We start from the raw sequence: 144,179 nt of genomic DNA on the forward strand, positions 1-144,179 counted from the left end.
TGGATGATATCTGCATTTAGATTGTATTTAAACATGAGCCTGGACCAAAAGAATGAATGTAGAGAGGCTCAAGAATTGAGTCCTCGGGCACTGTCAGGTTAGAGATCCATGAGATGAGAAAGAAAGAACCAAAGTAAAAAAGAATGGGCTTAATGACTGTCATAGATTGAATTGCAGGGGTAAAAATAACATGCTCTTAATCTTAATCCCATTCCTGTGGGTACAAACCTGTTTTAAATAGGACCTATTGAAGATGCTATTTTTAGTAAAGTTGTGGCCTAACTGAATCAGGATGGGTCTTGATTCTATGACTGGAGGCCTTATCAAGAGAAAGACATAGGAAGAAGCTTGAAGCAGGGAGACAGAAATCAAGGGAACCCAAAAGAGAAAGGTGAGGAGCAGTATTGCTTTGTGACAGGAAAGCTGAAGACACCCAAGGATCAGCAGCAGTTAGCCTCAGGACACTGCAGTCTTTGGGGAGGAATCATCACCTTGCTGATGTGCTGACTTTAGATGGCCCCAAAAACATGAGCCAATAAATTTTCATTGTTTAAACCAACCCATCATAGCAGTCTGGAAATGAAGACAAGAACAGAAAGAGAAACAGGCAAGTCTGGCCTCACAGAAGACAATGGAGGAAAGCAGGCGGGAATGATGAACCTTATCAAATACTACCTCATGTAAGTTCATTTGATTCTCAATAGAATAAAATCTCTTTGAAGGCAAAGACTTTGTCTTGCTCATCAATTTATCTCTAGTTCTTAGGATGTTTCTCACACAAATCTATGTTCAAAAATATTTGCTGAGTAAATGGAAATATGAATACTATTCTTTCATATTGAATCTATTCCCACTCATTCTACCTATTAAAATTCCCTTGTCTTTTGAGGACCATCTCTATTCCCACACTCTATCACTTGAGTCTTCACTTCTATCTATCTTCTCTGAATTTCTGTCACTTATGTTAGGGACTACATGCTTCAGTTTCACTGCACTATATACACTTCTGCACAGTTTTTATTAAGTAAGAATACAGCATATTTTCCCCAGCAGTTTGATTGTTTTTTCTTTAGCCAACCAAAAGGTGATTTCAGTTATATATAGAATCTTTAATCAGAAATGATTTTAGGAGAAATGAAATTTATCTAGACTATTAAATTAGAAGAACAAAGATATTTTAATGAGCAAATTTGGAGGCTCATTTTGTTTCCATTGTAAGGCTAGAAAAGTACAATGTGAAAGAAAATGAATATCTGGAGCAAACAGATGTTTCCTCTTACTGATTTTACTTGCTTTCATTATTAACTTTTTGTTGATCAGGTACTTAAAATTTTTATGAAAACACTTTTAGATTGGGAATTTTGCAACTACAGTGCTAAATATAAAAGACTTTTGAACAAGCAGAGCAGTTCAACTTATTGCTTAGAATAGGTACCCGAGTGAAATCTGAAAACTTTGGTGCAATTATTACTAAATAAGCACTTTTTTGAGCATGTGTCTTTGTGCTTGTTTAAGAAAAAGTTTGTCTGAGTTTATTTTTAGTTTCTTGGATTTCTCCCTGTTTTCTTTTCTTAGCATTTATGATATGCTATTAATAAGTAAGAGCATCAACTAGAGATAACATATGCACATCACAGACTCATGACCATTAGAACTAAATTTAAAAATTTTTAAATGAGTGATCAGCTAATTAAATGTGTATATGATACTATATATCATATGTATATATGGACCTAGAGATTGATTCTATTCTCTGTAACCATGAGTGTGTTTATAGTAATACAAAGGAAAGAAGTTTATAACTCTCTTTGAAATGTATCTCAGAACCAGGATTCAATAAAGAGACTGTTAAATGAACTATTATTACAGGTTTGTAAATACCATGACTGAGCAGTACATGATCTTAAAGAACAAGATATTCCCTTAAATGCTACATCTTTTCCTAGAAGTGTGTTTTGAAATATATTTTCTTTTTAAAAAACTGAAATGGAAATAGTTATTGAAACAGTATTGGAGGTGGATGAAGGGAAGAATTAGTGTTCTTATTCATCTTTTTGGATTTTCAGTCTTATTTTTCTATTCTGTATATAAATGTTACCCATTGTTCCAGAGCACTTTTTAACTTCCCTTATTTTATTTCTAAATTTCTCTACCTTTCTTATTTATTTATTTATTTATTTATTGCCTTCATTCTTCTTCCCCTTAACTGAAGCTGGAGGTAGGAGCTGTTTTCGGACATGGTGTGGACTGAGAATAGCTTGACAGTAGAGAGGGTACTTGTACAAGAAACTAGGCAAATCAGCAAGGCATTGAGAATTTTAAATAAATTTGTTAATTTTTCATGTTTTACAAATATAATCCAGTATAAAAGTTAGAGTGAAATGAACTTGTTTCCTGATCTTAGACTCTAAATATAAGCATACATGCTAAAACTCCATTATATTTTGTGAACCAGCATAGTGGTTGGGTGTCTGGTTTTGAACAGCTCAGCATGCCATTTGAACTGGTTCTATGAGAAAGAATCCCAGGTAGAAAGTTTTGCTCTTTCTAGACTTGCTGGCATATGAGAATCTCTGCTTAGGTAGGAACCTTTGTAGTTTGAATCCAGTCCTTCTGGATTGAAACACCATGTAACTCTTCCCTCTGAAATCCCTATCACCTCCCCAATACTACCAGGGAAGCTGATGCAAGTTCCAGCTACTCAACATAACATGCTGTGCCAGTTTGAAACTGTTGTGTGCCCTGAAAAGTCATGTTCTTTAATCATGATTCAATATTATAAGGTGGTATAATTTTGATTAAGTTGTTTCCATGGAGAATAGACCCACCCAACTGTGGGTAGGACCTGTTGATTAGGTGATTTCCATGGAGATGTGTCCCCGCCAATTCAAGGCAGGTAAACTTACTGGAATCCTTTAAGAAGGAACCATTTTGGAAAAATTTTCAGAGCTGACACAGAGAAAGACATTTGGAGATGCAGAAGGAAGACTCCCCTGGGGAAACTGTTTGAAACCAGAAGCAAAAGGATCAGCAGACATCACCATGTGACTTCCCATTTGATAGAGAAACCCCTAATGACTTTGACCCTTACTTGAGTCAAGGTATCTTTCCTTGGATGCCTTAGTTTGGACATTTTTATAGCCTTAGAACTGTAAACCTGTAATTTAATAAATTCCCTTTGTAAGAGCCAACTCATTTCTGATATATTGCGTTTCTGGCAGCATTAACAAACCAATATACATTCCTTTGTCCTTCCTTTAGTCTTGGAGGAAAGTTCATCCAGCCCCTGCAACTTTCTTCTTTTAGCTACTTGAAACAACTTACATCCTTTCAAAAATAAAATCTTTATCTGCCTTGGTTGCAAAGGAAAACCTAATTCTCCAGCATGCAGGACACTGCTTGTCTTCCAGTAGTGATGTGGGGTAGAAAGAATAACTATGATTCTACTTCAGAGAGTTAATATTATGCTTAATATGTAAATACATGTCTCCATTTAAAACTTAAAGTGAAATTAACAGCCAGGCCCCAAAGCCACCACCTCCAGTGGTCCCTGGCTGGAGGTAGCAAGGTAGGTAGGAAGGCTGAGGCCACAGGGACAGCGCTGGTTGCAATACCTCCTCGGAACCAACCTGTGGTGCCCATGTACTGGCAAAATATTTCCATTACTGTCCAAAGGAAGAAGTCTTATCATTCATTAGGGTTTGGAATTCCTGGAGAATTGCCTTCAAGAAAAGTTGGAAATAGTTTCTTTACATTCCATCTCTTAGAACATCGAGAAACCATGAACAACTTCAGTAATGAGAGTTTGACCACCACTTCCCTGGTAGAGGTTTTATTGTCAAGGACAGTCTGGATCAAAAAATTAATGAAATGTCGTTTTCAGAAAATAAAGATACCTTCTATGTTACAGACCTTAGAGACATTCTCAAGAAACATCTAAGATGGTTAAAAGCTCCTTTCGTGTCACCTCATCCTATGCAGTCAAATGCAATGACAGAAGAGCCAATGTAAAGACCTTGGCTGTCTTCAGGACAGGATTTCACTATGTTAGCAAGAGTGAAATACAGTTGGTGCAGAGCCTCAGCATGCCTCCCGAGTGGTTAATCTATGCAAACCTTTGTAAACAAGTGTCCCAAATTAAGTATGCAGCCAGTAATGGAGTTGAGGTGATGACGTTTGATGGTCACTCAATTGATGGTTCAATTGAGTTGATGAAAGTGGCTAGGGCACATCCAAAGGCAAGGATGGTTTTGCAGATTGCCACAGATCACTCCAAAGCAGTCTGTTGCCTGAAAATTTGGAGCCACGCTCAAAGCCAGCAGGCTTTGGAACAGGCTAAAGAGCTAAATATTAATGTCATTGGTGTCAGCTTCCATGTGGGAAGCGGCTGTACTGATCCTGAAACCTTCATGCGGCAATCTTGGATACCCCACTGCGTCTCTGACATGGGAGCTGAGGTTGGCTTCAGCATATATCTGCTTGATACTGGTGGTGGCTTTCCTGGATTCAATAATGTGAAGCTTAAATTTGAAGAGATCACCAGTGCAATTAATCCAGCATTAGACAAATATTTTCCGTCAGACTCTAAGTGAAAATCATAGCAGAACTAGGCAGAGATATTATGTTGCATCAACATTCACTCTTTCAGTGAATATCATTGCCAAAAAAATCCTCTATTAAAGGAGCCAACAGGCTCTGATGATGAAGAAGAATTGAGTATTTTGTTATTATGTATTATATGAATGATGGAGTATATGGGTCATCTGATTGCATCCTCTATGATCATGCACATGTAAAGCCCCTTCTATAAAAGAGACTCAAACCAGATGAGAAATGCTATTCATCTAGCACATGGGGACCGACATATGATGGACTTGATCGAATCGTGGAGGGCTATGACCTGCTGGAAATGGACATGGTGACTAAATGCTGTTTGAAAACATGGGTGCTTACACCATGGCTGCTGCTTCTACTTTCAATGGGTTCCAGAGGCCAATGATATGCTGCTATGTGAAGTCCAGGCTGACATGGCAAGTCATACAAGTTAAGAACCATGATTCTCCATGCAATGTAGAGGAGCAAGATATTGGCACCCCGCTTGTGCCTTGTGCTTAGAAAAGTGGAATGAAACATCATCTAGCAACTTGGGCTTCAGCTAGTATTAATGTGTAAATACCATTTTTGTAGCTGTTAATTGTGAGTTTAGCTTGCATTAAAGGGTTTGGTGGTACCATTTAGCTTAATTATTGCTGGTTTTGAAATGTCTTTATACAAATAGGTTGGCACAGATGCAGCAATCTGGAAGACCAGGAAATGGGGTCACACTTACCTGTGTTCCCATGGAAACTACTTGGTTATTTGTTTTATATGGATTTTTATTCACTTTCATATATGCTACGAGAGGGTACCCCTCAGCTACTGAGCAAACTTTCGTAGCTTGTATAATGGCACAATGGGCTGAAAGCTCCATATGGTGACCTGTTTAAAAATAAAGTAGTTTGAAAAAACAAAAACAAACAAAAAGAAATTAATTTAAAATCAGCTTGTGACATGACTTTTATGCACATAAGCAGGGTAATATAGATTTTTGTCAGTTTAGTTCTGAATCATGTCTTTTAAAAGTGTGGTCAGCAAATTTTAGTTAAGCATATCTGATTTTTTTTATTGAAGTCACATAACAACTCAATTGATCAAACTTTTAAAAAATTCATCTAAAAGGACTTCTGGGAAAATGGCAAAAGAGGATAGGTCGAGTTCACTTCTGCTCCAAAGAATAGCTAGAGAAGGGACAAAAAAAAAAAAAAAGACTAGGAGAGTGATTCCAGAGAGTAAGTAATTTGTGAGGGCCATCTACAACACATAGGGAGGGTGAAAAAGCAGAAGAATTGAGATGCAGAGAACCAGAAACTGTCCAGCTAGTGCAGGCAGCCAAGGTGGTCCATTTCCAGATGGAAGCCTGGAGTGGTCAGGAGTGCACAGAGAGGGAGAGGGAGACAAGGAAGTAAGCCAAGAAGCCTTCTTAGAACACCCTACTCTCAAACGTGCAGCCCCGGCCCTGGACCCACGACTCCCCCCACACCCCACGCACCTTGACCCCGACACCCGCTTCCCCAACATGCTCCAAGTGCCCCTGCCCTGAACACCCACCCTGTGCATTCCTGCCCCACACCCCTACCCCAAGCACACGCCTGCCACAGCCCAACACACCTGTTCCGCAAGCCCATAATCTCATCCCACCCCTCCCAAGACCTACAGACACACGGCCAACCCCTCGACCCCCATCTCCCCCTCCCTACCCCCTGCAGGCAGTCACCTCTGCATTCAGGCTGCAGACATTCAACTTCATACCCAGTCCACACCTGCCCCCAGCCCATACACTCACTCAGTTCTGCCTGGATCCCCCTGAGCTATGTGCACATGCACATCAGCATCCGGCCCCCAGGACGGTGCATGTGCACATGCCCCCTCAGCTCTGGGCCAGCACTGACCTGCACATTCATGCCACACCCGCCCCTAGCTCACACAGGCACGATCCCACCCTGCTGCCCTGAGCTCTGTGCACGTGCACTCCAGGTCCCTGCCCCACAGACCTGCATACACCAGGGCCCTGCCCCTCCAGATCCATGCACCAGCACAGCCACATCCTTTCTGCCAGGTACCCACATATCTGTGCATGGACGTCTTGACCACAGGAGCCCAACCCTCCTGTCCTGCACATGGGCACACCCTTGCCTCACCTCATGGCACAAATGCCCTTCTCCCAGACCTGGCAGGTGCTCACGGACACATCTATGCCACATAGCCTCTGCCCTGCACAAGCAGGGACCCCTACTCCACCTCATCCTTTACCTGTGGACCCATACCAGGGCCCTGCACACTAGTCATCACCCACCCTTCACACATGTCCCACAACCTCTGTGATCTGTGCCCCCAGCCATACACTTATGAGTCACAACCACATCCTGGCACCCCTGGACCCCTTTCCCTTTGCAAGGACACACCACGCCCCTACCTCCCTGTGCCCTGACTTCTGTTCCTGTGCCCCGCACCCTGACACCCACAACCCACACACTTCATGCACCCACTGCAACCGGCCTACATACCAGCCCCAGCACATCTGCTCAGTCCCCCATCTGCCTCCTGCCACACACTACCTCTGTATCCCCCATGCCACACCCTGCTCCTGTGCTCCCACCTGAGCTGCACCTCGCCCCCACAGCCCTGATACCACACATCCACAACCCCATGACCCCCACCTCACAATCAGTGTAGAGCCCCTGATCCATGCATATACCTGCACCACAACCTGCCACCACACAATTGTTCCCCTCCCCACACATCAAATCCTGCTCCATACCTGTTCCATAAATACAAAGCTTTAAACTACTAAAGAAAATCAACATCCAAAGTAACCCTATCAAGATATTTACCTACTGCAAAGACAAGAGCAGATCATTAACCACATGAAGATGCAGAAGATACGGTCCAATCTAATGACCAAATTAAAATATCAGAGGAGACACAGATTTTGGAACAACTAATCAAAGATGTTCATATAACTTTACTAAATAAAACCAGTGTGATGGCTAATGACATAGAGGAGATTAAGAAGACACTAGAAGAGTTTAAAGAGGGATTTGAAAGAATAAATAGAAAAATAGATATCAAAGATTAAAGATGCTGTAGACCAAATAAAAAATACACTAGAGACACACAAAAGAAGATTTGAAGAGGGAGAAGAAAGAATAAGTGAACTAGAGGACAGGACAACTGATTTTGAACACACAAAAGAAGAAATGACAAAAACAATGGAAAATTTTGAATTGGGTCTCAGGGAAATGATAGGTAAAACAAAGTGCACAAATATAAGAATCATTGGTGTCCCAGAAAGAGAAGAGAAGAGTAAAGGGCTAGGAAGATTTATGGAGGACATAATGTGGGAAAACTTCCCAAACTTCATAAAAGATATAAATATGCAAATCAAAGAAGCCCAACAAACTCCAAATAGAAAAATAGAATAAATCCAAATAGGTCTACCAGAAGACACATACTAATCAGTCTGTCAAATGTTGAAGAGAAGCAGCAAATTGTGAAAGTGGCAATAGAAATACAATCTACTACATACAAGGGAAACCATTTAAGACTGAATTCAAACTACTCAACTGGTACTATGGAGGCAAGAAGCAGTGGTATAATTAAGTTCCTGACAGAAAGACTTCCAACCAAGAATTCTGTACCCAGCTAAATTGTCCTTCAAAACCAAGGGAGAGATTAAAATTTTCACAGACAAACAAAGGCTGAGGGAATATGTCAACAAAAGAAGAGCTCTACAAGAAATACTAAAGGAAGTCCTGCCTGCTGAAAAAAAAAAAGACAAGAGAAGGAGGTCACAGAATTGAAGAGTACTAGTAAGGGTAATCGAAAGGATAAAAAGAGATAGAGGGAAAAGAACCTATATATCTAACAAATAAAATCCAAAAGATGGTGGATTCAAGAAATGCCTTTACAGTAATAACTTTGAATGTTAATGGACTAAACCTACCAATTAAAAGATATAGATTGGCAGAATGGAAGAAACATAGTCAAGCTATATGCTGCTTACAAGAGACTCACCTTAGACACATGGATACAAATAGATAAAAGTGAAAGGATGGAAAAAGATGCCTCATCCAAGCTGTAATCAAAAGAAAGCAAGAGTAGCTATACTAATATCAGACAAAATAGACTAAATGTAAAGACATCATAAGAGATAAAGAAGGACACTATATATTAGTAAAAGGGACAATTAACCAAGAAATAACAATCATAAATGTCTATGCTCCCAATCAAGGAGCTTCAAAGTACATGAGACAGACATTGGCAAAACTGAAGGGAGCAATATACATTTCAACAATAATAGTAGAAGACCTTAATGCACTACTCTCCTCTAGAGACAGAACAATCAGAGAGAGGATCAACAAGGAAACAGAGAACTTAAACAATCTGATAAATGAATTAGATCTAACCAACATATATAAATCATTACACCCCAAAACACCAGCATATACATTCTTTTCTAGTGCTCATGGAACATTCTCCAGGATAGATCATATGATGGGGCATAAAACAGGTCTTTATACATTTAAAACACTGAAATTGTTCAAAGCACATTCTCTGATCACAATGGAGTGAAGCTGATAATCAATAACCACCAAAGAACAGGAACATTCACAGATATATGGAGAATAAATAACACACTCTTAAACAATGAGTGGGTCAAAGAAGAGATTGCTAGAGAAATTAGTAGCTATTTGGAGATGGATGAAAATGAGAATACAACATATGAGAACTTACGGGATGCAGGAAAGGCTGTGCTGAGAGGGAAATTTATTACCCTAAATGCATGTATTATAAAAGAAGAAAGAGCAAAAATTGAAAACTTAACTCTCACCTGAAGGAACTTGAGAAAGAACAGCAAACTAACCCCAAAGCAAATATGAGAAGATAAATAACAAGGATTAAAACAGAATTAAATGAATGGAAGAACAAAAGAACAGGAAGAATCAATAAAACCAAAAGTTGTTTATTTGAGAAAATCAGTAAAATTTATGGACCACCAACAAGGCAGACAAAGAAAAAAAGAGACAGGATAAAAATAAACAAAATCATAAATGAGTAGGGGGGTCATTGCCACAGACCCTGATGAAATAAAAAATATCATAAAAGGATACCATGAATAACTATACACCAAGAAACTAGACATCACAGATGAAATGGACAAATTCCTGGAAACACACAAACAAGCTACACTGACTCAGGAAGAAATAGATGATCTCAGCAAACCAATCACAAGTAAAGAGATTCAAAAGTCATCAAAACTCTTTCTACAAAGAAAAGCCCAGGGCCAGATAGCTTCACAGGGGAATTCTATCAAACATTCCAAAAAGAACTAACACCAATCTTGCTCAAACTTTTCAAAAATTTGAGGAAAAAGGAATGCTTCCTAACTCATTTTATAAAGCTAACCACTTTAATACCCAAACAGGGTAAAGATGCTATAAGAAAGGAAAACTACAGACCAATCTCCCCCATGAACATAGATGCAAAAATTCTCAACAAAATAATAGTAAATTGAATCCAACAGCACATTAAAAGAAGTATACACCATGATCAAGGGGGGTTTATACCAGGAAAGCAAGGATGGTTCAACACAAGAAAATCAGTTAATATAATACAGCACATTAACAAATAGAAAGGGAAAAATCATATGACGATCTCGATTGATGCTGAAAAACATTCAACAAAATTCAACATCTCTTCTGATAAAAACACTTCAAAAGGTAGAAATCAAAGGTAATTTCCTCAACATGATAAAAGGTATATATGAAAAACCTATAGACAGCATCATACTCAATGGTGAAAGACTGAAAGCTTTCCCCTTAAGTTCAGGAATGAGACAAGGATGCCATCTGTCACCACTGTTATGCAACATAGTACTAGAAGTTCTAGCAAGAGCAATTAGACAGAGAAGCAAAATAAAAGGGACCCAAATTGGAAAGGAAGAAGTAAAACTTTCATTAAGTAAACTTCACTATACTTGGATAAGCCTGAAAAATCTACAGCAAAGTTACTTGAGCTAATAAACAAATTTAGCAAGGTGTCAGGTTATAAAATTATTCTGCAAAAATCAGTAATGTTTCTATATACAAGCAATGACCAACCAAGGAGTCAATTAAGGAAAATAATCTATTCAAAATAGCAGCTAAAAGAATTAAGTATTCAGAAAGGAACTTAATAAGGGATGTAAAGGACTTGTACACAGAGAACTACATAACATTGTTGAACAAAATCAAAGAAGATCTAAATGGGTGGAAAGACATTCCCCACTCATGAATAGTAAGGTTAAATGTAGTTAAGATGTCAATTCCACCCAAACTGATCTACAGATGCAATGCAGTACCAATCAAAATTCCATCAACCTACTTTGAAGACTTGGAAAGCTAGTTACCAAATTCATCTGCAAGGGAAAGAGACCGCGAATAGCTAAAATCATCCCAAAATGAAGAAAGAAGTGAGAGGATTAACATTTTCTGATTTTAAAACTTATTATAAAATCACAATGGTCAAAACAGCATGGTACTGAGACAAAGACAGAAGCACTGACCAATGGAATCAAATTGAGAGCACAGAAATAGACCACCAAATCGTAAACTCATCTTTGATAAGGCCCCCAAATCCAATGAACTGGGACAAATAGTCTTTTCAATAAATAGGCATGGGAGAACTGGATATCAATAGCCAGAAGAATAAAAGAGGATCCTTACCTTATATTCTATACGAAAAATTAACTCAAATTTGATCAAACATCTAAACATAAGAACCAGAACTATAAAGCTCCTAGAAGAAAATAGGGGAACATCTTCAAGACCTAGTTTAGGAGGTAGCTTCCTAAACTTTACACCCAAAGCACAAGCAACGAAAGAAAACATAGATAAATGGGAAGTCCTAAAAATCAAATGCTTCTGCACCTCAAAAGACTTTGTCAAAAAGGTGAAAAAACAGCCAACTCATTGGAAGAAAATACGTGGAAATCACACATCAGATAAAGGTTTTATATTCTGTATACATAAAAAAAAATCATACAACTCATCAACAAAAGAACAAGCAACTCAATTATACAGTGGGCTAAAGATATGAATAGACATTTTCTGAAGAGCAAATACAGATGGCTGAAAAGCTCATGAAGAGATGCTCATTCTCATTAGCTGTAAGAGAAATGTAGACCAAGACCACAATGAGATACTACCTCACACCTATAAGAATGGCTGCCATTAAATAAACAGGAAACTACAAATGTTGGAGAGGATGTGGAGAAATTGGGACACTTATGCACTGCTGGTGGGAATGTATAATGGTACAGCTGCTATGGAAGACAGTCTGGCAGTTCCTTAGGAAACTAAATACTGAGTAGCCGTATGAACCAGCAATAGCACTACTTGTTATATATCCAGAAGAGTTTAAAGCATTGATGAAAACAGAGCTTTGCACACCGATGTTCATAGCAGGACTATTCACAATTGCTAAAGATGGAAGCAATCCAAGTGTCCATCAACAGATGAATGGATTAACAAAATATGGTACATACATATGATGGAATATTATGCAGCAGTAAGACAAAAGGAGATTCTTAATCACATGACAAGATGGATGAACTTTAAGGACATAATGCTGAGTGAAATAAGCCAGACACACAAGGACAGATACTGTATGATTTATGTCTATGGTAAAGGTAAAAATTAGAGGCTTATGATACAGAAGATAGGGACCTAGAGATACACAGAAGCTTGGGATGGGTGAATACTTTGCTAATGAGGTTGAACTTAATTGTAAAGGAATAGACAGAAGTGAAGGCAGTTCACTAATGGGTCTATAAGTAATATTACCATATTGAAGGTGAACATGATTGAAAGGGATTGTATGGACTCATGTGTCCTACCAATTAAGCTACAAATATAAATAAGTTCTTGCATATACTACTTCAAAGGTATGAATCTAGTACAAAGAGTATTTAAGTTTTGTCTACGGGGAAAAATGATATTGCATGCTCTGGGCTGTGTTTAACAGGAACACATCAACAGTACCACAGCAATACCAGGGTTACAATCAGGAGGAGAAACAAGATTCAGGGGGAGGTTTGGATTTTCTGTTTGGTGATGGTGCATTTATTGGCTATCTCTCTCTTGGGAACAATGAAATTATTTAAAATTGAGAGTGCTGATGGAGTCTTGACTTTGGACATTTTTCATGAGGCCTAGTACATAGAGGTGGCTGAAGAATGCACTAACTGAGAAGTAGATTGGCAAACAATTGTTAAACATATGAACATGGTGCTGCTACAGAAAGGAGCAAAGTTGTGAGGCCATGCAATGATGTGAATGAAACTGTGGGATGTTTGCTAAGGCTAAATAAGCCAGAAACAAGAGCAAATATTGTATGATCTCATTTAGAAAATACTTATAAGAAAACTGGGGTCTAGATTGTAAGCTCTTACAGCAGACACATCTAGTCTGGAGTGGTAATTGTTATTTCTTGATTATGAGGAGCAGCTTTATATATGTATAACCTGGTTTTTAGAGATAGGAATGAAGCTGATTGGGTTAGGATTAAGGTAATTTAGAATACAGGAGTAAGGAATACATTGCCTGTATTTTAGAACTTCACCTACTCTTTGAGACAAAGGAAGAAAGTTTTATTATATCCAGAACCTAGGTTTTCTGTAGCACATAATCTAACACAACCTGTCTGGAAAGATCATGCAAGAAATTCAGTCACATGGAGCCCAGATTAAGAATGAGAACCTTTATTCCTTTAATCCTATATAAGTTTAATGTAATGCCTGCATACATCGCAGAGTATATTAAGCAGATAATCCTTGAGGGATAGGAGAAAAATTATGGAACTATTAAACTTTACCACCAGGGAAACCCCGGATACTGTGCCAACATTAGAGACACCCAAATGAATAGGTCAAGCCCTTGATTTTTTTTAAAACATTTTTATTATAAACAATGAACAAACATACATTCTTTTTTTAAAACTAACTATAGATATTTTAATGATCTTTCATTTTCTTCAAAACATCAGCAAACAATTTCACTCCATCGCCTCTTTGATTTGATTCATAATATGTATAGTATTATTGGTGGAAAGCAGGAACAATTATTGTCATCCTTTAAAAGACATCCAAATGGCAAATATTAGCAATGTGTAATACAAACAAGCTTTTCTAATTGTGCTGAATTTGTATTTTCCTGTTTCACAAAAAGAATTCTCACAGTTGCCATGAGACTGTCTTCACTCCCAAAGTCATGGTAGTCAAGTGTAATAGTTTACTATGCAAGCAAATCTGTAGCAGCTGTAAACTTTCTCCTTCTTAAATTATAAGTGTCAGAAATTATCAACCATAATTTACAGGATTAAAGGCTTCCATAATGTGCATGTGTGCGTACAAGTGTGTGTAATGTGAGTGCAAAATCTTGCAAAAATTTCTATGGAGGGGAAATAAAGTAAAACAAATGTCTTTATTTTTTCCAAACATGATAGGAAAAGAGTAATCAAGTAAAGATATTGTTTTCTATTTGGCAAGTACATTATCATTAATTGCCTGAATTTAGCCTCATAATGACATCTACAAAACTTTCATTAGTAACAAATAATTGATCATTCCCTTAACTCAAGACATTCATTTTATCTCATAAATTTTGTAAAGAATAAAGAATTTAACTTTTTCTTCACCTCAGCTATTAAAATTTCCTTCCACTGACCAAAATATTCTTTTAAATCAAAATAATTAACTAAAGTTAATTTCAAAATAATAATTTGTTAACTACTTATTTGACTAAAAATATATATGAATTAGTAATTCAAACAAGATAACATCATGGTCATTTTAAAAATTGAGACATTATAATCAAAGAGAGTTGTGTTTGATGGCAAACTTTAACACTTTAATATTTATTAATTATTATACTTCCTAGCAAACAAATTAAGTTTGCTGGCAAATTGTTGTAGAGTGTTTAAACTGAAATATGTGTGGAAAGAAGATTCCAAATCAACCTGCAGATGATAAATTCAGGCTTACCAGCCTTGGCTGAAGCCTCAACATCCTCTAGCAATTCTGCAATAGTTCTTTTAATTAGTCCTCTGTGCTGGTTTGAAGCTATTATGTACCCCAGAAAAGCCATGTTTTAATCCTGATACAATCTTCTGGGGCCATCCATTTCTTTTAATCCTGATTTAATACTGCAGAGTAGGAACCTTTGATTAGATTATCTACATGGGGGAGATGTGACACACCCAACTGTGGGTATGACCTTTTAATCAAGACTTCCCACCTGAAAGAGGTGTTTCAGACAGCATTAGTCTTTCTTGAGTGACGTTAGGCTCCTGTTGGTGCCTTAATTTGGACATTCTTATGGCCTTAGAATTGTAAATTTATGACTGAATAACATCCCTTTCTAAAAGCCATTCCATTTCTGGTATATTGCATCCTGGCAGCTTAACAAATTAATACACTCGTTTATTCTCCCTACTAGCTATTTTAACAGTTCTCTGTCCCCCTCAAGCCCATGAAACTTCTACTGAATACCCCTTTCTTAACTGGAATAACTCAAAGAAATGAGTGCCCATTAGAAAGAGTGTCATCAGTTTCACATGATGATATCTAAAAATTTGTTGCTGTCGCTCTTATTATGACGAGGTTTCTCCCCTAATGAGAGGCCATAGATTCCTTTGCCCATCTAACTCTTCCTTTCTTCTCAGAAACCTTTAGTTATAAAAGGTGCTCTTTCCCTCCTGTATTTTCACTTCTTCCCCTCTATGTCTTATCATCAGGATTTAATTATGCTAATTCTCTTCCACACTGAAAATCTTGACCCACTCCCTTTTTCTCAAAGCTACGAGCTACCTCCTCATCAATTTTCAACTTAAGATGAACTGTCTTCCACATTGTTAGATAAATAAGCTAAAGATGGCCTCTGTATAATTGCCCTGTGTGTTTACTTTTTCTTAGCAAACTGGATCCATTATAAAAGCCCATCAGTGCCAAATTCAAATTCTCACACATTCAATCATTTTAAAATTAATCCTATTAAACAATTTTAGCCATTTAGAGTTAATTTGCTTTGCATACCTCCTGAAATTTCACCCTACTTTGCCTAGCATCTGTTCTCAATTGATAAGATGGGCTCCTGCACTTCTAAGGCACCATACTGCTCCAGCAATTGGGAGCTCTCTGGCCCAGAAGCTCTCCACCATTTAGCTCTGTGGCATCCGGGCAGGTACGCCCCTCTCCCCAACTCCATTTTCCTCTTCTCCATCTCCTTTCTTCCCACCCCACTTCCTTTCTCCAATTCCCCAAGAGTTCAACAGTTTTCCCTTTGCCCTGCTCGCCCTCTGGTGACTCCCTTGTACCACCAACCTCTGAAAGGTTTTCTGCTGTGTCAGCTTGGCCCTTTCATGCAAACCTGTCAAATGCTGCCCCCAATAAATAGATTGTGCACTACTCCTATGTAGTGGTCAAGCCTTTTTCTTGGTCAACTTTAAAATCCTGAAATTTGAATTTACTATACATATACACCAGTCCACTGAGAACTTCTTGCCAAAATAATCAGTGGCCTTCTTGTATCCAAGCATCAAGGGCCCATTAAGTATTTATGTTATCTGGCCTCTCAACAGCTTTGGGCACTAATGACAATTTTTTTCCTTTTGAGCTATTTTCATCGCCTCACTTCTGCACCAGCATACTTCTTTGTGTTTCTTCCTAAATATTGGGATGTTCCTTCTAAGTCTCCTTTGCACACTCTTGCTTCCTACCTGCCATTTAATAGTATGGTTCTTCAGCTTCTATTTTAGGTTCTTTTCTTCATATTTTTTTGCATATTTTGAAAGCCATCAATAGACCAAATAGTTCACAAGTTTTTCCCCTGCCTAGACAACACTTCTGATCTCTAGATATTGTATACAAGTACTGCACATCCACTTTTAGAAGGAATCTTATGCAACATTGAACTTTCTAAACAAATCTACTTCATCTCTAGTACCTGAGAACTGAGTAAATAGAGCCATCTTTTAATCAGTTGTATTAGTCAGGGTTCTCTAGGGAAACAGAATCAATAGGAGATATCTCTAAACAGCATGAGATTTTATACAAGTGTTTCACCAACTGTGGGTATGCACAAGTCCAAACTCCATAGGGCAGGCTGCAAACTGGCACTCTGATGAAGGTCTTCAATGAATTCCCCAGGAAAGGCTGACTGCTTGAAGTAGAGACTCTTCTGACTGCTGAAGTCATCACCTCTTCCTTAAACGCCTTCAACTGTTTGGATTTAACATCTCTCATTCTGGAAGACACCCCCCTCAGTTGATCATAGATGCAATAAGTCATAGATGCAATCAGCTCAGCTGACTAATGATTTAAGTCCATGAAATGTCCTCACAGTATGTAGCCAGTGCTTGCTTGACCAGACAGCTGGGCACCATCACCATCAAGTTGACACATGAGCCCAGCCATCACACCTATTGTTCAAGTCAAATATCTTGGAATCAACTTTAATTCTTTTTTTTTCTTTACCACCATGTCCATTCAACTGATTATGGGAAGGCACAGGGCAATGTCTGCAGGCCTTCTCTCCCAGCTTCTGGGTTCCAACAGCTTTCCCCTGGGCAATTTCTTTCTGTATCTCCAAATGTCTGGGCTGAGCTATGAGTGCTGAGATGAGGTATGCTGAGTTGCTTGGGCTGTGCTGCCCATACAAACATTCTTGACATGGTTACTTAAAATTTATGGCTCACAGTATCATCACATAGCTGTGTATTCATGACCATGATCAGTTTTTTGAACATTTGCATCTTTCTAGCAGAAGAGAGAAAAAAAGAAAAAACTCACACATGACAACCCCTTACCACTCCCTTTCATTGACCATTAGTATTTCAATCTACTCAATTTATTTATAACCTTTGTTCCCCCTATTATTTGTTTATTTCTTATCCATAATTTTTACTCATCTGTCCATACTGTAGATAAAAGGAGCATCAGACACAAGGTTTTCACAATCACACAGTCACATTGCAAAAGCTATATCATTATAGAATCCTCTTCAAGAAATACACAAGCCCTTGATCTTGAGGCTTGCTCTTGTGAAGCTTGTGTATGTAGCTGACAAACTTCGGCTACATATAGGTATGCCTAAGAGTCACCTCTGGAGGAACTCTTTCATTGCTTCAATGTGGCCTTTTTGACTCTGTAAGCCCAACTCTGCAAGTGATACCACTGCCTTCCTCACTATGTGGGACATGACATCCAGGGATGAAAGTTTTCCTGGGGGCATGGGAGATGACCCCTAGGAATGAGTCTGGCCCTGGCACAGTGCAATCAACAATGCCATCCTGACAGAAAGGGGGAAAGAAGTGTAAAAAATAAGGTATCAGTGGCTGAGAGAGTTCAAATAGAGTGGAGAGGCTACACTGGAGATCACTCTTATGCATGCTTCAGTTAGACATTGCTACCTATTATAAGTTGCCAAACCCCAACCAAAACCATTCTCGTTAATCCTAAAGAATACCTGGGGCAATATATAAGATTCTACAAAATTTCCATGCACTAGGGTAACTTTACCAAACCTACAACCTCCAGATGGGTCCTTTGACCAAAGAAATCCTGAAATGCAGAGGGGCCAGCCCTTCCAGAACATCAACTAGTCCCATCCCCCATCCCATATCATTGACAGTCCCTTCCCATATGAAATAGTTAGAATGGGCACAGTCCAAATACCCCTGGAGAGTGGGAGAAAGATCAAAGATGACAGTGGATTTATACAAAGAAAGTTGGGTTTAGCAAATGAGTATGATTGTTGAATCATTATACTGATATTTCTTTTAGTCTGCAGTACATTAGAGCAGCTAGAAACAAAAACCAAAAATTGTGGAATTGCAACCAATACCAAACCCTGAAATCTGTTCTACAACAAATTGTTGTGATGTACTTTGAAACTTGCCTTTATGTATATATATTATTTTAAGAGAAGGAGGAGTATAACAGAGAAGATGGGATTTAGCAAATGAGTGTGACTGCTGAATCATTGTATCTTGGAGAAGCTAGAAGAAAAAAACAAAAAATCATGGAACCGTAACCCATACCGAACTTTAAAATCTGTTCTATAACTATTTTTAAAAATGTACTTGGAAATTTATTGCTTTTTTGTATATATGTTATATTTCACAATAAAAATGTTTTAAAATGCACCTAAAATATGGGCAATTCTATTGTTTTTGTGCATGGAAAAAATGTTACTATTTCTCACACCAAGTTTCGTTAGTGGAAACAGGTATTGCTCATTACAATGAAAATGGCCTGATCAAGTAAAAAAATCGATTCATACAATTTTGTTTAGATATAAATTAGCAAAATTTCTCAACATTCTTTTCATATCAATCTAATATGATTACTTTTGAAACTATGAGCATTTTCAAAACATTGCAAGCATTATTTCCTAAGAAATATTTCTAAGGCCAAAGTGAAATGAATAGATTTTCTCAGTAAAATCATCTATTTTTTTTTAACATGGGCAGGCACTGGGAATCGAACCCGGGTCCTCTGGCATGGCAGGCAAGCATTCTTGCCTGCTGAGCCACCATGGCCCAAAATCACCTATTAATACAATGATAAACAATGTTATATTTTACACATTCAAAAGGCAAATAATCCTATCTTTCCAAAAGTATAATTATTTCATAAATTGAAACAACAAATCAGACAAAGCCTGTGTATTATCCAAAAGTTTACCAGATAGCATTTTAAATAGCCATAAAAGTTGCAAGTTCCTGAAAATTATTACAGGATTCTTTAGGCCAAGAAAGGAAAACTTTACATACCTTAAAAGGTAAACAGATGCAAAATTCTCTTATGCCCACCTTAGTGAGAGACACAGACTTCTGTGAGCGGAAGAAGAATTAGGTAAGGTATGCTGTGAGAACAACTCCTAAATATATTTTGGGATCAGTGATCTAGTAGCAGAAAATGGAGGTTTAGATGACAATGAAACCAATCTCTTTGAAGGTCTGCAGATCCCGATCTGCTCTATTCAAATCTGTGATTTGACACATGTCCTTGACACAGTACTTGACACATGATAGGTGTTCAGGAAATAACTGTTGAATGAATGAATGTATGAATAAATGAATGCATACATGAGTGAATTGAGTTAGACTTGATTTTCTTATAGGCATGCATCTTTTAACCCCAGGAGTATGATGAATTAAGAATTTACATATTTAGGACAAATAATACTTGAATTAATATTTTTATGTTAGGAAGAAAAATATATGGTAAAATCCCATGTACTTGCAATTTTAACAAGCATTTGGTTGATCAGAATGGTAATCTTCTTATTTCATTTTAATGTGTAGTTGAATAATTAATTTAGATTCGTAGTTTTTAAGATGAAATATTACTAAGTTTATACATAGTGTTAAATCATCTAAGAGAACTTTAGATTCACTGTATTTAACAATTCAATTTATTATATTTATTGGAGTTAAGTAATCAAGGAAACTTAAAGAAGACAATAGAAGTACTTAAGAAAATAAAAATATATTAAACTTATAAATGCAACTTGAAATATTGAAAGTACTTAATTGTTTAAGCAGGTCCAAATATTATTCAAATGTCCCTTAAAATGGTTATTAATATGTACTTATAAAATGAATAAAGTTTACAGGAAGCACATAAATGCTTAGAAAGAACCAGGAGTTTAAAGTGTAAGTTTAAGAAATTGGTTTGATTTGTATATATGATTACCATAGAGGACACCAAAATAACTCACATCAGCGATATCAGATATGGTACTTTCAGTGATGCTTTTCAAGTAAACTATAGGTTTTTAAACTAAATACTGTCTATTCAGAGAATATCTAATTGGCAAATTTCTTTTTTGGGATAGACCCACTATCTGTTGTAATAAAAAGAAGGCTATTTATAATAGTTTCTATATATTTGATATACTTCAAATAGTTCATAGAATTGCTATTGAACGCAATCAAACAACAAGACCTGCTTTAAAATAAGTAGTACTATGTTTAAAATAAACTATGTACAGAAGCAATCAGTCATTCTAAACATCATCTATCAAAAATGAAGTACACTCTTTAATTATTCATTATGGTTTCTATCACTTGTAAGAAAATTGGAAAAAGTAGGTAGAATATAATAAATAAATAAATAAATAAGTAAATAACAGCATGGAATTAATACCATGATGATTAATGAAATATAAAAAAAGGTATAGTTAGAAACCATTATATGCATTCCAAATTTCTACTTTCCCCAATTTGGTCACATTTATTTGTAAATCTTTGTACTTTTCCACACATAAACTGTAGGAAGATAACTGCCATAGCTTATCATAATTCCAGAGAAAGAATACGTTTTTATGAAAAATATCATAAACTTAATCTGGCACAAATTTAAGATCTACAAGCCTTTGGGAATTATGTTAAACCCTGGAGCAATTAAATGCCTAGATTCCAGGCAAACTGGTTCTTTTGAAAACCTGATTTACATATTACTTGCATTGCTGATACTGTTATTTTTGGTATTTCCCTCCAATTAAAAATTTCCCATAATTTCAGAAATTATTCTTTGTCTCACTTGGTGCTGGTAAGAACTTTGAGGGAATATTGTGCTCAGTTTGGTTTCTCATTATCAGAACATTCAAAATCTAAAGAATGCTTTATGTTTTATTTATTAATTCATTCATGTATGCACCAAATACTTATTGAGTATATGCCAATGGTCCAGAGAGCATAAAAAACACTAGTTAAGACAGTGGGTCATGAAGAAAGACTTCTTGGAAGCTTGGATCCATGTAAGGCAACCACACAAGGCCCATTCATTTTCCCCTTGAATGACCTCTAAAATATGTAAAATCATTCAGGCTATTACCAAAGTCCGAGTAATTATGAAACTGAACAAGCTAGCTGCAGAGTGTTAAATAGAAAATTGTCACCTACAAAACTTGCTTTACCACAGAATTTCCAGAGAGCTCTATTAAAGTTCACAAGCAAATGTGCAATTGCTACATGCTGTAAAGTTTTTCTGCCTTAGCCAGAACTGGCCCTTGAAAAGAATATTAATAAAAGAAAATGTGTACATATTTCACTGACTAGGAATTTCTAGTCGAAATGTAAAGAATATATTACAAATACTAGCTGATGTAAATTGTTATTATTCTCAATCCCAAATAGGGATATGCTCCATTTGTTGGCCCGTACCATATCTGATACTTCGATTAATATGGGACCAAAATTTCAACATACAGAGACTAACCGAGTATTTTTACCGCTCTGTAGATTTACTGAAAAAACAAGTGGCATAATTATAATCCTAACTTAGAACTAGAAGTTGTAAGTAAAAATAAAATAAAATATATCTGAAATCATAGGTAAGCCACCAAACAACAAAGATTTCTGGTATCAAGAACCCAAAGAGAATACAGATTCAGAGACCTGTACCCACCACCTGCTAGTTCCAAAAATGACAGCTGAGGCTATAAAACTAACAGAGATTCTGACACAGGAAGTTGGAGTGATGCATGAAGTTGGAGTTAGGGATCACAAAGAAAGGGGTAGCTTATTACACCTGTCAGGTTTTGTGCTAGGGCCCTGAAAGGGTGCCACCCTAGGAATCAAGAGTGAAACAGGAATAAGGCCTGAATTAGAATCATTTCAATCCCTGATTAGATTGATTTGGAGTTCCTAACACCCTAGAAAAAGAAGCAAAAGCAAATTCTCTCTGTGGGAAATATCATCTAGAGACTCACATTATCCATATAAAATATCTAGCATTAAAAGAAAAACAATCAGGCATAATAAAGTTGGAGTCCCAGAAAGAGAGCAGAGTGGCAATGGAGCAGAAGCAATATTTGAAGAGATAATGATTGAGACTTTCCCAAATCTGATAAAATACATAAAACCACAGATATTAAGAAAGAGCTATGAAATATAATTTATCACTTGCAGGCCTACACTAAAGAAAACACTGTAGGGTTTCTTTACGCCAAAAAAACAGTGTCCAAAACGGTAGCTCAGAGACATAGAAGGAAATGGTAAATATGCAGATAAATGTTGTAATAGGTTCTGGTGTCAACTTGGCCAAGTGATGATGCCCAGTTGTCTGGTCAGGCAAGCACTGGTTAATAAACTGAAAGGCTGCTGTATTAAATCATCAGTCAGTTGATTGCAGCTGTAGCTGATCACATCTGCGATCATCTAAAGCATGTCTCCTACCAATGTGATAATATAATCAGTTGAAGACTTTAATTAATTAATTTAATTAATTTATTTATTTCTGGTGCATAATCTGGGAATCAAACCTGGGTCTCCCCCATGGAAGGTGAGCACTCTACCATTGAACCACCCATGCACCCCAGTTGAAGACTTTCAAGGGAGAAGAGAGGCATTTCAATGCTTCCTCAGCCAGCAAGCCTCTTCTGTGGAGTTTGTCTAGACCTTTCATTAGAGGCTCTGTATTGGAACACTGTAACTTCTAGAGCTACTATGTGAAAAAAGTTCTGTCCCTTTTCCCAGTTATGTCCTGCAAAGGATTTATCGAACTTTTTACACTTTTCAAAGAACCCATCTTTTTGTTTTGTTGGCACTCTAGTTTATACGTTTTCTATTTCATTGAATTATGCTCTTTTCTTTATTATATTCTTTTTCTTTTGTTACATTTTGGTGCACTTTTTCCAACTTCTTGAGATCAATGACTAGAGCACTGATTAGCAGCCGTTCTTGTTTATGTTTTCATTTGGATTTTATTTGTCTCTGCAGGCATGGTTTTAGTACCATCCCACACAATTTTATAAGTAATATTTTTAATATCATTCAACTTAGAATGTTTTCCCAGAGTCATTTCTTCTATGATCCATTGATTAGCTAACAGTGTATTTCTAAATTCCAGACACAAGAGGGTTTTCTAATTATCCTTTGACAGTTAATGCTTTGCTTATTTCTATTATGGTCAGAGAACATGATCTATATGATTTAAGTCTTGCAAATTTGTTGAGACTCATTATATAGCTTAGTATATGGTCAATATTTATAAAAGTTTGGGTATGCTTGAAAATAATGTATATTTTGTAGTTTAAGGGTATGGTGTTATAGACACATCATAATTATATATACATATTTTGATTGATATATAGGAATATCAATTAAATCAAGTTTACTAATCAGGCTGTTTAAGTATTTTCTGTTCTAATTGACCTTGGCCTGACAATAACGAATATATGCCATTAGTATTATTGCTTTTATATTTGGTCCTATTTTTGCGTTAAAATTTTTATGGCTATGTTTGATGTACAATTCAAATTTAGAGTTGTTATCTTCTTGGGGAATTGAATATTTTGCATGTTGAAATGTTCCATTATATCTTCAGTAATGCTTTTTGGCTTAAAGCCCACCAACCTTTAATTTGTTAATATTTTCATACTATATAGCTTTATATTTTTCAACCTTTTAGTATTTTATATTTAATATGTGTCTCTTGTAAGCCACATAATCTTAAGTTTTTCATTATGTAATCAAATCTGACAATCTTTACCTTTTTATTGGGAATTGTTAATGACATGCTTTTGTTTGAATGTACCACATTGCAATTGCTTTCCCTGTTCCTGTTTTCTGGTTTCTTTTCCTCACATCTTGCCATCATTAAGATATTTTTTTAATGTTTTTAATCATTTTTCCCTCTATTATTAATCTTTGTGGCTGTACATTATTCCACAGCTATGTTCATGAATTGAGACTGCCCTGCCCAATACTGTAATGATTAATCACATGTGGCTATTCCAATTTAAATTTTAAATGATCTAAATCAATGGAAATTAAAAAGCTCAGTTTCACCTTTACACTTGCCATATTATAGTTTCTTAGTAGCCACATGTGGCTAATGACTATCATATTGAGCAACAGATTTAGAAGAATTCTATCATAGTAGGAAGTTATTTTGGAAAGTGCTGTTGTAAATATTCAAACAAATGTCCTTGATATATTAAGCCTATTTTAATTAGCATGTTTACTATTTTCTAGACAATACTTGGAACTTAGAAAATTTGATTTCCATTTATATCTCCTCACTACTCACACTCCAATTTATAAGGTTATGTTGTTGGAAAGTTTAGTTATATATATATATGTATATCCATATATATTTAGAGCCCTACCAGTCTTTACTTATTATTGTTTTATACTATCATGTTTATTTATATCTGTATGAGATAGGGTTCTCTAGAAAAACAGAACCAACAAGATATCTGTAAATACGAGATTTATAAAAGTGTATCATGCAACCACGGGAATCGAAGAACCCAAATTCTGTAGGGCAGGCTTGGCCAAGTTGACACCAGAACCTATTACAACATTTATCTGCATATTTACCATTTCCTTCTATGTCTCTGAGCTACCGTTTTTGGACACTTTTTTTTTGGCCCAAAGAAACTCTACAGTGTTTTCTTTAGTGCAGGCCTATAAGTGATAAATTATGGTCTCTGACCATAATAGAAATAAGCAAAGCATTAATTGTCAAAGGATAATTAGAAAACCCTCTTGTGTCTGGAATTTAGAAATACACTGCTAGCTAATCAATGGATCAAAGAAGAAATGACTCTGGGAAAACATTCTAAGTTGAATGATATTAAAAATATTACTTATAAAAATGTGTGGGATGATACTAAAACCATGCCTGCAGGGACAAATAAAATCTAAATGAAAACATAAACAAGAACGGCTGCTAATCCATGCTCTAGTCATTGATCTCAAGAAGTTGGAAAAAGTGCACCAAAATGTAACAAAAGAAAAAGAATATAATAAAGAAAAGAGCATAATTTAATGAAATAGAAAACATGTATAAACTAGAGAGTGCCAACAAAACAAAAAGATGGGTTCTTTGAAAAGTGTAAAAAGTTTGATAAATCCTTTGCAGGACATAACTGGGAAAAGGGACAGAAGTTTTTTCACACAGTAGCTCTAGAAGTTACAGGTTCACATTCTCCCATTAAAGCAATTCACACAGAAGAGATCATTTTCTTCCCAGTAGTTCACACAAAAGTCCTAGGGTTTCATCTCATTGGACTGATTTAGATCACTGTGGTCATTACTGAACCAATCTCTGTAGGCAAGAGGATGAAATGCTCAAGACCAAGTGTGCATCACATGTTTATCCCTGAAGGAAAGGAGTATTAGGAAAGAGGGTGCGGGAGTAGATAGTGGAATTAGGATTAATTCCACCTGAGCCTTATAATTTCAAGTGTGAGAGAGGTAGTCCAAGCTGTTTTTCCAAAGACTGATAGAAAGAATGCTTCACCAGCAAAATCTCAGATTTTCAACACAGTTTACTATTTTAAAGATATGGGTATTATATTAATAATCTTAAAGAGAGCACTATGACATGCTAAGGAATAATAAATTCAAGATTTAGAATAGCATGTATAATATGACCAAATCCCATTCATATTTAAGAAGGCTCTATGCATATGTGTAAATGCATGCTTACACATAGATATATCTAGAAGCATGTTCCCAAAACATTAACAGTAATGGCACAGTATTGAGATTCTTTTTACTTCCTTCTTTATTTTCCCCCTATGCTGAGGTTTCTACATAAGAATGCCTTTTTTTCACTTAGAAAGCTGGTACAATTTGGTATTAAATCAAGAGTATTAAACAATATACTGGCTTTTGTTTTTCCTACTATAGAGCAACATCTACAAATCATTTATACAATAGAGTCTTACTTAGAAAAGGAATTAGAACAGTGTTTTCCAAAGTGGGAATGCTGACTTCCAGTTTCAACTCCAACACATAAAAAGACTGGACGTTATCACTCCTATTCTTACAATAAGAAAAAGCTGGACAGACAAAAAAAAAATTAATGAATTTTGTCAGACCCATAAGAGAACCAAAATTGCAGGGCAAACCACTGTCCCAATATCTGGAGAAATGGGTGAATATAGAGAGTCACAGCCAAGATCTACTTACCTGGAGCAGAAGGCATTAAAGTGATGAACTGGTAGGAACACATAAATGGTCATTTTGATGGATTTTGGGAGGCGGAAGGAGAACTAATATGAAAACAAGGAACTCCTTGGAGCTGCAGTCTAGGGAGTCTCCCACCAGGTTCTTGTGATGAAAAGCCAAGAAAGATCCCTTGTGGTTCTGGCTGAGGGAAGGGAAGAATAACCATCATGAAATCTGCTTAGAGCATTTCTCTATAATGAAGACCACGTTACTCTATAACGAAAAACACATTGCTTTCTAGGGGAAAAGACTTTACCAGAGCTGCATCCCAATTGGAAGATGACATTTCTTTCCTTTCACTCCAGTCTCTACTAGCCTTCCTGTCTCACCTAAGCAGGGTGGGCAGAAAGCTAAGAAACACTTGTGAAAGTCGCAGCCTAGGGATACAAGTTCACTAAAAGACAGATTTAATCATAAGATGGTAGAATGTTTCTTCCCCACACATTACACACACCGATAGTGCTCAAGTGTAAGAGTGAAAATGAGCTAAAAAGCTACAAGATACAGACTCTTTCTGAGGATCATATTTAGGGAAATCTAAAGTCAATGGGGAAGATATAAAAGAGGACACTAGAGGGATTTGAATCTTCTGACACTTATAGATGAAGAAAACATTAACCACAGACCAATTCCTAACCAGATTAACATAAAACCTCAAACTAAAGGCCTATTTATCCCAGTTCCTATTATACCATACATCATGCCTTACTTTCAGTTAAAAAGAAAAAAAAAATTACATGGCATGTGGCTGGTTTGAAATTGTTATGTACCCCAGAAAAGCCAAGTTTTCTTGATCCTGATCAGATATTGTAGGATGGAAACTTTGGATTGTTTCCATGGAGAGATGACACACCCAGTTGTGTGTGTGACCTTCTGATTGGATTGTTTTCATGGGCATGTGACACACCCAATTGTAGGTGGACCTTTTGATTAGACAGAGATATGGCTCTGCCCATTCAGTGTAGGTCTTAGTTTACTGGAGTCTTTAAGAGAGTTCACGAAGTGGGAAACAGACCAGCAGAGACACAGACACAGATGTTCGGGACTGCAGAAACCCCGGAAGGAAGGTGTCAGGAGCTGAGAGAGTTGACAAAACCTAGACAGGAACAGAAGCAACCTAGACACAGACATTTGGAGATGCTGATAGAGAGAGCAGATGCCCAGATATGGACATTTGGAAATGCAGAGCCCAGCAGACACTGCCATGAGCCTTCTCCTGAAATGCCAAGCAAGCCAGAAGCCAGAAGGATCCTTAAGGGCTGAGAGAGCCATTTGAAACCACAAGCTAGGAGAGGACGCAGATGCCAGCCATGTGCCTTCTTTGGATCAAGGTATTTTTCTCTGGATGCCTTAGTTTGGATATTGTTACGGCCTGAGAAATGTAAACTTGTAACTTAAATAAACCCCCTTAAAAAAAGCCATTCCATTTCTGGTGCATTGCCTTTTAGCAGCATTGGCAAACTAAAACAGCATGCTAAAGGGTAAGAAAAAAACACAGTCTAGTGCAAGTGTAGTTCAGTGGTAGAATTCTCACCTGCCATGTGGGAGAGCTGAGTTCAATTCCCAGCCATGTACTTCCCAAACAAAACAAATCTACAAAAGCAAACAAACAAAAGTCAACAAATGGTGCTACAATAATGGGAAAAAAAACAAAAACCACAATATGAAAAAACAAAGCATCAGAACCAGAGTCAGGTATGATATGGATATTGAACTTACCAGACAATAATTTAAAATGACTATGATTAATATATTAAGGACTCTAATGAAAAAGTAGAAAACATATGGATAATGTAAGCAGACCAATAGAAACCCTAAAGGTCAAAAGTAAATGCTAGAAATAAAAAACATTCCTGTAACAGCAATGAAGATTGTCTTTGATGGGCTCATCAGTAGACTGGACATGAGAAGAAAGATAAGTCAATAGAAACTTTCCAAACTGATCAAAAAGGAGAAATAATAATAACAATTAAAGAAAATCAAACAAACAGATCAGAACATCCAAGAACAGTGCGATAATTTCAAAAGGTATAACATATACATAATTGGAACAGGAGAAGGAGAAGAAAACGAGAATGGAGAAGAAGGAATATTTCAAGTAAATATTTGAAGCCAATTAACTCTCCAAAAGTAATGACAGACAGCAAACCACAATCCAAGGAGCCCACAAAGTCCAAAAGTGGGTATGTTTGCACAAAAAGGTTCTTGTGACAATCCACTGAACAGGAAAAAAATCTTACAACTTCTATTTATGCTTCTTTTTAATCAGAACACTTTTGAAAAGCTTTTTATTAAAAAACATGGATTGATCCTCGTGCTCTCACTCTATTTTTAGGTCATGCAGACAAGGGTTTCCCAGTTACAATTAAAAAGGATCTCCTATGGTGGCAATGGTAGCACAACATTATGAATGCAACTAACAGCACTGAATTAAATATTTGAACATGACTAAAAGGGGAAATTTTAGGTTGTATGTATGTAACCAGAATAAAAATTTCAAAAAAATTACAGAGGACTGTACAATGCAGTGAACCCTATTTTAAATGATGGATTATAGTTAATGGTACAATTATAAAAATACTATTTCATGAATTGTAACAAATGTAGCACACTAATACAAGGTGTTAACAATAGGGTGCTATGTGGCATGGCTTTTCTGGAAACCTTCAACTTCTCTAATAAAAACAGCAAAAGAAAGATATCCTGGGGGAAGAACAATGCTTCCATAGCACAAAGGGGTTGACAGGGGAGTTCTCCCTTATTCCTTTACTTGAAGCATACTGCAACACATAGTGTATTTTCTAAGTAAAGTTGTAGTGTAAAGGCACATACAGTGAATTTTCTAATTTCCATTTTTGCTGTGAATTTTAATGTTCACAATGTATTATTAATGTACTGTATGCATATAATTTATAAGTGAATGAATACTCAAACTTTTCTGATGAGTTGCACAATAAAAAAAAGTTTGAGGATTATTGCCCTAGAAATTACCTAGTTCAACATCTAACCTAATATAAGGCTTTCGTCAACGTTCTCTCAGCTTCTGCTTGAAATACATCAGTATTGTTTTAAGCTCACCACCTCATGAAGAAGCTAACTCATTTCTGGATTATTGTGCTTGCAATAAACAAATATATGCTTCTGTTTAAGGACCCAGTTGATGGCACTTCCCAGTGAGAGATGAAGAGTGGATAGAAGAAGTAGGACCATTACTTTCATCTCTAGGTATGATTCAGAAGTTCTGAGAAGGGAGTTAATTACTGGTCCAGGAAAAATACTAAAATTCTCTTGTCTAATTCTACCAGAAAAGAGTGTCATTGACCAAAAGATTCCAGGTGCAGCTTCCAGGAAGATGGCTGAAGAAGATAGGCTGAGATCACTCCTGCTCAGGAACAGCTAGTGAAGGGATGGGAAGGGGACTGAAACCCGTCACCCGCACCCCCTCCCTGTGCTCCAAGTGCCCCCACCTTCCCACTCCCACCCCACACATACCCACCCAAAACCCCACCCCAAACGTGCATGCCTGCCCCAGCCCAACCCACCTCTCCTGCGCAAGTGCATCTCACCAACCCCTCCCAAGATCCCCCTCCCCCTCCCTGCCCCCACAGCCAGTCACTAGCACACAAAGGCTGCAGGTATACGAGTTTATACTTAGGCTACACCCAGCCCCAGCCCATACAGTTGCACAAGTGCACCCCATCCACCCAGTCCACACGTGCACTCTGCGCACGTGTACATCACTTTATGACCCTCCCAGAGCTGCATATGTGTATGGACCCCAGTCACACTCCCCCTACTCTGGGCAAGTGCTGACCAGTGCAGCTGGGCCACAAGTACCCCAAGCCCATGTAGGCACAATCCAGGCCATTGCCTCTGAGTTCTGTGCACGTGCACACGAGGGCCCAGCCCCCTAGACCAGCACACAACAGGGCCCCACCCACCAACCCATGCACCTGAACAGTCACATCCTTCCTGCTGCTGGGAACCCACGCATTCATTCACTCCCTTATTGACTTCAAAGTATCACTGCACTGTTGTGCCCCGCCCTGTATCCTGCTCCACATCCATCCCACAAATACAAAGCTTTAGACTACTGAAGGAAATCAACTTCCAAAGTAAACCAATCAAGATATTTACACGCCGTAAAGCCAACAAATCACTAAGCATATCACAATGCAGACAGATATAGCCCAGCCTAATGATCAAATTAAAACAACAGAGGAGACACAGACTTCAGAACACCTAATCAAAGATGTTCATACAACTCTACTAAATAAAATAAAGGGGGTGGTTTATGACAGGAAGGAGATCAAGAAGACTAACTAGAAAAGCATAAAGAAGAATTTGAAAGAATAAATAGAAAAATAGCAGATATCAAAGAGATTAAAGATTCTGTAGACCAAATAAGAAATATACTAGAGGGGGCTGCAAGGGTACTTCAGTGGTAAAATTCCTGCCTGCCATGTGGGAGACACAGGTTCGATTCCTGGCCCATGCACCTCCACCCAAAAACAAACAAACAAACAAACAAATTCAACAAACAGGGCTTCAGTAATGGGATACTCACATGGAAACAGAATGAAATGTGGCCTCCAGCAGACAAATTATATATATATATTATATATATATAATATATATATATATATATATTAAAGACACACAACAGCAGAGTTGATGAGACAGAAGAAAGAATAAGCAAAATAGAGGACAGGACAACTGATTTCAAACACTCAAAACAGCAAATGGCAAAAAGAAGATGGAAAATTTAGATTTGGATCTCTGAGAAGTGATGGACAAAGCAAAGCACACAAATATATGTCATTGGTGTCCCTGAAGGAGAAGAGAAGGATAAAGGGCTAGGAAGATTAGTTGAGGATATAATAGGGGAAACCTTCCTAACTCTTATAAAGGACATACAATTTTCAAATCCAAGAAGTCCAATGAACTCCAAATAGAATAAATCCAAATAGGCCTTCCCCAAGACACATATTAATCAGTCTGCCAAATGTCGAAGAGAAGCAGAAAATCCCGAAAGCAGAAACAGAATAACAATCTACTAACTAAAAGGGAAGTCACATTAGATTGAGCTCAGACTACTCAGCTGGCACTATGAAGGTGAGAAGGCAGTGATACATTTAAGATTCTGAAAAAGAAAGACTTCCAGCCAAACGGTCCTTCAAAACTGAGGGAGAGATTAAGATTTTCACAAACAAGTATTGAAAGGATTTGTCAACAAGAGACCAGCCCTACATGAAATACTAAAGGGAGTTCTGCCAGTTGAAAAAAAAGACAGGAGCTGGAGATCTGCAGGAGGGCACAGCACTGAAGAGTATCAGTAAGGGTAACTTGAAGAATAAAGAGAAAGAGGGAAAAGAATATATAGATCTGACAAATAAAATCCAAAGGATAAGATGGTGGATTCAAAAAAATGCCTTTTCACTAATAACTTTGAATGTTAACAGACTAAACTTACCAATTAAAAGATACAGATTGGGGTGGGACACAGTGACTCAGCAGGCAGAGTTTTCTCCTGCCATGCAAGAGACCTGAGTTCGATTCCCGGTGTCTGTCCATGCAAAAAAAAAAAAAAAGAAAAAGAAAAAAAAGATACAGATGGGCAGAATAGATAAAGAAATATAATCCAGCTATATGCTGCTTACAAGAGACTCATCTTAGATACAAGGATAAAAATAGATTGAAAATGAAAGAATGGAAAAAGATGTTCCATGCAAGTTGTAATCAAAAGAAAGGAGTAGCTATGCCTCTATCATGCAAAATAGACTTTATTTATTTATTTATTTTGCATGGGCAGGCACTGGGAATCAAACACACGTCTCCGGCATGGCAAGTGAGAAGTCTACTTACTGCGCCACTGTGGCTCACCCACAAAATAGACTTTAAATGTAAAGACATCATAACAGACAAAGAAGGACACTATATATTAATAAAAGGGACAATTCCCCAAGAAGAAATAACAATCATAAGTTTATGCTCCCAATCAAGAAGCTCCAAAGTACACGAGACAGACATTGGCAAAACTGAAAGGAGCAACAAATGTTTCAACAATAATAGTAGGAGACTTCAAAATAGCACTCTCCTCTATAGACAGGACAACAGACAGAGAATCAACAAGAAAACAGAGAAGTTAAAGAATTTGATAAATGAATTAGACCTAGCAGACATATATAGGTTATTATACCCCAAGAACACCAGGATATACATTCTCCTCTAGTGCTCATGGAACATTGTCCAGGATAGATCATATGCTGGGGAACGAAAAGGTCTTTATAAATTTAAAAGCATTGAAATTATTCAAAGCACTTTCTCTAATCACAATGGAATGAAGTTGGATATCAATAACCACCAAAGAATGAGAACTTTCACAAATATATGGAGATTAAATAATACACACTTAACCAGTGGGTCAAAGAAGAAATTGCTAGACAAATCAGTAGCTATCTGGATGAAAATGAAAATGAGAATACAACATATCAGAGCTTATGGGACATGGCAAAGGCTTTGCTGAGAGTGAAATTTACTGCCTTAAATGCATACATTAAAAAACTAGAAAGAGCTAAATTTGAGGACTTAACACTCACTTGGAGGAACTTGAGAAAGAACAGCAAACTAACCTCAAAGCAAATAGAAAAGAAATAACAAATATTAAAGCAGAGTTAAATGAATGGTGGAACAAAAGAACAGTAAAAAGAATCAATAAAACCCAAAGTTGATTCTTTGAGAAAATCAATAAAATTGATGGGCCACTAGCAAGGCTGGCAAAGACAAAAAGAGACAGGATGCAAATAAGCAATATCAGAAATGAGAAGGGGTCATTACCACAGACCCTGATGAAATAAAAGAAATCATAAGATGATACTATGAACAACTATACACCAAGAAACGAGGCAGCTTTGATGAAATGGACAAATTCCTGGAAACACACAAACAAGCTACACTAACTCAGGAAGAAATAGATGATCCCAACAAACCAATCACAAATAAAGAGATTCAGTCATCAAAAATCTTCTACAAAGAAAAGCGCAGGGCCAGATGGCTTCACAGGGGAATTTTATCAAACATTCCAAAAAATAACTAACACCAAACCTGATCAAATTTTTCCAAAAATTGAGGAAAAAGGAAAACTATTGTTCTAGTTTACTAGCTGCCAGAATGCAATATACCAGAAATGGAATGGCTTTTAAAAAGGGGAATTTAATAAGTTCCCCTTACAGTTCTAAGGCTGAGAAAATGTCCCATTTAAAAGGCCAAGAAAATGTCCCAATTAAAGCAAGTCTATAGAAATGTCCAATCTAAGGCATCCAGGGAAAGATACCTTGGTTCAAGAAGGACGATGAAGTTTAGGGTTTCTCTCTCAAGTGAAAAGGCACATGGTGAACACAGTCACAGTTCCTCTCTCGGCTGGAAGGGCACATGGTGAGCAAGGCATCATCTGCTAGCTTTCTCTCCTGGCTTCCTGTTTCATGAAGCTCCCTGGGAGGCATTTTCCTTCTTCATCTCTAAAGGTCGCTGGCTTATGGGCTCTCTGCTTCTCATGGCTATGTCATTCTTCTCTGCTCTCTCTGAATCTCTACCTTTCTACAAAATGTTTCCTTTTTTATAGGATTCCAGTACACTAATCAAGACCCACCCAAATAGGTGGAGACATGCCTCCACTTAATCCAGTTTAACAACCTCTCTCGATTAAATCACATCTCCAGGGAGATGATCTAATTACAGATTTAAACATACAATACCGAATAGGGGTTAGAAGAAACGGCTGCCCTTACAAAATGGGATTAGGATTAAAACATGGCTTTTCTAGGGTACATACATCATTTCAAACCAGCACAACTACCTAACTGATTTTATGAATCTAACATCATTTTAATACCAAATCTGGGTAAAGATGCTATAAGAAAAGAAAACTACAGGCCAATCTCCCTCATGAATATAGATGCAAAAATTCTGTACAAAATACTAGCAAATCGAATCCAACAAAACATTATAAGAATTATACACCATGACCAAGTGGGGTTTATACCAGGAATGCAAGGATAGTTTATAATGTAATACAGCACATTAACAAATTGAAAGTGAAAAATCATCTGATCATCTCAATTGATGCTGAAAAGGCATTCAACAAAATTCAACATCATTTTTTGATAAAAACACTCAAAAGATAGGAATCAAAGGTAAATTGTTCAATATGATGAAGGGCATATATGAAAAACCAATAGCCAGCATTGTTCTCAATGGAGAGAGACTGAAAGCTTTTCCCTTAATATCAGGAATGAGACAAGGATGGTCCCTGTCACCACTATTGTACTGAAAGTTATAGCTAGAGCAATCAGGCAGGAAAAAAAAATAAAAGGTATCCAAATTGGAAATGAGGAAGTAAAACTTTAATTATCTGCAGATGACATGATACTGTACTTGGAAAATCCTGAGAAATCTACAACAAAGTTACCCGAGCTAATAAACAAATTCAGTAAGGAAATGGGATATAAAATTAATGTGCAAAAATCAGTAATGTTTCTATACACAAGCAACGACTGAGGGAACAGTTAAGGAAAAAATTCCATTGAAAATAGCAGATTAACAAATCAAGTACTGTCATGGTTAGGGACATGTGTCAACTTGGCCAAGTTGTAGTACCTGTTTATCTGATTGGGCAAGTACTGGCCTGTCTGTTGCAATGAGGACATTTCATAGGATTAGGTCATGAGCACGGCAGCTGCATCCACAGCTGATTCCATTTGTAATCAGCCAAAGGGGAGTGTCTTCTACAATTAGTGATGCTAAATTTAATCACGGGAAGCCTTTTAAGGAGGACTCAGAGGAGACAGGCCCCATTCCTGCTTCAGCTGGTGAGCCTCTCCTGTGGAGTTCATCCAGACCCTCTATCGGAGTCGTTGGCTTCACAGCCTGACTGTGGAGTTTGGACTCTGCGTTCCTGTGGTCACGTGTGACACTTTTATAAATTTTATATTTGCAAGTGTTCCCTGTTGATTCTTTTTCTCTAGAGAACCCTAACTAATACATCTTGGTACCAGGAGTGGTTATTAAGAAACAGAATCTTAAAAATGGGTTTTTATGAATGGTTTTCTACTCTGACTGGACTCAGAGACACTAAGGACTCTGATTCCCATAATCAGAATGACACTCCCAATCCATGGAGTGAGTTGGCAAAGGAGATAGTCAAAATATCATCATTCAATTCTTCTAATGCTTCACATGTACGAAGCCAGACTCTGGGGGATAATGTTTTTGACACCTTTACAGAGTTATGTAGAAATAAGAGTTATAGAGATGTTGGTTGGCTGTTGTTAGATACACTGTCTACATTAAAGGGTGAAAGGGATGGGCTTAAGGCTTCAAACGAGAAGCTTAAGCGCCGTCTGAAAGATGTAGAGGTTTCTATGAGTATCCTGAAGGAAAATCTTATTTCCTGTAGCCGTAGACTTGAGATCTCTGAAAATCAGACTCAGAATCTTATTGTTAGAGTAGCAACTTTACAACGTAAACTGAAATCTCAGTCTTGCATGGTGTCTGCCATTAAAGTGAGGGCATAGATTGGAAAGGAGTGGGACCCTGAAAAATGGAATGGTGACATATGGATTGATAATGATGTTGGGGGTGAGGTTGAAACCCTAGGCCATGCTGAGTCTTCTCTAGATAACCCTGGAATAGTCTGCCCTGAGGACACAGCCACCCCACCTCCAGCCTGCCTTGAGGAATTGGCCACCCAACCTCCTCCTGAAGGGATTAGCCCTAGAGTGATTAATCCTGTTTCACCAGATGAAACTGCAAATGAATGCACTGAAGCAAATGGCTTGGAAGATATTTCTAATTCTTTTCATGGTACCCCCACCCCCCACCCCCCTCATGTCTTCCAGACCTATAACTAGACTAAAGTCCCAACAGGCCCCTAAAGGTAAGGTACAAAGTATCACACATGAGGAGATATGTTATATTCCAAATGAACTGTGTGAGTTTTCCCATTTATATAGACAGAAATCAGGGGAATATGTGTGGCAATGGATTTTAAGAGTGTGGGATAATGGTGGGAGGAATATAAGGCTGGATCAGGCTGAATTTATTGATATGGGCCCACTGAGCAGAGATTCTGCATTCAATGTTATAGCTCGAGCGGTTAGAAAAGGTGTTAACAACCTGTTTGGGTGGTTGGTTGAAACATGGATCAAATGCTGAGTGCCCAATCAGCCAGCAGCAGAGACCCACACTCAGCCCCCCATAAGGCACCATTCCCCGAAGTAACCAGCCGGCTACATGGTGGCAGGTTGATTATATTGGACCACTCCCTTCATGGAAGGGGCAGTGAATTGTTCTAACTGGAATAGACACATACTCTGGATATGGGTTTGCTTTCCCTGCATGCAATGCTTCTGCTAAAACTACCATCCATGGGCTTACAGAATGCCCTATCCATTGTCATGGTATTCCACATAGCATTGCTTCGGATCAAGGAACACACTTCACAGCAAATGAAGTGCAGGAATGGGCGCATGCTCATGGAATTCTCTGGTCTTACCATGTTCCCCATCATCCAGAAGCAGCTGGATTGGTAGAACGGTGGAATGGCCTTTTGAGAACTCAATTACGGTGCCAACTACATGGCAAAAACTTGAAAGGCTGGGGTAATGTTGTCCAGGAAGCTGTGTATGCTCTGAATCAGCATCTGCTGTATGGTGCTGTTTCTCCCATAGCCAGGATCCATGGGTCCAGGAACCAAGGGGTGGAAACGGGAGTGGTACCACTCACTATTACCCCTAGTGGTCCACTAGGAAAATTTTTGCTTCCTGTTCCTGCTACCCTGAGTTCTGCTGATCTACAGGTTTTAGTTCCAAAATGGCATGTGCTTCCTCCAGGAGAAACAACAATGATACCACTGAACTGGAAGTTAAGTTTGCCACCTGGTCACTTTGGGCTACTTATGCCTCTGGATCAACATGCCAAGAAGGGGATTACATTATTGTCTGGGGTAATTGACCCTGACTATCAGAAGGAAGTAGGACTGCAACTACATAATGGAGGTAAAGAAGAGTTTTCTTGAAATATAGGAAATCCCCTAGGGCGTCTATTAGTACTACCATGCCCTGTGATTAAAATCAATGGAAAACTGCAACGACACAATCCAGGCATGACTACTAGTGGCTCTGAAACTTCAGGAATGAAGGTTTGGGTCACCCCAGCAGGCAAAGAACCACGGCCAGCTGAAGTGCTTGCTGAGGGTAAAGGGAACACGGAATGGGTAATGGAAGAAGGTAGTGATAAATATGAACTTCGCCCACATGATCAGTTACAGAAATGAGGACTGTAATGCTGTTTTGTTCATGTTATACTATTTAAGTTGTAAGATATCAAGTTTAAGAATGAATGTTGCCCAAGGATTTGCACCCTATTCTGGAGAGATTTTTTTTTTTTTTTTTTTTTTTTTTTTTTATTAACGGAAAGAAAAAAAAGAAATTAACACAACATTTAGAAATCATACCATTCTACATATGCACTCAGTAATTCTTAACATCATCACATAGATGCATGATCATTGTTTCTTAGTACATTTGCATCAGTTTAGAGGAACTAGCAACACAACAGAAAAAGATATAAAATGTTAATATAAAGAAAAGAAATAAAAGTAGTAGTAATAGTAAAAAACAACAACAACAAACAAACCAACAAGCAAACAAAAACAAAAAAAAAACCCTATAGCTCAGATGCAGCTTCATTCAGTATTTTAACATGATTACTTTACAATTAGGTATTATTGTGCTGTCCATTTTTGAGTTTTTGTATCTAGTCCTGTTGCACAATCTGTATCCCTTCAGCTTCAATTACCCATTGTCTTACCCTGTTTCTAACTCCTGCTGAACTCTGTTACCAATGACATATTTCAAGTTTATTCTCGAATGTCCGTTCACAACAGTGGGACCATACAGTATTTGTCCTTTAGTTTTTGGCTGGATTCACTCAGCATAATATTCTCTAGGTCCATCCATGTTATTACATGGTTCACAAGTTTATCTTGTCTTAAAGCTGCATAATATTCCATCGTATGTATATACCACAGTTTGTTTAGCCACTCTTCTGTTGATGGAGATTTTGGCTGTTTCCATCTCTTTGCAATTGTAAATAACGCTGCTATAAACATTGGTGTGCAAATGTCCGTTTGTGTCTTTGCCCTTAAGTCCTTTGAGTAGATACCTAGCAATGGTATTGCTGGGTCGTATGGCAATTCTATATTCAGCTTTTTGAGGAACCGCCAAACTGCCTTCCACAGTGGTTGCACCCTTTGACATTCCCACCAACAGTGAATAAGTGTGCCTCTTTCTCCGCATCCTCTCCAGCACTTGTCATTTTCTGTTTTGTTGATAATGGCCATTCTGGTGGGTGTGAGATGATATCTCATTGTGGTTTTGATTTGCATTTCTCTAATGGCCAGGGACATTGAGCATCTCTTCATGTGCCTCTTGGCCATCCGTATTTCTTCTTCTGGTAGGTGTCTGTTTAAGTCTTTTTCCCATTTTGTAATTGGGTTGGCTGTCTTTTTGTTGTTGAGTTGAGTAATCTCTTTATAAATTCTGGATACTAGACCCTTATCTGATATGTCATTTCCAAATATTGTCTCCCATTGTGTAGGCTGTCTTTCTACTTTCTTGATGAAGTTCTCTGATGCACAAAAGTGTTTAATTTTGAGAAGCTCCCCTTTATTTATTTCCTTCTTCAGTGTTCTTGCTTTAGGTTTAAGGTCCATAAAACCACCTCCAGTTGTAAGATCCATAAGATATCTCCCAACATTTTCCTCTAACTGTTTTATGGTCTTAGACCTAATGTTTAGATCTTTGATCCATTTTGAGTTAACTTTTGTATAGGGTGTGAGAGATGGGTCTTCTTTCATTCTTTTGCATATGGATATCCAGTTCTCTAGGCACCATTTATTGAAGAGACTGTTCTGTCCCAGGTGAGTTGGCTTGACTGCCTTATCAAAGATCAAATGTCCATAGATGAGAGGGTCTATATCTGAGCACTCTATTCGATTCCATTGGTCGATATATCTATCTTTATGCCAATACCATGCTGTTTTGACCACTGTGGCTTCATAATATGCCTTAAAGTCAGGCAGCGCGAGACCTCCAGCTTCGTTTTTTTTCCTCAAGATGTTTTTAGCAATTCGGGGTACCCTACCCTTCCAGATAAATTTGCTTATTGGTTTTTCTATTTCTGAAAAATATGTTGTTGGGATTTTGATTGGTATTGCATTGAATCTGTAAATCAATTTAGGTAGGATTGACATCTTAACTATATTTAGTCTTCCAATCCATGAACACGGTACGCCCTTTCATCTATTTAGGTCTTCTGTGATTTCTTTTGACAGTTTTTTGTAGTTTTCTTTATATAGGTTTTTTGTCTCTTTGGTTAAATTTATTCCTAGGTATTTTATTCTTTTAGTTGCGATTGTAAATGGGATTCGTTTCTTGATTTCTACCTCAGCTTGTTCATTACTAGTGTATAGAAAAGCTACAGATTTTTGAATGTTGATCTTGTAGCCTGCTACTTTGCTGTACTCATTTATTAGCTCTAGTAATTTTGTTGTGGATTTTTCTGGGTTTTCTACATATAGTATCATATCGTCTGCAAACAGTGATAGTTTTACTTCTTCCTTTCCAATTTTGATGCCTTGTATTTCTTTTTCTTGCCTAATTGCTCTGGCTAGAACTTCCAACACAATGTTGAATAATAGTGGTGATAGTGGACATCCTTGTCTTGTTCCTGATCTTAGGGGGAAAGTTTTCAATTTTTCCCCATTGAGGATGATATTAGCTGTGGGTTTTTCATATATTCCCTCTATCATTTTAAGGAAGTTCCCTTGTATTCCTATCTTTTGAAGTGTTTTCAGCAGGAAAGGAAGTTGAATCTTGTCAAATGCCTTCTCTGCATCAATTGAGATGATCATGTGATTTTTCTGCTTTGATTTGTTGATATGGTGTATTACATTAATTGATTTTCTTATGTTGAACCATCCTTGCATACCTGGGATGAATCCTACTTGGTCATGATGTATAATTCTTTTAATGTGTTGTTGGATACGATTTGCTAGAATTTTATTGAGGATTTTTGCATCTGTATTCATTAGAGAGATTGGTCTGTAGTTTTCTTTTTTTGTAATATCTTTGCCTGGTTTTGGTATGAGGGTGATGTTGGCTTCATAGAATGAATTAGGTAGTTTTCCCTCCACTTCGATTATGTTGAAGAGTTTGAGGAGAGTAGGTACTAATTCTTTCTGGAATGTTTGATAGAATTCACATGTGAAGCCGTCTGGTCCTGGACTTTTCTTTTTAGGGAGCTTTTGAATAACTAATTCAATCTCTTTACTTGTGATTGGTTTGTTGAGGTCGTCTATTTCTTCTTGAGTCAAAGTTGGTTGTTCCTGTCTTTCCAGGAACCTGTCCATTTCTTCTAAATTGTTGTATTTATTAGCGTAAAGTTGTTCATAGTATCCTGTTATTACCTCCTTTATTTCTGTGAGGTCAGTAGTTATGTCTCCTCTTTCATTTCTAATCTTATTTATTTGCATCCTCTCTCTTCTTCTTTTTGTCAATCTTGCTAAGGGCCCATCAATCTTGTTGATTTTCTCATAGAACCAACTTCTGGTCTTATTGATTTTCTCTATTGTTTTCATGTTTTCAATTTCATTTATTTCTGCTCTAATCTTTGTTATTTCTTTCCTTTTGCTTGCTTTGGGATTAGTTTGCTGTTCTTTCTCCAGTTCTTCCAAGTGGACAGTTAATTCCTGCATTTTTGCCTTTTCTTCTTTTCTGATATAGGCATTTAGGGCAATAAATTTCCCTCTTAGCACTGCCTTTGCTGCGTCCCATAAGTTTTGATATGTTGTGTCTTCATTTTCATTTGCCTCTAGGTATTTACTAATTTCTCTTGCAATTTCTTCTTTGACCCACTTGTTGTTTAAGAGTGTGTTGTTGAGCCTCCATGTATTTATGAATTTTCTGGCACTCCGCCTATTATTGATTTCCAACTTCATTCCTTTATGATCCGAGAAAGTGTTGTGTATGATTTCAATCTTTTTAAATTTGTTAAGACTTGCTTTGTGACCCAGCATATGGTCTATCTTTGAGAATGATCCATGAGCACTTGAAAAAAAGGTGTATCCTGCTGTTGTGGGATGTAATGTCCTATAAATGTCTGTTAAGTCAAGTTCATTTATAGTAATATTCAGGTTCTCTATTTCTTTATTGATCCTCTGTGTAGATATTCTGTCCATTGATGAGAGTGGTGAATTGAAGTCTCCAACTATTATGGTATATGTGTCTATTTCCCTTTTCAGTGTTTGCAGTGTATTCCTCACGTATTTTGGGGCATTCTGGTTCGGTGCGTAAATATTTATGATTGTTATGTCTTCTTGTTTAATTGTTCCTTTTATTAGTATATAGTGTCCTTCTTTGTCTCTTTTAACTGTTTTACATTTGAAGTCTAATTTGTTGGATATTAGTATAGCCACTCCTGCTCTTTTCTGGTTGTTGTTTGCATGAAATATCTTTTCCCAACCTTTCACTTTCAACCTATATTTATCTTTGGGTCTAAGATGTGTTTCCTGTAGACAGCATATAGAAGGATCCTGTTTTTTAATCCATTCTGCCAGTCTATGTCTTTTAATTGGGGAATTCAGTCCATTGACATTTAGAGTTATTACTGTTTGGATAATATTTTCCTCTACCATTTTGCCTTTTGTATTATATATATCATATCTGTCTTTCCTTCTTTCTACACTTTTCTCCATGTCTCTCTCTTCTGTCTTTTTGTATCTGACTCTAGTGCTTCCTTTAGTATTTCTTGCAAAGCTGGTCTCTTGGTCACAAATTCTCTTAGTGACTTTTTGTCTGAGAATGTTTTAAATTCTCCCTCATTTTTGAAGGACAATTTTGCTGGATATAGGAGTCTTGGCTGGCAGTTTTTCTCTTTTAGTAACTTAAATATATCATCCCACTGTCTTCTAGCTTCCATGGTTTCTGCTGAGAAATCTACACATAGTCTTATTGGGTTTCCCTTGTATGTGACGGATTGTTTTTCTCTCGCTGCCTTCAAGATCCTCTCTTTCTCTTTGACCTCTGACATTCTAACTAGTAAGTGTCTTGGGGAACGCCTATTTGTGTCTAATCTCTTTGGGGTGCGCTGCACTTCTTGGATCTGTAATTTTAGGTCTTTCATAAGAGTTGGGAAATTTTCAGTGATAATTTCTTCCATTAGTTTTTCTCCTCCTTTTCCCTTCTCTTCTCCTTCTGGGATACCCACTACACGTATATTTGTACGGTTCACATTGTCCTTGAGTTCCCTGATACCTTGTTCAAAATTTTCCATTCTTTTCCGGATAGTTTCTGTTTCTTTTTGGAGTTCAGATGTTTCATCCTCCAAATCACTAATTCTATCTTCTGTTTCTTTAAATCTGTCATTGTAGGTATCCATTGTTTTTTCCATCTTTTCTACTTTATCTTTCACTTCCATAAGTTCTGTGATTTGTTTTTTCAGTTTTTCTATTTCTTCTTTATGTTCAGCCCATGTCTTCTTCATGTCCTCCCTCAATTTATCGATTTCGTTTTTGAAGAGGTTTTCCATTTCTGTTCGTATATTCAGCATTAGTTGTTTCAGCTCCTGTATCTCATTTGAACTATTGGTTTCTTCGTTTGACTGGGCCATATGTTCAATTTTCTGAGCGTGATCCGTTATCTTCTGCTGGCGTCTGGGCATTTAGTCAGATTTCCCCGGGTGTTCGACCCCACAGGTTGAAAGATTTTTCTGCGCAGTCTCTGGGTTCTGTTCTTCCTATCCTGCCCAGTAGGTGGCGCACGTGGCACACGCCTGTCTGTGGGTTCCACCAGCGAAAGTTGCTGTGGGTCCCTCAACTCTGGAAAACTCTCGCCGTAGGGGAGGTTCGGCAACCGAAGCGTCTTGGAAGAATGCCAGCCGGCCCGGGGTTCCAAACGCGGGGAGGGTCGCCGGCTGTCGCAGCACAGGAGAGCGTCCGGCCAAATTAGCTAGTCGGCCCGGGGCACCAAGCGTGGCGGGAGGGCGCCAGCTGTCGCAGCCCGGGAGAGTGCACTGCTCCCAGCCGACGGGGGAGTCACGTGTTTGGAAGGGATCCCCCGGTCACTGTTCTCCGCAGTCTGGGGATTTCCGACCCAACTATCTCAGTTGTTCCGGGGGGCCTCGTGTGGTGGGGGCACCAGCCGCCGCGGCCTAAGGGGACCGCCTGTCCAATTCTACCAGCTGGCCTGGGAAGGTGGAAGGGAGGGACTCCGGTCGCTTGCTGTCCCTCCCAGGAAAGCCCGTGCCCCTTGGTGATCTCACCGGAGCTGGTTCTCCCAGATAGTCAGCCGTTCCAGGATGGGGTACGCTGTCCCTTTGATCTCCCTCGTGGCTCCGGGAGCTGCTCTGTATTATCTCCACTCCCCCAGTAGTTGTTCTGGAGGAGGAAAGGTGAGGGCGGCAAGGCTGTCGAGGCTGGTGGCGGAGGAGCACGGTGAAGGCGGGGGAAGAGGGCACCGTGTTGGTTGGAGAGCAGCCGGAGCAGGAGGGGGAGGAGGGGGGTGGTCCGGCGGAGAAAGAGAGGGGGTAGGGAGGTCGGGCGGCTCGGCTGCTGCGGGGCGCGTGCGCCGCGCGGCGGTCCGGCGGAGAAAGCTATTCTGGAGAGATTTAATGTGTTTCCAGTTATATGCAGGACAGTTGAGTATTGTCAGGTAAAAGAAAAAAAATATGTGCTTATTTGTTTTCATTTGGAAATTAAGTATGGTTTAAGGTGATATATATATAGGTGCCAAGTTGACAAGGGGTGGACTGTCATGGTTAGGGACATGTGTCAACTTGGCCATGTTGCAGTACCTGTTTATCTGATTAGGCAAGTGCTGGCATGTCTGTTGCAATGAGGACATTTCATAGGATTAGGTCATGATCACGGCAGCTGCATCCACAGCTGATTCCATTTGTAATCAGCCAAAGGGGAGTGTCTTCTACAATTAGTGATGCTAAATTTAATCACGGGAAGCCTTTTAAGGAGGACTCAGAGGAGACAGGCCCCATTCCTGCTTCAGCTGGTGAGCCTCTCCTGTGGAGTTCATCCAGACCCTCCATTGGAGTTGTTGGCTTCACAGCCTGCCCTGTGGATTTTGGACTCTGTGTTCCTGAGGTCACCTGAGACACTTTTATAAATTTTATATTTGCAAGTATTCCCTGTTGATTCTGTTTCTCTAGAGAACCCTAACTAATACAAGTACCTAGGAATGAACTTAACTAGGGACATAAAGGACTTGTACACAGAAAACTATATAACATTGCTAAAAGAAAACAAGGAAGATCTAAATAGTTGGAAGAAATTTCCTGGTCATGGATAGGAAGATTAAATATAATTAAGATGTCAATTCTATCCATGTTGATCTATACAGTCAATACAATACTAATCAAAATACCAACAACCTACTTTGAACACTTGGAAAAGCTATTTACCAAATTTTTTTGGAAGAGAAAGACACCCCAAATAGCTGAAAGCATCCTAAAAGAGAAGAACAAAGTGGGAGGATGTTCTAGTTTGCTAGCTGTTGGAATGCAACACACCAGAGATGGATTGGTTTTTAATGAAAAGAGATTTATTTTGTTAGTTCTTCAGAGGAAAGGCAGCTAACTTTCCACTGAGGTTCTTTCTTACGTGGAAGGCACAGGATGGTCTCTGCTGGTCTTCTCTCCAGGCCCCTGGGTTCCAACAACTTTCCCTGGGGTGACTTCTTTCTGCATCTCCAAAGGCCTGGGCTGAGCTGCAAGTGCTGAGATGAGGAGTGCCAAGCTGCTTAGGCTGTGCTACCTTGCGTTCTCTCATTTAAGCACCAGCCAATTAAGTCAAACGTCACTCATTGCAGCAGACATGCCTCCTAGCCTATTGCAGATGTAATTAGCAACAGATGAGGTTCATGTACCATTGGCTTATATCCGCAGCAACAAAACTAGGTATGCTCACCTGGCCAAGTTGACAACTAAATCTAACTAACACAGAGGACTAACACTTCCTGATTTTAAAACTTATTATAAAAGTCACAGTGGTCAAAACAGCATGGCATTGGCACAAAGAAATATTAACCAATGGACTTAGATTGAGAGCACAAAAATAGAATACCAAATCTATGGTCAACTGATGTATTAGTTAGGGTTCTCTAGAGAAACAGTATCAGCAGGAAACAGTTGCAAATATGAAATTTATGAAAGTGTCTCATGTGACCGTGGGAACATTGAGTCCAAAATCCAACGGAGGGTCTGGATGAACTCCACAGGAGAGGCTCACCAGCCGAAGCAGGAATAGAGCCTGTCTCTTCTGAATCCTTAAAAGGCTTCCAGTGATCAAATTAAGCATCACTCATTGCAGAAGACAGTCCCCTTGGCTGATTACAAATGGAATCACCTGTGGATGCAGCTGACATGATCATGATTTAATTCTATGAAATGTCCTCATCACAACAGACAGGCCAGCACTTACCCAACCAGACAAATAGGTACCACCACTTGGCCAAGCTGACACATGAACCAGACCATGACAACTGATTTTTGACAAGGCCCCCAAATCCACTGAACTGGGACAAAATAGTCTTTTCAATAAATGGGCATGGAAGAACTGGATATCAATAGCAAAAGAATGAAAGAGGACCCTTACCTTACACCCTATATAAAAATTAACTCAAAGTGGATCAAACACCTAAATATAAGAACTATCACCATAAAGCTTTTAGACGAAAATGTATGGAAACATCTTCAAGACCAAGTAATAGGGGATAGCTTCTTAAACTTTACACCCAAAGCACAATGGGAGAAAATATCTGGAAATCACACATCAGACAAAGGTTTGTTATCCTGTATACATAAAGAAATCATGCAACTCAACAACAAAAGAGCAAACAACCCAAATATAAAATGTGCTAAAAATATGAATAGGCATTTTTCTGAAGAACAAATGCAGATGGCTCAAAAGTACATGAAGAGATGTTTATTTTCACGAGATATAAGGGAAACACAGATCAAAACTACAATGAGATACCACCTCACACCTATAAGAATGGCTGCTGTTAAACAAACAGGAAACTACAAGTGTTGGAGAGGATGTGGAGAAACTGGGACACTGCTCTTGGGAATGTATAATGGTACAGCTGTTATGGAAGACAGTTTGGAGGTTCCTAAGGAAACTAAATATTGAGTTGCCCTATGACCTGGCAATAGCACTACTTGGTATATACCCAGAAGAGCTGAAAGTTGTGATGCAGACAGGCATTTGCACACCAATGTTGATAGAAGCAGTTCTCACAATCACTAGAAAATGGAAACAGAGTGCCCATCAACAGAAGAGTGGCTTAACAAAATGCAGTATATACATACAATGGCATATTAAGTAGCAGTAAGATGAAATGATGTCCTGAACCACATGACAAAATGGATGAGCCTTAGGAATATAATGCTGAAATAAACCAGATGCAAAAGAAGAGATAGTTCACTTTTACAACCATAGTAAAGGTAAAATTCTAGGCTTATAATACAGAATATAGGGGACTTAGAGATACACAGAAACTAGAGATGGGTAAATGGTTAGCTAATGAGGTTGAACTCCAATGTAAGGGAATAGATAGGAGTGAAGGTGGTTCTCTAGTGGGTCTATAAGTATTATTACCATATTAAAGGTGAGTATGATGAAAGGGGTTGTATAGAACTATGTGTCCCACTGATTAAAACTACAAATATAAATGAGTTCTTGCTTCAACTACTTCGAAGGTATTTTGTGCGTATTGAGCAAAGAGTTTTAAGATCTGGATACAGAGGGAAACCTGCTATTACATGGTATGGGCTGTTTAACAGTAAAACATCAACAGTACCACAGCAACAGCAGGGGTAAATAATGGATGGAGGGACAAGAGTTAGGGGGAGGTTTAGATTTTCTATTCGGTGAGGGTATGTTTATTGGTTATCTTTCTCTTGGGAACAATGAAATCATCTAAAATTTATCGTGCAGATGAACTGTGGACTTTGGACATTACACATGATGCCTAATGAATGCAGGTGGCTGAAGGATGCAGACCGAGAAGTAGATTGGTGGATGATAGTATATACACATGATCGAATACCATGCTGTTACAAAAAGGAATGAAGTTTTGAGGCATGCAACATTGTGAATGAACCTGTGGGACACTTGGTGAGGCAAAATAAGCCAGAAACAAAACAACAACTACGGAATGGTCTCCTTTAGAAAATGCTTGAGAAAACAGAGGCCTAGATTTAAGCTCTTATAGCAGTTACATTTTGTCCGAGTGATACTTATTATTTGTGCATTTTGAGAGTCTCTTTTATATATGTATAACCTGGAATCTAGAGATAAGAATGAAGCTTAGGTTAGGAGTAAGGTAATTCAGAACACAGAGGTAAGGGAGACATCGTCTATATTTTAAAATCTCACCTACTGTTTGAGACCAAAGGAAAAAAAAGATCTATTTTGTCTGAAACCTAAATTTTCTGTAGCACATAATCTAACTCAGCTTGTCTGGATAGATCATTTAAACAATCCAAAAACAGGGAACCCAGAATAAGAATGAGAGCCTTTAATCCTGTATAGCTTAATGTAATGCCTGGATACATCCTAGAGGGTATTAAGTAGATAATCAAAAAGTATTGGCAAAGTCCCTTGAGGAATGGGAGAAAAATATGGAACTATTAAACCTTACCATTAAGGAATCTCCCTCAGGGACGAGTCTGGCCCTGGCACCATGGGATCAACAATGCCATCCTGACTGAAAGGGGGAAAGAAGTATAACAAATAAGGTATGTCCGAGAGAGGTCAAATAGAGTCGAGAGGCTACTCTGGAGGTCACTCTTATGCATGCTTCAGAACATTTCTACCTATCATAACTTACCAAACTCCAATCAAAACCATTCCAGCCAACCCTAAAGAACACCTAGGCAACATATAAGATTCTACATAGGTTCCAGGCACTAAGGTAACTTTCCAGAAACCTACAACTTCCAGATGGGTCCCTGGACCAGATAAGTCCTAAAATCTACAGGGACCAGTCTCTCCAGAACATCAGCTAGTTCCATCTTCTGACCCCTTATTACTGACAGCCCTTCCAACATGAAAAGTTAGAATGGGCATAGCCCAAATACCCCTAGTAGTGGGAGAAGGTCAAAGGTTATGATGGAGTTGTTAAACCCCACCAGAAAAGGTAGGGTTTCCCAATAGGGTTTAACAAACGAGTATGATTGCTGAATCATTATACTGATATTACTTTTAGTATCCAGTATGTTAGAGCAGCTAGAAGTAAAAACGTAAAATTGTGAAATTGTAACCCATACTAAACTCTGAAATCTGTTCTACAACTAATGTGGCAATGTGCTTTGAAATTTATTGCTTTTTTGTATATACATTATCTTTCACAAAAGAGAAAAAAAGGTTGATTGTGACAATAAAAAAATATTTATTCCTTCTAGCCTCCAATATTCTGGAGCAGATAGAAGGAAAGATCTGAGATGATGGTATGGTAGCCCATGACAAACTCTGGGATCTGTCCTGTAATTCTTATTGAAGAGTGCTTTGATAAGCACTGGTTTTTTTCTTTCTTTGTTTTGTATATATGTTATATTAGAGAATTAAAAAGAAAAAATATTCCAGGAGCAATTAAGCCAAAGTATTTTTTCCTCCCTCTATCCTTCAAATCTTACTTTTTCCCATGATACATGCAGTAAATAATCCATTGATTGTCATCATCATTTAATTCAGGGAATTGAACAAGCTCTGACCTTGAGCTATATAAATTGGGAATCTAGAGGAAAATATTTTCTATAAGAACTTTCCCTCAGTCATAAGAAAAACTTCACCAAAGTAATATGAAAATAATTTTCCCTGACCAAGCAAACAAACAAACCACAAAGTATCTGTTTTTACTACTTCTTTCCCAAATGGGAAATGGTGATACCTGTTACATTTTAATGAGCTGTTTCATAAAATCATCAACTATTGATTGATCTCTGTTCAACGTTCATATTGCTTTATTAAAAAGAAAATATTTTTACTGGGAAAGTAAAATCAATTTTAGTAACTACAGGACAGAATCATAGAAACAAATAGAAAGAATAATTCAAAATTTGTCTGTAAACCAAAATTTAGTTTAAACTAAAATTTAGAAAAAGAGGAGCATATGCCCTGGCTTCTAACAGAACTGAAAATAAACAAAAACAATGGGTAAGGAATTTGTTGAACGTATTATCTTTGCATCCATCCTGTATTAGAGCAGTTCTAAAATAGCTTCAGTTTCTTGGTGCCATTTTCTCTTATACTTAAGTACTTCTGTGCCTACTATTTCAGCCTGACTTGGTTTAGATCCTGCCCTTGAAGCACAGGTAAGCCAAGTAGGTGGGACCATATCTCATTGTGATGTGCCCCTGGGTTAGAGGTTGAGATAAAATAGATATTTTTGAAGCACTATTAGCCCAGGTGGTCTGAAATGCATGGGTGATGAATAGATGACATTTCAAAAGGCCAAAAGTATTAAATGGGTATATAATAATGAATGCAAAATCTGATGCAATGGGGCTGGAAAATGAATAGCAAAGAGGTGTCAGAAGAATAAAGAGTTAAACAAGAATGGATGTAGTGTGTAGTTTTGAGTTAAGCAGTTTGATACATTCGGTCTGAGAGAGCCCTTTACCTGGAGCCCTGGACCTACTGCCGAGATTGGCTTGCCAGGAGGGGTGCCATCTCTACCTCTGTCTTGCTACCTTCACCATAACCACAGATGGGCCTGGTCTGTTGTGTGCTTAAGAAGACAAGCTCTTCAAACTCTTACTTACCCAGATATTAAGCTGAGTATCAGGACTGGTTTGAGACAGACGATATTGAGTCAGTTTCTAGAAAAGGCTGGCATGATAAACAGTGATGAAAAACAAAGTTAATACAAAGTGAGGATATTTAGGCAAGAAAGTAATGTGATTGCTAATACTGGATCTATAGTATGGGTCAAGAATCTAGTCTTAACAGCTTGTTTTTGCTTGATTACCTTCTGCTCTCAGTGAAACAAGCTTATTCCCAAAGTTTTAGTGAGGTGCCTGGCGTAGGCTATTAAAGAGCATGCTGCAGTGGGGAGCTATTTCAGGTTTTGACCGGCACACAGCTGGAAGAGGCTGGGGCTGTGACTATGGAACTGATATTCAGACATGGAGGATTATACTATATAATCTGGAAAATGATGTTATTGAATCTGCCAGTAGTAATCCTTTCCATCTGCCTGAAAATTTAATCCCTTTCTGTTTACTCCTTGATAAGAGAAAGGTCTATGATCTGTTTAATGGTTTAATGACAAATACAGCCTCAATTCAGAAATGAAATATGTCCTAGATAATAATCAAAGCTCTAAATTTAATTTCAGCATAAAACCTTCTCGCCTTCCCCTGCTAAAGGGCTTCTTTGAGGTGACTTCGGACAATGGGAAAGGGGACATAGTCTCCCTTTTCTTTTTTTTCCCTGACTAGTTTTTTTCCCAGCTTGCTGTCATTCTAGATTTTTTTCGGGTCTTCCTGTGTTGATGGGAGATGGCAGAGAGAGGTAGATTGAGGGAGAGTGTGTAAATCACAATAATACCCAACATCCCTTCCAAAACCTTTTCTCTCAAATCCTCTATCATTCTACTTTTTCATACCCCTCATATGAATGAGAGCCCTTAGTTTCTTTAATTGAGTTTTGGTTATTTCCATTGAAATTCTGCCTATGGTCTAGCACTTCCTTTGGAACACAGTACCTCATGTGCCCTGACGCTTTGTTCAAAAGTTCCAGTTTAATATCTTATAATTACCGTGTTATGGGGTGGTGTTGTATATAAATTCTGCCCCCCTGGGAAGTGGTAACCCTGTAATCCTACCTAGATAATTTGTTTTCCTGTAGACATGCTTCAAAAATCCCAATTGATATGGGCCATCTTGTTGTTTAGGAGCAGGGAACAATAGAAGTGTACATTTTCCCCTGAGAGGCTTGAAGAGTCCCTGAAAGACTGACGCCAACTTATGCTGTTAGTTATGTAATGTGGCTGGCTAGGGTTAAATAACATGCCATAAGAGTAGGTAGTAGCAGACGATGATCCGATGCAATGCTTAGAACATAATTTTTACCAATGATACATATGGAATCCCCAGGGAAATCCAGGATAAAATTTATGGTTCCAATTCTCAAGGGCACTCAGGTATTTGCAGATGGCATCTTGTATATTTTGGCATATCTGAATACCAAATGTTGGTTGTAGACATCAGGGTATGGCTATTTATGGCTTTGAAAGAAAAGTTTCAGATTTTGTCATAAGTTTACTGCCGTAAGTGGAGGAATGGAATATGATAAAGTGGAGAAAAGCTAAGTAGAGTGCACTTTTTAAAGAAGTTTCCTAGAAAAGAACAAAAGAGATAAATAAGTTTTTATTTAAAGAAGCTTCCTATAAAAGAGCAAAAGAGATAAGTTTCTAAAAGTATTTAAACAGGGAAAAGGATAGAGGAAGAGAAAAGTCTATTTCAATTGAAAATGACTGAGAATATAAATGTGAAATTTCCCTGAGGAGGTAGGAAGGGGTGAAATTCATAGCACAGCAAAAAGAATTAGCTATATATTAGGAGGGACCCCGTAGGTTTTAAAATCAAAGAGGTAGTTTTAAGAATGGGTGTGGGTAAAGCTTATAAATCTAGAGGCAGAAAGGTGAAGGAGTTCATAATCCAATGTACAACCATTTTTTTCTTTTTTTAATTAGAGAAGTTGTGGATTTACAGAAAAAATCATGCATAAAACACGGGTTTCCATTAAGCAACTTTTTATTTACACCTTTCACTGCTCTTGTACATTTGTTGTAATTGATGAAAAAATGTTATAAATGCATTAATAACTACGGTCTGTGACTTACTGTTTGTGTTGTACAGTTCCATGGATTTTTATCTTTTAATTTTTATTCTAGTAACACATAAAAAAATTTCTCCCTTTTAACTACACTCCAATATAATTCAGCATTGACAAGTATATTCAAAATACTGTACTATCACCACCATCCAATAATGAAATGTGTCCATCATCCCAAGTACAAACTGTACATTTTAAGCCTTAACTACCTATTCCCTGTCCCTACCCCTTCATAACCTATATTCTAGATTCCAACACTATGAGTTTTCTTATTCTACTAGTTTCAAATCAGTGAGATTATCTTTTTATGTCTGGTTTATTTCACACAACATGTCTTCAAGGTTTATCCTTGTTAGATATATCAGAAGTTTACTCCTTTTTATGGCTAAATAATATTCCATTGCATGTATACACCACATCTTGTTTATCCACTCATCTGTTGATAGACACTTGGGTTGCTTCCATCTTTTGGCAATTGTGAATAATGCTGCTTTGAACTTCAGTGTGCAGATCTCTGTTCGAATCCCTGCTTTCTGTTCTTCTGGTTATAAATCTACAAGTGGGATTGACAGGTCATACGGTAATTCTATACCTAACTTTTTGAGTAACTGCCAAACTGTCTTCCATAGTGGCTGCACCACTTTACATTACCAACAGCAATGAATGAATATTCTATTATTTCTCCATATCCTCTCTAATGTGTAATTTTTAAATAGTTGTATTCACATAGCATACAATCCATCCTAGGTGTACAAACAGTGGCTCTTGTTGTAATCACATAGTTATGTATTCACCACCCAATCTATATGAAAACATTCTCATTCCTTCTGAGAAGAAAGGAGAAACAAACCCCATACCCCTCCCTTATCTCCCCCCTATTAATGATGTTTAGCTTTCGTATAGTGCCTTTGTTACAATTAATGAAAGAATAGTACAATGTTACTGTTCACTATAGACCTTAGTTTGAATTGTAGTTTTTCCTATACACTACCCTATCATTAACACCTTGTCATAGTGACATACATTTGTTCCAGTTCATGTGAGAACTTTCTTATATTTGTACAATTAACCACCATCATTATCTGTTCTAGATTTCACCAAGTTAAACAGTCCCAGTTTTTATGCTCTAGCTTTCCTTCTGGTGACGTACACAACTCTAGCCTTCCTATTTTACCCACACTCACACTTGCCTTTGTTAATCACCCTTACTGTTTTGTTTCCTTCACACACTATTCTGCTATTCATTTCTGAACATTTCTAATAAACCTTATTAAACATTTTGTACTCCTTAAGCATCGACTGCCCAATCTGTTTCCTCTATCTCCTGATAACCTACACTCTTGAATTTAACTCTCAGAGTTTGCTCACTATACTTAGTTCATATTAATGAGACCATGCAACATTTGTCCCTATGTTGAGCTTATTTTGCTAAACATAATTTCCTCAAGGTTCATGCATGTCATTGCATTCATCACAACTTCATGACTTCCTGCAGCCACATAATATTCCATTGCATATCTACAGCACAGTTTGCTCTTCCACTCTTCAGGTGATGGGCCCTTGGGTTACCTCTATCCATTGGCTGCCATAAACACCAGTGTGCAGGTATCTATCCGTGTCCCTGATTTCAGCTCTTTTGAGTATACACATAATGGATTTGTGGGACCATATGGCAATTTTAAACTTAGCTTCCTGAGGAACTGCCACACTGCCCTCCGGGGAGGCTGCACAATTCTACTTACCCACCAACAGTGACTAGGTATATGTGTTAGTTAGCAAGCTGCTGGATTGCAATTACCAAAATTGGAAGGGCTTTTAAAAGGGGGAATTTAGTCAGTTACAAGTTTAGTTTTAAGGAAGTGAAAGTGTCCAAATTAAGACACCAACAAGAGGTTACCTTCACTAAAGAAAGGCCGATGGGTCAGGAACTCCTTTGTTAGCTTGGTAGTCATGTGACTGGCATCTGCTGGTCCCTTGCTCCTGGGCTCCTTTGCTTTCAGCCTCTGTTCTTGTGGGGGTTCCTCCCTTTGCTTCTCTAGGGCTGGCTTTCATCTCTTGGCTTCCCTTGGCTCTCGCCAGATTCTGGCTTGCTTAACATCTTATGCCAATGTCTGCCTGGCTCCAAGCATCTCCAAACATCCATGTCTCTGTTCTTCAAGTGTTGGCATCTGTGTCAGCTCTGCTCTGAAGTGTCTGTCAGCTCTGAGGCTTCCATCATTTCTGTCAGCTCTGGCATTTCTGACTCTCTCCAAAATGTTTCCTCTTTTAAAGTATTCCAGGAAACTAATCAAGACCTACCTGGAATGGGGGGAGTCACATATTTCTCTAATCAAATGTTACACACACAATTGGGCCCGTCACTCCTCCATGGAGATAATCTAATCAAAAGTTTCTCGCCTACAGTATTGAGTCAGGATTAAAAGAAATGGCTGCCCCTACAAGACAGAATCAGGATTAAAACATGGCTTTTCTTGGGTACATAAAACTTTCAAATGGGCACAATATACCTCTTTCTCTACATCTTCTCCAGCACTTGTAGTTATGTTTTTTTTTTTAAACAGTTTTATTCACATATCATACAATTTATCCTAACTGTTCAACCAGTGGCTCCTGGTATAATCACATAGTAATGTATTCAGTGGCTCCTGGTATAATCACATAGTAATATATTCACCACCACAGTATAAATGAGAACATTACCATTTGTCCAAGAGAAGAAGAAGAAATATCCTATATTCCTCCTTCATATCCTCCCCTTATTAACATTTAGCTTTGGTATAGAGCCTTTGTTAATGAAAGAATATTACAATGTTACTTCTAATGTGTAATTTTACATTTTAATAATAGTAAACATTCTAGTTGGGGTAAAATGGTATTACGTTGTGGTTTTGAATTGCATTTCCCTAATGACTAAAGAAATTATGCATCTTTTCATGTGCTATTTGGCCATTTGTATATCTTCTTTGGAGAAGTCTTTTGCCCATTTTTCAGCTGTGCAATTGGTCTTTTTGTAGTTGATTTGAAGGATTTCTTTATATATTTTGGATATTAAACCCTTCTCAGCTGTGTGGTTTCCAAATACTTTCTCCCACTGGGCAGGCTGTCATTTTACTTTCATGATGAAGTCCTTTAATGTGCAAAGTCTCATTTGTCTATTTTTTTTTTCTTTTGTCGTTTGTACTTTCGGTATAAAGTCTAGGAAACCACTGCCTAACACAAGGTGATGTTTTCCCATGTTTTCTCTTAAGAGTTTTATTGTTCTGGCTCTTATATTTAGGTATTTTATCACTCTGAATTGATTTTTTTTTTTTTGCATGGGCAGGCACTGAGAATTGTGAATTGATGTTTATATATGGTTTGAGGTAGAGGTCCACCTTCAATCTTTGCAAATGGAGAGTCAGTTCTCCCAGCACCATTTGTTTGACACTGTTCTTTCCCAACTAAGCAGTCTTTATCAACTTGTCAAAATAAGTTGGCATAAATATGATGGCTGATTCATGAACTTTCAATTTTATTCCATTGGTTTATTATTTGTTCTTGTGCCAGTACTATGTCCATTTGATTACGATGGCTTTGCCATAAGTTTTGAGATCAGGAAATGTAAGTTATCCAAATTTGTTCTTCTTTTTGAAAATGCCTTTGGCTTATTCAGAACCCCTTACCCTTCCATATAAATATGATGATTGTTTTATCTACTTCTGCAAAATAAGTTGTAATGAACTCTCCCAGTATTTTTTTTGGGGGGAGGGGGTATGTCTCAATCTCTTCCTTATATTTAAAAGAAAATCTCACTGGATATAAAATTCTTCATCAGCAATTGTTTTCTCTCAGCTCTTTAGAATTTTAAGCCACTATCTTCTTGCTTCCATGATTTCTGATGAGAAATCAGCATTAAGTCTAATTGGTAGTCTCTTGTAAATAGCATGTTGCTTCTTTCATGTACCTCTCAGAACTCTGTCCTTGCACTTTTCATATGATAGTTTGGCCAGTTTGGTATTCACCCATTCAGAACTCTCCTTTTGTCCTTTGTATTTCACAATTTGATCAGTAGGTGATGTTGGGCATATTTCTTTTCAAGTTCATCCCATTTAGTGTTCTCTGGGCTTCTTGGAGGTGCACATTCACATCTTTTGTTAAATTTGGGAAGTTTTCTGTCATTATTTCTTTAAAAATTCCTTTTGCCCCTTTATTTCTTTCTCCTTCTAGGACTCTCATAATGCATATATTTGTATGCTTTATGCTGTCCTAAAGGCCTCTTTGGGGCTATGTTTGTTTTTCATAATTCTTTCTCTCTCTGCTCCTCAATCTTATTCATTTCGACTGTTTTGGCTTACAGTTCACTGATTCTTTCTTCTGCCTGCTCCAATCTGCTGTTGAACCTCTGGAAAATCATTCATTTAAGTTACTGTTTTCTTCAACTCCAGTTGGTTCCTTTAAAATTTCTATCTCTTTATTTAGATTCTCACATTGTTCAGTCATTCTTTTCCTGATATATTTTAGTTTCTTTTCTGTATTTTCCTTCATCTCCTTGAGCATATTGAAGATAATTTTTAAATGTCTTTATCCCATATGTCCAGAGTGCTCTTCATTGATATTTTCTGGATTTTTATCCTCTGCCTTTGCATGAGCCATCATTTCCTGCTTGTCTTTTAATCTTTTTGTTGCACATTGTACATTTTAATGTTTTAAAGTGCTAACTCTGGGTTTTATTCTCAGAGATGTCTGTTTTTGAGTTTATATACAGCTAATATGGCAGAGGTTTTTTTTTTTTTGAGTGTCAGGCACTAACAAAACCAAGCAAACTTTAGTGAAAACACCTTTCAATGTCTTTGCAAATTGGAGTCCATCAGAATTTCGCCTTCTGGAAATTCAACACTAGGTGAAGGCAAAGTGAGGGTCCTCTCTATCTCTCCTGGGCCTGTATTTTGTCCTGGGATCGTGCCATAGGAGTTCTGTTTACACATCTTTGAATACCTGCTCTACTTTCCAGAAAACAGACCTTTTCCATATACTAGGTGTTTCACTGTAGAAATTAGAGAAGCTAAGCCTTTGCCCACGTCCTCACATCTCAACTGTTTATTACACTGTTTTCATCACTTCAAGCTGCTTTTGCCTGAAGGTAAAATTTTGAGATAGTGACACACCAGAGATAAGTTTCCCAAATAAGTCTTTCCATCTAGAACAAGGCCAGGGACCAACAAAAGCAGCACTGGCCAACTCCAAACTGCCATGGAAGTAATAAGGAGCCAGGAAGGATGCCAGGAACTTCTTTCACAGCTATCTACAGCTGGACTTTCTTGCCTTAGCCCCTGCTGGCAAATGCTATCTTCCACAGCTCTGAGTAAGCAAATCATCTCCAAGTCTTCTCCATTATGTTTATCTGGGGACACACTGGAACAATGCCAGCCCTCAGAGCTGGGCCCTCAGCATTCTGAAGTAGGTAATCAAAAGCAGTGATCTGTGATTTTTGCTACCACTACCCCCATACCCCAGATCCTCAGGAACTGGATTTTTATGGCCTTTGCTGACACCAGCAAGCTGAGTCAGGGGCCAGACCACTGCTACCTGCTGCAAGAATGTGGGATGGCTAATGGTAACTGCCACGTGGAGAGAGAAATTTACTGGTATTTAATTTACCAGCCTTTTGCTCTCACTATTCCCTGGATGCTATACTCCCAGACTGGAGTTTCAAAATAGTTGATTCAGGCAGTTTCTGCTCATTTAATAGTTGTTTTGGTAGAGGGAAGGATTCCTGGAGCTTACTACTCTACCCTATTCTCCCAATCCCCTGCCTCCCAATGAATGTTTAATGACAGTAAAAGAATTATGAGCAGGGGCTTGAAAAGGATTCTGAAGTGTTGAAACAACATTGTCCAATATGGTAGCCTCCAGCCATATATGGCTACTTAGATTTAAATTAATTAACATAAAATAAAAAGATAAATTCAGGTCCCTGTTGGCCTAACCATATTTCAAGTGAACAATAGCTAAATGTGGCTAGTGGTTGCTGTACTGGGAAGTAAGATATAGGACTGTTATAGTTTGTAAAAGCTGCCAAATACAACACATCTAAAACAGAATGGCTTTTTAAAAGGGGAATTTATTAAGTTGCAACTTTACAGTTCAAGGCCATGAAAATGTCCAGATTAAGGTAAGTATATAAAAATGTCCAAACTAAGGCATTCAGGGACAGATACCTTGGCCCATGAAAGCCCATGACATTCAGGGTTTCTCTCTTAGCTGGAAAGTCATGTGACAATGTCTGCTCACTTCCTCTCCAGGCTTCTTAAACAGCTTCCCCTGGGAGTTATTTCTTTATGCACCTCCAAAAGTCTCTGGATGTGTGGGTTCTCTCCGTTCTGTTGGCTCTAAGCTTTTTCCAAAACGGTCCCCTTGCAAAGGGCTCCAGTAAGCAACCTCACCTTGAATGGGTGGAGCTACATCTCCATGAAAACTATCTAATCAAAAGTTATCACCCACAACTGGGTGGATCACATCTCCATGAAAACAACAGAAAAGATCCCACCCAGAAATAATGAATGAGAATTAAGGCACATGGCTTTTCTGGGGGTACATAATAGCTTCAAACCAACACAGGGACTTTTCCATCACTGTTGTTATTTTTCTAGGAGTAGGTAGCACCACTTTGGGATATCCCCTCTGGGGCATGGGACATTTGTCTGGGACATATGTCTTTAGAGGGGTGAGGTGTTGCTACTTAGCATTTGAAACTAATTTTCTACGTATGCTGCCTTCCTGAACTCTAGCCTCTGGAGTTTCAAAACCCGAGTCAACCTGTTAAATGCTCCCTAGTAAAGTTTAGAATCTGGAATATAAAGGAGGGAGCCATATGGAATATATTCTGGCAGAAGGAGCATCCAATGTCCAATAGTGGTAGTTTTACCAGCATTTCTAGAGGTGACTGTAGAGGCCCCTAACCAGGGTATTCTTGCGTGACATTTTATCTAACTAGCTTTCTAGTTGGATCCAGCCCATTTAGAACAGATTTTCCAGTTTTTCCATTGGTTCTGTGACGTATTCCATAAACATTCAATAAATTATTTTATTGTCTAAGAAAACCAAAGTTGGTTTACATTGTTGGCAATCAACAATTTTGATTGTTACAAAGTTGATTGTTTGATTCAAGGCCAGCAATCATAAACCAGTTGAAATTTAATTGCCATCTAGATATGGAAGATGAGAGAGGATAATCAAAGTGAAACACTAAGGTCTGTACCAGAAAAAGTAGGACGAAAATATTATGTCTGAGCATGTATACCACAGACTAAACATAATACCATAACAAAGATGCAAATATATTAAATGTTGGATTGTTGGGTTGCCCATGAATAACATCACTTTTTTCCCCTCCTGAATATTGAGTAATTTAAAAACAAGACCCAAGAGACAGTCGGATGGAGAAAAATATCTAACACCTTAAGCACTGATAAAACTGATTGGATAACATAGCTTTTGATCTATAGCAATATCTAGACAGACTTGCCCACCCAGTTTCTGCATTAGCTGGAATCTTCAGGCCTCTCTGGGATGAACATATAGAAACATCTACCAGCTATATGATGTTAGTTTAGAGTCACTTAACCTTTTTTTGCCTCACTTTCTTCATCTGTAAAATGGGACAATAATTACAACTACTTCAGAGGTTTGAGGAGAGAATTAAATTTATACAGTGCTCAAAACAGTGTTTTATCACATAGTATGTGCTATTTATACATTTTTACTTTTTATTATTTCTGCATAGTAGGGTATAGCTCAGAATGTACCATTTCTGACACCAGTTAGAGCTGAAGGAGCATCCCAAAGTTTCTAGGCCAAGCACGTTCAGTTCTTTTTCCCAAAGTCACCAATCAGGTAAGTCACTCTCCGTATTAGCTAGATATGCTAGAGGATTGGGAACCCAGAAAAACTCCTTCTATACTCTTCCACCTGAGAAATGGAGTGGAAATCACATATCCATGGAAAAATGGTAGTGGATAGCAGCTATTTCCCCTAACAAAAGATTCTTTCTTGGTATGTTTTTTTTTCTGTTCTTTCTGCCCAACTTTCAAATATATCCAGTAAAATGTTTTTCACTAAAACAGTATTTAAACATTTCTTTTCCTTACTACATTACAATACTATCTCTGCAATGCAAAATTCAGGCTGAATCCAGCCTCAGTGCTACAGTATGTAAAAAAAAGTAAGGGATGACTACAGGCCTAGACAGGTAAATAACCTGCTTTGAATCATTGCTTGACCAGAGTTATAAAATTTTCTCATTTGCATTTAACAAGGGCATTGTAAACTTTTAACTGAGTTGTACACATGTCTATTTATGTCTCTCTTTTTGTGGGTACATGGTCCAGTAATCCAACCTGGGTCTCCCACATGGAAGGTGGGTGGGCGTTCCACCATTCTACCATTGAACAACCCATGCACCTTCACGACTTTTTTTTTGACATTGAAATAAACTCAGATCAGTTTTTCAGCTAAAATTTCCTGAATCTAAAATTTTGGAAACAAAGAATATATGAAATAACAATTCTAGAAAAGGCTTTAGGGATCAACTCAGAGGTGTTCCATTAAAAAAAAATTGTCACTAAATTATTTCTTCAAATGAAATCTTACTCAAAACCTAACATGTATAGGGGCTTCATAATGCCAATCTCCCCATCCCCTAACCCTCATCTTGAGTGGCATCTAATACACTCCGAAGAGTACACTCTGGTGAATCTTCCTCATTTAAAACTGAAATTTTATATAAGAATTTCATGCACTCAAAGGCATTTTCTATTTCATCACTTTATTCCCAATAAATAGCACAGTGCCTGACACAAAGCTGGTGCTCAATGAATATTTATCAATTTGTGAATATCAGAAAATTAAGTGAATTGGACTTAAATTCACTTAAGTGAGTGAGAGGGTAGATGTTGGCATCATTCTCAGAATAGGTGATAGAGGAGGAGAAAGTGTGGGCAAAGGATGCTAAGATCAGTTTTGGACAAGAGCATTTGAGGTACTTGTGTTGCATGCAAGTGAAGGGATCAACAATAAGATATGCGGATCTATTCAGCTTAGACTCATGGTCCAGTACCTCAACTAACTTTTTGCAAGACATTCTTTCATTCAATATGCAGTAGCACCGCTAGTCCTACCCTTATTGGCATTAAACAGATTTCTTAAACTTCCTAATGTGCGTATAAACAGTCTAGGGAATTTTCATAAAATGCAGATTCTGGTTCAGATGATAGCAGTACAGCTGGAGATTTTTAAGGAGCTCCCATGTGAGATGCTAAGGCCTCTTCTACCACTGTGTTTTGAATAGCAAGGCACTACAAAATGGCATCAAGAATTAGCTGCTTTTCCTTTTTGTAAAATTTTGCACTTTTTACAAAAAATAGAGAATGGTGAGCTTCCAAAATTCTGTTTATTTTTTCAGATAAATTCCCTCTCATAAACTTTGTTTTTCCCTTCAAAAATTAAATTTAGGTTTTACATGTTTGCTTTGAAATGTAATATGTATTTTAATTTGCCTTAATAGTGATCCTTTAAGGTATTCAGTCTTTCAAGGAGTTTTCTGAGCTTTTGGTCTTTGGCCAAAGACTTCAGGCTAAGTTTAGCAGCTGCCAAGAATAAAGTAGGAGAGAGGCAGTCACTGGAAATAGATAAATTCAGAACATTTTAAAACATTTAAGAACTTAAAAAAGTACCAACTGCAAAATAGTGACCTGGTTTAAAGGTAGGCCAAGGTCTAGCTATTCTTATCCTCAAGGACACCAGCCCCACTCACAGCAAAAAGAGATTTTTTTATACATGAAACCAGTAGTCTTTCTTAGATATCATCATATTCATCTTCAACTGAATGAATAACTTACGCATCAACTGTACCTTTATCTGTAAATCATCCCCCTCATTGTGATTGTTCCACAAAACTTTATTATTATTTTTTCATTCAAAAATATTTATAGCATTTATGATAACTCTCTGGGCACTGGCCTAACAGCTGTGATTTAACAAAGATTCTTGGCTCATGAGACTTACTTTTACGGGAAAACAAGTAATAAAGAAGTAAATCAATATAATAATTTATGTGAAGATAAGCATGATTAAAAAAAATTAGCAGTGTAAACTAGAATGTCCCAGTATTAAAGAACACCCTTAGAATGGTCTGGTAGTACCTCATCAGAAAGTAACATTTGAGCCGAGATTTGAGTACAGTGAGGCAATACGCCATGTTAACATGAGGAAGAGAAAACAGCAAGGTGAAAACGCCATATGTAAAGAATTAACTTGGTGAAGTGAAGGCAGATCAATAAAGCCGGCGAGATGAATGCAACGTACAAGGGAGAGGAGTGACAGGCAATAGAGAGCTGAGTAGGGCCACTTTAGGTACAGATTTGAAAATCAGAGTAGGAAGCCTGATTTTTTTTAAGTGCATGTGCATGTGTTCAGACTTTTATGTAGGAAAACACATGGTTTTATTTATTCTCTTATGAAGTTCTCTTACTTTCTCAGATTATCAAATCTTGCTTTTGTTTACAGGCCCAGCTCACATGCCAAGCCCAATGTAAAGCCTTCCTTAACTTTACTACGTACCCTCTCACTTTAGTGTTCTCAAAGCTCTTTGTATATTCCTCTGTGATGGTACTTATACTTTGTTTTCCCAACTTGTCTATTCTGCTAAACTGTTAGCTCTTTAAGAGGAGGGATTGTGTTACACTCAGCATTCTGTGTGCCCAATCCAGAGAGAAATGCATGCATAGCAGTGTTCAGTAAATGATCACTGAATGAATGAATGAATATGGGTATTTGCATTATTCTCTATGCTTCTGGTCTTAAGCTTTTTATTAAATTTCAGGTTCGGTTTCAAATACCTACTTGCATTTTCAATGGACAGTGTTTTCTCAAACGCAACATCACAAACTCATTATCTCTTCCCAACTTCTCCATTTTATTTATAGTAGGAGCATCTTTCTAGTTTCCTAGGTAAGAAACTTTAGAATAGTTTGATTCTTCCTCTAATGCTTGAGATTTCCTTTGTCATTGCCTGTAACCCTGGTTTAGAATCTCATCATCTAAATTCTGGAAAAATAAAACAGACTTATGGCTGACTGTAGGGTCATTCTGACTGCAAATTTCTTCCCTCCTCAAATTCATATAGCATAGCTCTGCAAGAGCATTGTCCTTGAAATATTTCATTCATCTGTACATGCAGGATTGTTCCATTCATCAAGTATTTCTGCACAATTAACATGTGTATGTCATATGTCATTCTCCTTTATAAAACCTTACTTGATGCACACAACTAAATGAGATAGTATTCTTATCTCCACTTTACAGATAAGAAAAATGAGATTTATAGGTATAGGTTACCTGCTCAAGTTCACATTTACACCAAAAAGGAAATGGTAGAGCTCACATTTGAACACAGGTCTGCTTAGCTGAGAACTGTGAGCTCTGCTTAATCATTGCATTAGTAAGTTTAATCTTTGCTTCACTTTGGAGGATTTCAGTGACACAGTTCATCCACCATAAACTTTCCATTACTGATGAACTTTTATACTTGACTTCATATTTCAAATAGCTTTTCAGTTATATTCTGCACATCGAGTTTGTGCTTTAACTAGACGGTAACCTCCTTTAAAAAAAAAAAAGACTTTGTCATTGATCTGAATTCTACCACTATTTAGGGCACGTAAGTTCTCAGTAATTTATAAAACCTTTCGCAGTCCCTGGCAGAAAGGCATTTGCAACAAACGGTACTAATGACGACTGTATAATCACTAGCTGTAGGGAAACCAGAAAAGGTCGCCCTCTACTTCGGTCCCGAGAACTTCTTGCTTGCCCTTCTCACGGTGAAGAGAGAGACTCTCAGGTTAAGTTAGTACATTTTAGTCTCATCCCACCTTTCTTCTGTGAAGCATGACAAACAGAGGCATCACCGGGGCGCCAAGAAGCAGCCAGCTTCCGTCCGTGACCGCCCCGTCTTCCATGTTTGGACTCCGCAAACAATGCACGCATTGCAAGTGTTTTTGCAAGACTACCTGGTTCAACTTTTATACAGAGCTTCGCAGTCTCAGCCAACCCCCGGAGCTGTACTGGCCCCGGGGCAGCAGGACGAACTCCGGCCTTCTGGGATCGCTCTGCAGCTCCGAGCAAGCACTGAAGCGTCCGAGGCCGAAGCCGCTCCCGGCGAGCGTCACCGCGCCTGCGCACCAGGTTACGTCACACGCCGTCCCCCGCCGCACGCCGTCCCGGAAGTGCCCGGAGTGAGCGGCCGGGGCGTGTCTCCCCACAGCTCTGCGTGGCGTTGCCGGAGAAACGCGGGACGTCGGGCCCAGGCGCCGCCACGAGAACTGTCGAGATTGTTTCCCCTTTACCCGAGCGAGCCAGCAGGTTGTCCGCGAGCCCAGTTCGGACCCTGGCGCGGCGCCATGGAGGTAGTGGAGGCCGCCGCCGCCCAGCTGGAGACTCTGAAATTCAACGGCACCGGCCTGGGGGCCGGCGAAGGTCCGGCGACGCAGTCTCCGGGCCCTGCTCCTGCTCCGGAACCGCGATCCCCACTGCCGCCGGCCGAGGGGGTTCCGGACGCAGGACTGACCGCCGAGGCCCAGCCTGCCGGGGAGCGGCCACCTCAGCCCGCGCTGAGTTCCGCCGCCGCCGCCGGGGAGCCGGCGCCGCCGCCGGAGCGGCCGCCGGGCGGGAACTGCGTCAGCCGGCCGGGCGCCGAGGACCCGGCGTGGGGGCCCGATGCTTTGGGGACTTCGGACTCGGACTCGGACAGGTCGGTGCCTGCCGGCTCCGGAGCTGCAGGGAACGGGCTTGGCCTCGGCCGGGGGCAGAGCGCGTGCTCGTTGGGGCCCAGGACGGAGGGGCGACGGCTGCTGCCGCGGCGCACGTGGGGACCTGGAGCTGGGACCGCCCTTTCCCCGCCCTTTCCTACCCGTCTTCTGATGGTCGCGCCCACTACTTCCGTAGATTTGACAGGCTGAGAGGTGTAGTAGCTGTAGTTGGGGTATAGAAAATCTGAGGATGTTCGACTACTTATAAACTTCTGTAGCGGCTGAGTTCGGCCTGTGTCATTGGAGTTGTTAATTTGGTTTTCTGTCTGGCCTGAATTTCTATTTATTAGGTTTAGTGTGTATGTTTATTTTATGCTCTTGTTTCTGAGCCGGATGAATTGAGCATCAGGGAAGATTATTTTGTTTGTTTCAAAGCTGGCGCCTGACCATGCTAAACTCGTAGAATCCTTGTGGGGAACACAAGCTCTTCACAGGTGGATGCTCAGCGAGTGGAATGAGAGTCTGAGTCCGAGTGGAGAAATTGGTTTTTGCTCTAAGAGGAGGGAAAGGTCTTCCTATGTAACAGAAGGAAAGATGAGCTAATGCCAGGTGGTATATATAGGTTTGGTGGAGAGAAGATAACTTTTCTCTTTTCAGAAATGTCATCAGTTGAGAGTGGGAGTTGAGAAGAGGGTGTGAAGGATTTGAGGAAAGGAAGAAAGTATGAATTAGACTTGGAGAGGGGAGTAGGCCAACTATGAAGTTGGGGTTTCTTGGCGATACTAAGGCGTTTATCTTGTGGAATTTCAGATTCATGTCACCGTGAGAATGAACTAAGTGGTAGATGATTTGAGAAATGGTTTGAAGGCAGCACATGGTGGAATGTAGCATCATAAGAGTGAGGAGAATGTAATATCAATCAAAACACTGCTTCCTGCCCTTTATGGAAGATGCAGAGAGTGCCAGATATTTGGAAAAGTGAAAAGGGGTGGCCAGTGTAGTGCCTGTATTAACTAGGCAATATTTTGAGACATACATGTGGTTTTTGGTTTCAAGTACTTAAATAATCCAGCTAGGAAAACAAGTTTTTAATTGATTATGCTATAGCATAAGACAGACTCTACTAGCCAGTTTGAAAAAAGGGCTGTGAAGGCTAAGAAAGGAAGTAATTAATTTTTTGGTGAGCATGGGGAGGCTTCAGAGAAGGTAATATTTAAGTTGTGCCTATAAAGAGGAATGGAATTTCTCTGTGCTGAGGACACTACTGGCAAAAGAAATAGCATAAATAGTGGCATGGTGTAGTGAAGGTTCAGGGGCTTTGCAAAGTTGCATAAACTTATATACCGGATGTAGGTTTTGTGTGAGAAGTGGTAGGAGATGGGATTGTGAAGGTAGTCAGGAACCTGACTACGAAGGATCTGAGATGTCATACTAAGAAGCATGGCCCTTATCTTGTGCACATTATAGAATCTTGAGAGAACTTTTTAAGTCTGAATACTTTCTTAAGAAAAAATGAAAAGAATAGTACAGTGTCAACCCATGTAGCCACCACCAGCGTTTTGAGTTATTAACATTTTGGCATTATTAATTTCACATGTATATATTTTATTGAACTATTTTAAAGTAATTTACAAGTATTATGACACTTAGTCTCCAAATATTTCAGAATACATTCCCTAAGAGGTTGTTCTCTTATCTAACTACAACACTTATCACACGCAACAGTTAATAATAATTCCCTAATGTTCAGTTATAGAAGGTTTTTAAAAAGCAATATAATAAACTCATTAGAATGGAAGCCTTGTATTAACATTAGTTATATGATTGTTACGGAAATGCAGGAAATAAGGACCCAAAATAGGGTCATAGTTGCAATGGAAAAGGGATTAGAGGAGTGGAATTGAAGTGATGGTCACTAATCAGGAGGTAGGCCTTTATCATTGACCATGATGGTATAATAGCTGTAAATGATTACAGCGTTTCCAGCTGTACTCACTGGATTAAAGAATAAGTGATGAAATAAAATAGAAGCTCAAGGAGAAAAGCAGGTTCAATAAGGAAAGTTCACTGTTTTTGTTTTTAACTTGTTACAAATGTGAGGTTTGTGTAGGACATTGAAACCGAGGTGGCTGTTATGCAGCTACAGATTTAGAGGTGCAGCTTTGAGATGTGAAGGCTGAAGATTTAGAAGTTCCTTGCACATGGATGGTGATTAAAATCATTGGCATGATTCCTGGTGCCTGCCCATGTAAAAAAACAAAAAAGTCATTGGCATGGATAAGGTTATCCATGGAAGAGTATAAAAAGTGACTTTTGAGGGCGGAACCCTGAGAAGCAGCACATAAATGTGGCTAGAAGTAGGAGCCAGCAAACAAACTTTAGACTGAGAGGAGGATTACAAGGGTTGGTAACAAGAATTGCTGTGAAAGTCAAGGGCCAAAGGATTTTCAGAGAGTAGAGTGGTCAACATGATTGGTATTTGAGGAGTTTGAATTGTCTGAAGGCTGAGTTGCATTTACCGTGGTGACTGAGAGAGGTACCTTGCCCAGAACTCCTTTCTGGCAGTGATTTGTCACAGGCTTAATTGTAGGCAGACAGATGTGTTATGTGTGAGGCTTTCTTAATGAGAGTCTGAGTTACAACAAGGATTGTAAAAATGCTATTGATGGATTAAAAACTACTTTCTAAATATTGTTTTCATTATTTTGAAATGCTAGTGTTTGAATTAAACCAGTAACAGTAAATATGTAATGAATAATGAAGCAAATATTTCGTAATGAATAATCTTAATGCCTTTATAATAATACTTAAGTTTTCAATTGTTTCTTCCCTATAGTGAAACAGATTCAGATAGTTCAAGCTCCTCCTCTTCCTCATCATCCTCCACCTCGTCTGACTCTTCCTCTCATACATCGCTTCCTCCAGTGCTGTCAGATGAAGATTTGCAAGTTGAGATGGAAGACAAGAATTTTCCTCTTAAAACAAAAGATGAACTACTTCTTAATGTAAGTATTTAGATTTGCTATTAGATTTAATATGCATATTTTCAGATAAATCATAGTACTGATGTTGATTTCATTTGGCCTATATCTATTCCATAAATTTTAAGACTATTTTCCTCAATTTCTTATCAAGCATACTTTTACCATTTCTTGGCTTTCTTAGGTAAAAGACAGGATTGATCTGGATAATTTCTAACATTTGATAATTGTTCTTGCTCGTGCATCAACTTGAGGAAGCTACTTTCCATTTTTATCTTCCCTAGAAGATACTTCTTATGCTTATATACAACTTTTCTTTTTTGATCAAAAGACAGAGAACTGTACTCAGTAGCAATTGAAATCACTTTTTTAATTTATTGCTTTTATATAAGCAGAAAGTGAAATTAGATTGGTTGTGCTTTTTAGGATGCTTATTCACTTGAAGGCTTTGGAGAGCTTATGTTACTGATATTAGAGAAGAGTTGTTTATTGTAAAATGGCGTTTCTTGGCACTTGATAAGTTTTGGCTCTCAAGGTTAATTTTTGTGAGGTTATTTTTTCTGAAGCTGTAGACCATTCCTAGAAGGATGACGGTAGTCTGGTTGCGATCTCATGACCCAAGAGGAAATTCTTCTCAAAATTTCAGAATATATTGCCATGTGCTTATTCTTCCCCCATGTACTTATAGTTATTCATATTTACTAAAATAATCATTAATTACAATTATTATGTAACACTTAAAACAATGAAATAGTGTAATTCAAGATTTGGAAAAAAGAATTAAAATCTTAAAGACAGTAGGTACTTTTTTCATGTTTTTTTGATTCTATTAATAGGAATTATTTCTCCTTTTCGTGTCTGTGATTACAGTAAGAAATTTCCTATCTTACTTATGCTTCATGTATCAAAAATTCTTAAGTTTGTATGCAACTCCTTCAGCGATTCATGTTTTCATGCAGCAGGCATTTTGGCATCTTTCAGTAATTTTTTCTTTTTACATAAAAGCTTCAAAGTAATAACTACTTTCTGAAAATATCAGGAGGCTTGTTTGGACTCTTCCTTGTATCTTGATCACCTTTCTGCTTAAGTTCTCTCTTAAGTACAGAAACCGAAAAATAAAGACGGTAGTACTTTTGCGTATGTATGGGTATTGTTGCCTTATTTATCTTACTAAATCAAATGTTCTTACCTTGGGAATCCCTTGAATTTTATGCAGAATTTTAACTTTTTTGTTTAGGTAGTTTTCTGGATACAGTACCCATAGTTTTCATTAGAAAGTCAGAAAGGGTTCATGACCCTAGGCCAGGAGCCATGTTTTTGGAGGGCTGAGTTCATATCTGACCTTTTTAACTACCATAGTGCCCGTGAGAGTGCATTACAGATGATGGGTTCAGAGTCAGCAGTAATATGTGATTGTAGCACAAACGTGTGAATGAGCATCTTTAATTCTTTTAGAAGAATTTAAAGTCTTTTAAGAAATTATAGTAACACACTTGCTGTGTGCCAGGCACCATCAGTAAGACTGATCCAGTTCCTGCTCTCTTAATGTTTAGGTCAGGCAAAGTGGACAGTAAATAAGGCAGAGAAAAATAAATATAGTTCTGAAAAGTGCTACTGAATTGTGTGAGTTTATGTTTGGATCATAATAGAAAATTCCCTTTTCAGTAGGAAAGTACTTAAAACTTGGAGCAGTGGACTGGTCTGTTCTTTGGGCCACTTCTAAGGAATTTTCAGAAAGGGTGCAGAAGGCAATTATAGCCTTTGTTTTTCAATTTTGGATTCTTGATTAGCCAGTCACTTTCTTTTACATTTAGAAGATTAGGAAGGAAAGTTATTAGAAGTTCCAAGTCTTTTAGATCACTTGGTTGCTAGAGATACATAGAGGAATGTGTTCCTGGTCTGCCCTAAATCTCTGACTTAGGACTCTGAAAAAAGTGGGACTCCTTGAGGGCTTCAACTCTGAACTTCAAAGGAAGAGCATGGCTTGGCTCTGAATAACAAGGATGGTGTGGCTACCCAGAGTCTTCAGAATTCTGTCTCCTTGTTCCTTAGTAGGAATGGTAGTTTTGTCCTTGATACTGCCTCTGGGAAAGCTGTGTGGAATACTTCCTGCATTAGCTAGGGCTTGGTAGCCAACCCTGTACAAATCATTGTGGCAAATGGAGTGAGTATTCTCTTGCTTGGGAATGAGTCGCATAGTCACTCCTCTTTGTAGGGGGAAGGGAGAAGAGTGTGAAAGCACATGTAAGAGAGTAAGCATTCGAGAGAAAGAGTACGTCAACTAGTGTGAGAGGGTGGGAACACTTTAGAGCCAGAATGAAGAAAGGAAACCTGAATATATATGTATTTTGAGAAGTAAGGGTTGGATAGGTGGTGTCAGCCCTGTGTGAACCACATGGAGTTCTGTACCTCAGGAAAGAGAGGCTAATGTACATTTCCAGAAGTGAGGTGCACTGCCTGATTACATATTCTGTTAGGATCCTAAAACATCCTACCTAACCTGAGAGGATAGAAAATATTTGAGCCACCTCAAGTGGTCAGGAGTTGCCATAGAATCTTTCATATCTATCTGATCTCCCATCACCAATAAAATCTGTGTAGCAACTTGGTCTGTACTTGATGATTGAGTGAATGTGTTGTTTTCAAGACCTAGCTTGGTTTATGAATTTTGCCTAAATGCAGGCCTTGTTGAATGCCTTTTTATAACTCTAGATATCCAGTATTTGGAATTATTACATGCTGGCCTAGAATACTGATGGCATATATTTGGCATATATTAACATTTTTCTCAGAAAATATTTTCTTTAAGAAATGGCTTTGTACTTGAAAGGAGAAAGCTTTTCATTAATGCTTATTCAATGCTCTTCAGAAATAATTAATGCTGAACCCTCACCATTATCTTGTGTGTGTAATAGTTAGAAGTGGCATTTCTTTTTATAAATAAGTGAAATATTTATTGATTATTTAGAGTACCTACTGTGTGTCAAGCACTGTTCTAGGTACGAGGGATGTATCATTAAATAGAGCAAAGTTCTTGGACTCTTGGAACTTACATATAGTAGAGGGGACAGTCAAATGGTAAATGAATAAATACACATCAGATAAGTGAAGTGGAGAAAAATAAAGCAGCATAAGAGGCATAGGACTGGGTACATGTGGGTTGAGATCTGAAGGAGGACAAGAAGAAGCCAATCCAGACATCTGGAGGAAGATTGTTCTATACATTAAAAAAATTTTTTTAATGAAATAGGAATCCTCTGCTTGCATTCCAGATATCTAATAAGTCCATTCTTCACTCTTATATTCATATATATGCATGCTTGGCACATTGAAAGTTGCAGAATTAAAACCAGAAGCTTTCATATGCTACTTTAGGAAAGGGGGCTTTATGAAATCCAAATTAGAGTTAGAAAATTTAGATACATTTCTTTATTTAGAGGATGAATGAGCAAATAGAGATAAAGGTAGGGAGAAAAGTGAAATAGAAGAAAGAAAGAATTGAAAATAATTGGAGACTGTATAACACATCAGTGAATCCTAATGTAACCCATGAACTACAGTTAATAGTATAACTATATTTCATCAGTTGTAACAAAGATAACATACTAATGCAAAGAGTTAATAAGGGAAACTGTGTAAGAGGGGCAGTATATGGGAACTCTACTTTCTACATGATTTTTCTGTAAACCTACATCTTCTTTAAAAAAAGAAAAATTCTTGGAAAGGAAAGTGATATTTTCATCTAATTCATACTGTTCTACTCTGGGATAAAATATGTGTAATTACATCAAGCATGAATGATTTCTCAAACTTCAGAAAAACTCTGTTCCATGGAGTATCCTATGTGTCCTATGTTTATAAATATAAATGGTTGTTGTTATACAGAAGCATTCCATTTATTAGATTCCCCCATTTCCCTTTAGTTTTTTTTTTTTTTTGCATAGGCAGGCACCAGGAAGCGAACCCTGGTCTCTGGCACAGCAGGCGAGAACTCTGCCACTGAGCCACTGTTCCCACCCTCCCATTAGATTTTATTAAATATGAGAGTTTTGCTGATTGCTTCAGGAGATAGAGATGAATATCTTTTAAAAAGAAATCTATGCGCATACAACTCATGCTGAAAGACAGATAATACCAGAGTTCATGATTGAATGCTAGATGAATGGAATGAGACGTAAGAAGCCCCAAGATTGAGTGGAAAGGAGATAACTTTCACCGCAGTGGTTAAAGAAGTACCATGGCTTGAACTGAGCCTTGAAAGGTGGACAGGATGTGTATGGAAAGGTAACAAGATGAAGAAAATGTGAAATTTCTCAATGAAAGGAACGAGTCTGTCACCTGACATGGCGTTTGTATTCCCCTTGTCAGTTACATAGTAAGGGCTCAGGAAACGTTTATCTTTTATTCAGTTCTTCCACATACCCTGTTTTTCAAATATCCATATGTGACTGACACCATTTAAAATTATTTTTCCTTCCTTGGTTTTTTTTTTAATGCAATTTTATTGCAATATATTCATATAGCATATAATCATCCGAAGTATATAATCAGGGGTTTACAGTATCATCATATATTTGAGCATTCGTCACCAGAGTCAGTTTTTTCAAAATTTCATTACTCCAAAAAAATACATATAAGAATTTAAAAAAGAAGAAAAGAACACCTAAAACATCCTATGCCCCCCTTCCATTATTTATTTATTTATTTATTGTCTTTATTTTTTTATTCATCTGTCCATGCACTGGATAAAGGGAGTGTCAGCCATAAGCTTTTCACAATCACACAGTCACACTGTAAAAGCTATATACTTATAGAGTCATCTTTAAGAATAAAGGCTACTGGAATACAGTTTAACAGTTTCAGGTATTTCCTTTTAGCTATTCTAATCCACTAAAAACTAAAAAGGGATATTTATATAATGCATAAGAATAACCTCCAGAAAGACCTCTTAAGTTCATTTGAAACCTCTCAGCCACTGAAACTTTATTTTGTTTTATGTATCTTCCCCTTCTCATCAAGAATGCTTTCTCAATCCCATGATCCCAGGGCCAGGCTCATCCTCAGGAGTCATGTCCCTTGTTGCCAGGGAATTTTCCACCCCTGGAGTCATGTCCACATAGCGAAGAGGGCAGTGAATTTACCTGCTGGGTTGCTGTTCTAGTTTGCTAGCTGCCAGAATGCAACACACCAGAGACGGATTGGCTTTTAATAAAAGGGGATTTATTTTGTTGGTTCTTCAGAGGAAAGGCAGCTAACTTTCCACTGAGGTTATTTCTTACGTGGAAGGCATAAGATGGTCTCTGCTGGTCTTTTCTCCAGGCCCCTGGTTTCCAACAACTTTCCCCAGGGTTACTTCTTTCTGCATCTCCAAAGGCTTGGGCTGAGCTGCTAGTGCTGAGATGAGGAATGCCGAGCTGCTTAGCAGTACTACGTTGCAATCTCTCATTTAAGCACCAGCCAATTAAGTCAGACATCACTCATTGCAGCAGACACGCCTCCTAGCTGACTGCGGATGTAATTGGCAACAGATGAGGTTCACGTACCATTGGCTTATGTCCGCAGCAACAAGACTAGGTATGCTCACCTGACCAAGTTGACAACTGAATCTAACTAACACAGTTGCTTTGAGAGGAATGCCACATCTAAGCAACAAAAGAGGTTCTCTGGGAGTGACTCTTCAGGCATAATTACAAGTAGACTTAGCATTTCCTTTGCAGGAATGTTTCATAAGGGCAGACCTCAAGATGGAGGGCTCAGCATATTAAATTGGTAGTCCCCAATGCTTGCGAAAATATCAGAAATTCCAAAGGTGGGAAACTAATATTTCCAGTTTTTTCCCCAGCCCCCCAAGGGGGCTTTGTAAATACTATTTTATTATTTGCCCAGATTACTCTGGGGTGTATCAGAATATCACACTATCCTGTACAAACTGACAAGATCTCACTCCCTATTCAAGTCTCCATGTAATATGGTGTTCAAGTAAACTAATCATACAGGTTAGATAGTGTGCTACCAAAAATGTGAATTTTGTTCCAAATACCTATCTCTTCCATTGGTCTCACAGAAGTTGAAGTTTTAAAACGTAGTCTGTATCATCCTTTACCTGGATTGCCCTATCATCTTCGTGAAAAAAGTGATGAGTGGGTGGGAAGGGAAATGTTTATTTGGTGTGATCCAGTGTAGAAAGTAAGTATATTCGGTTATATAAATTTGAAATTTAAAATTGAGTGATTTTTTAAATTGAATTGTTTGTTGCCAGCCGTACTAATCACATCTCAAATGCTCAACAATAAACACAGCACGTACGTAAAATATTCCCACCACTGCACAATGGTCTTCTGAACAGTACTGCTTTACATCCTTACACATCCAAACAGCCCTCCGTCACAAAACGCATAGTCAGGTGTTAATAGCATCAATCTATTTCTGGCCATTAACACAGGGATAATTTTTCTTTTTGGGTGCATGGTTCGGAAAACAAACACAGGTATAATATTTTTTGTTTTTTTATTAATTAAAAAAAATTAACTAACGCAACATTTAGAAATCATTCCATTCTACATATGCAATCAGTAATTCTTAATATCATCACATAGATGTATGATCATCATTTCTTAGTACATTTGCATCGATTTAGAAAAAGAAATAGCAAGACAACAGAAAAAGAAATAAACTGATAATATAGAGAAAAAAATAAAAAATAAAAAAAATATATAAAAACAAACAAACAAAAAAACTATAGCTCAGATGCAGCTTCATTCAGTGTTTTAACATAATTACATTACAATTAGGTAGTATTGTGCTGTCCATTTTTGAGTTTTTGTATCTAGTCCTGTTGCACAGTCTGTATCCCTTCAGCTCCAATTACCCATTATCTTACCCTGTTTCTAACTCCTGATGGTCTCTGTTACCAATGACATATTCCGAGTTTATTCTCTAATGTCGGTTCACATCAGTGGGACCATACAGTATTTGTCCTTTAGTTTTTGGCTAGTCTCACTTAGCATAATGTTCTCTAGGTCCATCCATGTTATTACATGCTTCATAAGTTTATTCTGTCTTAAAGCTGCATAATATTCCATCGTATGTATGTACCACAGTTTGTTTAGCCACTCATCTGTTGATGGACATTTTGGCTGTTTCCATCTCTTTGCAATTGTAAATAATGCTGCTATAAACATTGGTGTGCAAATGTCCGTTTGTGTCTTTGCCCTCAAGTCCTTTGAATAGATACCTAGCAATGGTATTGCTGGGTCGTAAGGCAATTCTATATTCAGTTTTTTGAGAAAACACCAAACTGCCTTCCACAGTGGTTGCACCATTTGACATTCCCACCAACAGTGGATAAGTGTGCCTCTTTCTCCGCATCCTCTCCAGCACTTGTCATTTTTTGTTTTGTTGATAATGGCCATTCTGGTGGGTGTGAGATGATATCTCATTGTGGTTTTGATTTGCATTTCTCTAATGGCCAGGGACATTGAGCATCTCTTCATGTGCCTTTTGGCCATTTGTATTTCCTCTTCTGAGAGGTGTCTGTTCAAGTCTTTTTCCAATTTTGTAATTGGGTTGGCTGTCTTTTTGTTGTTGAGTTGAACAATCTCTTTATAAATTCTGGATGCTAGACCTTTATCTGATATGTCATTTCCAAATATTGTCTCCCATTGTGTAGGCTGTCTTTCTACTTTCTTGATGAAGTTCTCTGATGCACAAAAGTGTTTAATTTTGAGGAGTTCCCATTTATTTCTTTCTTTCTTCAGTGCTCTTGCTTTAGGATTAAGATCCATAAAACCACCTCCAATTGTAAGTTTCATCAGATATCTCCCTACATTTTCCTCTAACTGTTTTATGGTCTTAGACCTAATGTTTAGATCTTTGATCCATTTTGAGTTAACTTTTGTACAGGGTGTGAGATATGGGTCTTCTTTCATTCTTTTGCATATGGATATCCAGTTCTCTAGGCACCATTTATTGAAGAGACTGTTCTGTCCCAGGTGAGTTGGCTTGACTGCCTTATCAAAGATCAAATGTCTGTAGATGAGAGGGTCTATATCTGAGCACTCTATTCGATTCCATTGGTCGATATATCTACCTTTATGCCAATACCATGCTGTTTTGACCACTGTGGCTTCATAATATGCCTTAAAGTCAGGCAGCACGAGACCTCCAGCTTCGTTTTTTTTCCTCAAGATACTTTTAGCAATTCGGGGCACCCTGCCCTTCCAGATAAATTTGCTTATTGGTTTTTCTATTTCTGAAAAATAAGTTGTTGGGATTTTGATTGGTATTGCATTGAATCTGTAAATAATTTAAGTAGGATTGACATCTTTACTATATTTAGTCTTCCAATCCATGAAGACGGTATGCCCTTCCATCTATTTAGGTCTTCTGTGATTTCTTTTAACACTTTTTTGTAGTTTTCTTTGTGTAGGTCTTTTGTCTCTTTAGTTAAATTTATTCCTAAGTACTTTATTCTTTTAGTTGCAATTGTAAATGGAATTCGTTTCTTGATTTCCCCCTCAGCTTGTTCATTGCTAGTGTATAGAAACACTACAGATTTTTGAATGCTGATCTTGTAACCTGCTACTTTGCTGTACTCATTTATTAGCGCTAGTAGTTTTGCTGTGGATTTTTCAGGGTTTTCGACATATAGTATCATATCGTCTGCAAACAGTGATAGTTTAACTTCTTCCTTTCCAATTTTGATGCTTTGTATTTCTTTTTCTTATCTAATTGCTCTGGCTAGAACCTCCAACACGATGTTGAATAATAGTGGTGATAATGGACATCCTTGTCTTGTTCCTGATCTTAGGGGGAAAGTTTTCAATGTTTCCCCATTGAGGATATTAGCTGTGGGTTTTTCATATATTCCCTCTATCATTTTAAGGAAGTTCCCTTGTATTCCTATCCTTTGAAGTGTTTTCAACAGGAAAGGATGTTGACTCTTGCCAAATGCCTTCTCTGCATCAATTGAGATGATCATGTGATTTTTCTGCTTTGATTTGTTGATGTGGTGTATTACATTAATTGATTTTCTTATGTTGAACCATCCTTGCATACCTGGGATGAATCCTACTTGGTCATGATGTATAATTCTTTTAATGTGTTGTTAGATTCGATTTGCTAGGATTTTGTTGAGGATTTTTGCATCTATATTCATTAGAGAGATTGGTCTGTAGTTTTCTTTTTTTGTAATATCTTTGCCTGGTTTTGGTATGAGGGTGATGTTGGCTTCATAGAATGAATTAGGTAGCTTTCCCTCCACTTCGATTTTTTTGAAGAGTTTGAGCAGAGTTGGTACTAATTCTTTCTGGAATGTTTGGTAGAATTCACATGTGAAGCCGTCTGGTTCTGGACTTTTCTTTTTGGGAAGCTTTTGAATGACTGATTCAGTTTCTTTATTTGTGATTAGTTTGTTGAGGTCATCTATTTCTTCTTGAGTCAAAGTTGGTTGTTCATGCCTTTCTAGGAACTTGTCCGTTTCATCTACATTGTTGTATTTATTAGCGTAAAGTTGTTCATAGTATCCTGTTATTACCTCCTTTATTTCTGTGAGGTCAGTGGTTATGTCTCCTCTTCCATTTCTGATCTTATTTATTTGCGTCCTCTCTCTTCTTCTTTTTGTCAGTCTTGCTAAGGGCCCATCAATCTTGTTGATTTTCTCATAGAACCAACTTCTGGTCTTATTGATTTTCTTTATTGTTTTCATGTTTTCAATTTCATTTATTTCTGCTCTAATCTTTGTTATTTCTTTCCTTTTACTTGCTTTGGGATTAGTTTGCTGTTCTTTCTCCAGTTCTTCCAAGTGGACAGTTAATTCCCGAATTTTTGCCCTTTCTTCTTTTCTGATATAGGCATTTAGGGCAATAAATTTCCCTCTTAGCACTGCCTTTGCTGCGTCCCATAGGTTTTGATATGTTGTGTTTTCATTTTCATTCACCTCGAGATATTTACTAATTTCTCTTGTAATTTCTTCGTTGACCCACTGGTTATTTAAGAGTGTGTTGTTGAGCCTCCACGTATTTGTGAATTTTCTGGCACTCTGCCTATTATTGATTCCCAACTTCATTCCTTTATGATCCGAGAAAGTGTTGTGTATGATTTCAATCTTTTTAAATTTGTTGAGACTTGCTTTGGGACCCAGCATATGGTCTGTCTTTGAGAGTGATCCATGAGCACTTGAGAAAAAGGTGTATCCTGCTATTGTGGGGTGTAATGTCCTATAAATGTCTGTTAAGTCTAGCTCATTTATTGTAATATTCAAATTCTGTTTCTTTATTGATCCTCTGTCTAGATGTTCTGTCCATTGATGAGAGTGGGGAATTGAAGTCTCCAACTATTATGGTAGATGTGTCTATTTCCCTTTTCAGTAATTGCAGTGTATTCCTCACGTATTTTGGGGCATTCTGATTCAGTGCGTAAATATTTATGATTGTTATGTCTTCTTGTTGAATTGTTCCTTTTATTAGTAGATAGTATCCTTCTTTGTCTCTTTTAACTGTTTTACATTTGAAGTCTAATTTGTTGGATATTAGTATAGCTACTCCTGCTCTTTTCTGATTGTTATTTGCATGAAATATCTTTTCCCAACCTTTCACTTTCAACCTATGTTTATCTTTGGGTCTAAGATGTGTTTCCTGTAGACAGCATATAGAAGGATCCTGCTTTTTAATCCATTGTGCCAGTCTATGTCTTTTGATTGGGGAATTCAGTCCATTAACATTTAGTGTTATTACTGTTTGGGTAATACTTTCCTCTACCATTTTGCCTTTTGTATTATATATATCATATCTGATTTCCCTTCTTTCTACACTCTTCTCCATACCTCTCTCTTCTGTCTTTTCGTATCTGACTCTAGTGCTCCCTTTATTAGTATTTCTTGCAGAGCTGGTCTCTTGGTCACAAATTCTCTCAGTGACTTTTTGTCTGAGAATGTTTTAATTTCTCCCTCATTTTTGAAGGACAATTTTGCTGGATATAGGAGTCTTGGTTGGCAGTTTTTCTCTTTTAGTAATTTAAATATATCATCCCACTGTCTTCTAGCTTCCATGGTTTCTGCTGAGAAATCTACACATAGTTTTATTGGGTTTCCCTTGTATGTGATGGATTGTTTTTCTGTTCCTGCTTTCAAGATCCTCTCTTTCTCTTTGACCTCTGATATTCTAACTAGTAAGTGTCTCGGAGAACGCCTATTTGGGTCTATTCTCTTTGGAGTGCACTGCGCTCCTTGGATCTGTAATTTTAGGTCTTTCATAAGAGTTGGGAAATTTTCAGTGATAATTTCTTCCATTAGTTTTTCTCCTCCTTTTCCCTTCTGTTTTCCTTCTGGAACACCCACAACACGTATATTTGTGCGCTTCATATTATCATTTAATTCCCTGAGCCCCTGCTCAAAGTTTTCCATTCTTTTCCCTATAGTTTCTGTTTCTTTTTGGATTTCAGATATTCCATCCTCCAGTTCACTAATTCTAGCCTCTGTCTCTTTAAGTCTACCATTGTAGGTTTCCATTGTTTTTTTCATCTTTTCTACTGTCTTTCAATTCCATAAGTTCTGTGATTTGTTTTTTCAGCCTTTCCATTTCTTCTTTTTGTTGATCCCATGCCTTCTTCATGTCCTTCCTCAGTTTATTGATTTGGTTTTTGAAGAGGTTTTCCATTTCTGTTCGTATATTCAGAATTAGTTGTCTCAGCTCCTGTATCTCATTTGAGCTATTGGTTTGTTCCTTTGACTGGGCCATATCTTCGATTTTCCTGGTGTGATTTGTTATTTTTTGCTGGCGTCTGGGCATTTAATCAGATTTCCCTGAGTGTGGGAACCAGCAGGTTGAAAGACTTTCCTGTGAAGTCTGTGGGCTCTGTTTTTCTTATCCTGCCCAGTATGTGGTGCTTGTCTGTCTGCGGGTCCCACCAGGAAAAGATGTTGGGGTCCTTTAACTTTGGAAGACTCTTGCTGCTGTGTGTGTGGTGGAGACAGAGGAAAGGTTGTAGGTTGGTTTTAATGGCTTGAAATTGTGAAGTCCTGGAATCTGAATTCCTTGAGAGAGGGATTCCACCTGAGTTGCGTTTCACCCCTCCTGCGGGGAAGGTTCAGGTGGTAGAGAGCCCTGAATGCAGCCTGTTTCTGCATTCGGGGCAGTTGCAGCCTGTATAATCCCAGTGCTGAGCCCAGAGGCAACGAAGCCTCCGTAGAAACAGCCGCAGAAGGCTCTGTTTCATCCCCTTTCCTCTTTTTCAGTTAGCCCAATAGGCATCTTCCACCTTGATCAGTTTCGCCTGAGCTGAGGGCCTATTTTTAGTAGTCAGAAGTTGTTCATTAATGCCACTATTGGTGTTAGGTTGGGCTCAGTCTCTACTGCTGTTGGAGACTCTTTCCTTTCCCTCCAGGAAGTCACCTGTGGGGGAGGGTCGCCGGCCACCATGGCTTGGGGAACCGCTATTCTGAGGCCCCCAGCCGGCCCGGGAAGCTGTGTGTGGGGGAGGGACGCCGGCCACCGCGGCTTGGGGAACCGCCGATCCAAAGCTCCCGGCCAGCCTGGGAAGCCGTGTGTGGGAGGGCCGCTGCGGCTTGGGGAACCGCCGATCCGAGGTTTCCAGCCGGCCCAGGAAGCCGCGTGTGTGGAAGGGGCTGCGGTCGCCGGCCACCGTGGCTTGGGGTACCGCTGTTCCGAGACTCCCAGCCGGCCCAGGAAGCTGCGCGTGGGGGAGGGACGCCGGCTACCGCGGCTTTGGGAATCGCTGATCCAAAGCTCCCAGCTGGCCCGGGAAGTACGGAGGGAGGGACTCCGACCGCCAGCCGCCGCGGCCCGGGGAAGCTCACGCCTCTCGGAGACCTCACCGCAGCAGAGTCTCTTAGCTGGTCCAGGATGGGGTACGCTGTGTGTCTGGTCTTTGTCGTGGCTCCGGGAGCTGTTCTGTACTGTTTCTAGTTATTTAGTGGTTGTTCTGGAGGAAGAACTAAGACCCGCACACCTTACTAAGCCGCCATCTTCCTTCCCGCCCCCCACAGGTATAATTTTAAGTCTACATTATAACAACATGCACCATATCACTAGGAAGATTAACACTAGCTTGTATGCTGTACTTAGGGTATGAAAATGTGTGAGAAGTCTCTACTTTGATCAGTTATTTTTCAAAACTAAAATTTTAGAAACTAACGATCTGTTTTGGATGTACATGATCTGAAATTAGAAATAAAAATCTAAGAAATTGTTTAAGTGAAATTAATACTATAAATGTTTATTGGTACAAAATAAAAGAATAGGAAAAATAGTTTTTTGGTAGGTATTCATTCAACACCTCTACATGAAACAGCAAAGGGTAGGTAAGGAAGAAAACCATCTCACATCATCAGCAAAAAAAAAAGATGTATGAAATAATAATCCCCAGAGAACACAACAGTTGCAAATGAAATGCTGAAATTTAACATACTAAAAATGTCATTCATTTACTTACATACTCTGTAGTCCCAAGTCAGAGGCTTTAAGAGTCAGTATGATCCGACTTCCGACTACAGAGAAAGCACATCCCTTGGGGAGAATTCTTGACATAGAATTGATGAAGGTTGGGATTGGGATATTTCTTCCCCGGTTGTCCCCTTCGTCTCTTCTAGAATACTCATTAAAAGGAACACATCTGTTCTCCCTTGATCCAGTCCTTAAAATGTCTTTCATCCTCAATGCAAATACATTGATTGACTTAACTGGTTTTCAAAGGCAAACTCTGTAATAGATTCTCAACCTGGAATCGTAGAAGGCTGGTTTCATTTATTGATCTTTCTTCCATGTTTGGTGTATAATATTTAATTCTCTGTCCACCTTTAATATTCTACTGAGTGTTTGGGATGGCTATTTCATGTAAATCACTTCTATAAGTAGTACTGTCAAGAAGCAACTTAATGCCTACATTAGTTTTTAGGAAAGCTAGGGGTACTATATATATTTTCCTCTTGTGTTACGAGATACTAGGATCACTTAATTAGAAGTAGAAGTATGATGGTGGTGGTCACAAACATCTATTTTTTTCCTTTAAGTTTGGTTCCACAAGAAATCAGATCCTCCCCAGTTATAGCCACAGCATCTCATTCTGCTGATACATAGGTGGGAAACAAGGTAGAAACAGGAATTAAGACTGTGTTTATGATCACAAGTTGTGAGTCCTTGCCTTGCTACAAATATGGTTCTGTATATGCCACCTCCTGTCTTAGACTCAGTGGCTCATAGTACTCTTTGTAAAAGAACATTAGGATTTCATCATAGTCTTTAGACTGAAGTGCTCAACTTACAGAAACGTATGATCTCAAAAGATGATGAAAAGGAATTTGATAAGAAAGTTCCATAGCTCTTTCTTATTAAAAAAATAAAAACTTTTATAGATGGAATAGATGGATACTTGCTAAATCTTATTTAGAAAATATGAATCAAAATGCAATATTATGGGGCAGTGTGGTGGTGGCTCAACAGGCAGACCCCAGTTCGATTTCCAGTGCCTGCACATGCAAAAAAAAAAAAAAAAAAGAGAGAAAAAAAGCAGTATTATGCTTCACATGTGAAACATTCCCATGAGTCAGAAATCATGCCCACTATCATTGCAATTGTTTCATACTTCATATTCTGGAAATAGCAGCCAATGTCATTTGAAAAGTGAAAAATATGATATATAGATACGGAGAAGGAATAGCATTTATGTTTTGAAAATATGGTTATGTAGAGAATGCACAAGAAAATTACTAGAAATAAATTCAAACCAGCATGATGGTTGGAAACAAAATTAGAAAAAAACACTTTTTTCGTGTTCAAACCATACCTTATAAAGAACCTGTTCATGTACAATAGCAATACCAGAGATAAAATAATTAGGAATTATAACAGCAACAGAATCTATAAAATAACTTAGAATAAGCATACGGAATACATAGGGCCTACTAGGTGAAAATTATTGAAAGTTATCACAATTAATACTCAATATTAACATGACAAAACAGTTCTAAAGTTTATCTTGAAAAATAAATATAGCTAGAAAAATTCAAAAAGGAAAAATATTGATATTGAATTATTTCTCTTCACAATTTTAAAACCTCATAAAAGCCATGTTGATAAAATAGTTTAGTGCTGACACTGAAATAGATCAGTGGAACAGAATGGGGGTGTCAGTATTAAGCTCAAATACGTTTAGTATGTGCTAAAGTTTGTTTTTCAAATCAGTGGGGGGAAAGTGAATTATTCTATAAGGTATAAATAACTGGCTGTCATTTGGATGGAAATAAAGCCAATCTCTGCCTCGCTCTTCTATAAGAATAAATTGCAAGTACACCAAACATGCAAATATTAAAAATGAAACCAGAAGAGTGAAGAAAACATCAAGGAATTTTGAAAATGAACTTGATATGGATAAATCCTTTCTAAATATGATACAGGTCTCAGAAGCCAAAAAAGAAAAAAGAGTGATGTAATTGACTACATAAAAATTAAAATGCCAAAATTCACAGGCAGTAAACAACATGCCTGGGGAATAAGGGAATAGATATTTACTATACATTTGAAGGGAAAAAAGCCTTAAAAATCCAAAGTTCTCAGAAAAAATAGTTAAAAAAAGAACAAAAAATATGTGCAGGGCAGACCATGGTGGCTCAGCAGGCAGAGTTCTTGTCTGCCGGAGACCCGGATTTGATTCCCGGTGCCTGCCCATGCAAAAAAAAAAAGTGCAAGTACACATATAGTTTACAAACACATACAAATGGTGGCTGGGAAAGATGATGCAAGGATGTTCAGTCTTCATTAATGAAGAAATTCACATTGAAGTCAGATACTATTTTACACTTATCAGTCTGGCAAAAATTTAAAGTTTCTTCTCAGTGTGATGGCAAGGGTGTAGGAAAATCTGTGTGGTTGATAAAAATGTGGATGGATGTAACCTTTTAGAAAAGAAATGCTATTTTGCAGTATATGTCAAAATTTAAAATATTCATTCCTTTTAATCCAACAGTTCCACTTAAAAGAATTTATCACAGGAGTCACACAAGGTATATTTAAAAGCATGCTCATTGTATCATTGAATGTCATGGCAAAAAAAGGAGGAGTGGGGGCCAAAACACTCTAAATATTTTATCAGGTGATTGGTGAAATTACTTATAGTAGTACACCTATATAGTGGACTACCGTAAGAGTGTTTAAATAAAATTAAATTAGATAATTTATGTATTGGTGTAGAAAGATGTGTAAAATATGATAGGTAAAAAAGTAGCTTACAGTTCAGTATGATTATTTAAGTAAAACCTTTTAAAGTTAGAAATGTAAAGTTTATATCTGGCATATTAAATGTATTTGGAAGATACAAGGACCTAACAATAGTTATTTATGAGGTGTGGAATTGGGAAATCGAGAGGAATAGGGTAGAGGGATTTTTGTTTTTCATTTTGTATCCTTTTGTGCCCTTGAATTCTCCCACTTTTTTTTTTTGCAAGGGCAGGCACCGGGAATCCAACCTGGGTCTCCAGCATGACAGGTGAGAGCTCTGCCTGCTGAACCACCATGGCATGCCCTCTCCCACTTTTTTGAAAAGAAGAATGTGTCTTACTTTTATAATTAACTTAAAACAGTGCCGAGGGTTAAGATTTTCATCAGGTATGAAGATTATATTATATGGACCTTTATTCCTCCTAGTAGGAAATACAAAACCAGAGGCCTTCCATTCTGTGGTTAAATAACACTTATTTGCGAATAACGTTGATTTTGTGCCCTGATTGTTGTTGACCTGTGGTCTACCCTCTTACCCACTTTCAGAGGTTTTCATAAAAGATCTAACAACATTTTCTTTTTTTGAAGGCTTCCCTACCCTTTCTTCTGCCTACATATTCCTGACTTTATTGGCTCTTAACCAGCAGGCCTTACTACAATCCTGTAGTAGTCAAAGTTTTTTATCTAGGTCTTACTGTAATTCAGCTAAGCAACAGGACAAACGTCATAACTGTACTTTTACATTCACAGGTATCACTCATCACTTGTAAAAGATGCTATTCCTAGAGCCAGATTCAATGTGAGACCCATTTTACAATTGACTTGAAAAATATCATTAAAGTTCTACTCTCCACATATCATGGACATTATTGTTCTCTAGTCTCATTGAACAGGGCACACAATCCCTGTAGCTAAGAACTTCTTAAGCATAATCCACATCACATATTCTTATCAGTTTGTTTCAACAATTGAACTTTCTGATATATGTACAGGCCACTTTCAAACCGTGCCCTTATTAGGAAAAGGCTTTCCATATTTAACGTGCAAATATGGCAAGTGATTGTCCTTTCCCTCTAGGTACTTAGAAAAATACTGACAGATAAAATGAAACAATTTCCTCTAATGCCAGACAGACTAATAATACAAAGAGGCCAGTCACTGATTTTTTCCAGCATTGAATTTGCCGAGACCTTAGGTGTGGAATCCTTTATCAGAGAATACCATATCCCAGAAGGAAGGGATAACTTTAGATATCTACTTCTCTTCTCTGGTTCAATACAAATAATCTTGCTTGAGTCACCCTTAGGAGAAAATGATTACCCAAGATATATTCCGCAATACTCTTTGAATGAAGTTCTTTTTTTTTTGGCATGGGCAGGCACCAGGAATCAAACCTGGGTCTCTAGCATGGCAGGTGAGAGTTCTGCCACTGAGCTACCTTCGCCCCACCCAATACACTTTGAATTATTTAAATTTTGCCATCCTTTCCATCACTCCAAAAGTCATACTACTCCTTCCAGACCTTACTCTTAACATACCATTAATAGGGTCTTGTATTTTCAAGCTTTCTTAAGGAAAAACTTCTCAGAGTTATTAGTTATCTTTTGGCAAAGGTCCAGAACAGAAAACTGTTTATTTAAAGGCTAAGGTCTGTTTATTCTTAGATTTTTCTCTTTAACTTCATCTTTACTTCTATATCAGGTTTCCATAGCAACCAAGATACAGTTTGCAACTGGGTCAATAAAAGAGTTGGTGAAGAAATCTGTAGTTATAAAGAAATTTAGTTTTTAACCAGAGAGAGAAAATATCAGATATACCTTCACATCTTTTATGGGTTGAAGCCTACATTCTGTTTCCAGGAGTTCTTTATTTGCTGACAGGTGTCATTTCCTTTTCTCCTGAGGAGACAAGAGAAGCTGCACACGGCTGCAGAAGAGATTACTACTTCTTCTATTTGTTCAACTCTTTAATCACAGTCAAATTAATTAATTAACAAAACAGCCAAGAGAGAAAGTTCTCCTTCTGTGGAGGAATTATAGCTGCCAGTAGAATTAGTTCTCTTCAAATGCGATGTCCCTGGAAGTTACTATGTAGGTTGTTGCTTTTCTTGACAGTAACTATTTTTCTTATTGCTTGTTCAAGTGTGATAGGAAAAATTTGGAATAGTACCTTATAGCTATGTACTTAGCAGGATTTGGGGTATGTATTCTAGACTTAGTGAGTCAGCTTCATAGGGATATGTTGAGGTGGGGGAAATGCCTTTAGAAAACCATGCCACCACTTAACAAAGATAAAAATAAATCGTGCTTTAAATGCATATTAAGTACATATTCAGAGATTTGTACAGCAAATATCCAGTTTTTAAAAAAAGTTATGTTGTTGAAGCTGGAGTAATTTTATATATTTTATATTGTAGGAACTACCTTCTGTTGAAGAACTCATTATTATTCTTCCAGATGATATTGAATTAAAGCCACTTGGGGTGATTTCAAGTATTATAGAACAATTAGGTATGTAAATAATCTTAATGATTTTATGTTTTATATCCAAGGATGGAATCAATAACTTTATGATTAGATAATTTTCTCTGAAATATGTAGTGTCACTTCATTTTATTAAGTTTAAAAGGATAAAATTCAGCTTTTATACAAATGATGCATAAATACATTGTCTTTATAAAAATTTCAAGTCTTACTTTCTCCAAAATCTTCTTCAGTTTGGTATATTATTCTATTCTGCGTTCACATATTACCACAAATTTAATATTCTTTAGAATAGAAATTTGACATGGGTCTCAGAAGCTAAAATCTAGGAATTAGTGGAGCTCCATTCCTTTCTGAAGTTCCATTTCTTTGCCTTTTCTAGTTTCTAGAAGCTGCCCACATTCCTTGGCTTATGGCCCACTTCCTCCATTCTCAAAGCCAATAATGTAACTCTCTCTGTCCTTCCTTCCATTGTTACATCTCTCTCTGACCAAAGCCTGGAAAGGTTCTCTGCTCTTAAGAACTCATGTCATCATATGGGGCCTAACTGGTAACCCAGGATAATTTCCTCATTTCATGTTCCTTAGACTTAATCATATCTGCAAAAATCCCTTTTTTCATATACAGTAATATATTCACAGGTCCAGGGAATAGGACGTAGATATCTTTGGAGAACTGTCCTGCTTGTTCTTTTGAATTTTTTCTAACATGCATGTAAATTAGAAGTCTTAACGATTTAATACTGATATTAAGGGTGTGAAATATGAAGCTGTTGAATTATACTAGAATAGTAAAATAAATTCGTTTCAGCCCCAGTATGTGAGGTAGGTATACGAGAGACCCTGAAATGTAGAATGTAGTTAACTTAACCACTCATAGCAGAATAAACCTGAGAATGGAACTCAGAACTGACAAAATTGTCATAGGATTTTTAATCTGGGAAAAGGGCCCAGGTTGCCACTTAGGACATAAAGTCACTTAGGACTTAGAAATATTCAAGTCATTTGCTTATGATGAGTTGTATAGTGAGTCAGTGGTAGAAAAGGAATTTTATCTTTTGACCTAAGCTCTCATAGTGTCCAAATAAATATTAAAATTACAAAATATAATTTTGTACCTTTTCAATTTATTCAAATTCTGAGTAAAGTAAAACTCATTTTTACAGAAATTGTACTTAAAATCTCCTTGCATGATTTCCAAGTCCTTATATTTACTAGTTTTATCTTTTGGTATTTAATAATAGACATAGATAAATTAAATCAGTAATTACTTGATTACATATATATGAGTTGAGCATTTATTTGACTTGCTATGTGTAGAAAATTTTTAAATCAAAATATGTATCCTCATGGAAAAAAATATAAACTGTGATAACGCATATTATGATGGGGTGCTTTATAAAGATACTGTTTTGACAAACGCATCCTAATAGACTAAAAAATTCTCAACCTGGTGGGACTCAAGATTGAATGAGTTAAAATCAGCACATGTTACTTTTGTATACTACTGTTTATATTCCCCATTATTTATATTAGGTGTATTTTTTCCCCATATACCACCCTATTATTTTCACCTTGTGTTAGTATCATACATTTGTTATAATTCATGAAAGAGCCTTCTTATCCTTGTAGTAACTGTTGTCCATTATCTATAGTAAGGTTCACCGTGTTGTATAGTCCTTTATTTTTATCTTTTAATTTTTAGTCTAGTAATATATATTTGAATAACTAAAATATCTTAACATTATTTGGGCCAAATTACAAAAAAAAAAAAAAAAAAGTAAAGAAAATGCAGTAAGTATTAACATACTAGGAAAAAAATTCTATGAATTAAAATAAGAATCCACAGGAGAAAAGAGGGGACTTAACATAGCACTCTGTCATTCTACTAGAAGGATTTTTTTAATTGAGAAAAAAATAAGAAACTCTAATTAGAGATAATCCATTTTTAGGTAGGTAAAAGTGAAGGAATTTCTGGAAACTTAAGGATATCGTACTAATCCACACTTTTGGGGTATTAGTTTGAAATATACATTGGAAGTTTTTTTAATCAATTTAATATAAGCAAAATGTGGTATAAACTGTAAGTTTATTTATACCCAGCAGGCTATGAGTATTTCGCAGAACAAAACAAAAGAATGGGTCTGTTTTGCTGTAGAAACACAGTTGACAGTTGTGTTGTTACAGGAAGAACTAGGGATCTAGGTTCTGGTGATAGCTTCTGGAATTGGCTGTGGACTAATGTTTATTCTTGAGGCTTGTTTTCTTATCTTTCTGTAAGATGTGGGTGTTGGGATAGGTTATATTTAATTCACATGTAATCTGAGTTTTGCTGGAAGACGAATGAGGAGAAATGATTGAGAATTAATCCTGCTATTGCTCGTTAATATTAATCCTTGCTGTTCATCATTAGTCTAGAAGCAGTCTAACTCATGAAGTTTTGACCCATGATATGTTGCTTATGTATATGTTGAAAACTTTATAAGTACTGTTTAAATTAATAGGTATACAAAAGAAAATCTTTGAATGAATTTTATCTGAGCTAATGTATTTCATTTCTCACTAGATATGTAATATAACTCTTGATTGTTGATCAAGTAGTCTCTCTGAGAATGTCTTATGTTTTTTTCTTTTTGTGGTAGTTTGACATACACAGCTCTCACAACAATTGGAGATTAGCTAGATCAGTGGGACAATGCTTTTGTTTTTGAGAAAGAAAATTCATTGTAATAAAATTTACTGTGAGTTCTATCACTCTTTACCTGTTCAGATGAAGATTTTCATATATTAGTACGTAATCAGTGCTTTCTTGAAAAAAATTCTTAGTGTGAGAAAGTGGACCAATTTCTTCTGCAACAGGAATTTTTATGGCTAGATGTGATGATGATGATGATGATGATGATTATTATTATTATTATTATTATTTGTAAAAATTGCTTGAGAAAATGTATGTAGCTTGAATTTGACCTATTAATCAGTGTTTCAAATTTTCTGTGAGAGATTGCCCCCTCTAATTTCTTAGAATTGTATCTTTTTGTATTAAAGAAAAGTATCTAGTGTTCATTTCATATTACTTGGTAATAGACGTCTTTACCTAGGAATAGTTACTTAAGTATATTATCCAAACTTAAATATTATTTCACATTATGTTCAATGACTGCCTACATTGTCACATATATATTCTACATTAACTTCTGATTAAAGCTTAAAATAATCTGTTTTGTTTTATTTTTCAGTAATAATTGAATCTATGACTAACCTACCTCCAGTTAATGAGGAGACTGTAATTTTTAAAAGTGATCGACAAGCAGCAGGAAAGGTTTGTAAAAAAAATAAAAATAATAAAAACAAAATCCTTAGAATAAAAAAGATGTAATAGGCATCTGTGAAGGACCAGTTATTAAAATGGGCAGAAATTATAAATTTTTCCGTTTGTTGATCCCTTTTTTCAGACCCCCTAACTATTCTAAAAGTAGTTTATTAATTTTAGTGAGTAAGCAATCTAGAGCTCTCAGGTTTTAGTACATTCTTGATTTTCTTCAATACCTTGTATCTATCTTTGTTGTTCTTTGTAGCATAAATTATTAAATAAACATGTAGAATTCTTCCCTAGTATTTGTCAGATACTTTGATAGGCAGTGAGTTTACATATTGAATAAAACATAGTTCCCTACCCTCTGGATAGTCACAGTTGAGTGTCTATTTCTGTAAACAGAAATATTTATATAAATTTCCATAGTTTAGTAGTTCTTAACCATATTTCATCCCTTTGAGTAGTGATTCTCAGACTTTTTAGACTTTGCTTTCCTCAGTTTGATGGAATCTTTTTCAAGTAGAAAAGAAGTCAGTGATAGTATTGAATTGTCACTTTAAGCACATACTGGGAGAATTATGAATATGTATACTTTAGTAGTAGCCATAAGGTTGGGTCTCTTTTAACATCTTACTAATGGAACAAACCCTGCATGTCCATCCTTAGTTTGACAGCCAACTTGACCCAGCAACTAGGCAATTCTGAGTAGCCATCAAAGGACATAAAACCTTCTAAGATCAAGAAAATGAATGCCAACCAGGTTTTTCCTTTTTGGCAGTGGGAACAAAGTTTATTCATCTCTGCGCCCCACTGTGCGTAATAGTCCTTTGCAAATTATATGTGCTAAGTAAATGTACGGAGTTAAACCACCTACCATCTTTGGAAGAACACTTCACTGGGGTTTAGTTTTTCTGAGATGAGCAGCATTTGAGTTCTTCAATTGATCAAGGGGATGTAATTAAATGTTTAATTAGAAAAATGCAAATATTTTGAATTAATTTCTTGAGGAGAGTCACATAATCTTCACTGTTCTCTGCCGTTTCCTACTACTTCATTTGAAAACAAATTAGGAAGGGACCAGGTTTTTAAATCAGGGTCCTGTTTTAGTTTGCTACCACCTTTCACTACCTAAATAGTCATTTTAGTTTGGCAGGCCAGTTTACCAATGAGTAGCAAGCCACCTCAGACTGCAGAGTAATCATGTGGCAGAGTTGGCATTGGGGGCTAGTATTTTTGACAATCCTTGAGAGGGGTTAGAAAGGAGGAAAATGACTTACTTATGACTAACTGCATTTTTTTCCTTTCAGGAAATCAGACTTGGTGTTTTTGGTTCCATTGTTGGTCTCAGTACTTTTGATTTCAGAGGAAGAAATACTGCATATATAGTATAAGCTATTTACTACCTTTGCGAGGAGTTAGAGATATGCTAGGGGCCTCCTAATCCCAGAGAGCACCGAGAGAGTAAAGGAATGGAAAATAAGTAGAGGACTATGCTGTGAGTAGCTCTCTCCATGTCCATTGATATACTCCTTTAGGAGAAACCAGTATCCATCTTGGTAAACAAAGCAGTTCTTGCTCTCTTCAAAGAAGAAATTAGAAGCAGAGAGGAGGGGAGAAGAGATTAAGCAAGAGAAATGTACTACTTGATTTTCTGAATATGAAGCAAAGGCTGTTGAAACTGATTAGTTCTTTTATTCTTTTTACTTATGATTTTCTTCATTATAGTTGCCTTTTCTCTTAGCAACTAACTTGGACAATTTTAATTTGAAATTACCCTATACTTTACTAAGTTAAAACTTCTACATTGACATCTCTTACATACCACAATGCATTTGAATTTTCAATTCTGGGTGGAGGTGTTAGAGAGTATCTGTTGAACAAACCAGACCAGACTAGGAAATTGAATCTCTTTTAGATCATCAGCATATATTCCGCAGATACTAAAATAGCTCTACCTTTAATATCAAAACCATCGCACATCCCACACATCCTTTTTTTTCCTTCTGTCCAATAACAATGATAAAAAAGTCATATTGGTATTTTATATACCTTTTAAAATCTGCTGCAACCCTGCAAGGAAATGGTATAATCCCCATTTTGAAACTGAGAACACTTGCTCAAAATTACAAAGCTAAAAAGGAACAAAATTGAGATTACTACCCAACTCTGATTCATTTCCCTTCCACCTTTCTCCCCCACTAATTTAGGAAGGTCACCCTCAAATTTGTATTTCTAGCTTTGCTCTTTAATCCTAATAACAACTGGACCTCTTGGTAAACCATGACAAATGTTTTCTCTAATAGCGTGAATTAAATTTATTAATTGCTTGCTTTGAATTTAGTTTTGGGTATTTGGTAGAGTAGGTTTTGTTTTTGTTATTGTTTGTTTTGCTTTTTAGTAAACCACATCAGTGAAATCTGTTTCCCTGTCATATATCATTGGGTAGGTAATTTTTACTGATCCTTTTTTTTAAAGAATAATGTATATTACAGTTTTGTTATATTTGATGACTTTCTCAAGGTCACCATATCAAACAATGCAGTGGTTTTTCTCCTTCAGTTCTCTTGGTGTACTTAGAGTAACTTGTAATATAGCAATACCCATGGAGATCAAAATAACTCATTTTTCCTACCCAGTGGATTAAAGTACTCACTTTCTCTTTATTCATTTTTATTAATTGGAAGTAAACAAAGCATAAGGAGCTTGATAAGCATCAATTCTGAATTACTGTGGAAGTTTATTTCTTCATTCTCCTTATGGAAGATAGACCAAAGCTGGCCAGCTAGAGAGACAGCAAGATCTTTGGCTAATGGCCTTCTTTGAAGGCTGTTCCCAGGATGGCAGCATGCACATCTTGTGTTTCACATGCATAGCCCCCCATCATTGTTCCTGGACCTGGAGATTGCTGGATATATTGCTTGTTACTTAGAGAAATCAGGAATTTCCTCCTCCCTCTTAGGGTAACGCATTAATATAACATTGTGTGGGGGTGTTGGAAGAGAGCGCATTCTTTGGCTTGATCTCTTTACAGTGCATTTCCAGCCTGTTTATTCAGACTGGCACCTTGGTCGTGTTGCATACAGAATGCTTAGACCCAGACTGTGTTGTGGATTGAGTTTGGGTGACTGCATGCACTCTGCTATACTACTTTATTTGTCAGGATTTTTTTCCGCTGCAGACCCTATCCTATTTCTGTACCGTATGGTGGTAGTGGTTTATGTTTGTGACCCCCTTGTGTCACAAATCCTCTGAGATCTTGTATTAGAAAGATAATTGCTTTTGAATAAAAGATTGTGAGTGTTAAAAGTTAGAGCCAAGTGACAGGACACTTTGAAAACTATCTCTCAAAGTATAAAACATTTTCATTTGATTAAATTTTTATAAATATTACTAAGGAATATGTACAATTATTTAAGGTATAAAGAAAACTACTTGCCCACCACATAATAAATTTCAGAACACTCCTGTCATTGAACTCGATTTCTTATATTATCCTTGCAGTCTTAACTATTCCTTCCTTTGCTTTTATCTTGAATAAGGTTGATAAAAGTTGCAGAACCCCCCAAATCAGATGGAATGACTGAGCAGGGATGCAAGGTTTTATGAAACAGTATGAGGTGAAGTGGGATCCCTACAGTCTTAAGTTACTCTTCACGGTTTAACTCTTAGGCACTAGTCAGTCTAAAGTTTATACCCAAGTCTAGTAGTTACTTAAAATACTGTCATTTTTTTGTTTAGCTTTGTATTTACTTTCATAGGTGAATTCAGTCAAGGTTTCCTGTGACTGTTTGAGGTATATACCTGTTGGCATCAGTGCATGCCACATATTGGTTCCACTGAGAGCTTCCTTTTCCCAGCCATATGTTATTTTACTTAAAACTTGATTATGATTCTCTTGTAGCTGTGAGACATAACACTTTAGATTTTTTGAACAGGTAAAGAAAAAAAAAATCATGCTTTGGTTTTGTCCAAGAATTTGAGCCACTTAAATTTTTTATTACAATTATTATTGTTATTTTTGCATGGGCAGGCACCAGGAATCCAACCCAGGTCTCTAGCATGGCAAGCGAGAATTCTGCCTGCTGAGCCACCGTCGCACTGCCCTATAATTATTTTTTTTATCACAATCAACTTATTTTTTCCTTTTTTGTGAAAAATAACATTTATACAAAAAAGCAATAAATTTCAGAGCACATTGCAACAATTAGTTGTAGGAAAGATTTCAGAGTTTGAATGGGTTATAGTTCCACAATTTTAGGCTTTTACGTTTAGCTGCTCTGAGATACTGGAGACTAAACGAAATATCAATACAGTGATTCAACACTCATACTCATTTGTTAAACCCCACCTTCTCGGTATAACTCCACCATCACTTTTGATCTTTCTCCTACTCCTTAGGGGTAAATACCTATGCTTATTCTAGTTTTTCATATTGGAAGGAGTTGTCAGTAGTATGAGATAGGGAGATGGAACTAACTGATGTTTTGGAGAGGCTGGCCCCTCTGCATTTCAGGATTTATCAGGTCCAGGAACCCATCTGGAGGTTGTAGATTTCTGGAAGGTTACCCTAGTACAGGGAGCCTTTGTAGTATCTTATCTAATGCCCTAGGTGTTCTTTAGGATTGGTTGGAATGGTTTTGGTAGGGGCTTGGCAGTCTATTTTAGGTAATAATGTCTAACTGAAGTTTGTGTAAGAGTGATCTCCAGAGTAGCCTCTCGACTCTGTTTGAACTCTCTCAACCACTGATACCTTTTTGTTATACTTCTTTTCCCCCTTTTGATCACGATGGCATTGTTGAATCCATGGTTCCAGGGCCAGGTTCATCCCTCGAGTCATCTTCTCTTCACCCCTGGATATCATGTCCCATGTAAGGGAAGGGCAATGATTTCACGTGCAGAGTTGGCCTTAGAGAGAGATGCCACATCTGAGCAACAAAAGAGGTCCTCTGGAAGTAGCTCTTAGGCATGCCCATAGGTCGCTAAGCTTCTTCGCTACATGCATAAGCTTCAAGAGCAACTCAAGATCCAGGGCTTGGCTTATTGATTTGGTGTCCCTAATGTTTAACACAGTTCAGTGGTTTCTTGAATGGTAAAGTTTAATAGTTCCATATTTTGTCTCCCATCTCTCAAGGGATCTTCCTAATACTTTTGATTTTCTGCCTAATATACTCTGGGATTTATCCAGGAATTACATTAAACTACACAGAGTTAAAGGCTCTCATTCTTATTCTGTGCCCCCTGTGTCTGGATTGTTTAAATGATCTATCCAGACAGGTTGAGTTAGATTATGTGCCATAGAACATTTAGGTTCTGGACAAAATAAACCTTTATTCCTTTGGTCTCAAAGAGTAGATGAGATTCTAAAATATAGGCAGTGTCTTCCTTACCCTTGTATTCTAAGTTACCCCAAACCTGACCTGATCAGCTTGTTATCTTTGAATACCAGGTTATACATATATAAAACAGTCTCTCAAAATCAAGAAATAACAATTAGTGTTCTAAACTAAATGTGATTGCTATAAGAGCTTACAGTATAGGCCCCTGTTTTCTTATAAGTATTTTCTGAATGAGACCATACAGTATTTGCTCTTTTGTTTTTGGCTTATTTTACTTCACCAGATGTCCCACAAGTTCATTCACAATGCTGCATGCCTCACTACTTCATTCCTTTGTGTAGCAGCACAATATTTGATCATATGTATACAACATCGTTCACCAGTCAATGAATGCCACTTAAATTTGCTTGTTGCATAAATCTGAACAATTTAGTAAGGAATTTCTTCAGTGAAATCATTTTTCAGAGTTTGGGAATGGAGTCATGCTATCCAGGAAACAGATCATTGGAAAACAGTGCTATGTGCCAGGTCACATATGATTACTTTACCATGTATTAATTAATTCATGTGAAATCTTTTTAAATACATTTTTTTATCCCTGTCCAAAGTTTCAAAATATGTGTATCTGTGTTCATCAAGGGAGTTTTAAAAAAATGCATTGTTTTAAGACTTTTTTTTAGGGACATTGTATTAATATAATATATATAATTTAGGCCAGTCAGGTGGTGCTGCAGTAAAATAGGGGGATAAGGGCTAAAAAAAGGGGGTTAGATTGCAATACTAGTGGTCAATGAGAGAGAGGGATAGGAAGTATGGGATGTATGAATTTTTTACTTTTGTCCTTTTATTTCTTCTTCTGGAATGATGCAAATGTTCTAAAAATGATCATGATGATGAATTCACAACTGTGTGATGATATTGTGAGCCATTGGTGCATGAAGATATCTTAATAAAAATATTTTAAAAAGTTAAACCCCTCATATCATCTGCTATTCTGTTGGAAAGGTCTGCTGTTTTTATCAAAATCTTTCAAAGCAGTTTCTCACTATTTTCTTAAATTACTTGTTTGTTGTCCTTATAAAAGAAAATGGTTTTAAATTTTTCATTGCTTTTAGTGTTATTTCAGAATTCATTGGCATTTTGTTTTGAATGGCATTAGTTGTTTTTAGAGGAATCATACCTTCACAGTTATGGAACCTACTCATAAAGAAGTGTTATAGCCACTAAAATGCTTATGAAGAAGATTTATAAGAAGAAAATTTAGTGCAACTTTGGGTTTTAAAATTCAGCAGTTTATAAAACTAACACAGAAAAATATTTATTAATAGAAAAAAGACTGGAAATATCTATATTGAATTGGTGATGGTCTAATTTCTATAATGTGCATATATTTATTCTCAAAAACCTATTTTTTGAAAATTCAGGTATTCATTTTGAAACAAATTTGAAAATGAGAGCTTTCCTTTTGTTGTTCATAAAACATTTTCAGAAATAAAACAGGTCTGTGCAACCAGCAAGCAAGCCCTTGTCTTAAAAGCTAAAACCTGTAGCTTTAGTTATTGAGTAATAGAAAATTTCTATTTCAAATCTACTTTACTGCTGTTTTTAATTAGAAAAGGTTATGGTTTAATGTTACAAAAATGTTAACTACTCTGTGGAAATAGCTTAAGTGATTGAATACCCATTGAAGCAGAAACTTGCTTTTCTGTTTCCTATCAGGCTGCATAATAAGATTCAGAATGACAGACAGCATTTCATTTCTTAGTTTTCCTCATACCTTACAATGTAAATGAGAAATAGTGAAGAAAAATTTCATAGTTTGTTTGCATCTGTCTAGTTGGTATCACCAAGGTGATTTGAATTTGGCAAGAAACAAAATTGTTTTCAGTAGCTGTGAATTCACAGAAGGAAAATATGGAAACATATATTTATAGTCAAAATTGAAGATTTTTATGAGTATGCAAAGATAATTTGCTCATTAATTGGCAAAATTGCCTTGTTTAGTAATTATCAGTGGTAGTTTTTGGAAAAAAAAGGAAAATATTACTAGCTTTTCAGGTCATTGTTTTACATGTTAAAAGAGACCTTTATGTTCCTTTTATTTTATAGATATTTGAGATATTTGGACCTGTTGCTCATCCATTTTATGTGTTACGGTTTAATTCTTCAGATCACATTGAGAGTAAAGGTATTAAAATAAAAGATACTGTGTATTTTGCTCCATCAATGAAAGACTTCACCCAGTACATATTCACAGAAAAACTTAGGCAGTAAGTACTTTGGCATGCTGTAATTGTTCTTCACTTATCTAACTTATATTTTAGGACTAATTCTCACTGGTGGTAGTTTCTTATATTTAAATGGTATCTGTCCTCTGAAGAGTTCATTTATCTTCCTCGTAACATCTCTGAAAGGTACATTTTGTTAACCACTTTTAGAGGTAGGGCTCGTTTAAATCTTTACCATAGCATGGCATGATCAGTGAGTAGTAGCATATCTGGACGATGCAAATTTTTAAAATTCTAGTTCATTGCTTTTTCCGTTTTATACTTTATTTTATGAACATTCTAGTTCTGCATTGTTAACAAAAGAAAATGCTTTTCCATTTTAAATAAATTTTTCTTTAGATAACTTTTATAGGTTTAATTAACCCATAAAAATTTATGATTCTCAAGAAAAAAGAAAATGAGTAAATTTCATATTACTTCTAAATTCTAATTTATAGACAAGGCAACTAAAATTTGTCCCTCAGAAGTGTATAAAGCCATGGTAAATGGGTTTGATTAATAACTAAATGAACTGAGAAAGAAACCAGTGCTCTCCATATCCGTGCTCTCCATTTCTTCTGTAAAGATACTAACTTAGGCATCTGCCTGTGGCTGTTAACTTTTCTGCATGTTTCTGCTCCCACTGAATTCATTGTATATTTGCTAGGTTTAGTTGTGTTGCCATCTGTCAGCTTAGAGATATGTTTGTATCAGTCAAACTTGTTATATAATTTAGTTGTTAACATTAACCAATGGCATATGAATTCAAATAGAGGAATTATTTCTATAAAAATAAATTATATGTTTGAAAAGATATAATGAATATAAACAAAAGAGTGCAGAAGGTTGTGGTGGAGAAGGGTGAGGTAGAGGAAGAGGAGTCTTTAATCTCAAAGCCAGGCTCATTTTGACTCACAAATTCTGTTTAGTTCTAGCTCCCCTTTAATTGGAGACTTGGAAATATAGGTGAGGCATTACAGATGTGGTTTTGCAGGGAAATCAAAGCAACTCCTTTAGTGAGTGTCCTTAGTTACTATAGCCAAAGTACTGATCCCAACTGTATGCATGGCCTAAAGTTTCTACATCACTTACATATCGAATTAAATCTCTGACTTCATTTACTATTTTAGAGATGAAAATTTTGATAATTGATTAAAGTCGTATTTGAGAATCTGTAATGTCCTTGAAAGAACATTTTACTGTTATTTTTCAGATTCTATAAAGTCAATTCTAAATAGCTGCTGACACAAAGGATTAAATAAATAGAGTCATACAGATTTTCATATGCTTGAAAATAATACCTTGAGATAATTAGCATTTCATTTTGCTGTGAATGTTGAAATGCTGCTGTGGTTATGCTATATTTAAACAAATAAAATATTTTAAGTTTAAACAGACAAACTGATCAAGTTATCTGAAGATGTTTATTAAATAAATCTTAAATTATTTGTAACAGTCTTTTTTTCCTGATTTGCAATTCTCCTGTAGGGAAATAAGAATAAATAAACAGTAACAATTTGAAAATTAGACCTGTCCTGAAGAAACTCCACTTTTGAAGAGACTGTTCTATTCTAGACTAGGTTTGCCTGGAAACTCAGTAGAGTACTTTGTCTTTGAGGTGGAAAAGTTCAGCTTCTCTCTAGTTCACTGGCCCTTGAGGAAGGCCATTTTGATCTTAGCCTCTCATATACTTACTGTCTTGTTAAAAGTGCTTTTTTTGAAATATTGATCGAGCTTTTGAATTCTTGGGGTATAGAGGCCCTAGTGGGGAATTTTATCAATTATGTAAATCCCAGGATAAGCACAGCAGGCCACAACATGAAATATATGCAAAATGGAGTAGTGGAACTGACAGTTAATGACTAAATTATTTTTTTTTAAAGCTGTGAAAAAATTTCTGATTTAATGCCTCATATAAAATGTCAAAGTTCTTTTTTTTTTGTTTGTTTGTTTTTGTTTGTTTTTTTTACATGGGCAGGCACCCGGAATCGAATACGTGTCCTCTGGCATGGGAGGCGAGCATTCTTGCCCGCTGAGCCACCGTGGCCCACCAAAAATGTCAAAATTCTTAACCAGAATTTTAAAGCAAACTTAATGATTTTCACGTTGTTTCAGCACATTCATATCTGTAAATTGATTTAAATAGTATTAGTTTCTGAGAATCCCGTTTATTTTTGAAATCTTGTTCAATATTATGAAATTAAGATTAAAAATGAGCTTTCAGAGATTATGATCATACTCAGATACGTGTCTTTCTGTTGGTCCTAGGGTGTAAAACTTTCTACCCAAAGTGATTAAGTTTCAGGTGTAATTACTCTTTTCACATATGATTGTGACTACAGTGTCCTTCAAAATCTTCAGAGTTCCTCCCGTCCCAAACCGGATAGTCTTGATTGCCCCTCTCTGCTTTGAAAATCACTGCTGGCATATAAGCCTTGTTTGCTCATGGAAGGTTGTTGATTTTCATCATATAAATTGAGGAAAAAATATTTCATGTTATATTTAATATTTTTGCATATATGTTTCCCTCTACTGTTAAACTGTAAAATTTTAGATGAGGCTACGTCTCATCATTTTTGATTTCTTAGCAACTGACAGTGTCTAACCCATAGTTGATGTTGAATAAGCGTTTGTTAAACTGAGCTTTTTTGAAAATTTCAGTTATCATGAAAGTAAAAATTAAAAGTCATAGCAAAACCTCTTCCCTCTGGATAGCACAGCTTTGGCTTCTCATTCTAATTCCTCCATCCTAATATTTACGTGTGTCCATATTTTGTGTTTCTTTTATGAGCCACATTCTCTGAAACGAGGTCCCCTTTATTTTTTGCTGTTATGTATATGGTAAAATTAAAAGCTGAGCTCATGTCTTCTTTAGTGTTTTCATACTTAATCAGCGTTTAACAGAACCTTAATAATATTTTGCTTTTTTTTTTCATTTTTCTAGAGATAGGGGTTCAGATGCATCGTGGAAGAATGATCAGGAACCACCACCACAAGTACGTATTAAGTTTTTTTACATAATATTTTTGAAAGTGAGGCCAGACTAAATATTATACTAAAGTTTATCATTGTTGATCTCAAGGCATCTCAGCAGTTGTATTGTTTTCTTCTCCAGCTCTCCTAGGTGATCTCCTAGATGACTGGTTCATATGTCTCAGTAAAAATGTCTCTATTTTTTACAATGTAATTATCTTCCTAGTAAGAGAGCCCTCAATTTTATATTTCTGAATCTGTGTCAGCAAGACAGTAATTTTGTGCCCCAAAGTGGTTTGATATCCAGTGTTGAACAGATTCGGGAATAATCTGTAAATGAAAGAAGTATTTTTGAGGTAATAATTTGTTTAACCATTCCATTGACATGTTCAACCAGATTTTCTTTTTGTTGTTGTTATTAAAATACAAAAATTGTGGCAATATAAATATATTCTTTTTTTTTGAAAATGATGTGAATTTATGCAGTATAAAAAAATATAATTATGTCAGAGTTTTTAAATGTGCTTAGTAGTTCTGATGAAGTTTCTCAGTATTGTAGATTTTGGCAATTTTGCATTTTTAACTTGATTTTAAATGTTCTCACGTAATGCTGAAGATTCATGGTCTATGTTAATTTCTAATTTTGCTGAAGCTTGAATCAAGTTTATGTCCACTTGGAGTGTGAATCACTTAACCAGTGAATTATCCTACCATCCTATTCATTTGCAATGGGACTGTTTTCTAGTTAATGTCATAGATACCACTCCTGTTAAGGCCCCAAAGAGTCACTTAATAAGTGCTCATTTATGGGAATTGTATATTTTTTAAATATTTGGGGATTCACAGTGGCCTCCAAACATATCTCTTGTGAAATACAAATATTCTGATATGTCCCTGTTGTTTCAGAGCTAAGCACTGAAATTGTTAATTTTTGTTATATTAATTCTTTGTAAAAATTAGTTTAATTTAGATTGATTACAAAATTAAAACCCATCATATTGTAGAGTGTTATTTTTTTACCAAGTAGCTGAGTAGATGTCAGAGCCCATTATGGCAAACTCTGAGATTCTAAAATTTTATTTTGGTGAAATTTTGTAGTATAGAATAATGTCGTGTTTCACATTTTTTATCATGTATTTTATATGAAGCATAACACCTGTTCTCTTGTGTTAATGGAATCATAAAATACTTGAACTATAAGTGACCATGGCAGTCCTAATATATATAACTCTTAATTCTTGGAGCAGTGGCTTTTTGGTGTACTGTAGCAGTGAATCCCAACTCTTAATTTTGTATAAATTTTCTTGCAATTTAACCTCATCTACTCTTGGAAGTAGGGTCATGCTTATATTGGCTTATAAAAAGTCTTTTCTTACACTTCTATCTAAATAACATCCGCTGCAATTTTCTACCCCATTACTTTGCTTTATTATCTGTTTATAGCTTTACCATATACTTACCACTATATTATTAAAAGAATTAATACTTTTGAAGTGTTTAGAACAGTGCCTGACATATAGTGGGCATGTGTAAAATATTTGAGTGAATGAAAGGTAAAACATTCTCTTCTATTTTTGTATTAGATTTGAGAATTCATGTTATTTACTTGGGTCCTCATATTCAGAGTATCTAAAAATTACTACTTCTTTTGGCAATTAGGACTATGGTGGATTTTTAAAAAGATTTTTAATTGATTTTATTTAAAAATTTACAAAATTTACAGTCACTGTCTACCTACTGAGCATCAATTTGCCTTTCCCCCCTTTGAGAAGCTCTACTTCATGTCTCTAAGAAATTAATGTTTTTAGATATTTCATAAGTCAAATCTTTATGTACCTTATTTTTTTCACTGATGTTCTCAGGATTCATCCACATTGCAGTATTTCTCAGAATTTTTTCTTATGATCAAATAATATTCCATTGTTGTATATGTACCACATTTTGTTCATCCATTCATCTGTTGGTAGATATTTTGATTGCTTCCACCTTTTGGCTATCGTGAATAATGCTGCTGTGGAAATTAGTGTACCAGGATATATTTGCATCTCAATTTTTTTATTGCTTTGGTGTATATCTGGAAGTGAAATTGCTAGGTCATATGATAATTCTGTATTTAACTTTTTGAGGAAACTATGACTCTTGAGTCTAAGCTAGAAGTCAGTCTTAGCCAGGGAATATCCATAGCTCCATCTGATCTGAAGGTTATAAAGATCTTCATTTTAAAGTTATCTTTCTGAAACTTTCTAGAAATTAAAAATTTTTTAAAAATGCTTTAATACTCATCTTGATTACTGGTCTCAATTAAGAGTAATAGGCATTTATCAAAAAATAATTTCCTATCATATCTAAAGTATTACTGGGAAGTATTAAATATTGAAAGGTCACTTATCTTTCAGGATGGGTAGTAGTAGTAGACTCCCCCCCCAACCCCCAAGGATGTTCTATGAATTGTCAAATCTAGGTAACATAAATCTGTACATTTATTTGTACAAGGCCTTAGATTTCAGCGATGATGAAAAAGAAAAAGAAGCCAAACAGAGAAAAAAATCTCACATTCAAGGCTGGAAAAAACTCAGATCTGAATTTAATGAGCCAGGTGAGTGAATGGAATAGTCATTCTGTGTCTTAATCTGTGTAAGTTCATCAGTAGTGTGTCTGAAGGAAACATCTGGATTTTCTCCACCTAGCGGATGTGGTAGGTGAGTCATAAGAAATATTCTGTGGTGATTTTGTGAGCTCAGGGTACAAAAGTGGCTCTAGGGGTTAAAAAAAAAAAGGTAAGCTATGCCTTGTTAGGGTTATTTGTGCTTATCAGCACTTAAGAAGCTCAGTTTCTTCCGTTTTTAGGATTAAGTGGTGTGATACTTAATACTTAAATGAAGTATTTTATCTTTTAACATGTGTTCCCAATTGTGCTTTTTCTGGCTTTTCTTTCTTCCTCTTTATTTTAAGACAATTATAGAGCCACATGCAGTTAGAAGAAGCAGTAAAGACAAATTCTCTATACCCTTGAACCAAATTTACCTAGTAAATGTCTTGCAAAACAAATACAGTCACGACAGGAATTTGACATTGATACAGTCAAAGTTATAAAACTTTTCCATCACCAGGAGGGTCCGTCAGCCACATCTCCCCTACACCAACACTCTCCTTAACTCATGGCAACCACTAATCTGTTCTCCATTTCTATAACCATTTTAAGAATATTATATAAATTGAATCATATACTCTATTACCTTTTGGGATTGTCATTTTTCATAGCATCATCCTTTGGAGTCATATTGCTGTATGTGTCATTGGTTCATTCCTTTTTATTGCTGAGTAGTCCCATGGCATGAACCTATCACAAGTTGTTTATTCATCTATTTAAGGAGATCTGGGGATTTTTAGGCATTTTTGTGCAGATTTTTGCATGAACATAAATTTTCATTTCCCTGGGATAAATGCCACAAAGTACAGTTGTTTGGTTGTATAGAAGTTGTACGTTTAGTCTTAAAAAAAAAAACTGCCATAGTGTTTTGCAGAGTGATTATACCATTTTATGTTCCCACCAGCAATGTATGAGTCATTCAGTTTCTTTGCATTCGCTCTAGCATTTGGTGTTGTCAATAGTTTTTGTTTTAGCCATTCTAATATATGTGTAGTAGTACCTCATTGTGGGTTTAATTTGCATTTTTCTAATGATCAGTGATTTTGAACATCTTTTCATGTACCAGTTTGCGGTCTGTAAATTCTCTTCAGTGAAGTATTCATGTCTTTTATCTATTTATAATTTTTTTTAAATAAATTTCCCTCTTAGCACTGCCTTTGCTCTATCTCATAAATTTTGATATGTTATGTTTTCATTTTCATTTGCCTTGAGATATTTACTGATTTGTCTTGTAATTTCTTCCTCGACCCACTGGTTGTTTACGAGTGTGTTGTTTAGTCTCCATATATTTGTTAATTTTCTGGCCCTCTACCTGTTATTTTTTAATTTTTTTAAAACTTTCTTATTGTATAGTATAATATATATACAAAGCAAAGAAAGGAAATAGCAATAGTTTTCAAAGCACTCTTCAACAAGTAGTTGGAGGACAGATGCCACAGTTTGTCATGGATTACCACACGATAGATACTCTCAGATTTTTCCTTCTAGCTGCTCCAGAATATAAGAGGCTAGAAGGAATAAATATTTTTTTCATCATCACAGTTATCTTTTTTATTTCTTTTCTGTGAAAGTAACATATATACAAAAAAGCAGTAAGTTTCAAAGCATAGCACAATAGCTGTAGAATAGATTTCAGAGATTGGATAGGTTACAGTTCCACAATTTTAGATTTTTACTCCTAGGTGCTTTAAGATACTGGAGAGTAAAAGAAGTATCAGTATAGTGATTCAGCAATCCTAATCGTTTGTTAAACCTTACTTTCTCTGTATAACTCCATCATCACCTTTCATCTTTCTCCTGCCCTTTTAGGGGTGTTTGGGCTATACCCATTCTACCTTTTTCATGTTCAAAGAGCTTTCGGTAATAAGGGGTCAGGAAATGGAACTAGCTGATGTCCTGGAAAGGCTGGCCCCTCTAAGTGCTCTAGGTATCAGGACTTATCTGGTCCAGGAACCCATCTGGAGATTATAGGTTTCTGGAAAGTTACCCTAGTGCATGGAACCCTTGTAGAATTTATATATTGCCCTAGGTGTTCTTGAGAGTTGGCTGGAATGATTTTCGTTGGAGTTTCGCGAGTTATGATAGTTAGCAATGTCTAACTGAAGCTTCGTAAGAGTGACTTCCAGAGTAGCCTCTCAGCTCTATTTGAGCTCTCTCAGCCATTGATACCTTTTTTGTTACATTTCTTTTCCCCCTTTTAGTCACGATGGCATTGTTGATCCTATGCTACCAGGGCCCAGCTCAATCCTGGGAGTCATCTCCCACACTGCCAGGAAGACTTTCACTCCTGAATGTCATGTCCCACATAGCGGGGAGCCTCTGCCTGTTACTGAGTTCTAACTTCATTCCTTAATGATCCGAGAAAGCGCTTTGGTTTTTTTCAGTCTTTTTAAATTAATTGAGACTTGCTTTGTGACATAGCATATGGTCTATCCTTGAGAATGATCCATGAGCACTTGAGGAAAAGGTGTATCCTGCTGTTGTGGGGTATAATGTTCTGTAAATGTCTGTTAAGTCTAGTTCATTTATTGTATTATTCAGATTCTCCGTTTCTTTATTGATTTTTGATGAGATTATCTATGTCTGTTCGAATATCCTGAATTAGTTGTTTCAACTCCTATATCTCATTTGAATTGTTGGTTCTTAACCTTTGGGCCATATCTTCGATTTTCCTAGTGTGACTCATTATTTTTTTGCTGGCCTGTAGGCATTTGATTTCCTTAATTAGCTTATTCTGGAGATTGTTTTCACTTTGTTACCTAGGATTTTCTTGTTGGATGGTGTTGCTCTCTATCCATTCTTTGACATTTAGTTTAGCTATTCTAGACCTCTAGCACAGGTTCTGTTGATCAGAATCTTTCAGTTCTTGTTTTTCTGTTTTTTGCCGTGCCTTTTTTTTTTCTATCGTCATCCCGCTGCCGGGGCAAAATCTCATACCTTTAGCTCTTATTCCAGGTTTATCTGAGCTTGGGGCCTATTTTCAGTAGTCAGAATTTGTTAACTAATTTTGCAATTGGAGCTGGCCGGGGTCGACCTTGCTGCTAGTAAAGTCTGTTTCCTTTCTCTGGGGGAACTAGGCTGCTGTGCCCATAGGGTAGGGGTGCTACCCTCTGCGGCTTGTGGGTCTTACAGTTCTGAATGGGGTCTCAGCTGGTCCAGCTTGTCCAGACTGGCATACCCTGTGTGTCCGGTCACTGATGTGGCCTCAGCAATTGTTCCCTACTATTCCTGGCTATTTACTAGCTTCTCTGGAAGATGGATCACTTCCACACCTCACTAAGCTTCCATCCTGCCCCTTTTATAAATCCTATTGTCTGTTTTTTTTAAATTTCCTGTGGTTATAAGAGTTTTAGTCCTATTTTGCACATGTGCTTTGCACATATTTTCTTCCAGTTAGCTTGTCTTTTCATCCTTTTAACAGGACCTTTTGCTGAGTAAAAGTTTGTAATTTTGTTATCTTAATTAAATTTATTTTTCTTTATTGAATCTAATGATTCCTTGCCTAGCCCTAGATCCCAAAGATTTTCTCCTATGTTTTTTTTTTTCCTAACAGTTTAATAGTTTTTCATTTTACATCTAAGTCTGTGATTCATTTTTAGTTAATTTTTGTTCAAAGTGCGATATTTAGACCAATGTTAATCTTTTTGCCCATATGTTGAAAAGACTATCTTTCCTCATTTATTTGTTTTTATACCTTTGTCAAAAATCATTTGAGCATATTTGTGTGGGGTTATTTTCAATTATTTTTCTGTTTTTTTATAATTTTTTTTTTCATGGGCACACAACGGAAATCAAACCCGGGTCTCTGGCATGGCAAGCAAGAACTCTACCTGCTGAGTCACCATGGCCCTCCCGTGTGTGGCTTTATTTCTGAAATCCCTAATTTGGTTTCATTGATTTATGTGCCTTACCATGCATTTTTGATTATTGCAGCTATAAAATAATTCTTGAAATTTGGAGAGTGATTACTCTCATTTTCTTCTTTTTCAAAGTTGTTTTAGCTATTCTAGTTTTCTGTCTTTCCATATAAAGTTTAGAAAAATTGTCTCTATATCTACAAAACCTCTTGTTGGGATTTTGGTGGTAATTTTGTTTATTGAGGCTGTACATTAATTTGAGGAGAATTGTTATACTTTATTATGTTGTCTTCAACTCCATGAACATGGTATGTATGCTTTTCCATTAGTTAGATCTTTTAAAAAATTTTTTTTCATTACAATTTTACAATTTTTAGCATACATGCCCTATAATTGTTTGGTTAGATATACGCTAATTCTTTCTTTTTTATTTTGTTTTTATTTCTGAATGTTGCAGTTTTCATTTTTTTGTGTTCATTACTAAAATATAGACATACATTTGATTTTTGTATGTTTGTCTTATATCTTCTAACCTTGCTAAACTCTCATTTTTTGTAGATTCCTTGAGATTTTCTAAATAGACAATCATGTCATTTGCAAATAGGGACAGTGTTATTTTTTTCTTTCCAATTTCTGTGTCTTTTATCTCCTTTTCTTTCCTTACTACACTCAGTTGTAATTTCTAGCTCTGTTTGATAAGAGTGTATATTATTCTTGAATTTGGGGGAAAACATTTTACTTTCATCATGAAGTATAATGCTAGCCGTGGGTATTTAGCTGATGTTCTTTATTAAGTTGAGGAAGTTCTCCTTTATTACTAGTTCTGTGAGTTTTTTATGATGATAATGATTATGAGTTGAGGTTTTTAATTTTTTCAAGTGCTGTTCTACATCAATTATATGATCATAGGATTTTTCTTCTTTAGCCTGTTAATATGATAGATAACATTTATTCATTTTTAAATGTTGGATCCACCTTGTATCCCTGGTATAAAGTCAGTAAGTTGTGGTATATAATTGTTTATATATATATAAAATATATATGTATTATGTAATTATTTATATATATGTAAAATGGCTGAATTCTCTTTCCTCATGTTTTATTTTATTAAGGATTTTTATGTTTACGTCCATGTGAGGTATGATATATAGTTTTGTTATTTTGTTGTTTTACTATTTTTGTCTAATTTGTTGTTAGGATAATACTAGCCATACAATGTTCTGTAAATGTCAGGTTCTTGTAGTTAATGGTTGTCACTGAGTTCTTTTTTATCCTAATTTTCTATTTCATTCTGTCAATTTTCAAGAAAGGAATGTTAAAATCTCTGTTATTGTGGATTTGTCTAGTTCTCCTTTGAATTTTATCAATTTTTGCCTTATGTATTTGATTTTCTGTTTGATGCATGCACATTTAGGATTGTTATGTGTTCTTTGTATACGACCCTTTTATTGTTCTAAATGTCCTCTTCTTTGTGCAGCTATTTTCTTCACTTGGAAGTCTTTATATGGTACTAGTCTATGATTCTCCTGCTTTCTTTTGATTAAAGTTTGCGTATTCATCTTTTCCCATTCTATTTTACTTTGAACTTGCATAATAATATTTGAGTTTCTTGTAAACAGAATGTAGCTGGGTTTCTTAATCTCTGCCAGTCTTTTGTCTTTTAATTGGTGTATTCAGACCATTTACATTCAATGTAGTGACTGACGTGTTAGGGCTTGACTCTGCCATTTTACTTAATTTTCTATTTCTTTTCTCTGTTTTTACAGCTCCCTTGTGGCCTCCACTAATATCTATTTGGGGTGGGGGGTATGGCTTCACTAGGGGGGTGTTGGAAGTCCTGATGCTCCACTAGGTCTCTGACACCACTGACTGTAGGAGAGGGAAGAATGGCGCGTTGATTCCAGAGGGAGGCCGTGTTACTGGCTCACCTGTAGCCTGTTCTGACCCCACTCAGGTAGAATGGAGTCGGAGGCTTAGTGGGCCTCAGTACAGCCTGTGAGAGTAGAACCCTGGGCTCCAGACTTGACCTTTGATGGGTAAAAATGATACAACAGGTTTTAATTTTGATAGCATTTGGTAGAGTGATTATTTTCTAAAAGTTTTGTCTTTTTAGACTTCTCCTTACCTGATCCTTTGACTTTATCTTGCTTTTTATAATTATTTAAAATTAATAATTTTGAGCCTTTTAAAATTATTTGAAATCACTAATTTTATTTTTCAACTATTATAAGTTATATTCGAAGTTAAAGAGAAAGCATTTTTGAAATTCACACGTGTTTTAATGTATTAAAGTGAATTTTAATTTTGTTTTTATTCTTTGACTTTCTTCCCCATTCAAAGGTGGAGATTTTGCAGAAGTACATCAGAATTGGAATGCTCACAACTCTGCCCCAGAATACCCAAAAGAATATCGGAACAGAGAACTCAAACGAGGATTTTCCAGGGGTAGATATCCTCAGTCTTCTGGAAGACCATCATCCCAGCAGTTTTATAATTCAGAACATGTGGTGTCTCAGGAGACTTCTGGGTTTCCGCCTCAAAGACAAGACAGTCCTGTTATGCCACAGTATCTCTTTCCTCCTCCAGTATTTGACATGCATTATTTTTCACTTCCTCCACCCCCCCCACCCCCACCCCCATCTGTAAGTACGGGTTGGACTGCGCCTTACGGTGCACCCATGGCACCTCATCCATTACTTACTTTACCATACTCCCTCCCCCCACCCCCTCCCCCTCCCCCTCCCCTCCTGCCTACCCCACCCTCTTCTGAAGATAGTAATTCTACTCATTTTAGAGCTTACTATTAGGTAAATGTATGTATTCCCATAGAAGTCTGGACTTTTTCATATTATATGATGAGAAAGGATTTTTTCTTTTTTAAAGAAAGAAAGATTATGGAGCTAGGTTTTTAAAACAGTATAAAATACTAAATAATTATTCCGTCCGTTATAAGTTGATATATATTTGTAACCTTCGTAAAATTGTATCCATTTGAAAATTTCGGTCGAAATAGGTAGAGAAAAATCCAATTATGTAATATTTAAATAAAACTTTGAATCAAAGCCTCCCTCTGTCTCCCCACCCCGTCTGGTTAAAAAGAAAGGAATCTAAATGTGTGTATGTCTAATAGTACATGTGGAGCAACTTTGATCATGGGTTAAAATATACCGAACACCTTGGTTGTTTTGGTATATCTGAAAATAAGATATTGAAGTCATATTGAGAGTCTTTAAAATAAACTATTTTTATAAATTTATACTTGGAATATTGACTTTGAATGTAAGTGCAATTTACTAGTACATTTAAATGCCCCTAATTTTTATTTTTTTAGGCAAGTGAAGGGTTCAGAAGGGGAAGCTTTACATATTGACAGAGGCTATGAAACCAAACCTAATGTTTATTAATTATACAGAGGGAGACAATTTCCATTATATGGGCCCTATTTAATGTGTTTTGTGATTTAACAACTTAAAGGGAAACAGACTATTTGCACTAAAAAAATGTGTTTAGGAGCTATGTATCCCATCTCTTTTACATATGCTCATATTATTAAATATGAGCACAGATTAAAGTGCTTTGTAAATATTGAATGGCTGAGTTTGCAGTTATTAAATGAGCAGTGAATGTTACTTTATATCATAAAGTATAAATGTGAGGAGAATTATGGAATTGTAGAGGTAAACAAGACCTTAGAAGTCATGTAAATTAATTTTACTAATAAATGGGCTAACTAAGAATTCCAAATGGGTTAAGTAACTTAATTAAAATCACTCAGCAAGTAAGATAGGAAGGGGTGTTGAACCTAGTTTTATTCCTTCACTTTCCACTAAACTGGTGCTTCCAAATTGTTTTTTTTCTTTGAATTATGTCTTAATCTGCCAGTTGGAGCTGATGTGCCTGATGAAAATAAAAATAGGAATCACTGCCATTAGCCCTCTTGCTTTCAGCATCAGCTCTACAGCTTTATTGTTAGAACACATTTTTAACATTATCCATTGTTCTAGTTTGCTAGCTACCAGAATGCAACACACCAGAGACACTTTGGCTTTTGATAAAAGGGGATTTATTTCATTAGTTCTTCAGAGGAAAGGCAGCTAACTTTCAACTGAGGTTCTTTCTTACATTGGAAGGCACAGGGTGATCTCTGCTGGCCTTCTCTCCAGGCCTCTGGGTTCCAGCAACTTTCCCTGGGATGATCTCTTTCTGCATCTCTAAAGGCCTGGGCTGAGCTGCAAGTGCTGAGATGAGGTATGCTAAGTTGCTTCGACTGTGCTATTTTGAGCTCTCTGATTTAAGCACCAGCCAATTAAATCAGATATTCATTGCTGCAGGCACACCTCCTAGCTGACTGCAGATGCAATGAGCAACAGATGAAGTTCATGTACCACTGGCTCATGTCCACAGCAACAGAGCTGTGTACCTTCACCTGGCCAAGTTGACAACTGAACCTAACTGCCACATGTCCATCCCTTGTCAACTTGGCAACTGTATGCATCACCTTAAACAATATTAAAGTGGCACATATTCTCTTCTGGCTGTGGACCTATGAATCTCAAAACAAGTTACCTGGTGCCAATATGCAAAGGAGGGACAGTCACAGGATCCATAGGGAGTAATTGGAAGGAAAACCTGCAGGGCAAACACCATTGGATTTCAAAGTCTGAAAGTCATTCATCCTTTAGCTTTAGAAAGTGGTAGTCCCACCCTTTCCAAGGGCCTATGCAGTTGCCCCCCTCTTTCCAAATCAACCTTGGGGAACAATGAGGAGCCCACCTTTTTCTTGACTCCACTTTCTCCAGGCATCAGGGCCACCCCTGGGGTCTCTGCCATTCCGGGGTGCACGCTTAACCCTTCTATGTGGTGGCAGGCTCTCCCCAGTCCCCAAGGAGCATGCTATACCTTCTCCAAGGCCTGAGGTGGCACAACTCTTCCACTGCAACAAGATGGGGGACTCATCCTCTGCCCTCAGGGTAAAATCACCCTCTAGTGTATATGGGTGGGTCCACTTTCCTGGCCGAGGTTTCTTGGCTTCAGACCCGAGCTTCCATGGTTCTCACTCTGCAAACTCCAGTTTGTCCCTTTTGTGTTTCCCTCTGTCCAGATTGGCAGTGGTTTAGTTTACGCCAACAGTCTCTTCAAGCACTCCAGGACTTCTCCATCATTCTCTTCACAGTTCTTCCAAAATCTTCCCCTTAGCCATCCAAAAAACCGTTCCAGCATATCTGGTATTTGCAAACCACAGGAGTACCCCACTCTCCGGTACCAAATTCTGTTCTAGTTTGCTAGCTGCTGGAATGCAACACACCAGAGATGGATTGGCTTTTGATAAAAGGGGATTTATTTCATTAGTTCTTCAGAGGAAAGGCAGCTAACTTTCAACTGAGGTTCTTTCTTATGGGAAGGCACAGGGTGATCTCTGCTGGCCTTCTCTCCAGGCCTCTGGGTTCCAACAACTTTCCCTGAGATAATTCCTTTCTGTATCTCTAAAGGCCGGGCTGAGCTGCGAGAGCTGAGATGAGATATGCTGAGCTGCTTTGGCTGTGCTATGTTGACTCTCTCATTTAAGCACCAGCCAATTAAATCAAACATTCATTACAGCAGGCACACATCCTAGCTGACTGCAGATGTAATGAGCAACATGAGGTTCATGTACCACTGGCTCATGTCCACAGCAACAGAACTGTGTACCTTCACCTGGCCAAGTTGACAACTGAACCTAACTACCACACCCATCAAAACCCATGTACAATGGAAAAGATAACTAATAGCTTAGAAGATAGGGCTAGATGATTCCCACTAAGTCACATCAACCAGGAGACATCTGGCTTGCATCCTATTTAAAGTCTACAGTGCACATGACAGCGCCACTTTTTCCGCTTGATAGAATATTGTAAGAGTCAAATGAGATTATATCTAAAAAAAAAGCACTAAAACCTCTTTTCTGCAAGAATGGGAATGATAAGATGTTGCCACCCAGTTTGTGTAATCATGATGGCACCAAGAAATCTTACAACCTCTTTACTTCAGGTAATGTTATCTGGCAGTGAATGTTTAATATCAAGCTGAAATCATTTGATCTCTACTTTCAATTAAGCTGATGCTTCATTGATTTAGGTCCAATTTGCCTCCCTCCCCATACTTAATTCAGGGTGCCTAGAAATCAATCACTTTAGTAGCTTGTTAAAAATACACTTTCATCTCCATATTCGAATTTGGTAGCTCTAAGATGAAGTCTAGGAAATTAGTTTAAGAAGAATTCAGGATTTGGTTGTGGTCTGCTTATATTTCAGGATAAATATACTTCAACTTGGCCTTCCACTCTAGAGCTTCAGAAAGTTCTGTTTGGAGTAATGGTGAGGTTATGGGGAAGAAAAGATGAAGAAAGCTAGCTTCTTAAGTTGCATTCTTAGCATTTCACATGGTTCTCAAAAGTGTGGTCAACTACATCCATCTTTGGAATTTTTTTCATAAGCAGAAAACAATCTGAAGTTCTAGCTAGAGCAATTAGAGAAGAAAAAGAACAAAAGGTGTCCAAATTGGAAATGAAGAAGTAAAACTTGCACTGTTTGCAGGTGACATGATACTTTATGTTGAAAATCCAAAAAAAAATCTACAGCAAATATACTAGAGCTAATAAATGAGCACAGCAAAGTGGCAGGTACAAGATCAACATCTAAAAATCAATGTTGTTACTATACATTAGAAATGGGCAATCTGAGGAGGAAATCAAGAAAAAAAATTCCAGTTACAATAGCAACCAAAAGAATAAAGTATTTAGGAATAAATTTAACAAAGGCCACAAAAGACCTATATACAGAAAACTACAAGAAAGTCTCTAAAGAAATTATGAAAGACCTAAATAAATGTTCCTGGATTGGAAAACTAAATATAGTTAAGATGTCATTTCTACACAAAATGATTTGTAGATTCAATGCAATACGCATTAAAATTCCAATAAGTTACTTTGCAGAAATAGTAAAACCAAGAATCGAATTTATTTGGAAGGGCAGGGTACCCTGAATAGTGAAAAATATAAGAAAGAGGAATAAAGTGGGAGGACTCACACTACCTGTCTTTAAGGCATATTATAAAGCTACAGTGATCATAACAACATGGTACTGGCATAAAGACAGACATGCTGACCAATGTACTCGAATGTTCAAAAATAGACACTCTCATCCGTGGACAATTAATCTTTGATAAGGCAGTATCAAACTGAAACAGACTCAACTGAAACAGAGCAGCCTCTTTAATAAATGGTGTTTGGAGTACTGGAAAACAATATCCAAAAAATTAGAGAGGGCCTATATATCACACCTTATATAAAAATTAACTTAAAATGGAATATTACACACTAACATAAAACTTTTAGAATAAAATGTATGGAAATAACTTTTAGATCTTGTGATGGGAGGCGGTTTCCTAGACTTTACACCCAAAGTGTGAGCAGTGAAAAAAGAAATCAATGGAATCTCTTTCCTCAAAATTAATCGCTTTTGTTCATCAAAAGATTTTGTCAGGAAAGCAAAAAGGCAGCCTACGCAATGGGAGGCAATATTTGGAAACCACATCCAGTAAGCATATAAAATTCAGAATATATAAAGAGATTCTACAACTCAACAATAAAGACCCCAATTAAAAAACGGGTAAAAGACATGTGCTGACATTTTTTGGAAGAGGAAATAAAAATGGCTCCAAAACATACAAAAGATGCTCAACTTCATTGGCTGTTAGGGAAATGCAAATCAAAACCACTATGAGAACATCTCGCATCTACTCGAATGACCACTGTGAAAACAAAAACAAAAAACAAAAAGTGGTAGAGATGAAGTTCAGAACAAGGCACACTTATTTACTGTTGGTGGGAATGTATAATGGTGCAACTGCTCTATAGAAGGCAGTTTGGCAGTTCTTCAGGAAGCTAGTGTAGGATTGCTTTAAGATACAACAATCTCATTACTAGGTTTATATTCAGAGGAGCTGAAGGCAAGGATACTAATGGACATTTGCACACTGATGTTTATAGCAGCATAATTCATGATTTCCAAGAGATGGAAGAAGCCCAAATATACATTAGGAGATGAGTGGCTTAAACTGTGGTATATACATATGATGGACTATTACACAACTGTAAGACAGAAAAAGTCACGAAGCATGTTATGACATGGATGTATCTTGCAACTGTTACACTGAGTGAAATTAGCCTGAAACAAAAGAACAAATACTGGATGAGTTCACTAAATGAACTAACATTAATGAGTGAACTTTAAAAGTTAAAGTTAAGAAAACAGATTATCAGGATGTAGAAAGCGGGCAGAGGTTGGGCATTTGATGTGGAAGGAGTGAGTATAGAATATTCGAAAGGACTAATTGTAAAGATCCAGGAACAGATACTATTTGATAATAGCGCAATATTGTAAGTACACTGTCTAAAGCTGTGGGTGAGTATGGTTGAGGGAGGAGGGCTGGGGGCATACATGACACCAGAAAGAAAGACAGAGGACAAGGACTGGGATAGTATAACTTACTTATTCTTAGTGGACAGTGATGATGATTAAATGTACAAATATAAGAATGCTTTTGCATGAGGGAGAACAAATGAATGTTAACATTGCAAGGTTTTGGGGATGGAATGGCTAATGGGGAAAGAATACAATAAATGCAAACTAGGGTCTATAGTTAACAGTAACATTGTAGTAAACGTCCATTGAAGTAGCAAAGGCCACACGCTAAAGCTAAATGTTAAAAAGTGGTGGGTATGAGGGAGGTGAATGGGATTCTTTGCAGAAGAAATGGAAATGTCGTCATATAGGTTGTGTTGGTAAAGGCATGGCTATGTGATTATACTAAAAATCATTGACATTTTACTTAGGTTAGATTTTATTATGTGTGAATAAAACTTTAAAAAGAAGCAGAGAAATAGAGAGATACAAATGCTGGAGAAAATGTGGAGAGAGAGGGACATACCTCTTCACTGTTGTTACAGAAGGAGAGTGTGACGCAGCCCCTTTGTAGGGCAGTGTGGTGGCTCCATAGGAGGTGGGGGTGGGATTGCCATATGAGCTGCACCCCCATTGTTAGGTGCATACTTGGAGAAACTGAGAACAGGGACAGGAATGCAAATTTGTATAAAAATGAGATTTTTTTGTGTTTATGGTGCAATGTTCATGTTTTGCAATGGATGGAAGTGACCTCCAAGTGCATCAACTGAGGAATGGAAAGGGGAACTCAGGTGTATACATACAATTCACCATTGAGCACTGCAAGAATGAATGAAGTTGTGGGGCATGTAACTAGGTGAATGAACTTTGAAGGCAGTATGGTGAATAAGTCACAAGTGGAAAGACAAATAGTATAACACCTCACTAACTTGGACTAAATATAATATGTGAACTGAGAATTGAATTCGAGAGCATAGGTTATCAGGTGAAGGCCTGTTCTAGTTTGCTAGCTGCCAGAATGCAATACACAAGAAACAGAATGGCTTTTAGAAAGGGGAATTTAATAAGTTGCTAGTTTACAGGTCTAAGGCTGAGAAAATGTCCCAATTAAAGCAAGTCTATAGAAATGTCCAATCAAAGGTATCCAGGGAAAGACACCTTGGTTCAAGAAGGCCAATGAAGTTCAGGGTTTTTCTCTGAAGTGGAAGGGCACATCGTGAACACAGAATTTCTCTCTCATCTGGAAGGGCACATGGCAAACTCAGCATCATCTGCTAGCTTCTTTTCCTGGCTTCCTGTTTCGTGAAGTTCCCTGGGAGACATTTTCCTTCTTCATCTCCAAAGGTCGCTGGTTGGTGGACTCTGCTTCTCGTGGTTATGTTGTTCTGCTATGCTCTCTCTGAATTTCTCTCATTCTCCAAAATGTTTCCTCTTTCACAGGGCTCCAGTAAACCAATCAAGACCCATCCAAATGGGTGGAGACATGTCATCACCTAATCCAGTTTAACAACCACTCTTGATTGAGTCACATCTCCAGGGAGATGATGTGATTACAGTTTCAAACATACAGTACTTAATAGGGATTAGAAGAAATGGCTGCCTGTACAAAATGGGATTAGGATTAAAACATGACTTTTCAAGGGTGCATACATTGTTTCAAACAAGTACAAGTCCTATTATAAAGGTTGCTATTGTAAACTATTATAGCAGTCAAATCTATTCCAGAATTGTAAGTGACATTTCTAAATTCTGAGATGCTGAGCTCTTTATGTATAACCTGATCATTCCCTGGAATTTCCAGTATTTGCGTGACACCTGGGACTCGGAGCTTGAGTTCTATAGCTCTGAAAGTCAGCATTACCCCGTACAGCAACTGTTATAAGCATTGAAAAAGTGATCAGATATCAATTAGAGATATGAATGAAGCTGATTTGAGTAGGACTAAGGGAAATCAGACTTAAGGGTAAAGGATGATATTCACTGTATTTTAAAACTTCAGCTTCTTTATGAGGTCAAAAGAGGACATCTTTATTTGTTCAAAATTTATATTTTTGTTAGCATGCTATCTAATTTGACTTGTATGGTCAGCTTATTTGAACATCGTAACTTCATGGAACCTTGAATAAGGAGTGAGATCTTGTTAGTTTTTACAAGTTGGTGTGATGCCCCTTCTGGGCAGAAGATTGATAAATATTTGCCAAACCCCCTAAGGGATTGGGGAGAAAGGTAGAATATTAGACTTTCCTCCACACCCAGGGAAGACCTGATATTCTCACAACCAATGGGGACTATTTGCTGGACCAGGCCCTTGATCTTGAGACCAGCCCTGATGAAACTTATTTCCATAAAGGAGATGTGAAGCCTACTTATCATTATGCCTGAGTTACTTCCAGATAACCTCTTCTGTTGCTCAGATGTGGCCTCTCTCTCTAAGCCAACACCACAGTAGAACTCACTGCCCTCCCTTCTACATGGGATGTGACTCCCAGAGGTGTAAATCTCCCTGGCAATGTGGGACATAACCCCTGAGGATTAGCCTGGTCCTGGCATTGTGGGATTGAGAAAGACTTCTTGAACAAAAGGGTAAGAGAAATGAAACAAAATAAAGTTTCAGTGACTGAATGATTTCAAATAGAGTCAAGAGTTTATTCTGGAGGTTATCCTTAGGAAGTATACAGACATCCCTTTTCAGTTTTGGGGATATTGGAGTGGCTAGAGGAAAACACTTGAACCTGCTGAACGGTAATCCAATAGCCTTGATTCTTGAAGATGATTGAATAACTATTGAGTTTTTAAGGTGTGGCCATGTGACTGTGAAAACCTTGTGTCTGACACACCCTTTATCCAGTATATGGACAGATGAGTAAGAAAAAAGGCAAAAAAATAAATAGTAGGGGGAAAGGGGATATGGAATGATGTGCCAGTTTGAAACTATTATGTACCCTAGAAGAGCCATGTTTTAATCCTGATCCAATCTTGTGGCAACAGCCATTTCTTTTAATCCTAATTCAACATTGTAGGGCAAAAACTTTTAATTAGATTATCTCCACAGAAATGTGAAATGTCCAGTTGTGGGTCTGACCTTTTGATTGATGGTGATGTGACTCCACCCACTTAAGGTGCATCTTGATTAGTTTACTAGAGTCCTTTAAAGAAGAAAATGTTCTGGAGAAAACTTTGATGCAGGTGCTTGCAGAATGGTTGCTCAGAGCTGACAGAGGCAGGGATTTTGGGGGATGCTTGGAGTGCTGATGAAGAGATTAGATGTCTAGACATGAACGAAGCACAGGGGGCATCACCATGTGCCTTTCCATGAGATGCTAAGAAATCTAGAACCAGCGTTTCGTCTCTCAGAAGCTAAGTGAAGGCCCACAGATGCTTAGAGAGGAAACTATTGGCATCAGAAGCTGGAAGCAATGGAACTGGGAATAAGGACCAGCAGATGCCAACCACATGCCTTTCCAGCTGATAGAGGTGTTCCAGATGGCATCAGCCTTTCTTGAATGAAGGTAAGCTCTTGTCGGCGCCTTAATTTGGACATTTTAATGGCCTTAGAACTGTAAACTTGCAACTTAATAAATTCCCTTTTAAAAAGCCATTCCATTTATGATATGTTATATTCTGGCAGTTTAACAAACTTGGACAGATGGTTTAGGTGCTCTTTTTAACTTTTATTCTTATTTTTATTTTTTGTGGATTAATGAAAATGTTCAAAAGTCTGGTGATGATGAATGCATAGCTATGTGATGATATTGTGAACCACTGATTATACAATTTGGATGATTATATGGTATGTGAACATATAAAATATCTCAATAAAATTGCATTAAAAATCATATAGCCATATTCTTGAAGCTACTAGATGTCAAGGTGAAAAACATATTATTTTCTACTGATGGTTTCTTAATCTCAAATAGAGAACTTTATATTAGCCTTTCCTATAATAAAATAAAAATGATTGTATATAGATAATACCTTTAGATGTTCATCATTGTGAATGTGGTTAGAATGAAGTAAAATTGCTGTCTAAGCTAATACATTTTGTTTTAGTAATATAAGTAACTATATCTCTTACAGAAAAATTATAGTTTTGACTGAATTGACCATTTACTTCTGTGTATTGTAATGATTAGTAGTACTAGTGGGAAATAAGGAGGTTGTAATACGCATTGACCAGGTGCCTGTGTGCAAAATGTCCATTGTTTTTGCAGAGGTGAGCAACAGTATACTGATGTTTCTTTTCCCACCCATGTTGTGATTTGCCATGCTCCCCTTCATTTTATATTATTTTTCTTACTTGCTTAGAACTGATGGTAACTATATACATAAAATGAATTCAGGCCACTTGATAAATAAAAAGAGAATAATCTGGGTTCCAGGCTCCAGTAATTTAAGCTATTGAATAAATAAAGTGAATTAAAAACCCACAGGTGCCAAGAAAAACTACTTTTAAGGACAAGGTTTCTTAGGATAACTGTAATGATTTGGAGAGAGATAGAAACTCAGACATAATGTGCCATTTATAACTCAGACATAATGTGCCATTTATACCTATTCTCCTTTAATAATGTTTGACATTTGGATTCGGTTTAAAAATTTACATTAGGAAATTTAAGACAAGTATGTTTTATTGGCTTAGAAAACTAAGTTTTCTACTTAGTTCTTTTACAAAACTTCCCACTATTGAGTTATTTTGATTTTTAGTCAGCAAAAATACATCTTCAAACAGTTTTAAAATGAAGATTATAGGGTGGTGTGACAGTAGCTCAGTGGCAGAATCCTCGCCTGCCATGCCAGAGACCAGGGTTCAATTCCTGGTGCCTGCCCATGCGAAAAATAAATAAATAAAATTAGTTAATTAAATTAAAAAATTAAATGAAGATTATAGAAGTTGTATATTTTGTGGGATCTTGATTTTTCAGTGTCTATCTTACTGTGAAAAAACAAAATTATAATTTGTGTAGGAGTAGCTAATGGCAGAATCATCATAACTGAAAATCACAAAAAATTTGAAGTTAATTGAAGAAAGTTTCTGGGCTTAAAGAAGGGGAAATGATAGAGCACAAAAAATATAAGAAAAATCTGTAAATAAATCATATATCTACAGACTGAAATGGCTTACTTTGTAGCATGTAAAATAAGGCACAAGCTCACAGACTATTGACATTTTTAAATGTAAGTATAAAGAAAACAATATACCTCTAAGAAACAAAAAAAGTTATCTGCACTGGCCTCATGCAGCTCTGTGAAACTAACAGACCTAAGACAATGGAACAGCACCAACAGAAATTTTTAGGAAGCATTGTGCAACTAAATAATTGAGGCAAGTTGTCTTCAGAAGGAAGAAAATTTTATAGGTCACATTCCCTTTGATCATGAAATAGTTATAACTTAACAAATAATTACTCTACAATAGCAAAAACATAATCCTCATTTAGAAATTAAAAGTTATTCTTAAAATCCCTTCTAACTAACCAATGGGTTGAAGAAGAAATTAAATATTATAATTTGGCGAAAATAGCGAGGGTGGGATGGGGTGGTTATGCACATCAAATATAAAATCATCAGCCAATACTATATACTGAGAGAATTCATTCTTGCAAGTGTTATTAGTTTTCTAAAAAGTGGTGAAAATAACAGGCAGTTAGATAAAGAATAATAAACCTAAAGCATAGGAGAAATGAAATGATGAATTAAGGAGAGAAAAACTCAGTAGATAAATAGTAGGAGCTGATACTGTAGAGGAAAGCCAATCCTCTCTCAAGTCTATTATAGATTCCAGGACCTCATTCTTTCTTACTGCTGCATAATATTCCATCAAGTCTATTATGTGAAAACATAAGGAAACATACATAGATAAATAATTAGAAAAAGGAGATATGAAATCAAGTATGAAAAGTAAAGTATTATTATTTATAACTTTAATAAATTTGAAAATCTTGATAGAACAAGATTTGTTTACTGTGATTTTTAAGATTTATTATTTGATTGAGTTGACAGTTCAGCCCTGAAAGTACAAGTAGTGAATAAAACAAATTCCTACCAGCATGGTGCTTAACTTCAGAATAGTTGATATTTATTGAGCACTTACTTTTCATTAAGCTCTATCATAAGATCTTTCTGTATGTTAATTTAATCTTTACAATAATTCTTTAATGTTGCCACTATTATTTCCCCATTTTGCAAATGAGGAAATTGAGGAACAGAGAATGAAAGCTTGCCTGGAGGTCATTAAGTGGCCGAGGTGGTATTTGACTTTAGGCAGTAATGTATCAGCTGTCTTGAGAACTGTCATGCACTGCCTATTTTAAAGAAGGAAAATTCATAACAGACTAACCAAGTTTTTTATTGCCATATATTCATTTATCATATATTCCACCCAAATTATACAGTCAATATTTCACAATATCATCACTTAGTTGTACATTCATTGTACTCACTTTCAGACTATTTTCATTACTCCAAAAAGAAAATTATCAGACAGACACAAAAAAAGAACCCCCAAACACCCCATATCTCTTATTTGTCCCTAATACTGATCCCTACTATTGGTGTGGTACACCGTTGCTATTGATGAAAGTATTTAAAGGTATTGCTCTTAACTGTAGCCCATGGCTTGCAATAGGTATTTCCCCCCCACATACCACTCCATTAGTAACTCTTTGTACCAATGTTGTACATTTGTATCAGTTCATGCAAGTACTTAAATTTGGAGTGCTAATCAGTGACATACATGACTAAACAACCACCTTCAAACAAAATCACTACAATACAGCATTGTTCCTTATAGTCTCACCAATGAACTACCCTCACCCCTATGTATTTCCAAACCTCATTATACATTCTCAACATATTAGGTTACCACTCCCTCTTCTCACTTCTATTTCTAGGTGTCCTCTATTTTACATTTTAAGATTCTGAGTTTATGTATTCTATTAGTTCATATTAGTGAAATCATATAATATCTGTCCTTTTGTGTCTGACATTTCACTCGTCATGTTCTCAAAATTTATATCCATGTTGTCCCATGCTTCAAGACCTCACTTTTTCTTACTGCTGCATAATATTCCATCATATGTATATACCACATATTGTTTATTCATTCATCTGTTGATGGGCATTTGGATTGTTTCCATCTTTTGGCATGTGAACATTGCCGCTATGAGCATGGGTGTGCAAGTGTCTGTTTGTGTCCCTGCTTTCAGATCTTCTGGGTATATATACCAAGTAGTGGAATTACTTGCTGGGTCATATGACAACTAGATATCTAGTTTTCTGAGGAACCACCAAACTGTCTTCCACAGTGGCTATACCATTTTACATTCCCACCAGCAGTGAATAAGTGTTCCTATTACTTCATATCCTCTCCAGCATTTGTAGTTTCCTGTTTGTTTATTAACAGCCATTCTTATAGGTGTGAAATGATATCTCATTATGGTTTTGATTCACATTCCCTGATAGCTAATGAAGATGAAATCTTTTCATGTGTGTTTTAGCCATTTGTATTTCCTTTTTTGGAGAAATGTCTATTCATATCTTTTGCCCATTTTATAATTGGGTTGTTTGTCCTTTTATTGTTGAGTTGTAGGATTTCTTTATACATACTGGATATCAAGCCCTTATCAGATATATGGTTACCAAATATTCTCTCCCACTGAGTTGGCTGCCTTTTCACCATTTCGACAATGGCCTTTGAAGCACAGAAGTGTTCAATCTTGAAGATTTACCATTTACTTCTTTTTCTGTTGTTGCTTGTGGGGAGGTCTAAGGAGCTACTTACCATCATTCATGTCTTTATGGTATTTCCCTACATTTTCTTCTAGCAGTTTTGTGGTACTGGCTCATATATTTAGGTATTTGATCTAAAGTGGTTTGAGTTAATTTTTTTAGGGTGCGAGGTAGGGGTCCTCTTTCATTCCTTTCATTCCTATGGATATGAGTAATCAGTTCTCTCAGCACCATTACTATTCTGTCCCAGTTCAGTGGATTTGGGGGCTTTGTCAAAAAACAAATTACTATATCTGAGGATGTATTTCTGAAGTCTCAATTCTATTCAATTGATCAATATTTTCACCTCTATGCCAATACTATGCTGTTTTGATCGCTGTAGCTTTATAAAAAGCTTTAACGTCAGGAAGTGTAAGTCTTCTCACTTCATTCTTCTTTCAGAGGCTATTTTTTGGTTATTTGAGACTTGTTTCCCTTCCATATAAATGTGATAATTAACTTTTCCAATTCTGCAATGTAGGTTATGGAAATTTGATTGGTATTGCATTGAATCTGTAGAGTGATTTGGGTAGAATTCACATCTTAACAACATTTAGCCTTCCTATCTATGAACATGGAATGTATTTCCACCTATTTAGATCTTTGATTTCTGTTTTTCAGAGGAGGGGAGGGAGGGTGGTGCATGGTCTGGGAAGTTCTTTGATTTCTTTAAGGAATGTTTTGTAGTTTCCTGATAACATGTCTGTCTTTTTACATCTTTGGTTAAGTTTATTCCTAGATAATTGATTCTTTCAGTTGCTATTGTGAATGTATTTTTTTCTTATTTGCCTCCTTGGCTAGGTCATTACTTTTGTATGAAACACTACTGATTTTTGTGCATTGGTCTTGTATCCCACCATTTGCTGAATTTATTAGCTCAAGTAGTTTTTTTTGTAGATTCTTCAGGATTTTCCAAATATGTAGTCTGCAAATAATGAGAATTTTACTTCTTTTCTCTCAGTTTGGATTCTTTTATTTTTCTTTCTTGTCTGTGCTGGTTTGAAAGGAAGTGTGCCCCCTAAGAAAAGCCATGTTTTAATATAAGTCCCATTTCATAAGGTAGAATAATCCCCATTCAATAGTGTAGATTTGAAACTGTAATAAGATCATCTCCCTAGGTGATGTGATTTAGTCAAGAATGGTTGTTTAACTGAATAAGGGGATGACATGTCTCCACCCATTTGAGTGAGTCTTGATTGGTTTATTGGAGTCCTATAAAAGAGGGAATATTTTGGAGATTCAGAGAGATTCAGAGAGAGCAACACTACAAAGCAGAGAGTCCACCAGCCAGTGACCTTTGGAGATGAAGAAGGAAGACACCTCCCGGGGAGCTTCATGAAACAGGAAGCCAGGAGAGAAAGCTAGCAGATGATGCCGTGTTCGCCATATGCCCTTCCAGCTGAGAGAGAACCCCTGACTGTGTTCGTTGAGAGAGAAACCCTGAACTTCATCGGCCTTCTTGAACCAAGGTATCTTTCCCTGGATGCCTTTGATTGGACATTTCTATAGACTTGTTTTAATTCTTGGCCTTAGAACAGTAAACTAGCAACTCATTAAATTCCCCTTGTTAAAAGCCATTCCGTTTCTGGTATATTGCATTCCGGCAGCCAGCAGACTAGAACAGTGTCTAATTGCTCATACTAGAACTTTTAGCACAATTCTGAACAACAGTGATGACAACGGGTATCTTTGTTTCAACCCTGATCTTAGAAGGAAAGCTTTCAGGCTTTCTCCACTGAGTAAGATCTTAGATATGGGTTTTCAAATATGCCCCTTATCATGTTCAGGAAATTTCCTTTGATTCCTACCTTTTGAAGTGTTTTTATCAAGAAAAGATACTGAATCTTATTGAATGCCTTTTCAGTGTCAGTCAGGATGATCATGTGATTTTTCTCCCCTTTGATTTGTTAACATATTGCATTGCATTAATTGATTTTCTTGTGTTGTACCACCATTTTATGCCTGGAATGATACCACTTGGTCATGGTATATAAGTCTTTTGATGTGCCATTGGATTTGATGTGCAATTATTTTGTTGAAAATGCTCGCATCTGTATTCCTTAAGGAGGTTGGCCTGCTGTTTTCCTTTCTTACAGTATCTTTATTTTGGTATTAGAGTGAAAAATAGCTTCTTAGAATGAGTTAGGTAGCATTCCCTTTTCTTCAAATTTTTGTATGAGTTTGAGGAGAAATGGCATTAATTCTTCTTGGAATGTTTGATGAAATTTCTCTGTGAAGCCATTTGGCCCATGGCTTTTCAATGTAAGGAGGTTTTTGACGGCTGATTAAATCTCTTTACTTGCGAATGGTTTGCTGAGGTCTGTTTCTTCTTGAGTCAGTATAGGATGCTCAGGTGTTTCTAAGAAGTTGTCCATTTCATCTAAGTTGTCTAGCTGTTTGCTTACAGTTGTATGCAGTATCACTTTATGATCTTTTTTATTTCCTCAGGATCTGTGTTAATGTTCCCCCTCTCATTTCTCATTTAATTTATTTGCATCTTCTCTCTTTTTGATTTTGCCAGTCTAGCTAAGGGTTTGTCAATCCTGTTGATCTTTTAGTTTTATTGATTCTCTCTCTCTTTTTTGTTCTCTAATTCATATATTTACACTTTCATCTTTGTATATTTCCTTCAGGGTTAGCTTGCAGCTCTTTCTCTAGTTTCTTCAGTTAGTCAGTCAGGCCTTTGGTTTTAGCTCTTTCTTCCTTTTTAATGGACGTATCTAGAACTATGAAATTCCTTCTCAGGACCATCTTCACTGCATCCCATAAGTTGTAGTATGTTATATTTCTCATCCGCAGTCATCTCCATATACTTAGTTATTTCTCTTGCAATTTCTTCTTTGATCCACTGGTTGTTTAAGAGTGCATTGTTTAACCCCCATATGTTTGTGCAAGTTCTGGTTCTTTGGTAGTTGTTGATTTCCAGCTTCATTCCATTGAAGCATCAGAGAACATGCTTTGAATAATTTCAATCTTTTTAAAATTATTAAGACCTGTTTTGTGCCCCAGCATATGATCTATTCTTGAGAGTGTTCCATGAACTCTTGAGAAAAATGTACATCCCGACTTTTGGGCTATAACAATCTATATATATCTGGTAGATCTAATTCATATATCACAGCATTTAGGTTCACTATTTCTTTTTTTTTTTTTTTTTTTTTTTTTGGCGTGGGCAGGCACCAGGAATCAAACTCAGGTCTCTGGCATGGCAGGCAAGAGCTCTGCCACTGAGTCACCATTGCATCTTCCTTTACTATTTCCTTATTGATTATCTTTCTAGTTGTTCTATTTACTGAAGAGATAGATGCGTTGAAGTCTCCTACTACTTATGTAGGAATGTCTATTGTGCCCTTCAGTTTTGCCAGTGTTTGCTTCATGTACTTTAAGAGCACTTTGATTGGGTGCATGGACATTTATAATTGTTACTTCTTTTTGATGGATTATCCCTTTATTAATATACAGTGTCTGTCCTTGTCTCATAATATCTTTGCATTTTAAATCTATTTTATCTGATATTAGTATAGCTACTCCTGCTTTTTATTTTGGTTATTGCTTTCAGAGAATACATTTTTCCATTTATTCACATTCAACCAATTTGTATCTTTTGGTCTAAGTGAATTTCTCGTAAACAGCATCCAGATGTATCATATTTTTTATCCATTCTGCCAATCGGTATTTTTTTATTGGGTAATTTAATCTATGAACTTTCAGTATTATTATCAGACAAGCTCTCTTTGCTTCATCCATTTTATCCCTTTGTTTTATTTGTCAGATCTAGTATTTTTCTCTCTTTTTATCCTTTTATTAGCCTTTCTGATAATCATCATTTCTATACTCTCCTCCAAGTCTCTCTCCTGTCTTTTTTTTTTCATCTGACAGAACTCCTTTTGGTATTTCTTGCAGGGGAGTTCTCTTGTTAACAAATTCTCTCAGCATTTGTTTATCTGTGAAAATTTTAAACTTTCCCTCACTTTTTTTCATTTGTTTCTTTGTATATTTTTGCAGGCAAAATAAACTGGCAGGCACCAAGAATTGAACCTGGATCTCCAGCATGGCAGGCAAGAATTCTGCCATGGAGTCACCCTTGCACTGCCCTCTCCTTCACTTTTAAAGGGCAACTTTGCTGGATAAAGAATTCTTGGCTTGTATGACAGTTTCTGGTGTCAACTTGGCCAGGTGATGACATCCAGTTGCCTGGCTAGGCGAGCACCGGCCTGACATTGTTGTAAAGATATTTGTGACTGGTTGATAACTGGAAGGCTGATTTATTAAATCATCAGTCAGTTGATTGCAGCTGTGGCTGATTACATCTGCAATCATATAACGGCATGTCTCCCACAAATGAGATAATTCAATTAGTTGAAGACTCCTAAGGAAGAAGAGAGACTTTTTCACTGTTTTTTCAGCCATTGAGCCTCACCGGTGGAGTTTGTCGAGACTCTTCATTGGAGCTGCCAGGTTCACAGCCTGCCCTATGAATTTTGGGCTCTTCCATTCCCACAGTTGCATGAAACAACTTTATAAATCTCATATTTACAGATATCTCTTGTTAGTTCTGTTCCCCTAGAGAACCCTGACTAATACAGTTGCAATTTTTCTGTTTCAGAATCTGAAATATATCACACCACTGACTTTTCACCTTCATGGTGTCTGATGAGCAGTCAGCACTTAGTGTTATGTGACTTCTCTTGTATGTGGTGAATCGCTTTTCTCTTGCTGTTCTCAGGGCTCCCTCATTCTCTTCTGTGGAGAGCCGCCTCCCGGGTCGGGCCTAGTGGACACGCCGCAGCCTGCTCTAGAGTTCCCCCCGCCCATCGAGTGAGCCAAGATGGCGCCCGCATCCTGCCTCCGCGTATGACGTACGCGCCCACCAACCCTGTCTACCAATCACCCTTGTATACGTGGCGTTAGCCCATTGGGTTTGGATTTTGTATATAAAGGCGTTACCCGGACGGGGAAAGCGAGACGACCCATAGGGAGCCGTACCTGACGGCCGCATAGAGGTTGTTCCCCCGCGGGGTATTCTGTCCCGCGCGGAACCTGTTACAAAGAATGCAAGCTTAGCTCCAGTAAAGGTCTGTGCTCACAACCGCCGCGTGTTACGGATTCGTGTCTGCCATTCAAGTCGGTTTGTCTGCGTCTGTCTCTCTCTCCTCTGTCCCCTTCGCCGGCCGGGGGCTTGACGCTGAGCGAGAAGTCCCGGACACTCTTCAGCATTAGATAATCTAATTAATATGCATTTTGGAGTGTGTCTATTTGATCTTATTCTATTTGGAAGTCACTGGATTTATTCAATTTGCATATTTATGGGGTTTTTTTATAAGGTTGGGAAGTTTTCCCCAATTATCTCCTCAAATACACTTCCTAGCCCTCTACTCTTCTATTTTCCTCCTGGGATGACAATGATTCTTATATTTGTGTTGTCTATAATTTCCCTCAGATTTAATTAAAATATTTCCATCTTTTTCACCATTTGTTCTTTTGTGCATTCGAATTCATTTGTTCTGTCTTCTAGTTCATTTATTCTTTCTTCAACCTCCTCAAATCTGCTATTGTGTGTCTAGTATATTTTTAGTTTGATGTACAATATCTTTCATTTCTTTAAAATCTACTAGTTTTCTATTTATTCCTTCAAATTCTTCTTTATGCTCTTCTAGTGTCTTCTTGATATACTTTTGTCTCTTTAGAAAACTCATTGAAATTATTTAGGAGATTGGTATAAAAATCTTTGATTAGTGTTCCAAATTCTGTCTCCTCTGGCTTTTTATTTTGATTATTTTTCTAGGCCATATCTTTTTTCTTCTTCATGTATTTCTTGTTTTCTTGCCATTTGATTATCTTGATAGGGTAATTTTGAAAGTTGTTTTCTCCTTAATCATCTAATATTTTGTTGTTGCTTGGGTTTGCATTAAAGATCTCTTTTGGCACTTGGTTTGTCAGCAATTCCCAGCCAAACAAATGCCGGGGCATATCTCAGGGGAGGAGACCTTTTTAAACGTCTGTTGGAGGCTAGGCAGAGAAGCAGCTTGTCAATCTGCACTTTCCTCATCTTCCCACCAGACGGCACTCTCGGGCCACCTCGTCCTCACAACACTGCCTCTCCTCACTGCAGGGTCCAGACCAGGCGAAAATCCAGTCAAGGCTGCAGGCCCTCAGGTGTGCTGGAAACTACTGGTCTTGGAGACAAGGATTGGCGCTCTGTACCATGGCAAAAACTCTGGTTTGTAGGTGCAATGGTTCTGGTGATTCCCAGACTCCCGTGTGGAAAGACTCCAGGCTTCATGCTAGAAGATTTGACTTCTCCAGCGGAGTTGTGCTTTGCTTTTCACCAGCCAGCAAGACTGCTTTGGGGGTGGGGGAATGGTGTCTAGCATTGCAATGCAGCAGCCTGTGCACTGCTTCTTTGCTCGTGTACACATTGCATGGCTTGAGCCCCAGTGTAAACAGGATCCAGGCAGCAGCAGGGCTCCCAGTCTCCCCCAAGCCCAGCCCCCCACAGCAGTGTGCCTCAGGGATAGAAGATAGGCACTGGGCCCTTCAGAAGAGTCTCTGTGTATGGCTAAGATGAGTCTACTGGTTCCCGGCTTCCCACATGGGTATGCTGGTCTATGAGTTTGCTAGAAGTTGCACCAGTCTGAAGTAGAGATCTGCCATTTTTCATCTGTCTGAGCCATCCGTTGCATGGCATCAGACGTTAGGGCTAATCACAATTAGATGCACTCATCCTACTTTCTGAGTCTTAGTTTCTCTGCTTTTTCATCCAGATCCTTTTTATAGGATGGATGAAAAAATATATAATCCTTTTTATATAGAGTTCTTCTGATCAAGTGGAATGCTGCTTCCATCATTTTCTGCCTGTTTCTAAATGTTTTATGCTGGAGGAGTGAGTTCTGCCCATCCTAGTCCACTATCTTCCCATAATAACCAAGTTTTACAATATGACAAACAGGCTGTTCTGGTTTGCTGGCTGCCAGAATGCAATATACCAGAAACGGAGTGGCTTTTAACAAGGGGAATTTAGTTTACAGTTCTAAGGCTCTAAGGCAGAGAAAATGTCCCAATTAAAGCAAGTCTGTAGAAATGTCCAATGTAAGGCATCCAGGGAAAGATACCTTGGTTTAACAAGGCTGATGAAGTTCAGGGTTTCTCTCGCATCTGGAAGGGCACATGGTGAACACGGCGTCATCTGCTAGCTTTCTCTCCTGGCTTCCTGTTTCATGAAGCTCCCCGGGAGGCATTTTCCTTCTTCATCTCCAAAGGTCACTGGCTGGTAGACTCTGCTTCTCATGGCTATGTCATTCTGCTCTGCTCTCTCTGAATCTCCTTCATTCTCCAAAATGTTTCCTCTTTTATAGGACTCCCGTAAACCAATCAGGACCCACCAAATGCATGGAGACATGTCGTCACCTAATCCAGTTTAGCAACCACTCTTGACTAAATCACATCATCCAGGGAGATGATCTCATTACAGATTCAAACATACAGTATCGAATAGGGGTTATTCATGAAATGGGATTTTGATTAAAACATGGATTTTCTAGGGACATACTTCCTTTCAAACCAGCACACAGGCCCTACACAGAAGCTCCCAGGAGATTTTACAGGTGAATTTCAAAATTCAAAGTATAATTAAAATCTATGCTGTATTGATTTTCCTGGAGTGTATAAGAAAGCTTTCCAATTCATTAGGAATGTATATGACCTTTATACCAAAGTCCAAGCAATATAGTACTAATAGTCAAGCTTATTCATGAAGCAATCTCATTTATAAAACATGGTTGCAGAATTTCTAACATTAATATAATTATTCATATAGTTCAGGATTGTATTAAAAGAATAATAAGCAATAAGTGTTGTTTTAGGAATACATTTTATAAGTAGCTACTCAGAGTGGGGGGAATCCAACTGGAGAACATTCTAATAAAACTTGTATATAAGTTAGGTAAAGTTCATTATGAAGGACATGAAAGAAAATTTGAATAAATTAACATATTCGGAAATGAGGATATGTACAGATGTACATACATACCAAATTAGCTCAGAAGTTTAACACAGTGTCAAATATCGTTTTTGTATTGATGGTGATAATGTTGATGAAGATGATGACAATAGACAAGAATATTCTAAAGATAACTGAAAGAGTCACTAAGCATAGCTAGGGAAATTTTGAGGCTTAACACACACAAATTTAACCACACATTACAAGAAGACAGTATAATTGAATGTCTCTATAATGTATTGTCTATACTATCTGGCATACAATGAAAAATTAATAGACATATAAGAAACTAGTAGTACCCATCAATAATAAAGAAAAATCACAGTTAACAGAAGCAGATTGAGAAATGATCCAGGTATTGTTGGTTAAAAAGGACTCTAAGCAAACTATGCTTAGCATGTTTCAATAACTAGAATTAAGAAACCATAAGATGGATTTATGATAGAGCCTCATAGAAGAAGATAGGCCAGTAAGTAATGTCCACATTGATGCACAGGGAATAAGAAGGATTAATTAAAAGTGTTACAGACATGTAGGGCATGTTTAAAAGATTTAACATAACTGTAATTGAATTCTGGAAGGCAAAGAGAGAATGAATGAGGGATAAGCAATATTTGAAGAAATAATGGCTAAAATTCTAATTTTCTAATTAATTTCTAATAAATGTCCAAATACGTCAGAAGATATAAGCCCATAGGTTTGAGAAACTTAATAAACCCCAAACAGGATAAAAACAGAACCATTAGACTCTTACTTTGATCACGAAAAATCACAGGCAAAAGGAGAATATCCTAAAAACATCACAGAAGGTAAGCTAACTTCAAGGAAGCAGCAATAAGACTGCATTTTGAATTACTTTTCAACCAACACTACAGAAGATAGAAGACAATAACATTCTATAAAGTAAGAGACCAAACCAAACAAACAGCTGCTGCCAAAGGGGGAAAACTCTACTTCAAAAAATGTGGGTAAACTAAAGATGTTTTTAGATAAACAAGAGCTAAGAAAGCTTGTTGCACTTCAGAAAACATATCCTCTAGACATATTCTCACAAAATTCTGTTGGGGTGAACGTGTGTCCACAGGTATTTACTGCAACATTTTAATAGTGAAGAAATAGTGAAGATCACTTAAGTATTCATTTATTAAGAGCAGATTAGGTAAATTATAGTATTTAATACAGTGAATAATGTGTGGCCATTTGAAAGGGCATAAATTTATTATGGTGTGTTGGTTTGAAACTGTTATGTGCCCCAGAAAAAGCCATGTTCCTTTCATCCATTCCTGTGGGCGTAGACCTATTGTGGGTGGGACCTTTTAGCTAGGTTATCTCAACTGAGATGCGATTGATCCCACTCAAGGTGATCTTAATCCTTTTACAAGAGTCCTTTTGTGACAGGACAGAAGAAAAATTCCCAGACAGCTGAGAGAGGAAAGCACTGGCAAAGATGAGCGACAAGGACATGACCACAGAAGCTGAGAGACAGCCCCTGAATCCAGAAGCTGAAGCAAGGAAGCCTGAGAGAAAAAGACCAGCTAATGCTTGCTATAAACCTTCCCATGTGATGGAAATTTCCCAGATGCCAGCAGCCTTTTTCTCAAAGAAGGAATTATAACCTTGATTTGATCATTGTCAGGAGCTTAAAATCATAACTTGTAAGCTAATAAATCCCCATTGTTACAAGCCGGTCTTGTTTCTGGCATATTGCATTCTGGCAGCTTTAGCAAACTGAAATATATGGTAAGTCCAACCTTAGTCTCTGCTCTTTTATGCTTGTTTCTACCAGTTGACTGCATTAGATTCTACTGCCCTGGGCTTCCACTTACTTCTCAGTGTGCATTTTGGACAAAAGATATATATTACTGGTACTCTTTCTTTAGTCGGTGTCCAGTGGAAAGCATATTTCTTGGATAATTTTCTTCCTGCCCTTTTGCCACATTTAGGCCTGTTCCAATCCCAAGTTTAATAAACTGTTTCCAATGCGAAGCATTCTTTGTGGTTATTGTTCCTTCCAAGTGGATTTGTTGATAACAGACATTCAAAACATATATATATTCTTATTCTACCTCAAATTTGTATACTCCATTAATCACTCCCAAGAATCCACGCTAAGAAAATGATCAGAAAAGCCTTTTATTTGTAAATATTGTCATCATGCTATTATTCAGAGTATTGAAAGAAATAAGCAAAAATAAAATCCAACAAATGATATATTCTTAAATATTTATGCAGTTAAAATATGGGAATTATCTGGGTTTAAATGATCTAATTTAGGGTATCCATTTATTATCAAAAAAGTCAAATTCATTTAGGTTTTATGCCACAGTCTATAGTTTAATGATCATTTTTGGTGAGGTAGGATATATAGAGTGAAATCAAGAAAAATCCAGCTGTTTTTCAGCATCCTTTCTGTTGCAAAGAAAAGTACCCTTGCATTCCACCCCACATGACAGAAGTCAGGAAATATAAGCAGAGAAAGATAAATAATTCCTTACATGTCTACTTCTCACCATTTTCCAATTTGTTTTTCTAAAGTCAGCTTGAGAAAATTTTTACATTGTCTTCACATGTTTAGGGTACTAGTTTAAGTGCTCAAGTATGTAGAATTTTTTCTAACAAATACTGTGTACTTCTATAATTAAGTGCTAGGGAAAACAGATTGGTAAATTATAAGTGCAAGATGGAAAATATAAAAAATAATGTTTCATTTTGGTAAGGTAAAAGCCTAGGTAAGTACCTGAACTTCTGTTTGTTTGCCTAGTTATATAACTGGCTGAAAAAGAATTGCATTATTTAGGATAATTCCATATTAGGTAATGTTGCAGCCACACCATTTACGATTCAATACATTCAGGGTAGAAATGAAAAAAAAAAAAAAAGCTTATTTGTGGCCTTCTCTGCAGATAATGATCAAATATCCTGAAAACCTTTCTCTTCTAATCTGTGACCTTGTGTCATCCTAAATGTATGTTGCAATTGTTTCCCAGAAAGCTAACTGTTGAAATTTGCTACAAAACTAAGTGTTGTAGTAAGCTGCTTGAGTTTTTTTCACTGCCTATTTTCATTATTTAACACTTAAATTTGTACCATGCTTCCAGGACACCAAGTAATTGTGCATGCCTAATTTATAAATGATAGTAATTTGAGTCCAGAGTGCAAAAATGGAAAATAATTTCATTGCTGCTAGTAGCTCAAGTAGCTTTGCAAACTACCATATAATGGGTTGGCTTTTAACTATAGGAATTTATTGGCTGAAAAGCTTACAGATTTGAGGCTGTGAAAGTATCTAAATCAGGGTGATGCTTTCTTCTCGAAGACTGGTTGCCAGCAATCCCAGACTCCTTGGTCACCTGGTGAGGCACATGGCTGTGTTCTGTCACTTGAGAAGGCGCTGTGACACTTGATGGTCTTTCTCTTCTCATCCAGGTTTCATGGATTTCAGCTTTCTGCTCCCATAGCTTTCTCTTTCTCCATATCATCCCCTTCAAATAGCACTCCAGTAACAGGATTAAGACCCACACTGGGGCATGCTTAACTGAAGTAACCCACTCACAAGATCCTACATACAATAAATTTACACCCACAGGAATGGATTAGTACTGCAGAGAGGACCTTCTGAGGGCACATAGAGTCCAAATCACCACACCAGTGAAACATTGACTGTAATGTGCCTGAAATTAAAGTTGAGGCATATCTCTATAATACCATAAATCAGCCAAGGCACTTGTTTCATTTTTACAATATTTTTTATTGAAAAATTGTCACACACATGTAGTCCATCCATCGTATACAATCAATGGCTCACAATATCATCAGATAAATGGGTATTCATCACCATGATCATTTCTGGAACATTTTCATTACTTCAGAAAAAAAAATGGAAAAAAACCAGAAAATACATATATACCCTTGACCTCTCCCTCTCATTGACTGCAATATTTCAATCTATCAGATTTTTTTTTACCCCTATTCCCCCCTATTATTTATTTACTGTTTCCCTTATTTTATACTCATCTGGCCATACCCTGGATGAAAGGAACATAAGACACAAGGTTTTCACAATCACATGGTCACATTGTAAAAGTTATATAGTTTTACAATTGTCTTTAAGAATCAAGGCTTCTGGAACACAGTTCAACAGTTTCAGGTATTTCCCTGTAACCACTCCAATGTGCCATAAACTAAAAAGGGATATCTATATAATGCATAAGAATAACCTCCAGGATAACATTTTGACTCAGTTTGAAATCTTTCAGCCACTGAAACTTTATTTTTCTCGTTTTTCTCTTCCCCTTTTTGGCCAAGAAAGCTTTCTCAATCTTGTGATGCTGGGTCTTTCATCCCAAGAACCCTGGGATGCTCACATCCCAAGAGCCCTGTCCCATGTTGCCAGGAAGATTTACACCCCTGGGAGTCATGCCTCACATGGAGGGGAGGGCAGTGAGTTTGCCTGATGAGTTGACTTAGAGAGAGAGAGGCCCCATCTGAGCAACAAAAGAGGTTCTCTCAAGGTGACTCTTAGGCATTATTATAAGTAGGCTTAGCTTCTTTTTTTGCAGAAATACATTTCATAGGATCAAACGCCAACATCAAGGGCTCAGCCTACTGAATTGGTTGCTCCACTGCTTGTGAGAATATCAGGAATTCCCCAGATGGGGAAGTTGAATGTTTCCTCATTTCTTCCCAGTCCCCCGAGGAGACTTTGCAAGTACTTGTTTTATTCATTGCTCAGATTCCTCTAGGATATATCAGGTAATCTTCACAGTAATCTATGCAAACCAACGAAATCTCACACCCTATTCAAGACTCCATGTAATTATGATGTTCAAATAAACCAACCATACAAATTAAATTAGATAATGTACTACTCAAAATATAAATCTTGCACAAAACAAACATCTCTCCCTTTGGTTTCAACCAGAAGTTTAAGTTTTAAATTTTGGGTGATATCATCCTTTAAGGGACTTCTTTGAGTTAGTAGCAGCAATGAAATTATTTCCCATCTTGACTCTGTCTGTATTCTGGACCCAGATTGTTACCATGTATGAATTAGACATGCAAAATTACTTAGTGTCCTGGAAACATGGCACCAATTTAAATGTTAAATAATGAAAAATACTCAAATATTCTCTTCTACAGAGTCAGGAAAAAAAATATATATATATATTTGATGGATATTACAAAAATCCAGATTGTTATACATATTTTACTTGAATTAATTAACTTCCAAATATACATCTATCATTTCTACTCAAATAAGGCTGATGAATGAGAACAAATTTTATGTTGGATTATCTTGTGGTTAGTTGCACTATATCAACCCGAAACAGAACAAACTGACCTTCTTTATGTCATAACACTTTCTATTTATACTGAAGAAAGATAACTTAAATATATTGTTTCTACTAGAAGATATGACTCAAATAATAAGATACAGCAAATACGAAAGAATAAAATCCATTAGCCTAGAATTCCTGTTAAAATGTGATGAATAGACAGCGGTGTGTATAGTGTTTGACATTAGGGGTGAATTTCAAAAATGTGCTTGGTGTATTAACAGCCACCACAGTGTGCAAAACCTGTTATTGCAGCTCTTTAAACCATGCAGTTTGTGTTCTCCTGACCTACATGAGTGCTGGGAAAAGCTTGACTCTCTCTCCCATCCCACCACTTTTGCAAATATGTGTTTGACTACAAATAATGCAATGTTCATCTCAGATGTGATTTTTCATGGGCATGCTCAATTATGTTAAGCTATGCTGGCAACTAATTCACCCCTCAATGACTAATTTTCTTTAAGGTCATTTTGTTTTTGACCAAGTATTATTGCTAATATACTTGTGAGGGACAACGTAAGTTCAAGTGAATTCTATTTAATAAAATAACAGGCAGAGAAAAAAATAAGAGGAGAAGAAAAATAATGGAGGGCTGTAGTAATTTTATTAATACATTCAAACACTGTTAGTTTGAGTCATTTGAAATTGCCTACAAAATGGAAATTTCATATCTAGTATGGACTATAGAATATATCACTTCCCATTATTACATGTTTTCATAGAATGTCTTCATATACCATTACTCCACAAAATACTTTGGGAAATGTTATCAAAGAAGAGAGCTAACAGAAATTCATAGTTGTGCACGTTTCTCAGAGATATCTCTCATTTTTGCTAATAAGACAATAAAATATTTAGAAGAACATGGAGCCTGGAAAAAATATCATACCCTTTGTATTAGGTTAGGAAATTGCTGCTTTTGCTTCCCTCTAGTATAAACTCTGTGGTGCTTACCCTGGGATATTATAAGTGCCAATGTTCTAATGTAAGATGTTTTGGTTTTTCTTAGAGAGAGGGTCCATGGCTTTAATCTTGTTTGCAAAGTAATTAATGAAGAAAGAGAGACATAGAAGAGACCTTCTTAAGACTTTACCCTTTTGGAGCAGGTATAACATATAAATGTTTCTCAAATTTGATAATGCGCAAATCCTTTAAAGAAAAGTAATTGTTAGGGAGCCCTAAGAATATATCCATCAACCACAGTTTGGGAGGCATTGGGTTAAGAAACTAAAATTTCATTCTAAGAAAATATCTTTTCACCTTCTTTTCTTTTTTTTTTTTTTAACAGTTTTATTGGGGATTGATTGCACATAACAATAAACTGTACATATTTCAAGTCTACACAATTTTCAAAGGTATGGACTCATGAAATCATTATCACAGTCAAGACATCAAATATATCCATCATCTCCCAAAGTTTCCTTGTGCCCTTTGCAATCCCCCTCTTCCCCCACCCCACACAAAAAGGGTTCTATCACCATGGGTTAATTTGCATTTTCTAGAATTTTACATAAATGGAACCCTACATACTTTTTCCTGTCTGACCTCTTACTCAACATAATCATTTTGAAATTTGTCCATGTTGTTGCATGTTAGCAATAGTTCATTCCTTCCTACTGTTGAATGAACAAGCTTTTGAAATTTGTCTTTTCAGCTTCTTATAGACATTACCTGCAACACCATATCTGTGGGCCTCAATATAAAGAGATACTGATCTAAACAACACTGAGTTCCAAGTGGCTACTCAGGAAAAACTTCTGAATGACTGTAGCCAGACAAAGAGGAAATATTTAATGGTCTCAGCCATCTAGAAGATGTTTAGCATCTATTGCCAAATAGGGAATTTATTTGTAACTTAGACTATAAATAGATCACTCTTACACTAAAAGAAAAGGTACTATCTTTAGGTTAACAAATTTAATTGTCTCCATTTCACATATTGTGATGATGAGTGAAATTTGACGAAGGTCCAAAGCTTAAGGACAGTCTACAAATACTGAAAATGCCCATAAACAACAGCAACAACAGAGAAAGGAAGGTCCAGAAAACTCACAGAAAGTGATCAGCAGATTTTCAGACATGACTGACACATATCCACTTCATTAGGGTAGAGGACCTGGAAAATTATACATTGCTATCTCTTACAGTTGCACAACATGCATTTGTAATAGAAAGGCAAAATATCAGATTTTTCATGCAAAAAAGTGGATCAATCTTTCTAGCTAATCCTCTTGCAGTTTTCATAAAATTTTAGTAAAAGAATGTGTGGCCAGTATGAAACTATGACTTACCCCAGAAGAGCCATATTTTAACCCTGATCCAAACTTTTGGGACCAGATCTATTGTTTAGGATGGGAAAGTTTGATTGCATTGTTTCCATGGAGATGTGATGCACCCAGTTGTAGGTGTGGCCTTTTGATTAGGGAGATGCAACTTCACCATTCAAGGTAGATCTTGATTAGCTTATTAGAATCTTTAAAAGGGGAAACATTTTGGAGAAACCTCAGATGCAGACACTGGGATAAAAGTTGCTTCACAGCAGATAGAGACACAGATGTTTGGAGATTCCTGTAGTGACAACAGAGAGAGCAGATGCCTCGACATGGCATAGCCCAGCAAATTTCACCAAATGCCTTCCCATGAGATGACAAGCAAGCCAGAACCCATAGTTGTGACCCAGAGGACCTAAGTGAAGGCCCACTTAGGGCCTTAGAGCTTAGAGAGAAACCACTGGCATCAGAAGCTGAAAGCAATTGAACCAGTAACAAAGACCTGCCATATATGTTCCCATGTGACAGACATCAGCCTTTCTTGAGTCAAGGTATCTTTTCCTAGATGCCGTAGTTTGGACATTTTTCTGGCCTTGGAACTGAAAACTGATAACATAATAATTTCACTTTAGAAAAGCCATTCCATTTCTGGTATATTGCATTCTAGAAGCTTTACCAAAACAAACCAGAATGCATCCATACTCAGTGACTGTTCCTAATATGAGCAAGCAGCATTGTTCGTTTAAAAAACATTCATTTAAAGATTCATTTCTGTTTTCATAAAAATTAAAAACTGTGTATCAAAGATATTACCAAGAAAGAAAGACAATCTACAGAATGGTAGAAAATGGTTGCAAATCATGTACTGTTATGGGCTTAATATCAAGAACATATAAAGAAATCCTGTAATTCAACCAACAAAGACAACTCAGTTAAAAAAATAGCCAAATGATGAACAGTTTTCCAGAACATTTAGAAATGCCAATAAGTATATGAAAAGATGCCCACATCATTAGCCATTAGGGAAATGTACAATAACATGAGAAATTATCATCTCACACCTGGAAAGATAGCTCGTATTAAAAAGTGGAAAATAATGAGTGTTTGAGAAGATTTGGAACTCTTACACATAGTAGTGGGAATGTAAAGTTGTGCAGCCATATGGCAGTTCTTCAAAAATTTCCATATGGTGGGTCCTCACCATAATGAAATATAGAATTACTGTATGACCTGACAATTCCACTACTAGATATAGACTCATAGGAATTGAAAACAGTGATTCAAAAAGACACTTGTACAGGGCAGGGCAATGGTGGCTCAATGGCAGAGTTCTCACCTGCTATGCCAGAAACCCAGGTTCGATTCCCAATGCCTGTCCATGTAAAAAATAAAATTAAATTAAAAAAGATGCTTGTGCAACAATGTTCATAGCAGTATTATTTGCAATAGCCAAGATGTGGAAGCCATCCACATGTCCATAAACAGATAAATAGAAAAACATCATGTGGTATATACACACAATGGCATATTATTTGGCTGTAAAAAGTAGTGAAGTTCTGATGCAACGTGGATGAATATATATATATATATATATATATATGCACAGTGAAAAAAGCAAGACACATAACAACAAATATAGCATGGTTTCACTTATATGAAGTATCTGAAAGTTGCAGAGGCTGGGATAGGAGGGAGGGAGGAATTTTTGCTTGGTGGGTACAATGTGTTTGCACATTTTAGAAATTTTGAAACAAAAAATTGAAAATTTCATTTCTATGCATGTAACATGGGATATAAGAATAGATTTCAGTTCCTATAGCGTGTCCTACTTCCACTGTCATAATATTCATCATCTTTTATTATGATTGGTTATTTAGTATTGATTTCCCCTGTTAGGGTATAATCCCTTTGAGGGTCAGTGCTGCCTGATTACATCTGTCCTTATGCCTAGCACATAATAGGGATTTAAGGGACAGTATTCAAAACCTTGTTTTCAGATGGTCTTTGCTGATTTAAAGCTTGTGGGATTCTCCTTTATGTTTCTCGAGTAAAGTTGAACATGTGTCAATGCCAGATGACTGCCACAAACACTGATAATGATTTTTTTTAGCCTAATTTCAATTATATTGTCTTCCCTTCCACTTATCTGCAAACAGCAGGAACTGATAGTTTTACAACAAGTGTGAGAGCTAGAATCCAGCCCAGGAAAATGTTTCCTAGACTGACCTTGTTCCCAGTCACACTTCAGTTGTCCTTAGCTTTCTCTGTATTTGAAGTCTCAATATTATCCTTCAAGCTTCCCTGCTATGTTTAGTTCTATATCCATGCTCAGTCCCTTGCTTTGCAAATTCTTCAGTCTATGACTTACCGTCTCACCTCCTATGTCATGCCTTATTTTTTTTTTTTGGCACAATGCATGGCCAAACAAGTGTCCCCTCTGTCTTGGCTTTGGAATCCTTCCTCTGGAACTTCTTTCATGGACACCTTGGTGAGTAGAGCACCGTGTCTCCACACTGGATTTGGTCTCAGCCAGCTGACTGGTGGAGAGACTGCCAAGTAAGATTCTTCTCATCTTTGAAGTCTCGTCTCAAACACTATACTCCTCTGAGAAACCTACCCAGTGTCATAAACGCTTTAAGACTTTGAATAAATTTCATCATACAGCCTCCCAAAATAATTGCAATTATATCCCAAGGTGTCATAAATTTATTTTAGCACAGAATTCCAGGTCAGCCATTTCTTAAACATAGCTCAGAGACATCTATAGAAACCGGAATGACTTTTTTTTTCTTTTTTAACTATCTAGCTCTAATGAGGAAATATTAGCATTTTGTAACAGCAAAATTAATTACTTTTCCCCCCATGACAACAAAATTTGCTTAAAAATTTAGACTCTACATGATATCAAAATATGGGTGCTATAAAATTCTTTATTAAGAATAATAAATTTACTGTTGGTTGCTATATTGACTGTCCAGTAGGACTGTAATCATGAGGTCCTATCACTAAGGATACAGTTCAGAGTGCTGAACTTTAGAGACAGCAGAGAATAATGGATGATATACATCCACTATCCTCTGGGAAATAAGATGTTCAGGGAGTTTAAAACTAAAGAATAAGACAACTTAGTATTCTAGGAACTATGATCTTTCTTCTCCAGATTTTCTCTACTTTGTGAATTGGCTTCAGGACAAGATAGCCACTTGAGATCATGCACTAGATTTACTTGTAAATATGGAGAAAAGCACATATCTGTATATCTCTTACAGCAAGAAAGTATGTATATAAATTTGTGTATAATTACCTACCCATGTGAAATTGGTATTGAGAGTCATAGAGTTTTCATCTACCCATTTATTCAATAAACATTTGTTTTATGCTTATTGTCAGCCAATCATCTGAATTTGATTTTGGGGATACAGCCTTAGAGTGCAGGGTGCAGTGGGCACATGAGGTGAGAGAGGGCAGTACCACCTTGGGTAGGGATTAGCAAATGCAAAAGTTAGTGAGTGATTCACAGAGGACATGATCCTGGAGCTGAATCTAGAAAATAAAGGCTAGTTCTCAGAAAAGCTATGGATATGTAAAAGAGCTCAGCATATTTTGAAGCAAGTGGGCAGATAAGAATGACTGGGGTTTATAGTATATGTGGATGGAGTGGAGGAAAACAATTGATGCTAGAAAGGGAGTTTATATTTTACCTTGAACATAATGGGAAACCCTCACCCAGTGGGTTCACATTGGGCTAGTGACACTGTTAGTTTCAAATTTAGGAAGCATCACTAACCTGGAGGATGAGTTGAAGGGGCAAAAATAGAGAGAGGAAGACTAGGAAATTATTGATGAAAGCAGCAAAAAAGATTGATAGAGAGGTGTTATTAGTGGTTGGGTTGGTGTTGTGGGTTGAATGGTGCCTCCTCAAAAGACATGTTCAAATTCTAAACACCAGTCCTGTGGATGTGAATTCGTATGTAAACAGGATCTTTAAAGACGTCATTAGATGAGGTCAAAGTGGGTCAGGGTGAACCCCAACCTAGTCCAATTTTATTATAGTCCTTATAAGGAAGAGAGAGAGAGAGGTAGAGAAGGAAAGAGGGAGAGAGGGAGAGAAGAAGACAGGGAGAAGGGAAGAAGGGGAGAGAGGAGGAGAGGGGAAGAAGGGAAAACAGGGGAAGAGAGAGACATTGAAAGCCAGCCCTGTGATGAAAGCAGAGGTTGAGCTATGGGTTGCCTGTAAGCACTACTAGAACCCTATAGATCCTACTCGACACCTTTCTTTTGCACTTCCAGACTCCAAAAATGTAAGACAATAAACCTCTGTTGTTCTAGCTAACTAGTCCACGGGACTTTGTTACAGAAGCCCTGGCACACTAAGACAGTGGGGAAGTGAGTATGGAGGAATGAAATTTAAGGATCATGGACTGATAGGATTTGCCAGTTAGGGAGATGGGTAGAGAATAGAAGGGATCAAAATGACTTTCAGGTATATGGTTTGAGTGACTAGGTGTATTAGTTAGGGTTCTCTAGAGAAACAGAATCAACAGGGAACATTTGCAAATATAAAATTTATAAAAGTGTCTCATGTGACCGCAGGAACGTAGAGTCCAAAATCCACAGGGCAGGCTGTGAAGCCGACGACTCCGATGGATGGTCTGGATGAACTCCACAGGAGAGGCTCACCAGCTGAAGCAGGAATGGGACCTGCCTCCTTTGAGTCCTCCTTAAAAGGCTTCCCATGATTAGATTAAGCATCACTCATTGCAGAAGACACTCCCCTTTGGCTGATTACAAATGGAATCAGCTGTGGATGCAGCTGACGTGATCATGATCTAATTCTATGAAATGTCCTCATTGCAACACACAGGCCAGCACTTGCCCAACCAGGTAAACAGGTACCGCAACCTGACCAAGTTGACA

At 37.2% G+C, this 144,179-nt stretch overlaps 1 protein-coding gene and 1 pseudogene across 1 annotated transcript; both read left to right on the forward strand.

Moving 5' to 3' along the window:
- The first annotated feature begins 3,781 nt into the window (after positions 1-3,781).
- LOC143666014 (ornithine decarboxylase pseudogene) lies at positions 3,782-5,172 on the forward strand (annotated as a pseudogene).
- Positions 5,173-64,839: 59,667 nt separating this feature from the next.
- Positions 64,840-110,705, forward strand: NAF1 (nuclear assembly factor 1 ribonucleoprotein). Its single transcript, XM_077139628.1, is given in 9 exon segments — positions 64,840-65,363; positions 68,198-68,366; positions 86,988-87,081; positions 90,290-90,372; positions 97,812-97,972; positions 100,914-100,965; positions 103,436-103,538; positions 109,790-110,188; positions 110,191-110,705. Coding segments are annotated over 9 exon segments (1,440 nt in total). The 5' UTR covers positions 64,840-65,013; the 3' UTR covers positions 110,220-110,705.
- The last annotated feature ends 33,474 nt before the right edge of the window (positions 110,706-144,179 follow it).

Source organism: Tamandua tetradactyla, chromosome 22 (genome assembly GCF_023851605.1).
Source record: "Tamandua tetradactyla isolate mTamTet1 chromosome 22, mTamTet1.pri, whole genome shotgun sequence".
NCBI lineage: Eukaryota > Metazoa > Chordata > Mammalia > Pilosa > Myrmecophagidae > Tamandua > Tamandua tetradactyla.